At 33.2% G+C, this 135000-nt stretch overlaps 10 protein-coding genes and 2 long non-coding RNA genes across 24 annotated transcripts in view; 4 read left to right on the plus strand and 8 right to left on the minus strand.

Moving 5' to 3' along the window:
- The window catches only part of LOC105317941 (uncharacterized), a 22231-nt gene extending 6639 nt beyond the window's left edge, over positions 1-15592 (plus strand). For 7 of the 11 annotated variants that reach the window (XM_066087595.1, XM_066087597.1, XM_066087604.1 and 4 more), the window contains 15 exons: positions 2314-2454; positions 2583-2670; positions 3536-3699; positions 3963-4061; positions 4295-4367; positions 4884-4940; positions 5297-5404; positions 5772-6029; positions 7619-7693; positions 7971-8135; positions 8289-8360; positions 9535-9770; positions 12738-12824; positions 12923-13074; positions 15369-15592. In XM_066087595.1, the coding sequence (XP_065943667.1) occupies positions 2314-2454; positions 2583-2670; positions 3536-3699; positions 3963-4061; positions 4295-4367; positions 4884-4940; positions 5297-5404; positions 5772-6029; positions 7619-7693; positions 7971-8135; positions 8289-8360; positions 9535-9770; positions 12738-12824; positions 12923-13074; positions 15369-15558 (1965 nt within the window). In that variant the 3' untranslated portion in view covers positions 15559-15592. Of the gene's footprint in view, positions 1-2313; positions 2455-2582; positions 2671-3535; positions 3700-3962; positions 4062-4294; positions 4368-4883; positions 4941-5296; positions 5405-5771; positions 6030-7618; positions 7694-7970; positions 8136-8288; positions 8364-9534; positions 9771-12737; positions 12825-12922; positions 13075-15368 lie in introns of all 11 variants that reach the window. The other 4 variants (XM_066087598.1, XM_066087599.1, XM_066087601.1 and 1 more) reach the window with 4 other exon arrangements.
- Positions 15593-30775: 15183 nt separating this feature from the next.
- Positions 30776-33052, minus strand: LOC105317938 (uncharacterized). Its single transcript, XR_010714704.1, has 3 exons — positions 32695-33052; positions 32075-32246; positions 30776-31260 (listed from the first exon to the last, which is right to left on the minus strand). It is a non-coding gene; the product is annotated as an uncharacterized lncRNA (long non-coding RNA).
- Positions 33053-44879: 11827 nt separating this feature from the next.
- LOC105317937 (calmodulin) lies at positions 44880-47885 on the plus strand. The gene is made up of 5 exons (XM_011414757.4): positions 44880-45503; positions 45588-45618; positions 46250-46393; positions 46508-46750; positions 47732-47885. The coding sequence occupies exons 1-5, from the start codon at positions 45486-45488 to the stop codon at positions 47761-47763; spliced, it is 468 nt and encodes a 155-aa protein (XP_011413059.3). The 5' UTR covers positions 44880-45485; the 3' UTR covers positions 47764-47885.
- Positions 47633-52751, minus strand: LOC105317936 (retinol-binding protein 4-B). The gene is made up of 3 exons (XM_066088717.1): positions 52649-52751; positions 50060-50281; positions 47633-49021 (listed from the first exon to the last, which is right to left on the minus strand). The coding sequence occupies exons 1-3, from the start codon at positions 52668-52670 to the stop codon at positions 48909-48911; spliced, it is 357 nt and encodes a 118-aa protein (XP_065944789.1). The 5' UTR covers positions 52671-52751; the 3' UTR covers positions 47633-48908.
- Positions 52752-54277: 1526 nt separating this feature from the next.
- LOC136276516 (uncharacterized) lies at positions 54278-57876 on the minus strand. Of its 2 annotated transcripts, XR_010714997.1 has the most exons (4): positions 57604-57876; positions 54995-55081; positions 54548-54629; positions 54278-54408 (listed from the first exon to the last, which is right to left on the minus strand). It is a non-coding gene; the product is annotated as an uncharacterized lncRNA (long non-coding RNA). The 2 variants fall into 2 exon arrangements; XR_010714996.1 differs by lacking the exon at positions 57604-57876 and having other exon boundaries at positions 54995-55745.
- Positions 57877-59245: 1369 nt separating this feature from the next.
- LOC105317935 (purpurin) lies at positions 59246-62324 on the minus strand. Its single transcript, XM_011414754.4, has 4 exons — positions 62119-62324; positions 61327-61421; positions 60019-60240; positions 59246-59870 (listed from the first exon to the last, which is right to left on the minus strand). Exons 1-4 carry the CDS (start codon positions 62133-62135, stop codon positions 59830-59832), a joined length of 375 nt encoding a protein of 124 aa, XP_011413056.3. The 5' UTR covers positions 62136-62324; the 3' UTR covers positions 59246-59829.
- A 14426-nt stretch (positions 62325-76750) lies between these two features.
- Positions 76751-82597, minus strand: LOC105317934 (purpurin-like). Its single transcript, XM_066089024.1, has 7 exons — positions 82494-82597; positions 81592-81708; positions 81294-81378; positions 80597-80727; positions 79569-79663; positions 78366-78587; positions 76751-76837 (listed from the first exon to the last, which is right to left on the minus strand). Exons 2-7 carry the CDS (start codon positions 81624-81626, stop codon positions 76797-76799), a joined length of 609 nt encoding a protein of 202 aa, XP_065945096.1. The 5' UTR covers positions 81627-81708; positions 82494-82597; the 3' UTR covers positions 76751-76796.
- A 4559-nt stretch (positions 82598-87156) lies between these two features.
- Positions 87157-100219, minus strand: LOC117689472 (purpurin-like). Its single transcript, XM_066089026.1, has 6 exons — positions 100168-100219; positions 99480-99564; positions 93487-93617; positions 90581-90675; positions 88624-88845; positions 87157-87207 (listed from the first exon to the last, which is right to left on the minus strand). The coding sequence occupies exons 1-6, from the start codon at positions 100200-100202 to the stop codon at positions 87179-87181; spliced, it is 597 nt and encodes a 198-aa protein (XP_065945098.1). The 5' UTR covers positions 100203-100219; the 3' UTR covers positions 87157-87178.
- A 2420-nt stretch (positions 100220-102639) lies between these two features.
- On the minus strand, positions 102640-110644 carry LOC117689473 (retinol-binding protein 4). Its single transcript, XM_066089025.1, has 7 exons — positions 110588-110644; positions 108905-108964; positions 106923-107007; positions 106235-106365; positions 105369-105463; positions 103426-103647; positions 102640-102742 (listed from the first exon to the last, which is right to left on the minus strand). The coding sequence occupies exons 2-7, from the start codon at positions 108937-108939 to the stop codon at positions 102702-102704; spliced, it is 609 nt and encodes a 202-aa protein (XP_065945097.1). The 5' UTR covers positions 108940-108964; positions 110588-110644; the 3' UTR covers positions 102640-102701.
- A 5856-nt stretch (positions 110645-116500) lies between these two features.
- LOC105338885 (coiled-coil domain-containing protein 42 homolog) lies at positions 116501-121995 on the plus strand. Its single transcript, XM_011444175.4, has 8 exons — positions 116501-116671; positions 117108-117330; positions 117643-117800; positions 118053-118135; positions 119362-119468; positions 119751-119921; positions 120252-120368; positions 120819-121995. Exons 1-8 carry the CDS (start codon positions 116595-116597, stop codon positions 120939-120941), a joined length of 1059 nt encoding a protein of 352 aa, XP_011442477.2. The 5' UTR covers positions 116501-116594; the 3' UTR covers positions 120942-121995.
- Positions 121996-122278: 283 nt separating this feature from the next.
- Positions 122279-131774, minus strand: LOC105338884 (uncharacterized). Of its 2 annotated transcripts, none has more exons than XM_034470857.2 (7): positions 131437-131774; positions 128631-129065; positions 128144-128338; positions 125991-126183; positions 125658-125812; positions 125403-125464; positions 122279-125257 (listed from the first exon to the last, which is right to left on the minus strand). In XM_034470857.2, the coding sequence occupies exons 1-7, from the start codon at positions 131519-131521 to the stop codon at positions 124085-124087; spliced, it is 2298 nt and encodes a 765-aa protein (XP_034326748.2). In that variant the 5' UTR covers positions 131522-131774; the 3' UTR covers positions 122279-124084. The 2 variants fall into 2 exon arrangements, with proteins under 2 accessions (XP_034326748.2, XP_034326747.2); XM_034470856.2 differs by lacking the exon at positions 131437-131774 and adding an exon at positions 129150-129426.
- An 89-nt stretch (positions 131775-131863) lies between these two features.
- Positions 131864-135000, plus strand: part of LOC105338883 (radial spoke head protein 4 homolog A) — a 6240-nt gene continuing 3103 nt past the window's right edge. Inside the window, exon 1 of the mRNA XM_011444173.4 lies at positions 131864-132082. Within this exon, the coding sequence (XP_011442475.2) occupies positions 131979-132082 (104 nt within the window). The 5' untranslated portion in view covers positions 131864-131978. The remainder of the gene's footprint in view (positions 132083-135000) is intronic.

The raw sequence follows: 135000 nt of genomic DNA on the forward strand, positions 1-135000 counted from the left end.
AAGCATCCTCAGGTAGTGCAGATTCAAAGTTGTGAAAATCATGATCCCTGGGGGTACGGTGGGGCACAATGGAGGGTCGAAGTTTTACATAGGAATATATAGAGTAAATCTTTAAAAATCTTCTTCTCAGAAACTAATCAGCCAGGAAAGCTTAAACTTGTGTGGAAGCATCCTCAGGCAGTGTAGATTCAAAGTTGTGAAAATCATGACCCCCAGGGGTAGGGTGGGGCCACAATGGGGGGTGAAAGTTTTACATAGGAATATATAGAGTAAATCTTTGAAAATCTTCTTCTCAGAAACTAATCAGCCAGGAAAGCTGAAACTCGTGTGGAAGCATCCTCAGGTAGTGTAGATTCAAAGTTGTGAAATTCATGATCCCTGGGGGTAGGGTGAGGCACAATGGGGGGTCGAAGTTGTACATAGGAATATATAGAGTAAAACTTTAAAAATCTTCTTCTCAGAAACTAAACAGCCAGGAAAGCTTAAACTTGTGTTGAAGTATCCTCAGGTAGTGTAGATTCAAAGTTGTGAAAACATGATCCCTTGGGGTAGGGTGAGAGGCCACATTGGGGGGGGGGTGTTAAAGTTTTACAAAGGAATATATAGAGTAAATCTTTTAAAATCTTCTTCTCAGAAACTAATCAACCAGATGATTCTTTATAATTGTTAAGACTTTGGCTCCAGGACAATTCTTCGGCCTCACAAGAAGGTTCAGAGTTTGATGTAGCTTAATATCCCATATATAAACAATTGTAAAGGATCTTTTTGAGGACTGCAATACTCAACATGTGATATGACTATAAAATCATCCTGTTAGAAAAGGGACTAATGATTATAAACATAAGAATATCCAGGGGGGAAAATGGTTTTTATTTTTACAGGATCTACATGTATTATTGTACATTGTCCAGATTGTTTGTATTATGACTTCATTAAGCTGATTTTATCATACCCATTGTTCCTCAGGTGAGCGATGTGGCCCATGGGCCTCTTGTTAAATATATCCCATTTTTGTAATTATTAAATTTAAGGTTTTGTCCTTCAAATTTTAGTTGTAGGTTTGAGGTTAAGATTTAATGAACTAGTTAAACCTAGTTTTAGAATTTTTTTGCCATATAAAGAATTTGAAAAAAGGAGGATGGTATACATTGATGAAAATTTGTAGAAAATTATTTAATAGCATAAATTGTTACACTTTTAATGGACAAGTGTTCATAAACTTGAGTGACTATTTAAATGTGATGCAGTTTGAAAAGCTTTTAGGCGCACACCAACTGTAGATTTTCAAAAGTATGATTTCATTTTCCTGCCTCTGCTTTGAAGCTTCTTCGATATATTCTTCTTCACCCAAACTACAAGCTATTACATGACATTTATTAAAGTTTTGAAGTCTGTTCTTTTCATTTTTTCTGAAATATAGACCCTGATTTAACTAAGAAATTTAATTCTACTACAGTAGATAAGGTCTGTGGTAATAGATCTGCTGTATGTCTTTGTAAGATTGAAAGCAGAGAAAAACAAGTCTACCCAGTAAACTGGTCACTATTAAAAACAAGGGGTTTGTCACAAACCTATACATGTATATACTCCCAGATCCTATAACTTGTGCTGCACTAATGATTTTAGATTTTTGCTTGATTTTGACTTGAAATATGTCATGATCATCACAGGTGATTATAAAAGGAGATTTCAAAGTCACACAGTTTGTTTGGTGACCAACTGAAAAAGATCACATGTAACACAAAATCTGCCCATATTATCATATTTAGAATGTACTGGTAATTTGAGCAAGATGCTAAGATCTTAAGGTTACTGATATCCAAATTATTATGAATGTTAAATTATTTGTTTTTTTATAGTGATTGTTTAACCCGTTAAACTACCGGTATTATCCATTTAATTGCACTTAAATCCAGCCTTGTATTTTAATTAATGAGTATCGGTAGAACACAAAGGTCTATTACAAATGGCTGTACTGCAAATTAATAATGCTAATGCAGTACCCTACCAAGCATGTCTAGTCCCTGAGAGGGATGGCGTTTAGGTCTCATAACTTTATACATGTAGTTGTATCTCTTTTAGTATGCCCTTGACCACTAATCTTCAACTACATTTATTTTTTTTCAACCAAACATCTCACCTCCTCAAAATAAATATAATTATGGAGCTAAATAAGTGTACAGTACACTGTTATTTGCTTTTGGGTAAATGAATGCTATATTGTTCATATACCTATTATTACAAGTTAGGGACAGTATGTCCTTGAAAGTAAATCAAAAATATCTAAATTTATAAATTTTCATAAATGATTAGGGATGGGATAATGGAGGAAACAGACAAAATCAGAGAAATTATCATGGTTCATCTCAAGGTCCGTCACCGAGTAAAAGGGGCCGATACATGTCTGATTTTGACAGACATTATCAAAAGAGGCAAAATCGTTTTTATTACAAGGTAAATTCGGCAAACAAACGTAGTGTGTTTCTATTTCCCCGACTCTGAATGATTGAATACGAAAAATGGTTAAATTCAGGTAGGTACGTAGATTAATAAATTGACATGGTTTTTGTGTTTTATTTTAGGATGAAGACCCAGTGGTTTTTCTGTCCAAAAAATTGTCATTTATACTTAGGCACGGAGCTGAGAAAATGGGATTCAAAATGATGCCAGGTAAATTAGAATTATCTAACCCTGTCTTTACATAAACTAAAAAAAAAACAAATATTTAATTCACCATAGATAAACATACTTCAAGAATACAGCAATAAAGTCTATAGTAGTTTAACATGGTACCATTATATAAATAGTGCCTGTTTGGGAGGGATAACAGTTGAAATTGACACCCTGAGAAAACCATTGTCAACCGACGCGAAGCGGAGGTTGACAATGGTTTTCGAGGGGTGTCAATTTCAACTGTTATCCTCCCAAACAGGCACTATTTATTTTGTTATACTGAATGTCTTTTATAAAATTTTTAAGAAAATTTTACTGCTTTTATATAGGAATAACGCGAATTCTACAGCGAACCGTACGCACATAATTTTCGCGCATGTAACATTATTTAATGTTACCCGTTGCCAAGTGCGTTGCTAACGCTGAGGGTAATAGTAAATATTATTAACTGCGTCTTAACCAATCAGACTTCAGTATTTAACATGAAAGTATAACAATAATTCATAGTCGTTATGTTTTTAACAACAAGTTGCACAATTTTATATCTTTGATATTATATCTATGAATCATTTTACACACAGTTGACAAAGCTTGTAACATGGATATGGACAATCTTTCCACTAATTTCATCCAATTCTTGTTGTGATTATTCTATTGTTTTTAATGTGTATGCCTCCCTGAGGGCCCTTGATTGGTGAATACACATACATATATAATGTAAATTCATATTAATTTTGTAACTGATCAACCTCCTAAGAGGGCAGTCTGTGCTATGTAAATGAACTAAGATGACTCCCCACTCCTCCGTCTGATTGAAAAGAAGCTGTGTTTGTGCTTTTGTATCACGATTTAATGTTTACAGGAGGATTCCTATGGGTGGATGAAATTCTTCGTCGGAATGAATATAGAGATTTTACTGTAGAGGACATCAAACACATAGTTGAAACAAATGATAAGCAGAGATTTAGTCTAGCTGATGAAAATGGACGTCTCAAAATCAGGGCAAACCAGGGCCACTCTGTAGAGGTAAAGTTTTTAGTACTTACAAATTGATGAATTTTAGATATTTTATTCAAAGACACTATAATTGGAATATTATCTTTATAAGAGTAAGAAAACCTCTGTGTAATAAAAAGATGGAATGTTATCTTGATTTAATGAGAGAAAAGAAAGCTATGTGTATTAAAAAAGAGAAAGAATACCTGTCCATTTAGATAAAGGTATAAATTGCTATGTAGTTCCTTGTAAAATGAGGCTGCTCTCATTAAGCCAATCCTGTGCGGTTTTAGGTGGATGGTCTGGAGCTGACCCCCATCATAGATCCTAGCGAGGCCCCAGAAGTCATTCATGGAACTTATCTCAAGTCCTGGGACATCATCAAGAATCAGGTATAGATAATTTTACATGGAAGATATCATAACCCCAACCTTAAACAAAACACTTGAAATACACATTACATGTACATTTATGAATAATATTCAAAGTGGATTTTTTTCCAAATTTCTTGTCTGATGCTTTTTACAGTACCGGTAATTAAAAAAAGAAAAGTTTCAAAGATGTTGCCCTTTCCAAGACCTATTCAGTTATATGAACTTTTGCTTTATTTACAAACTTATTACAGGGTCTAAACAAGATGGGCAGAAACCACATACACTTTGCTGCAGGAGAGCCAGGAGAAAATGGTGTCATAAGTGGTAAGTGGTAGAATGGTTGTGGTACGTGAAGGGTTCTCACATCCTGTAGCTTCTCTTGTAAAGAAGTGGTGCATCACAAAGCCTGTGATATTGGGGTTTGTTGTGTGGTTATTTTTAAACACAGCAACCCCCCCCCCCCCCCCCAAAATCTAAATTTTTTATACTTTACATTATTTTTTGCTCTATTGATTTGTTGATTTGAGATTAAAATTCTTAAGTGTGTTTAACCACCTTTTTATAAGAAAACATAGTATTGACTTGTAATGATCCTGTTGTTGTTCTGTGCTTTTTTGCTGCTGTTTGGTAGGGTCTGTCTTGTTAAAGAATAATATTTGGAGGGACATTATCCCTATTTCTACTTGAAACATTGAATGAAATATATCTGCTCCACATTTAAATTAAAATAAAAAATCAACAGTTCAAGTGATGTTTGGTATTGTTTATTTGTATATTTCACACATAAGGTTGAACTGTGGAATATTTACCTAATTGTTAATGTTCTTTCATTGTCCACAGGAATGAGGAGTAGCTGTGAGGTGATCATCAAGCTGAATATGGGGAAGGCCTTAAAGGGTAAGATCTCCACTCACACAAGTACTGAAATAGAATACAGAATAGTGTTAAATGTAATCAAAGTACTGAAATAGATTACAGAATAGTGTTAAATGTAATCAAAGTACTGAAATAGATTACAGAATAGTGTTAAATGTAATCAAAGTACTGAAATAGATTACAGAATAGTGTTAAATGTAATCAAAGTACTCAAAATACTGAGACACGCTTAGCAGCAAGTTGAGTATTGATAGAATGACATCTATGATGACCCATAACCATTTCATTTTGAGTTTGTGTATTTGAATAACTTATCAGTTATTACATTCACAATTGAATAAACCTGCCTCAGATTTGCTCGATGGATTTCTTTACAGATGGTTTGAAGTTTTTTCGATCAGCAAACAATGTCATCCTGTCTCCAGGAGATGCTGATGGGTTTATCAGACCGTGCTACTTTGATTCAGCATTTCAAAGATACCCAAGTATGTATATCATTCTCATATTATTGAAAGGTTTCAAATAACTATGTTATTGTCTTGTGTATGGTATGCACTCAAGTTTGATACAGACCAAAAACTTGTATTCTTTAAATGAAATATAAAGTTAATGGTATATTGACTTATTTTTAAATATATTAATACCCAGGTAATTCTTTGTATGGTTCTAATAATCACAAAAAGTTAACTTCGTTATTTGCATTAAATAGAAAGTGATGATCATGAATACTGCTAGTATTTATACTAACTATAGTCACTGTTTATATTGGACAAAAACATACTTGTCTAGTGTTGCTTTTGTTGAACTTTTACCTAATCTTGCAAGTGAAATATTCTTTGTTGCATTCTGCAGGGGGGATACTGCCTTTCAATAGTGAGATCAAAGAAGGACCCACCATCCCAGGGCTTTCTGGAGATTTGGGGAAAGGGAAGAAGAAGAAGAAGAAACAAAAGAAACATAAAGAAGATCAAGAAGGGGAAAAAGTTAAGAAAGAAAAGAATGAAACAGGGGAACAGGAGGTTAACATGGAGGGAGCTACATCTATGTTTTCTGAAGAATCAACTGAAGGGGCAGTACAGGAGAAAGAAAAAACAGCCCCTCAGGCATCAGGTAGGTTAATTATAGCATGTATGTAAACCTGGAGGAAACTGCAGATGGGTAGGGAGACTCCTGGTGGTTCTGGTGGGTTCAGGGGATACAGGAGGAAGGAAGGAAGACAGCATGACTTCTATCGGGTCGCTTATAGGATTTACAGTGTGACAGTGTGTCCTTCTTTAGGAAGGTTTTCTAGGGCATCTATAGAAAATATAGGAGACTAAGAGAAATTCATTTTTATTGTCTGGTATTTTATAGGGAGGGGTTGTTTGGGTTTTTTTTATATAAAATTTGTTATTACCGTAATCCGGTGAATATAATACGCACTTTTTTCCCAGCATTTTTTACCTTCAGAAAGGGGTGCGTATTATACATCCCTATAGGATTTGGGCATATTTTTTCCTAGCTGAAGCACGGGGTATCATACTGCCGTATTACCTATGCTGTTCACAGACAGAACCGATACCCCGCTATACATCGTAATATTCCTTCATTATCACATATATATTACTATGTAACCCCTTTAGGAAATCATTGTTATAGCATGTAATTAAAGAAAATGTACACTTTAAGTCTGTTAATAAATAAACTGCTTCAAAATGGCCTTTAAAAATTAATTTGAACTGCCTATTCTTTATCTCCGTGTACGCCGCCATTACAGCTGTTATTAATAGAATGCGGACTTGGATGGCCACGTGCTATTTGACGCCGATCTTTGAAAACAGCTTACACATCATTTGGCTCATTTTTAACCATTTTCATTTAATGCTAATTAATTTATTGCAAATAATTATGAATATATATGATTCTATAACCTATTCCGTTAATTGAAGCCATTGAAACAGTTGTGGTGCCTCACCGCTAACGCTTGACACCTTGGGTATCTCAGACACCCCCTTAGGCTATGTGTACTATACACAACACAACTATTTGTGCATATATTTTATCATGTTCCAGGCCTCTAATTGATCACTTTGATCGGAGTCATTTAAGAATTTAATTACATGTAGGTCCGTTATCTCCATACCTGTACATCGTCCGTTTTTCACTTCACAGGGATTGTAATGACTAAACAATTATATCACGCTTGTTAAAAGTAGTTGATTTTATTTACGGTAGAATATTTAATACTAGGTCTATTAAAAACATTGATTACGAAATAAAGATATTACCGCGATGTATTAGTTACAATAAATCCGTATCTAAGAAAATATTGTGTTTTTCTTATTTCCGGTAGCGTATTCCCGCGATGAAGTTGAGCGTGCATACAAAGTAAAACTGCTTTGTTGATACTCAGGATTACCGTTTGGTCAATTTTTTTGATGCGTATTATACATCCCAACAAGCCTTTTTTCACCATTTTCAGGCCCAAAGTGGGGGGTGCGTATTGTACACTACTGCGTATTATATTCACCGTATTACGGTAGTTTTACATATGTATATTATAGCTTGTATTGATTATCTTTAATGAAAAAAAATTGAAGGAGCAAGTACTCATGTGAAGGGTTGTAAGGGTAGCATTATTGTGAAGCCTTTAATTGTGAGGATTCTGTTGCATCGACATTGACTTTAAGACTTGCTAATTTTAAATATTTGTTTTGTAGAGAATGTTCCTGATACTTGGGATGAGAGTGAGAAAAGTAATAATGCCACCAATCACACTCCAGGTAAGTTGCTTGGTAAGTAAATTACTGTTGATTTATGTCTTCATATTTCAAACAGATTTATTTCAAAAGTCCATTTCAAGACAATTAGCATATTTGACAGGAGCCAATACAATAAAACTCAGTTAAAAGCAAATTCCTAGGTGCAGTTTGATTTACTTTCCATCGCTATATCAATAATTCATTAAAATCGGATTACAAATCTGTAATCATAGGCGTACCGAATTGGTTATATACCATAAAGTCTCATGTATCTCAGTCATGTCTTCAATGTGTTCAATCAATATTGTAGAGGACAGACTGCCCTCTGATGATGGGACCCAAGACAGACCCAGTATCCCAGGGCTCTCTGGAGATTTGGCTAACCAGGACAAGAAAAATAAAAGGAAAAACAAAGGCCAAAAAAATTCTGAGGCAGCGATGAAGGAGACAAACATGGCAGCCCCACAGACTAAGGGTAGGTAAATTGGACTCAAGACAAGCTTTTGGTCAAGTTTTATTTTTTTATTTTTTGGTTTACAATGCTTTAGTAATTCATTTCTAATGGTCAACCAAAATTTGTGTGTGAACTTTAATTAAAATATGTTAATTTTAAATATTCTTTTTGTAGAGAATGTTCCTGATTCTTTGGATGAGAGTGATAAAAGTAATGATGCCACCAATCCAACTCCAGATAAGTTACTTGGTAAGTGAATCATATATTGATTTATGTCTTTAAAGGACTATATTTGATATGGTCAAATATCAGCCCCCAATTTTTACCAATTTTTAAATAGTATCGTATCAAAATCAAATCTTCATGAAACATTATACCGAGGATGCCTGTCACTTTAATCATAATATTACTTGGTAGTCATCATTGTCCAATAGCTGTTCATCTATGATGTCTTTTAAATGGGCTAATTCCCCCAATTTTGCAAGCAAATGAAAATATTGTCATTTTTCCTTCACATTTTGCCTTTGGAAATATAGAGCGCAGGTCTGCTAAGTACAAATTTTTACATAATTTTCATTTAATTATACACATCATAGTTAAAAATAGTACTTAAGCAAGCATGAGCTTGATGTTTCCTAGTTTAAAATCCATCAGAAAACACCCATATTTTGCTCCAAAACATAAATTAATCAAAAGAAGACAATCTTCATGACGTCATTTGTACATCATGACGTCGCTGTGGTGATACCTTTTACACATACTTTCAATATGATTTCAGCTATCTTTAATCTTTTTTTTATTTTTAAAGTTTTTCATTGACATTTAATTTGGGGGCGAGAAATGCATCATACAGCATGTACCGATAGTCCTTTCAAACAAATTGATTTCAAAGTTCATTTCAAGTGTCACTGTTAGTATATAGTTGAATTCTTAGTTTTTTGCGAGCTAGTACTAAAGCCTACTATTTTGTGTCAAATTGGATAATATATGACCACCAATCTTTTATAATTAATTTAATGCCTCTTGTAATTTTACACATATTTAAATTTTTCAAAATCAAGGGTCATGCCCTCTTTCAAGGGGAGATGATTTAGAAGCATTGAAAATTTTTGGCATTTTAAAAAATCTTCCTCTCAAAAACTATTTGGTCTAAAAATCTGACACTTGTGTGGAAGTATCATCAGGCAGTGTAGATTCAAGTTCGTTCATGTTATGATCCTTGGGGCTAAAAGGGAAGGGGTGAATTTGTACATATAGAATTTTTTTTTTTTTAAATCTCTTCTTTAAAACTGAAACAAGTACTGAATATGTGTAAGGGAAAAAAATTGAAGATGTTTTTAAGCAAGATAAACTCTATTAATTGTGAAGATATTTTGTTCTTAATACTATGAAGCTGATTTGATAAGAGTTATGGCTACTGTTGTTGTAGAAATCACCCCTGTGGGGGATGAAGATTGCTGTAGAAGTGCTGTAGAAGAATTGAAGTCAACAGCGCCAGTCTTCGTGTACTGTCATTTAAAAGGAGAGGAAGTGACATTTGTTGTCTGTGTCTCAAAATCATGCGCATTCAACTTCAATACAGATCTGTTAGAATTAGCAGAAGGAAATCTGAGAGAGTTCTTGAATACTAAAAGTTCTGAAATGAAGGAAATGAAGGTACATGTATTTGTGTGAATTTTTCAGTGAGTAAAATGAGCTTTACAATGAGACCACTGGGCCAATTTTAACCAAACTTGGCACAAAGCATCCTTAGCCTAAGGGGATTCAAAGTTGTGAAAGTTAAGGACCACGCCCTTTTGCAAAGGAGATAATTAGGAATTTATGAGAATTTTCGAGAAATTTTCAAAAATCTTCTTCTCAGAAACTAATCAGCCAGAAAAGCTGAAACTTATGTGGAAGCATTCTCAGGTAGTGTAGATTCAAATTTGTGAAAATCATGACCCCCGGGGGTAGGGTGGGACCACAATGGGGGGGGGGTTGAAGTTTAACATAGGAATATATAGAGTAAATCTTTAAAAATCTTTTCTCTGAAACTAATCAGCCAGGAAAGCTAACACTTGTGTGGAAGCATCCTTAGGTAATGTAGATTCAAAGTTGTGAAAATCATGACCTCCGGGGTAGGGTGGGACCACAATGGGTGGGGGGGGGGGGGGGGGGTTGAAGTTTAACATAGGAATATATAGAGTAAATCTTTAAAAATCTTCTTCTCTGAAACTAATCAACCAGGAAAGCTGAAACTTATGTGGAAGCATTCTCAGGTAGTGTAGATTCAAAGTTGTGAAAATCATGACCCCCGGGGGTAGGGTGGGACCACAATGGGGGGTCGAAGTTTAACAAAGGAATATATAGAGTAAATCTTTAAAAATCTTCTTCTCTGAAACTAATCAGCCAGGAAAGCTGAAACTTATGTGGAAGCATTCTCAGGTAGTGTAGATACATAGTTGTGAAAATCATGACCCCCGGGGGTAGGGTTGGGCCACAATGGGGGGTCAAAGTTAAACACATGAATATATAGAGTAAATCTTTAAAAATCTTCTTCTCTGAAACTAATCAGCCAGGAAAGCTGAAACTTATGTGGAAGCATTCTCAGGTAGTGTAGATTCAAAGCTGTGAAAATCATGACCCCGGGGGGTAGGGTGGGGCCACAATGGGGGGTCGAAGTTTAATATGGGAATATATGGAGTTAATCTTTAAAAATTTTCTTCTCAGAAACTAATCAGCCAGGAAAGCTGACACTTGTGTGAAAGCATCCTCTGGTAGTGTAGATTCAAAGATGTGAAAATCATGACCCCCGGGGATAGGGGGGGGGGCCACAATTAGGGGTCGAACTTTTACATGGGAATATACAGAGTAAATCTTTAAAAATCTTCTTCTCATGAACCATAAGATCAGGAAAGCTAAAACTTGTGTGGAAGCATCCTCAGGTAGTGTAGATACAAAGTTGTGAAAATCATGACCCCCGGGGGTAGGATGGGGCCACAATGGGGGGGGGGGTCAAACTTTTACATAGGAATATATAGAGTAAATCTTTAAAAATATTCTTCTCAGAAACCAATCAGCCAGGAAAGCTGAAACTTGTGTGGAAGCATCTTCAGGTAGTGTAGATACAAATTTGGGAAAAATATGTTCCCCGGGAGTAGGATGGGGCCACAATGGGGGGGGGGGGTTGAAGTTTAACATAGGAAAATATAGAGTTAATCTTTAAAAATCTTCTTCTCAGACACTAATCAGTCAGGAAAGCTGAAACTTGTGTGGAAGCATCCTCAGGTATTGTAGATACAAAGTTGTGAAAATCATGACCCCCGGGGGTAGGGTGGGGCCACAATGGGGGGGGGGGGGTCAAACTTTTACATAGGAATATCTAGAGTAAATCTTTAAAAATATTCTTCTCAGAAACTAATCAGCCAGGAAAGCTGAAACTTGTGTGGAAGCATCTTCAGGTAGTGTAGATACAAATTTGGGAAAAATATGTTCCCCGGGAGTAGGATGGGGCCACAATGGGGGGGGTTGAAGTTTAACATAGGAAAATATAGAGTTAATCTTTAAAAATCTTCTTCTCAGACACTAATCAGTCAGGAAAGCTGAAACTTGTGTGGAAGCATCCTCAGGTAGTGTAGATACAAAGTTGTGAAAATCATGACCCCCGGGGGTAGGGTGGGGCCACAATGGGGGGTCGAAGTTTAACACATGAATATATAGAGTAAATCTTTAAAAATCTTCTTCTCAGAAACTTATTAGCCAGGAAAGCTGAAACTTGTGTGGAAGCATCCTCAGGTAGTGTAGATACAAAGTTGTGAAAATCATGACCCCCGGGGGTAGGGTGGGGCCACAATGGGGGGTTGAAATTAAACATAGGAATATATAGAGTAAATCTTTAAAAATATTCTTCTCAGAAACTTATCAGCCAGATGATTCTTTATAATTGTTAAGACTTTGGCCCCAGGGCAATTCTTTGGCTTTACAAGAAGGTTCAGAGTTTGATGTAGGTTTATATCCCATATATAAACTATTGTTAAGGATCTTTTCAAGAACTGCAATACTCAACTTATGATATGACTATAAAATCATCCTGTTAGAAAAGGGACTAATGATTATAAACATAAGAATATCCAGGGGAAAAATGGATTTTATTTATACAGGATCTACATGTATTATTGTACATTGTCCAGATAGTTTGTATTAATTATGACTCCATTAAGCTGATTTTATTATACCTATTGTTCCTCAGGTGAGCGATGTGGCCCATGGGCCTCTTGTTTGTGTTTGTAACTCTGCATTTGACTCGGTCTTTCCCTCAATTATGAAATCTTAGAACATCTTACTGTAAATGTATAACTATTACTACCGGTATTCTATTTAGCGGATTTGGTGAAATGCATCTTCTGCTAAAATGGAGTACATTTGCAAACACAGGCACTTGACGTTATAAATTTTTGTCACAATAAAAAAAATACCCTATACCTAATAATACATGTGTATTATTAGGTATAGGGTATTTATTTTTATGACAAAAATTTATAACGTCAGGTGCCTGTGATCACAAAATGTCAAACATAAATGTAGATTCAGAAATGCGCAAAAAAAATTTGAGAAAATAATCAGTACATTATTTAAATATTTCAGATATTTAACAGAATTGCTGACACATCTAAAGTGTTGTTTGACAAATATAGGATTGTTCTAGATGGCACAAGTGTTTACGACAATGCAGTAAGTATATTTGACATGGAAGACAGCAACACAAGTTCTGGTACAGTCTATAATTTAGTTTTTTTCAGAAAATATTTATTGTTTGATTTTTATTTTAGATTGCTTATGATAATGTGAAAGAAATGCCTGATGTTAACCTTAATGACCTTCCACGCGGATTTGACCCCAAGGACTTGGGGAGCCTCGCTGTGGGGCCTGAACTCGTGGAGAAGTGCCAGTTGTCCCTGAAGGCCTTCGACCGTCTGTCCAGGTGAGATCTGTAAATTCTAAAATAAATATGAACTACTTGTATATTGTCATACAATAAGTGTATAAATGTATAAATCTAATTAAAAAACATAGCATTTTAACAATAGTGATGAATATAAAAATGATTTTTATTGCTTAAAAAATGCCATCAATTCTGACATTATGAAGCAGACATTTTTACACGTAAAAATATACTGGTTATAAGTTATAAGTGAGGGTAAAAAAAATGTGAACTGTGTTTGGCAAACCTCGCCCTGTGTCACATTTTCTAACCCTCGCCCAAGTATAGCTTATATTTCATGACGGTAACCATGTATATTGTTTATCCTGCAACAGAATACTGTAAATTCCTTATTTTACGTGAGTACTTAATTCCGCGATTCCGCTGTTCTGTATCAAATCGCGAGAATATAAAATCGGGAGCACCGAATTTTTATTATGATTTCCTATAGTTCAAAACTCTCTAGAAATTAAAAGCGAGATTTTTAAATCCGCGAGTGTTGCTTCTCGCGATTTTACGCGGATATTAATTCCTCGCGTTTAATTAGGAATCTACAGTATCCCTATTGACACTTCAAACGAGCTATTTTTCACAAATTGCCGTGCATATTTGCTTTCAAAACTATGACGCTATTGCATAATGGAAGCAAAAGATGACATAACATTGCATTTAAATGTCAGATAATTACATGAAACTATATTGGGTCATTGTCCAAATACAGCTTTGGTTTATTTGGTTACCTTTATGCAGTCAATGCAAGGTGTAGTGATAGGATAAATACTGGTTATTGGTTCCTTAACATCATATATATATATTTAAACACAATAAAATCCACAGTGGTCGGTGAGTTATAGATTAAAGTAATATATATATATTTAAGTTTTTTGACGTCACGTTACTATGTTACCATTATATAGCTTCTGAAAATTTTAAAATGAAAGCACTTAAGCTATAATGAACGTTTTTCGTGTTTTCTTTTTTTACATATATATATATATATATATATATCCTTCTAAGGAGAGCAATGTTGATTTTGTCTAATTCTTCTTTTTCCAAATTTTGTCAAGGTCACTTAAACAATAATACATGTAATACACTTATTAAAATGTACTCTTGTAAAAAAAATTTTGACCCTTTCTTAACTCGTGGTCAAATTATGAAAAAAATCCAATTTTTATCCAGATCATAACTTCGAAATTCTTTGACTGGTTAACTTGAAACTTTGAACATAGATAAAATGGCCTAAAAAAAAAAGTTTTTGACCTTGACCTGTTTTGTATCTCACTGTCAAAACTTATATGAAAAATATTGGCTAGGCCATAACATTAGATTCCTTTATCAGAACAGCCTTTAAAATTGTACCTGAAATAGATGTTATTAAACATAGATAAATCCTGCCAAAAATCATTACCTTGACCTTTTTAGTCTTTAAGGGTTAAGTGTTTGCTGAAAATAATGTCCTGGCCATAACATGAAAATCCCTAATCATGCATTTGTATCAGATATAAATAGTATATAACCTAGCTAAACCCTACCTCAATTTTTTACCTTGGCCTAATACCGTAATTTAATTTTAAGGTCATATAAGAAAAAAACCAATTCTCAGTCATTTCCTGACAGAAGGACTTTGAACTTGAAACAAATATCAAAAATAATACTTTGAGATGGACTGTTGTTAAATTTTGACCTTGATCCTTTTTATTATCTCAAGGTCAAATTAAGAAAAAATTCCAAATTTTGTCCAGAAGATAACTTTAGTCCTTTGACTGAAAACTTTCAAACTTGAAACTTGGATAGATAATTAAAGGAAGATTTAAATCTAGCAAAATTTTTAACCTATATAATTATGAATTTTAAAGTCATTTATTATTTGAATAATATTATCCAAGGCATAACATAAGAATTCTTAAGAATAAGGTCTTGTACCATTAATAGATGATATATTAAGACAAAGCTAAACCCTACCTTAAATATTTGACCCTGACCTATCTATCGAATTTTCAAGGTCAATTTTAAAAGTGATTAAACTTGCCCTATATTACAAACCGTGGTGAGAAGGGGAGACAGGCTTTTTTGCTGTTATTGTTTTGGTTTTTTTCTGTGTTTTTTTTTTTTTTTTTTTTTTTTGTAAATAAAAAAAGCAAACAAAACAATACCCAACAGTTGTATGTGTGTGTTTTAGAAGAAAAGTTTCTGATCATCGAAAATGTTAAGTAAATAGACACATTTTTATCACATTGCATGATTATTGTGAAATATTACTAATGTGGTTTTAAAATTCTTGTTTGTTTTAGCTGGACAAATACTGACAAAAAATTTAAGAAATTATTATTTGAGGAAGTCAACAGTTGCATTGATGAAGACGAATTAAAAGAAGAAAAACAGAAAAGAAAGGAAAAAGGAAATCAGAAACCAGCTGCAGCAGAACCTAGAGTTCCAACAGATAACAAAGGCAAGAACAAGAAAAGGAAGGGCAAAAAGTGATGAAATAGTGAGTTGTGATAAATTTATAACACAGGAGGACAGGTCGTGAAGGATTTGAATTGAAGCTTTAAATTCAGCCGTCTGTATCCAGTAATGGTGACTCAATGTGCAGGTTGGCCATAAATATGTTTTTTTGTTGGATTTTATCCATGAAATTTGTCATGGTTTGTATTTATAGTTATGTGATAATCTAGATTTAAGGTTCAATGTTCTTTTGTTCATAAAAAAATTTGTCTTGTAAAATAATTTAACATAATTTTAATTTAAACAATCATCAAATTCAGCACACTGTACAGGGCAACATCTTGTCCTATAACTTGAGGATTTGAAAAATGAATTGTAGTCATTCATCCCAGTCAGTATTCTAACCGAGGACAAGTGAACCTTGATATAGAAATTACAAATGTAAAATCAACCAGTGTGTGTTTTGATACTGAGTATATCGTTTGTACAGCAAGCATATTGACTGTATACTAGCAGTAGTTCTTTGTATGATGGAATCTGTTGCTGTCAGCTACAATATGTGCCATAAGCAGAAAAAGTTGACATTGTTGAACTATATATATTTCAGCCTTGACCTTGGCTACTCAAAATTTAATATGCTCCGTAACTTTAGAGGAAGTGGGTTTGATAAGGTGTCTATCAAATGTCTAATTTTGTTTATATATACACATCAAAATGATGATCTGTGGCTTATAAATTGGAGTGTACTAATTACCGGTACATGTACATTGTATTGCATCCAATTGATTACAGAAATGTTATAACATCCAGTTGATTATATACACCCTGCAGTCCTATATATATATATATTATATGTCTGAGTTCAAGGCCATTTAATCATTACATAACTCAATTAATAATTCAATAATTCTCTCTTCCAGTAGGAGGATAATTTGATATTGAAGAAACGGAAATATTCATTAGGATAATTAATTGTTTTGTTAATTTTTGGTATGAAATGGTTTCATAGATATCAAATTTCATTGTTTCATAAATAATAATAAGAAACAACTAACCATATGAGAATTTCAAATTGATTTTATTTTGTTCATACCAGGTAATTGTTATGAAATGAAATTCTATCTTTCATAAAATTAATACATTCAAAAGGGATGGGGTGGTACGGAATTTTTATGTAGATAATTTGCTATTACAGGGTAACTAGGAGAACTGGGAAAATGTATAATTTTAGAAATCAATAAGTCTATGCTATTATTACTTATTAGGTTAGTTACTGACTCACTACAGAAATATATTGGGTTGATGAATCTCATAGATGGCGAGGCAAAGCCGAGCCTTCTATGAGATTGATCAACCCAATATATTTCCGTAGTGAGTCAGTAACTAACCTAATAAGTATTTTGTTTTCTCGAGGACTTTCAAACGACATATTTATTCACAACTAGCGATGATCTACGCAAAGCCATGTACAAGATGCCTTACATCTCGTCCAATTTAACTCATTTAAACTCTTCAAAATTTTCAATCTCACCTTTCAAATACTCTTTCAAAAATCTTTGCTTCACCCATGTTTACTTACAATGTTTGTTGCTATTCAATTTTAAATGTTTTCTCCATTTCCTCTGCAGAGATTTGAGTAAATTTCGACGCTGCCATTTTGTTCTGCTCCAGACAAAACAATGTGACGTCAATATTCTAAGGTCAACTACTCTAATTTTAAAGAATTCCAAAGGCTAACTACTCCAAATACTTTAAGAACTTACGGCATGCAGTTTATGTATAAAATACTATGAAATGTCGAAATGAGTAAGCGAAGCGTCGACCAATGACGGCCATATTGCCTAATATTATTTCTCACAGAACAAATATAGAGATATATGAGGCAATCACGTGCTATGTTTAAACCAATGAAAATGTGACATTTCAGTCCAAGGGAAAACAAGTATATATCTTTTTTCAATTACTAGTAATGTTGCTTTCAAATGCATTTTCCCCGATACACTATTTTTATGTACGGTAGATAAATTTTGTGAATGCAGATAGTATATTTACAAGTTGTTTGACAACTTAAAACACTCTTTAGGAGAGTGAGATGACTTTTGCCTGTGACTGTTTTTTGTTCTGCCATTATTTAAACTTGTCTCCTTTTGTTGGTTGTGTTAGTTTTTGGTTAGTTTTAGTTAATCATGACATGGTCAGCCATTGTAAGAACTTTCGGTTAGATGTGCCGTAACAGTGAAAAAAGTGTTAGAAAATTACACATTAAACAAACATGCAATTCTTAAATTCTTTGTGGTGTTTTTTTTTGTTTTTTTTTTAAGTCTATCAATATTTTTGTAATATGGTTATAAATCTCAAAAGTGTCTTTAACTGTGAAGTTTTGTGTTTAGTACACACTTTTTCAGCCAAAATTTTATCAAAAGTCGCTATAGTATGTAAGACATTATAGTGGGCAGGTTAGTACTGAGGACTGTACAAGGTTGGATATAATATTTAGGCGGTTTGAGGCTTTTAGCTGATATAAAACATTTTTTTCCAGTTTTCACCATTGTTCTGCATCATTTCATATACCTAGCACTATCAAGGAAGTTCACATTTAGCCAGAATAGAACAGTGTGTACAATTGGGTATGTATCCATGTAAGAAATGAAATCGTGTCACAACGTTTAGGCATGTTTTAATATGTTTGATTCCTATTCGTCCTGAAGCAACATTTGCTAAGCATGGTGTAGAGTTTGTTACATGGTTTAGGCCCATAGACTTAATTGGCTCTATTCTGTAGGATTGAATTTTTCAATCAATGAAATTGTGAAAATTAATTCATCTACTAAGATAAGATTTAGAAATCCTAAGTGACAACATATATATGAAATTTACTTATTACCGGTAAATTATAGCCATTTACAGGGTATATACTCGGGTGACTGTTAAGGCCCTTGGGTCTTTTATTTTATTAATGAAGAGTTGTCTTCCTTTAAATGATTTGCTGGAAAAAGTTATGTGGAGAACTTTGGAACAATTAAAAGACAATTGGTTTGCAAAATTCTAGTATTTTGATCAGAACGCTGCAGTCTCAAAAACATTTTATGACTCGTTAAATGATAAATTTATGATAGGTTGTGTTTTGAATGTTTATGCATTGGGTGGTTTTTTAAAACAGAATATGAATGATGTGATATTGAAAACTCAAAATATAACAGTAGAAGCAGATATTGTAATTAACTTAATAATTTTATATAATATGTACAGTTTCCAGTGCCTTTGTCTGTGATAACACTACAAATTGATTTTGTATAATGTACAGTCCAATAAATTTCATCATTTTAATATGAAATCGTACAATTGCTGAATATATTAAGTAATAAGGAATCATTCTGTAACAGAGAAACTTATTGCCTCTGCTGGGGTTTGAACCCGGGTCCTCTGGCACGCCAGTCCAGCACTCTACTGATCGAGCTAAAGGGTTAACCCGCTAGCCAGGGCTAGTAGGAATGCCATATACCTGACTCTACCACAATTCTTTGAATACTATATGGTGTTCAAATGTGGTCGGATTTGATAAAATCTATCATATCTGTTACTGAAAATGCCATCAAATACTTTTGTTTAAAACTTGATACCCAAGTTTTTGAATTCATGGAGACGGAGGGGACACAAGAAACAAACTCATTTGAATACAGCTGTAAATTAATTGAATTTCGTATCAAATTGCATTATTCAGATCGACTCATAGTCAAGGAAAACAATCTATTTGATAAAAAATTAAAGGCCCGACATAGATAAACCAAATTTGGATACTAATTTGGAAACTACTGGTAAATTGTGTACCCACATTATTTCTGGAGCCACATATTTTAGAATGAGCGGACTGGCCTCATTTTCTTTTAAATACAATTCAATGTTTTATGCACACACAAAAAATAAAATATTCAAAAAAGGAAAATCCGGGTATTGTAATCAATAAACATAAATATTGAAAATGTCATTTCAACATCTCACTAAAGTTAATACAAGGATAATTGTTGATCCAATTCTTGATATATGGTACAGATTTCCAGTTAAGGGTAACTCTTTATTCAGCTGCATACATAAGTAGCTGCCCACACTAATTATGTATAATTCATTCACTTCTGCTGCAACTAGATCCATTTGATTACATGTGGGGGTTTCCTGAGTGTAAACACATCTGCCTTTATCTGGCTGTGTATGTGTAACTTACACCAAATGTATATATCAACACCATCTCCTTGTGTACATGTAATCTCTGTAAGATTATGATAAGCAGTGTAATTAACACATTTATTTGCTGCAAGTCTAACTCTGGCTATGAGCAGATCTTGTCGGACACAATCCGGACTATTTATGACCCAAACACTTTGTTATGTACCTGTAAATGATTAGGTGGAATAATGATGATATTCCAGAAGTCTCTTGTCATTTTAAAAGTGTTGTTTTTTTTTTCATTTTAGATAAATTTGAAAAATGCAATCTAGGAATAATAGCAATACATTTTTCTAAATAAAAGAAGGATTTTATGAATATAACTGTTTATGCTTTCAAGAAACATATTACATTATTTTATCTTCATAAGATATGAATATATTTTGACAGTTTTGACACTTATACTAATGCACAAGATTATCTTACTGATACAAATGTATGCGTGTTGTTCATTTTTTCCATTCAGTTTGTGGTTTAACCGTTTTGAAAAAAATGTATGTATAATGAATGATTGGAATGCTAGGGATGAAAATTCTAGGAATTTATGTTTTCTGGGAAAAAAAGTTCAGTTATTTACCTACGACATGAACCTGTTATGTAGGTACTTGGATCACGAGATTAAATCAGTGTCCATCTGTCTATCTGTAAATTAAAATTATGATTGTCAGTAGAAATTCTACCAAACAGTTAAAAAAAAAAAAAGAATAAGAATTATTTAAGTATACTGTATATAGACTTGGTATAATTGTTAAATGTGAGCCTGACAGATTTTGATTTATTTGTTTACAAGTCAACTGTGTACATGTGTAATATTTCTCTGTCATTGATAACGACAGTAAACAGTTTTTAACACCCTTTGATATCAAAGTTCTGGTAAACAAGACTGGCGTGTACACACATTCATAGTAGCTGTAGTGTGTGGGAGAGAGTGACAAGTCATTCATACAATTACAGGTTGTGGCTGGTACTGAAGGGATTAATCAACAGTTGTGGTTGTCTATGTTGGTTGTTTGTTGTATGTATATGGTCATTGTTGTTTGATGAAATATTGTTTTCATGTTGTGTGTATTGGCTGTTTGTTTTGTGTGAGTTGTTGTTGTTGTTGCTGCTGTTGTGTATTGTTGTTGTGTGTGTTGTATTGTTGTGTGTGTCATCTCTTTATGTTGTATTGTTGTTCTGTGTGTTGCCTTTACTTGTTGTAGTAGTGTTGTGTGTGTTGTCTTGTTATGTATTGTTGTTGTGTGTGTTGTCTCTGTATGTTGTAGTATTGTTTTTTGCATGTTGTCTTTACTTGTTGTAGCATTGTTGTGTGTGTGTTGTCTTTACTAGTAGTAGCGTTGTTGTGTGTGTTGTCTCTGTATGTTGTAATATTGTTGTTGTGTGTGTTGTCTTGACTTGATGTAGAAGTGTTGTGTGTGTGTTGTCTTGTTGTGTCATGTTGTTGTGTGTATTGTCTCTGTATGTTGTAGTATCGTTTTTTGCTTGTTGTCTTTACTTGATGTAGTAGTGTTGTGTGTGTGTTGTCTTGTTGTGTATTGTTGTTGTGTGTGTTGTCTCTGTATGTTGTAATATTGTTGTTGTGTGTGTTGTCTTTACTTGTAGTAGTGCTGTTGTGTGTGTTGTCTTTACTTGTAGTAGTGCTGTTCTGTGTGTTGTCTTTACTTGTTGTAGTATAGCTTATGTGTGTGTGTGTGTTGTCTTGTTGTGTGTGTTGTCTCTGTATGTTGTTGTATTGTTGTTTTGCGTGTTGTCTTTACTTGTTGTTGTTGTGTTGGTTGTTTGTCTTGTTTACGCTGTAGTTGTCCTTTTTGTTGTTGTTGTTGTTGTTGTTCTTGTGTGTGAAACTATTTTTATAGCAGTGATTTGTATGCCAGGTTTTTGGAAGCTAGGTCGGTCACACTTAAGAGTGAGACAGAGGTCTCTAATTGTCAACTCATGAACGATTTCAAAGCCAGATTGCCAGCAAATTGACAGTCAGCATTTCAAAAAAATGTTAAGATTGCATATGTCGACTTGTTATTTGCATATAAGAGCACCGGTTTATATCGTTCGGCAACCTTCGCTTTCATGCAGTATTCATAAGTATTTCATGCAATTTTCCTTTGAATTTTCTGAAATAGTGCATTTTCAAACAACATGTAGTGGGATTTTTATCAATTTATTTATTTGGGGAAAGGAGTCAAAGGAGTCATTAATTATTGATCACATTAATTAAGAGATATATCCTCCCACCATATTGTATGGCGACTATAGCTGTTCTATTTTGGGCTTGATTGATTATACCTGACTTTATTGTTAACTTTGGTGCGACGATCTGCCATTATTTATATTGACAATGTTTCATGGAGGATTTTCGGCCCATTTGTTAGCTTATCAAGTTTTAAATCTGTTTAAAATTTCTAAAGATATAAAAAAAAAAGCGATACATGAACAGATGTATCTTATATGAGGACATTTTTTTATATAGGCCCTAGTAAACTTTTTAAAAAGGTCTACATTTCAGAATTAAATAGACTATCTGGAGTATCAAAGCTCTTGTCATCATACAGAAACGTCATTATTTAAATGTAAGATGATAAAGCATATTTTAAAAAGACTTAGTATTTTAAATACATACAACACCCATGTATTTGATCTTGTTAAAAAGATTGTCAATGCTCGATCAATAATGAAGTTTTGTTAGTAAACGTTTGACCACAGCATTTAATCTTTGATTGTTTTCTCCCACTCTGATAAAAAGTGGTCAGCTACTGGGGGTTGTTTGACCGTGTAGGTACATGTACCAGGGTCCACACTTATTTAGGGGATCACGTCCTGGTTGCAAACATTCTACAGTTTGCCTTTCAGTGACCTCTTACAATGTATACAGAACAGTCCTGATAGCACAGGTGTTTCTAAGGACAGCGTTGTCTTGCTGTCAAACCTCCCGTGTGTACCCTATTACCTGGTTCTAATCTCTGTCGAACACTGCACTGAAACAACCCTCAGAAAACTTGGCCTCACATCCTCCATTATTTCCTGATTTTCAGTTCGGTTACACTTTTTAAAATGCACTAAATATGGCAATCGTTTTATTTTAAAAGAGTTTATCGATAATTTCTGTCAGTTGGTTTATTATTGGCATATTTTCTGTTTTGTTACGTATTTAAAACACCCTTGTGACGTACGTGAGCACATTTCACTGAAGTCGTAAGACTTGATGTCATCGCCGCGTTCTTTGAGTGACGTAATGTCATGCAGTATGCATTACGGTTTTTTTGTGTCATTTAAAGTCGCGCAGGCTAAACAAAATAATGACATAAAAAACATAATTCACGTAAATGCAACGATGTGGGAAAGCTCCTTTTTGTTTCGATCAATATAACCGTCATATTGTGATCGTTTGTAGATGCAATGGCCGTCTACACTGAGTTAACCTTTAGAAGTTATAGCCGAGAACGAACTTAGATTTAAAGTCAGCAGGAGCTCTGTATAACAAAAAGAACACACTCTTAGAATGTACTATTCAATGATCCAAACCAAAAGGACACAGTTTAATATTTGTACTTTGGCGGAGACTCCATATGCACTCTGTTACACACAAACATGTGTTTGTACTGGAGCCTACAAGGTGGCAATATATTTAGAGCCTCTAAGTTAATTCTAACTCGCAGAACCAGAAAGCATTTGATACATATGATTGTTTTGCAAAGATGATTTTAATTTCTCCTCACTTCAAGGTTCTTTAGAGAATGAGCTTTTAAAATTCGGGAATTTGCATTTTTGCGGGGGGGGGGGGGGGTTAAAATCTTGATTGCTTTTTTTATTTATTTATTTATTTATTTATTTACTAGTATTTATTTTTAGGGATCAATAGGCAATAGAGCCTAGCTGCACGCTACGGGAATTAAAACCCATTATTTGGTGTTTTAATATATAGAATATATTTGCTCTATTCTCTATAGAGAAATGGACATATTACCTCTTGAAAGAGAACACATACGCCCTCGCCAGGAATGTTTTACGAATTTATGAACCACCTTACACACATTTTTACAGGCAGGCAGACACAGTGGTTTGTTTGATGTACATAACCTTTTCTGAGCGCTCTTTTGATGCACATGTATCCAAAGCAGAGGTCGATTATCTCAAATATCTTATCCCTTTAACATTGCTACTCGGAACAAACATATCACCTTCCTTTGAGACTTAGAAATGCATACGTGCATTATTTGATGTAGTTTGCTTAGTGATACAGTGCCGAGCAAGTTATCGGGCGAATGTGGTTTGTTAAAACCGTGTTTAAGATGTTGTACAACTTTAAGATGTCTGTATTTTCAGTTGTACTGTGCACGGACCAGTTTCTGATTTTTTTTTTCTCTCTCTCTCTATTTTTTAACATTACTTTTTTAAGCGAGTTGAAAATCGCGTATTGGATTTGTTTGACAACTTATTTTCAGTTGTAAAGTACACAAGCCAGTTCTGATTTTTTTTAATTTTTTTTTTTAGTAATCGTTATTTTATGGGTTTGCTCGACTGTTGCTGGCCGAGAATCGGTGAGCGGATCCAGATGGCGGCCGTACATTATCTTTGTTGATGTATTTATTTTTGCTATATCGAATATCAAACTTATCTCAGAGTGTTCAGAAACTTTAAATGTTCACATCGCAAATTATCTGACTATGTTTACATTAATGTAAATCGTCAACTGAATATTTTAACGCATTTATTCTTAATGTAATAACTTGATTTCTTTTTCCTTTTAACTCACTGAATGATATACCACTTCAATATTATCCGCTAAATATGCATTTTTCTTTTCAGCAATATGCCCTTTGTTGTGTACTATACGTTCTTGAAGGCCGGCTTTTATTTTCTTGATTTCCTCTCCCAGACACCCACCAAATTACTTTGAATTTGGAAAGTAACTTTGCGCATGCAATATCTGACATGAAATTATTACGTAACCATCGAGAAAGAAATAAAACGTGACTTAAAATGTGATATTTGGACAAAGTGGGAGTATTGCAAGAAAAAAAACAATTTGCGTTCTCCTTTACTACTCATTATTAAAACGTATTAGGGAACAGTAAATTAAGCAAAAGTTTTCTCTTAATCTTGTCATTCCAAGAGAATGCAGTGTGTGCTGTAATTTATCATGATCTACCCTCAGGTGTTTTTGGTCATAAATAGACAGGTGTTATGTCATTCGGATCATTATTACACAACTGTCATATTTTACACCTCCCAAACTATGGGTCGGAGTAACAGCTTGTGTTTGATGATCATAAAATAATCCCGTTGTAGCGATTGGTGGCCGTATATATGTAAAATGCTGTATTTTTGGCTACTGTATTCGAACTTGCCTATATCGTGTCGATTTTCTAGGATGGGCAATTGGCAATCCCTTTCCATGAACTAGATTGCAATAAAACACTGCAAACATGTAGTTCAAAGTAAACAATCTCTCTCTCTCTCTCTCTCTCTCTCTCTCTAATGCCGTAGTATTTTTATTGATGTTCAAGTATATTTATATCAAGCCCATAATATAATAATATTGTCAACATATTTGATGTTAATATATGTGCTGTCTCAGCATTTATTGATTACACTTGGAGACAGATGTGCCATTTTTGTTTGCACCTGCTGCAAAAGATCTCTCAAGCCTGAATTTGATAAATATTGTTGGCCATCAAAAGAGACTAAAATCTATGGTCACATGTGTTTGTGCATCTCCCGTCTCATCAATGGCCTTTATTGAACTGCAATCTGTTTGCTGTATTTCTTTTCCTTTCATCGAACTTTTATTTTGATGTAAATTAAGCATCGTTGCAAATGTTTGAATAACAGGAAAGGTATATTTGACCTCCAGTCATCGTATTGTTTCTTCTTAATGGGTCAATGATTTTCTCATTTAGTGCTAATGCTTTAATCCAGAGATGATTGCCCCTAATATTATTTATCCTTGAGTAAATCTAGCGTACTCGAGCCAGCCACACGGTGTAACAATGCTCAAGTAAATAATAATCTACTCGCGACTTTATCAGCGTATAATGCAGACAATCCCACCTGCGTTGATGTTTGGAATTATTCGGTATACCTGTATACCTGAGAGAGAGTGTAGAGAAACTGTTGCCAAAGGGCACGAGGTACTAGGATCCTTACTGGCATCCGATGATTGTGTTGTGCCATCTTATGCCGCATTATTGATGTTTACCATCAGCGGTCTATTTAAGTGTAAAGAAGAGGAAAATGAACTGTAAGACGAGTTTACCAGCAGTAATTGGCTTAATGGCTGCTCGCTCGTCTGGATTGTGCGTTATTGACTCCGCTGATAGAATAAGCAGATTGCAAAGCTAATCTATTCAATAAAAACCCATTCCGCATCTGCCTCATCAGTCACCTTGCGACGAGTAATAGGAGATGTCAATTAATATAAAACGAATAAATTTGGTCTGCCTTGTGGTGTGCTGTAGCGAAGAACATCTTTGTGTTAGACCCAAGACCAAGAGATCGGTCAAATGTCAAACCACTCAACCGCTCTACTTTATTATATGTCAAGGTCAGTTTGGTTCGATGTCGAATTTGACTAGATTGTAATATATTTTGACCATCATTGGTTTGGTACAGCATAATCAAATGTACTGCAAGCAAGACAGTCAGCCGTCACAGTATCAGTAAAACGTTCCTGATTAATCGATTATTTGTTGTTTTAAATCCCTTTTAGGGTATTTCGGCACGATAACCATCATGTATCGACCTTAAATTGTTCAGTGCTAAACGAGTTAATGAACGCCAAGGTGGGAGGGGGGGGGCTTAATACTGCAATTACACTACGACACGGGTGCCAGTACATAAGTTTTCCTTCCAAAAATCAAATCATGCTTTATAAACTTGAATATTACAGTAAATATGAAGAAGGAAGACTGTATTGCTCTAAAATGTAAATGACTAATCGTTGTCTCATTAAGGAAACAGGCAGTGCTGAATCATTCACCATTTAAACAAAAAAGCAAATTATTTAAGTATTATCAAATGAAAAATGAAATGATATACACATACCAATTTTGGATATCAAAGCATGGTTTTCTTATCCTAAGATTGGGGCTTTATACGTATTTATTATAAAGAACCATCAAAGAACATGTAAACCCCTGTTGATTCGTGTAAACAAACATTCACACAGTTGTAATTGCTTCATGATGACATTTCTTGCAAGACCAATAAGTCGTCCACAGGTCACTGCCCTTCGTAACCAAAGGTTCTCGTCCTTTATTTGTTGAATCCAAACGATCGCACCAGAGGGGTCACTTCTTTACGATCGGTCAATATTATACAGATAAATTGTGCTGATGAAAACTATATATCCAGGTGAAAGGCGTAGTTTTCCATTGAAGATCACGGGTGTTGACCTTCTGGTCAAGACCGTTACACTATAGTGCCCAAAGACTGCTCGCGACCGAAAATTGATGAGATTGTTAGAAACCAATGAAGCGTATCTATTATCGGCGCTTATTATTAATCTCCACGTGTCCGTTTATTTGTATACTAGGCAGACTTCTGTGTGATTCCATGCCCCCAATCAGTTATGATCAGACAAAACATTGGTTTCAATTATTTATTGACGTTATCGAGATGCAGACACGTATCGCTATACAACAAACGGCCGGTGCTTACAGAATTTGACGGAAATTTATGTATCTGAACGAAATCATAGCAATGCAATTGATATAATCAGCGAATATGCCGCTTGTACTTGTCTGCAGAATTCGTGTCTTTGTGCTGAAACTACTTCGAATTGTGCAATACGCAGGAAATGGCTTTTGAAAATTACAACACATACTTTTCTTTTTTCCCTGTTGGTATCAAAAGTTGGTGTCAATAGATATTAAAATTTAAGTTCTTTTTATTCGTTTTCAAGGTCAAAATTAATTGAAATCATACTCGATATGCTCGAAGTGTTATAGATTACGAAGGGAAATGTCAGGATGTACATGACATGGCATCCTATTTGAATTATAATAAGTTAATATGATATTTTACTCAAAAGAAAAAGGGAATTTATCCCAATAGACATATGGCTTGATGACACATGGTATTGTTTGCAGGCCCGAGTTATTTCCGCGTCCGTGTTAGTTCGTCTGCTTGTACGAAAAGGGACGTGCAATATAAAACATCGTCTGTGAAATGTACGTCGACTTCCTGAAATCTTCACGCTGCTATTCTCGATCTCTGAATACAACCACTTGTTGTTTTTTTTTCACCGAGAACAAAGACTCAACCAATTATGAAAACCCTACATTTTATTGCCCAATGTTCGCTTCGCAATGCGATGTTATCTTTTACTGTATAGTTTTTTTTGTCTCTCTGCAAGTTTTGCACCGATTTAAAAAAAATGTTAGATTTTATACAGCATTTCTTTTTATTATTTATATTTTTTCTCAAAAGAAATAATCATTTTTGAAGATATCATAAAAGAAAAAAATTGTTTGATGTAAACTCGAAGAAAGAGCGTAGAGTTTCCTGTTTCACGCCAAATTAATTACAGGTTGCTCAAAAAACTTACAAATGATGAATCTTGATTTCTTTAAAGAAGGTTAACGAATTTTGATGAAAAAACGCCCTCTAATTTCCCAGAATGTGTGGCTCATCCCTTAGTAATGGAATTTATATGTAGTGTAGGCATAGAGTTATTTGGGCGATTTTGACAAGCCGTTGACTGTAGGATCTGATGCAGATAACATGCTCAGCGTCCACATATTGACTCCCCCGTTAAATTCTTTTTTTTTTCCCAATTGAACCGCCCGCCCGCAAAATGACTGAAGCTTGTAATTAATTAATGAATACCTCAATTATTGTATTGGTAAAATAATACCTCCTCCTAAATAGTGTTCAACTGCAAAAGAGCATGGAAATGTCATACTGTATTGGAGACTATGAACGGGAGACTCCTACGGGTCATTACGCCCAACAAGCATCGATCGCCTGTGAACACTTTCTCTTTTTTCGTTATAGTCCTAATTGTAATTTAGGGCATCTTATTGTTATACTAATCGAAGCTGCTCTTGCATGGAAAAAGATTTAGGAGATCCCAATTTTCTCTCATCTGTCATCACAGTAATGGAAATTGGTCAATTATATCCAAAAGTACTCTCAATCTCCAGCAAAATGTAGAAGGGATTTTTGATTCATTTCATTAGCAAATTTAATATTTGTTAACAGTCTGATTTCCATCAGCAATTCCACACAAATGGAAACAATTAACAAATTAGAGTAAAAAAAATTACACATAAAATGAGCAAGGCTCATTGTCTCGGCTACCGGCCAATCTTTGCCGCGTTTTCTTTCCGTTTTACACCATTTAATGTGTCTAAAAACCCTGTTACAGTACCACGGATGCTTGCCTGGTTAGCATGTATCGGGTGGCCAGATCCCCCTGCTTAAAAATCAATCGCAGCAGGTGGGGCCGTTTGTTTGTATTCACTGACTGCTGCTACAAGACATCATGTTCTTTACAACGTTAACAGATGTTTCCATTTGAGGGTTTCCTCACAAACACTTTGTCCTTATTTGTGTCGTCTGCAGCCATTGGGCTTCTCTTTTTACCAAATACAAAAAATCTTGAAATGATTCTAATCAAAGACGGTCTTTGAAATAAAAAAAAATCTTTTGTACAGACGGATTGTTTACACTATAAAGCTATTGATGACGGTATTTTCTCTGAACGGTGCCATTTAAATTTAAAAGCTAAATAAACCAGCCGGAGGATCAATTAATCAAAACCCAATCTCTTGAGGATATCTGGAAAAGACCGTACAAGAGACATACGGAAATGATAATCAATAAAATTATGCATATCATTTTTGGGGTTTGACTTTTATACCAAGAAAATTACAGCGACTCCATAAGAAAATTCTGTTTTCAAAGAATCTGCTCAGTCAGGTATAACAGAAGTTAGGAAGGAATTTTCTTCAAACAAAGGAAAAAAATATGTCAAGTGATTAAATACCTAACGAGTAAGCAGAGGTTTAAATAGAACCGAGTTATTACATTGCAGATGGAACACAATGTTGATATACAATGTACACAAGATTTATGTGCTTTTTCTAGCTCGGTGGTATCACTCCAGGGCCCTTCAAATATGCCTTAGGCTGGTGTAAATGATTAGTTCAAGCATTATGCAAAATTACCGCTGATCCTATAATAATAAATATGCACTGAATTCCAGACACCCGATGAAAGCTAAAGTGAATCATGACAACTTCTTTTAATCAATAAACAATGCATATAAATAAACTTAACATATACACCATTCTGTGAATATGACTACATTAATAAGCATAAATGACAACTCTCTCTCTCTCTCTCTCTCTCTCTCTCTCTCTCTCTCTCTCTCTCTCTCTCTCTCTGAAAGAAACATAAATAATGATTGCGAGCCTTTTTACACACACATACACAAATTGTCGAAATATTTTGCACAGTTTGCCATTTGTCACGTCTCTTCCAAGGCATGAATCAGATTGTTTAACACATCTATATCAGTACTGTATATCTGTCTCTCGCTGCACGATCTCTGCACTTGGGCACTCACAGACATAGAGTCTACATCACTTTCACCCTCGTTAACATAAAACGACTCAGTTTCGGGTAGAACCGTCGCACAGATTTCTGGATCCGCCTTTGGGGAGTCTGAACTCTTTTGGTCCTCCTGACCTTCATTCACCAACCTTTGAGTCAATTGGTCCGTGATTATTTTTTCCGATTCATCGGGAAGGGAAAACGGATCCTCGAACACGGAATCCGCCGATGTTAGATAACTGTTATTTAATACATCGTATCCATAACTAGGCCTGTATTTGTAGATGCAGTTTTTGTAGCCCTGATACTGTTTTTCTTCGCGTATCTCTTGTTGCAGTTTTTTAAGGGTGTTGTTTATCAACACTGACCGAGTAAGGAAGTATTCAGGGTCTTCCATCTGTCTCAGTTTCTGAATGGACATCTTTAAAATTTTCCTCCTTTCTTCCTTTCGTTCCTTAGGGGTGTTGTGAAAAGGTGAAATTCTTTTCACTGGACGACCCTCAATATCGTCCACATATTTTCTCTTGACGCCAACATGTTCAGGGTTTAATTTCATGGTCATGGCATTATTCCATCACTTAATTCTCCAGAAAAAAAGAAATCCGCTGTTAAAAAAACGAAATAAACGTATAAATATCAACAATGATTTTTCAAAAGTCCCTGATCAAGAGGGCTAATGTTATTATCCCTGTCCATATAATTTTTTATTCCTAGTCTAGCGACAAACAAAGGAATAGTGGAGTCGTTTTCAAGTGTTATTTCTATTAACTCGCTGAGCGTCCCGAACGATCGAGATAATAGATACACACCGGCGTCAAATCGATTTAAGTTCTTATTCCACCGGTTCACCTTCGGCTCGCTCTACAACAATATGCCTTTAACTGTTCGCTCACCTTTTTTGATGTGCAGTTTACACGGCGATTTAATCGTGACGTAACAACCCGACATGAACCAGTGAACCTTTAAACATAAAATGTGAACATCTTATTTTGACATATGGCTCTATATCCGTCACCAGGTAAATGATAATAATCCCCACGTCCACACGGTTTGTAAACTCTCTACGCACAAAAGGGGCCACCGACTCAACACATATCCTGAATTAATTTTTATCCCCTTGGCGATGGACTGATAAGATACATGTAGATACTCTATACCCAGTAATCTGTACGCGCGGTGTACAAGTGAAATAAACCAATATCATATTCGCTAGGTTCCATTATGTACGATGGACCTTTTAAAATGTTAGATCACACCTAATGCTACCATGTTTAGAGCCGTAGGCGGGGTTAAATTCTGTACACTGCATGTATTTGTATATGCAATACCGAACTACTCTGAACCACATTAAACCACTAAAAGTGATGTATAGTGCAGTTTATGAGGGTTTACTGTTCTTTTGTCTGTAATTAAAAAAGTTATCCGTTCTTTTTTTTTTAATTGCGACACGATGATTGTGATTTTAATTGGTATACACTTTCTTGTTTTCAAATGACCCCAGGTTAAATTTTGATTTTTAAATGATACGTCTTTGTCAGATTTAGGCTTTTAAAATACGGCTGTAAATACACCGAGGGATAATCGAGGTCAGAAGCATAAAAATATAGCACCTGTCTAAAACTGAATAGCCCTGATGACAGGATTGGTGGAGAGAGAGAGAGAGAGAGAGAGAGAGAGAGAGAGAGAGAGAGAGAGAGAGAGAGAGAGAGAGCGAGAGCAACTATCGAAAATAGAATAATTTTGTAAGAAAGAACGAGAGATAAAGAATTATTACCTTGGCGAATTAATGAAGCTATGATCCGTGGCATAAACTCCCGTCAAGACGTCCAGTAGATTCCTTTGTCCTCGGACGGAGAGTCTGTGTGGCAATCCTGCTGCCACCGATTCTGTGGGTCACACTAACTGTTACACTGGTGAACCTTGCGCTGTTCCCTTGAGCGGTAGACCTATATTCAACCAAAGAAAAAATTACATAGACTCAAGGGTTTTTTTTTTCTCTCTCACTCCAATCAATAATATCTGTACATGTACCACAGATGCAAATCAGTCACAACTTGAATCAGTATTTTTCCAGGCCAATATTAGCTCATTGAAACACTGAAAGTATATTATAAATAACACAACAAGATGGATTTTAAAAAGCGTCGAATAGCACTCAACGAGATTATGGTGTTAATAACTGGTCATAATCGAGGGGAAGCCCTAACGAGACGCACATGGCGATAACATGTTCTCCAATCACAACCTGACATGCCATTTGTTTTAATACACACACATCTCGCGAACTGAAAAATTTGCTTCTGTGTTACAGATTACCGGATTTTGGTTTCACGGTCTATGTATCTACGTCATGATGTCCCCTTGTACACTCGTTAACAGATATTAATAAATTACCAATCTGCTTTCCCGTCAACTTCCTCCCAGTTTCCTGGACACAGACAAAGGAACTGAACAGAATTAGTCGGCCCAGTTAAAAGTTGTGTATGGATTCTCCCCTCTTTTAATTGTTACTTCCTCTCTCCACCAAGTTACAAAGCGTAGTAAGAACAACCGTAATGATTAATAGGCAGACTTGAACAAGTTCTATGGGCACAAACTCTGCCTCGGGCGCTCGGGCGCCACTGACAACAAAATGTACATTTATCAGCGCGAATCAAGAATTACCAAAGACTGGAACTTGGGTTGACAAGAAAGCAGACGCAGAGCTTGTACATATACAGTTATCAATCAATTTCAGATTCATTAAAAAAAACCACCAACAGTATGGGCTCTATTTTCAGTGTTTATGAAGCGCGTGAATTACATACCTGCGTCGAACATTAAATCCTGTAACGTACAAATTAAGATATCGGTATATTTCTTTCTACGCTATTTATTGCTCTTATCTAATGTATCCTTTCAGGAAAACAACAGCTCCTACTCAATGTTTTACTCAATTAAACACACATGCATGTCAGAAGGAACGCATATATGCTAAAAATAAATTTTTTTTCAAGTAAACAAAACGAGTCTCCTGGGCGAAAAAGGAAAAGGAATTTGTCACTAATAAATTGATTCTTAAAGATAGCAACACTTGGCACATCCCACACAAAGACGGAAAATTACTACAACTCGCATATTGTTAAAACTACCTTATCCTAATTGTACGTATAACTCTTTCTTTACATCTGAAAGGTTGACTAATTATTTCTAACTTTCGGAATGCAAAATAAAGAGGAAATATTACAACCAATCCAAACATAGAGTCTCAGCAATTCTTACCACGTACCTTGTCCAAGGCCAAAACACAACAAAGAGTCGATGATAACGGGTACCTTGTTTCGACTTCGACACAGCTGCCGATTTCCGATTTGTTTAAATGCCACTCCGGGGATTGTTACGAACACACGAGTGTAAATTTGTGTACCCAGTCATAAGATCTTCTATTTAATGGGTCTTTTACGGCCAGCTACCTAGCCTAGCCTCGCGCTTTAATACATCCCACCTGTAGGTCAGCAGGGGGTGGGGTGGGGGTGAGAGGTGCCGAGCTTATTTTCACAGATTGACCATTTGACATTTCGTTTTAAAAGTACTTGTTTATTAGTAATCAACGTACAAATAGATTTATCCGTATTGATATGTATCTATAAATAATACTTATGTAGACAGATGAAGGGGAATATTAATCGTTCATACCTTTAATCGTGTTATTGTTTACTTAACCCTTTGATGACAATTAGAAATGGAATAAATGATTGCATTGTTAGATTGCTGTATGTCAGGTAAACAATTACCTGTTTGAAAATGAAACTTCTATTTTGAACTGACCTCTCAGATTAAAAAACAAAGCAGGTATATTTACATCACAGGTAGCTGATCAGTAAATAACAATTTTGTCTTATCGGTAAATCGTGAACTCATGAAAAAAGACCTGGAATAGAAAATACTTCTCACCTTCTCGCCTTGCCTGGGATCAATCAGCATTGGCGGACGCGCACGCTCGCATGCACGCAAATCTCGTTAGCGACACGGTTAGCTGTGTGTCATGTTTCATATAAATTTGACGCCGAGGGCAGTTTTACTATGTTAAAAGTATATTGCTCACCAAATAGCTGTTAAAAAAGAAACATTTTGATAACTGAACGTGAGCACCGGCTAAATACCCCCCCCCCCCCCCCAAAAAAAAAAATCGACGCAAATATCAAGGATGATTTTTGTAAAATTTAACAGATGCTTAGTTCTCTATGATGTTATGATAAGGCTACTCGCACCTTTGCACTACACATAATATTGCCCTCAGAAAAGGTTAATTCTGTATGCAATTAGTGGAAGCAATTATATAATAGGTCTGCAATAATTAAAATGCATACATGTTAATGATTAATCGAGTCTGAAAAATACAAAACGGAATAACATGACATTACTATAAAGAGACTAGTTACATTATAGGTTTATATAACAACAAAAGAAACCATTATGACGAGACTTATTCATTAGATTAAAGACACCTACGTCATGAAATGGTACCTCTTAACGACAAATCTATTATTTTTTTAGCACAATATACGTAAGAGAAAGGTCGAGATAGCGAGTCTTTTTTTTTGGGGGGGGGGGGGGGTTGCTTGTTGTTATTTCTCGAGGTAGCCCTGCCCGTCAAACTAAATTTTATAAAGTTAACATGGCGTAACACAAAGCTGGTTATGGACCAAGTTATCAGCTAGGACCAGTGATCGGCTAAACCGAGGTTCGGGTATTTAGAAATACGATTACTCGACATTCGTTAATTTAGCCGTCTGCTACTGATAAATGCGTGGAGAGAGAGAAAGAGAGAGAGAGGGATGGCAAGCTTATGATATTAACGACTCCAATATATAAGTAAATTGACAGTAATAAGTATGAAAAAAATATGAAGGTGACCATGAAAACTGTCAAATTTTGTGAAGTGATATTCTACAAAAATCTAATAGAATTCCAAGAAAAAAGCCGTCATTTTATCTGATAACCTGTCCAATATCAGTATATGACTGACGCTTGTTCCATCATACCCATGTACCTGCTTGAGTAAACATTTTATGTTATATATCTGCATATATAGGTCTACTTATCTTTTTAACAATGTCATCATATCTACTTAAGCTTATCTTTCAATCATGACTTAACAGGTGTTAAAAAACAATGTGATGAATTCACCGAACGATATGATATTTGCGAGGACAGTGAGTAATCAAGAAACAAATTTTTCTTCCATGTCATCATACAGTCCAACGATATACACAGAAAACGCAACGCTGGCCCAAAATTCTGCGACCTTGAAATTAAGCATTTAACAGCAGTACAGTCAGGTATAACGTTTGTTAAATCATCGTGGCTTTGTTATGGAGGTATAGACATTTGACATTTGCTGAGTTCTCAAATTCCCATTTTCAAGTTTCCACAACTTGGCATTTACATGGAAATTCCCCATAGTATACATGTGTAACGCAGTCTTAAAATCATTAAAAAGGTTGCTAAATGCCTGTAAAATTGTGCCTGTATATTAATATCACATATACTGAGTGTTTTTGTCATATTTCGTAAGAAATCTGATCGTGTTCATATTAGCCACTGAATTAGGCGAATCACGATTGAATTGACTAGTTTCAATCAATTTTTTCCGCGTATAGATATACATGTATGCATTCCTTGAACTTTTTTAAAACGCAGTATTTAGTAGTGACTGAATATCGGTTCATAAAGTAACAAAATTCATTCAAATACGTACAACAAATACTATTAACATTCTTAAATGGTGTCTTGTTTTTGAGTGGAATATTTTTTTTATTGATTTAAACATTGTAAGAACAATGACCACACAGACTCCATAAACTTTCACTTACTCTAGTTGACTTTTTTATCATTCGGCAAACACCGAATGATTCGTCTGTACGAACACGGGCACCTGACGTTAAAATATTTATTTTTATAAAGTAAGATTATTTCCTCTACTATAATAAAATAATTCAGGAAGCAAACTTAAATACTATAAAAAGAAATATATTTAACGCCAGGTGCCTGTGTGTACGAGACATGGATCAGCCGAGGTATACCGAGTACCAACTTCCATATATGAAATAATTCGCTGTTCAATCTAAACAACGTACCAATTTACAATTCCAATAAGTTTCATTTTTCTACACACCTCGTATGGGTATTTAATTCAATAAAGAAAAACAAAGAGATACGTGAATATTAATTGTGAATAATTTATTGCTTTCTTTACTTGTTACGCGGGTAATATAATTATATTTTGTGTAAAGATCGCTATCTTTATTTTATACTTTATATTAATATCACATTACAAAGAGGGAACAGACACCTCGTTCTTCCATATAAGTGAAGGTTTCCATGTTACTACTACTACTTTGATGTCAGAGTTTGTTATCTCAGTGTAGCTTGAATATCGATACGGCACGAAATAATCCATGCATTGTCATCGTAAAAAGTAAAAACAAAACATCAATAAACGACGTCAACACTGATAATTATAGATATTTGATTAATCACCAAGATTTCACATTTCTTAATTAGTTTTAAAGAATTAAAGGAATATGTACATATATATATCAATACGCAGGCTAATGGATCTAAATTACTATAACTACAATGTAGATTATGATACGATCTTTTCATGGCTATAGGAAACACAATAGGATACCTTAAGAAATAGCGAAGGAAAATTTTCAGTGCATGTAAATACTTCCGTCAAGTTAAATGTTGTCAATCTGCTCTAACCCAGGCCCGTTATTGCGTATTAATTTTACAATTCAATATTTTATTTCCTTCCTATTGCAAATAAGTAGAAATTTTTATTACCGTAATGCCGTTTTCACTTTCGTACCCTGGCTTATAATAACCTCATAAACGTTTAATTAAATCGTAGCATACAGAAGAATATTATCTCAAGCAAGATTATCTTTAAAAAGAATTCGGAAGCATTTGGGTAAGAATAACTGAAAAGCAATTAAAACAATGAAATTTAGAGAGTTATACTTGATTGACATTATAACTGTGTATCCAAAATAATATCATGACATTACCCTCATTTTTTTAATATAAAAATGATGAAATAGAGTATTTACATACCACCTTTTACTATGATACTGTTATACGGCCTTTATTATAATACTGACAAAACCCAATGCTATGCTGAAATAATGCTAATATTTATGTAAATGAAATTACAAGATTCATGGGGTTCTTAACTTGAATATAAGGAAGAAAATAATTTCAATACTTCGTTTGTTCGCTTTACAACTGTACTGTCACAATACATGATTGGTTTTGGCATCATTGAGAGAGAGAGAGAGAGAGAGAGAGAGAGAGAGAGAGAGAGAGAGAGAGAGAGAGAGAGAGAGAGAGAGAGAGAGCGAGCGCTTAAACGCTTGAAACCCATAATGGTAAGGGGGGGGGGGGCAATGATTATTTTTTTCTCACGTATTCGATTTGTTCTGCAGTCCACATCTATTAAGTTAACAAAAGTATTTCATGTTTTAATCTTTTTTATTGTCATATAGATGGAGCAAACGCACATACATGTAACTCTGTTGCATTTTTGTTTCTATTGGACACATGTCGAATTATTCCATTCAAATATAACACACCAAATTGTGAATGAATAGATAAATTTGAAAGAATGAACACATGGAAAAACAGGTGACAATACAAATACATATGTTATATCTGGAGATATATGACCAAATGTTGATCTTAATTCAGAGTCCCGAATAATCTGTATATTAATCGTCACAATCTCTAAAAACTGAACAAGAAAACCACGAAAACTTAATGATATGTGCCTGAATGAAACATGTTGGTCAGTCGATCTAAACCAACTTTTGAAACCCTCGCAAAAAAAAAAAAAAAAAAATCAAAAACTAAACCACCAAACACTATTGTTCACCCAGGTCCAAAGAGATTTAAGAGAGACTTTTCAGGATGAGACTATCCGCCTCCCCGACATATTAACTAGTTTGAAGGCAATTGTTTTTTTGTTTTACGGAAAACGCGTCCATGAGTTAAATGTATATGCTAATGAAGTAAATATTTAATGACCAAATAAAAATAGAAGCATTGACGAAACCAAACTGTCATTGCTCCAGCTCTCCAATAAATCAACTAGACCACTGAAGTTTAATCATTACAAATTATGATCAGGTCACAAAGTGAGACAGCGGTGGGATTAATTAATATTTCCTCTGTTAAAAAAAAATTAGACTATAATTTTTTTGCTACATTCAAAGCACATGTGAACCACACATACACAAAAAAACCCCAAAAAACAAACAAACAAAAGAACCAAACCCCCCCCCCCCACCCCCCCCCCCCCCAATAAAAAACAATTTGTATGTAAAAAAAAATATAATTATGAGATAGTTACATGTATATGGATAGAATAGTCAAAAATTTAACATACAACCTGCCTCTCGTCATTCACAAGCACATGGAGTTATTTATTTTTCTCAAAATGATAAAAGAGTCCGGTAATTCCCTACCTAATGATAAATTAGTTATGGGGGTATTTTTGCATATTATGAAAAAAAAAACACATATAAAGTCAGCTGTCCTCAAAAAACTTGTTGTGCAAGGAATACATGGGTATGATAATTATACAAGTTGTACACTTTGTACTCATTTTATTCTGAAACTATTTCGAAAGATTCAGGAATTTTCATCAGGAATAAACTTCAGAATTATTAAATAACATATAGATAAACAATATAAACACATACTTATTTATATCAACATATACACATGTACGCTAGAAAAATTGAGAAAGAAAGAAATCCTATATCTTAAAATGTCTAGTTTAAAAACGGACGAATTGTATTTGATAAAATTAACACTTTCAGTTTATAATGAATCTCTCCTTAATTCGTCTGAAAACGAACAAAGCTACGTCAATTATTTGTTATTGTCGATCAGTTCGCTAGGGAACCAAAAGTGGAAGCGCCAACTCTTCCATAGATGGAAGTAACAAAATTGTGGAATTATTTAATTTCATGGGGGCCAATTTTCGTGGATTGTGGGTGTTTTGCTTATTCGTTGTGATGTAATTTCGTGGGTGCGCCGGTTTTCAATTTCAGAAGGAAGACTATATATCTTATAATTAGTTTTCGTCGAGGCTGTAAATTCGTGGTTAAGGGTACCCACGAATACCACGAAAATTGAGACTCAGCGAATTCTAATGATCCCAGAGTAATCTTTTGGAAGTCTTACTTCATCCTTGTACTCAGTGCCTTCAATGGATATAAAAGTTTCGACCGATCACGAAATAGTTAACACTTTGTCATTTTCAAAAGTATATATATATAAAACATAAGACACCATTTCACAATGTTACATGTATCACTACATGTATCAATAATAGGTACCTCAATAAATGTTATGACATATGATAATTAAAAATGAAGAAAAACAAATAAAACAGAATGGGTTGGGGGTACTCACTGGGTAAGAACATATGCTAAAAAATGTTTATTGGTTTTCTGAAGAAATAGACAAGAAAAATACTCAGTGGGGGTTATTTTTTCCTGCATTCATTTCTTGATTAGGATCAATTGGCCTTTACTGAACCAATAGGCTAGCACATAATTTTCATAAGGTAAAAACACACGTTCATTATAGCTGTGAACTTTAAGATCGTCCCTGGTCTTATGTGTTGTGATGTGAATATCGAGCATAAAAACAAGTTGAAATTAATGTCACATCATATAAAATTCTATTTTGTAACAAGTACACATACCTTCCCTCAAAGCCAACATTTGATATCGATACAAGACAAAGATTCCCCAAAATATATTTTCACAACCCCCCCCCCCCTCCTTTTCACCGGAGAAATCGGCTTGAATGAAAGCAAATTTTTACGAGAATCTAAAATACATACAAAGGTATGTATGAATATCGAAACATTAAGCAAAAGATAGAACCGTTTTAACAAGAGCTTGTACTTTCTGTTGGATGTTACTATCTAGTTTGCTCATCAAAACAAGCTGTCAAATATTGACCCGCTTACCTCTAATTCGCTTAGTGAAGCTCATTAATATTCATAGACTGTCAAAATCGGAAAGTTGTTTGCTAAGATCTGCTCTGCTGTGTGAAATTGACGCTGTTTCAGCGAAATATACATCTCTGGGTGAAGTCGGGCGAGTGTCATTGCATTCAATATATTCATATCTATTAGCCAATGACTGGACAGTTAACCATGAGTAGTCCCCGCCTTCATCAAATCGGAGTTGTCATGTACTGCCCAAAGTCCACGCTCTTATTAAAACGGTTCTAATGGAGATCAGAACTGGGACAGCCTATGTAGCTACTCCCCATTCCACGCTGCTCACTGCATTAAACACTAGACTCGTCTGTTTTCAGACAAATTCATTATAATTCACAAATTAAAAAAACATTAGCCCCCTCCCCTTTCTCCCAATTTTTACTTCCGGTTGGTCAGTGAATCTCTATTGCACGGAGTAACAGTTGTTGACCGACAATCGTACTTCCTTTCTTCAAATTAATCAAAATTTACATCAACGGAACATTTTCCTTTGCCTCTTACATATAAGAAATCCAATTGTGTTTATAAGTGAATCCAGATCTAACCAGTTTAAATCAATTTGTCAGCGATTGAATTAAAAAAGTCCACGAACTTAAAGTTTCTTTAAGTAGCGTTCAGTGTATATAGTGAAGTCGTTTATAATATCAATAAGTACTATATAGAATAGTGTCAAGCCTATTAGACGGTGTCTTGTTTAATTAATACTTAATACTCGTGATCAGTGGGAATTATTAGCTAAATTTAAAACTTTCACTGCGCCGACTTACGTTAGGTTTGATTTCCAAAATGTTACAAGTAATTTCCATCTATGGAATATTTGTCTCCCATCCCAAACATCGTACTCGACGCAATGACGCTATTACTTTCTTCGGCTCACCTTATAATGTAGATCAATAACCTAGGATCGACTCAATGAAGGGCGCCTTTTTCTATTCTGTATTTACATTTATTTTCTATAACGTTCATTTCCTTAATTCCTGCGCGCAAACCACAATAAGGAGCATTGAATAATAAGATCTGACATAGAATATTAGCTGTAAAGCGATATACACACTGTATAGTATTAAATTGTTTTCAATTTGTTTTTTAAATTTTTTTTTAAAATTGAATTTTCAATAAATGGTGTTTATATATATATTTTTAACATACATTTTTAAACGAGACTTTGATGCTTTGAACCTAATGTTTAGTTCATATATTAATGGAGTGCGACAGAATACAGGTTCCGAGTTCGAATCCCGGCAGAGAATGTTTCAATAGCAGTACTAATGATTTACATTTTTTTAACGTTATTAAAATCTTGTGATTACAAATGTTGATAATGCCGAACGTCATTGAGGGTCCTTCCCAGAGAATAATAATTATCGTCTGCGTTGCTGGGTAGATCACCGATGCTGCTATTATTTACGAGACTTCTCGGCTTTCTTATAAGGAAGGGGGTGACAATGGGATGAATTGGCTGCTGCGTTAGAAACTTGAAAAATAAACAATTTTTATTTCCATTTTCTGTTTTTTAAAACGAGAATGTTATTATTGATGATAATAAATAATGTTGATAAACAACTGATTTGCGGATATTTGTGTCAATATATATCATTGGTAAGCATAATATTTTTTTTTTAAAGTTTGTATTATAAATACGTTGTATACTGTAAAACTGTCCCGATATACCTTAATATGGTGCAGTGGTTAATCGGCGTGTCGCGAGTTCAAATTTCACTGCGACTCTTGGTCTACATTAGAGAAAATTTCGACAAGGTTAGCTTACCAAAGGTTTTGAAAATCAAACAATGAACAACATTTCTTCTGCTCACAAGCTAGGAACTGAATAATATCTCAGTATTAGAAAGATTTTAAAGTGGTCGCAAATGAAAGTGATGAAAAGAAAAAATTAATAGGATATAAATTTAAATTGCTCTAAAATATTGACAGATTCCACACACAAATACTAGTTCGTGTACAGGTATAATTGACACAAGTCTGCGCGCTGTTGACATCAATAAGCACCAGGTGCTTCCGTGTGTATTCACAAAGCTCTAATCTACATCCTAGTCCCTGTAGTCGGGGCGGAATAACCCGAAACTGTTTTTATTTCCTCCTCTTGTTGAAGCGTTTCGTGATAAGAGTGTTGGTGCCATAAATGGTACATCCTGATACAAACATGATACAGAATGACAACTCTCTCTCTCTCTCTCTCTCTCTCTCTCCTCATAGCTAATCTAAGAACACTAGCGTCAGAAAATATGCTTCATGTCAATTCTAATTCTTTTTTTACCAATATTATAGTTTGCCTTGCAGAAAGAGCTCGGATTTCGGCGTCTGCTACAGAGTGATGCGCATTTCCACCTGTCGCGGCGAGAGCGCGCGGATTCCTGTCTACCTTGTAATAGCCAGAAGAGCATGCAGGTGTCAAAACGTTAGTGTGTGTACTTAAATCAACTGACATCAATATTCTAAGCGCGCACGACAAATGATCGATGACAAAAGATGTTTATCACACATAAACTTAAAAACAATACCCACTGGATTTTTAAACCAAAGAATTACATGGGCCTGAAGGCCTGTGTACTTGCCACCCGGATGCATTGCTTTAGCTTATTGCTAAATTGGGTGTCAAAATGGGTATTTTTTGCAGCGAAAAAACTTTATTGTACTTCCGATTTCATATTTTCCTTATCACGGGACCTACTGTGTAAGAATTTTTTTCAGAAATCGAAGGACCTTTGAAAACTGATCAAATAAACGCAAGGTCGTTGCGCAACGTTTCCCCCGCATTTGTTTTTGTTTTAATTGAGTACACATTTAAAGTTTTTCTGCACTGATCTTCTCTGAAACGTTCGGATTGACGTACTGAAATGTCACAGGGTCGCCACGATAAGCCTTGCTACTGCGCTCAATGGTGCCTTATCAAATCATGAAATCTTGTGCAACATAATTAATAAAAGGAAGCGACACAAACTACTCTGCAGCGCGAATTTATGTACAAGAGAACAGCCGTCTTCATTGGGCAAAAAGCAACAGACATTCCGGGTTTTTAAGGAAGACACTGGGACGCCCCCTCCTGCGATTATTCAAATTTTAACCAATTAAAATCATACCTTTGTCTTAACCATGAAGCATGTTTTGTGTCTATCTTAATTGCAAAAAAAAAATTATGTTAAATCTTGTTAAAAGAAACTACCGAGTACTTAAAAATGAAAAAAAAAAACTAGTACTGATCAATGTAAAAAGGCATATCAGGGAGAATGGAGAGTTAATTGTTTCAAGGAAATTACCCTTTACCGATATCTAACGTAACAACGTTGGGTTTCCTGATCATTATCAAGGCGCCATGAGTTGTCTTCCGTGAATCTTAGAGAAGTCTTGTTCGTTTGAATTCCGAATATACATGAATGTTCGCGATCACTGCGACTGCGATGTGCGAATATAACGAATTCTCGTATTTAAGGAAGTTAATTTCATGTGTGCGAAAGTACAAATTTACTTCTGTAGGTGACAGAAAAACGAATTTCATTTCGTGATTATATAATACATCGGCTCCAAATTCGCACTTAGAAGATTTAGAAGATTTTCTGTATTTAGAAGGCAGGCACGAATCTATATCAAAACGATCATCGGTTGGTGATTTAAAAGAGGTATAGCGATTTGGCCTCAAATATAGCACTTTTGCAAACATCAGACATTTTCAATATTATACAATATTTAGTTCAAATATATTCAAAGGAACGCAAATTACACAATTACCATGCTCTAAGAGTCCTAATTACCTACATGACATCATTAAAATATTCAGGTTTTGGTAGGGATATATAGGAAAATAGTTAGTATACGATAAAAAAAATGAAAGGTATCTATTTAAACCACCTTAAACCAAAGACATCCGATTAAAATTATGTTCTACAGGTATTGTAGTACACGTATAAATTGAATTAGTTTTGGTTTAACGTGGTCTTTACACTGAAAACTAGACACATATTTCAATTAGTGCCTTTTCTAATACAATCATGTTTATAGCCATATACATTATATTGAAAATGCATCTGTTGAAAATGTTAGATGCGTGGTTTCCCGAATTTATGACAAATTAGTTGTTACAGACACCATTATAAAATCAAGAACATTGTATCTAGGTTTCGAAAATCATATTGCGACAAGGTACCAGATGCTATTTTTAGTAACAGGTTTTTTCCGTCCAAACACCAGGTGTAGGCGAAATAATGGGAAAAGGCGCTATACCTCTTTAGAACCTTTTCTGAGAGTTACGGAATTTGAGAACGTTGATCGAATAAAAGTAAGGTTAGTTAATGACTTTGACCCTTCGCTTTATCAAAACAAGACAGAGAAAAATAAGAATTTTAGAAATGTCACAGAGAAAAATGAATATTTTTTTCCCGATCTCTATTGTATGAGCATAGGGAAGTTTTTTGATACGCATGTGGCGGTTTATTTCAATGAAGTGAAAGCATTAATGATTGTGTGTTTTATGAATGAAATACCTTCCTTTGCTTATAATATAGATAAAGACATATCCATGTATAAATGACTATGTAAGTGGAGGAACGGAAATTGCGACTGCCTGAACGATTTTACAGTTTGCTGATTCGCTTTTGCATCTGACATCATGAGCGGAGAAGAGAATTACCACTAAAATACCTTTTAGAGGTAAGACATCGCGCACGGTGTTGATGTTAAAATGTCCTTACCATTTTTTAAAAACAAGAAATTAGGACATATGTTATTTTAAAAATCATTTTGAAACTGCCATAGATAAATGAACAAAGCACAAAACAAGCACATTCCTTCGGAAGGTGGAGGGGGGTGGTGTCAGTTTTCAAAATAACCCTGTTACCCCTTCTTAGTAAATTTAGCAACATTTTTTACATACATATATACATGAACCACACAACCATGGAGGGATTAGTTACCAATAAAATCCGTGTAAACGATCACACAAACACAAGAATTATGCCCTATCTTTGGGGATAAACTCCCGGAGGCTTTGTCCTGTGCCGTTTTAAGGGTCTTTCCTGGTATCGCAGGCCCCAGGAATGCGAGGCCGTGTCCCCCCGAGTTCTCAGAGCGGTCCGGGTGAAGCATCAGGAATCAATGGGCTGTAAGGATGGAGAAATTATCCAAGGTAAAACCACGAAAATACAATAGAATGGCATGTATGTAACATGTTTATTTTCATATAATTAATAACTGCATTTTATTTTTTAAGATAGAAAACTTAACAGAGGATAAAATTGAAGGTAAGTATCTCGTACTTACTTTGTACCTAATGGAGAAGACTTATAATATAGCAATGATTGTTGCCTTATTCAAAAATATTTAAAGTGTGCACAATGAAATATGTTTAATCAGGACAGAAAACTCCATTTGTTGGCTCATGGTTGTTTCTCGGTCTCACTGAGTTCTATTTCAAAATATCCTAATTGTTTCTCGGTTTCATTGAGTTCTATTTCAAAATTCCTAATTGTTTCTCAGATTTCTATTTCAAATTTTCCAAAGTTGTTGTTTCTCTATTTCATTGAGTTCTACGGTAGTACCATTATTGTTCTTTGGGGGGGAATGTTCGTGGCTTTCATGGGTACTAGTATTCCTTGCACACGAATTTACATCCCCATGAACCTATACACACTCATTTGTTTAATATTTATCAAAATTATCTTGATTACACTACCAACGAAATAATACTAATGATTCCGCAGTATTTCAAATTTTCCAAAGCTGTTTCTCGATCTCATTGAGTTCTATTCCATTTTTTCTCTAAATTTGTTTTTCGATCTCATTGAGTTCTATTTCAAAATATCTTTAGTTGTTCTTCGATCTCATTGAGTTGTTTTTCTATCTCATCGAGTTGTTTTTCAATCTCATAATCAGAGTACCGAGAAGCCTTCCGACTGTTTGACAAAGACGGGAATGGTTCCATCACAACAGACGAGTTGATCACCATACTGAAGAACCTGGGCCAGAATCCGACGGATGCCGAGATCAGCGAGATAGTCGGCGAGGTGGACGCCGATGGTAGGCCACAGTGTATCACTGATATCGATACATCGATTGTACGATGGGCGATATTTTAGCCGTTGGTTACACATTCAACATGTTCAAACATCAGATCATGATTAACTGTTGCAGGTAACGGAAACATCGACTTTCCAGAATTCTTACTTCTGATGTCCAAGAGAGAAAAGGACGAGGAAACGGACGATGATTTATTAGAGGCCTTCCGAGTGTTTGATCGGGACGGGGATGGACATATAAGCACCACAGAGCTCCGAATGGTCATGCTGAATCTAGGGGAGAAGATGAGTGAGGAGGAGGTGGAACACATGATAGAGGAGGCGGATGAAGATGGTGATGGTCAGGTCAACTATGAAGGTATATTTGTTGATTTGATTCGAACATATTTTATTCAATTTTCAATGGTTTGTTGGCATACAGTCAAAATGAAATCAAATGACAGATAAAAGAAAATTATAAGATAAAGGCTACAGCATGCAAGACAGTTTTATACAATACTTTATAGTCCCTGGAACTGTTTTCTCTGCATAAAACATTTATCCAAGTAGATACATAGACGTTTTGTAGTATTATAATCACATGGATTAACAATTTCTTTTATGGGATCAATACCACAGTACAATTTATCATTGAAAATATCACAATAATGAAATCGAAGTTTGTCATACACAAGACAGTAAAGTACAAAATGTTATTGTGTAAATTACAAATTCTCACAACCTACATGTTCCTCTCCTAATGATAATACATACAATATACAATTGTCATAGTGATATTACATGATACTTAATTATTGACTTTATAATAGTAATATTCATAATTATGCTTTTACGAAGTATTTACGAATACATGTGTATAGTAAATAGCAAAAAAGAAAAAGAAAAGAATAGTCATTATTCAATTTTCCAGACTCTTTAATAAAGTTTTGAACTGCTGAAAAAATAAGCAGTTTGTATTGTAAGACAAATTGTCACTACCCCAAAGAAGCAAATGTGCATTTACATAATTCTTGTTTACAAAGGAAAAGTGATAAACTAAAGTTTGTTTGTTAAATGGACCAGGCGCAGATCCAGCTATTTTCCCAAAGGAAATGGAGTGTATACCTTAAACTCCTATCCACCAACCCGAAAAGTTTTTAACAAGTAAAAAGAAATTAAAAAGGGAGTAAAAAGATAACTTATTTTTTAAAACGTATATCTAATACCTCGTGGGGGAGGGTGCGGTGTTTTGCATTACGTACACACGTATATGTAGTACAGCTAGTGCGATTAAATATCATATACACGTGTGTATATTTATGCCAATCATTATAAACAAATTGTTTTATGTTTATTTCAGAATTCGTCAAGATGATGACAAACAGACAATAAAAATGACGTCATTCAAATTTAAATATAAAAATCTGAATGTATTCTTCAACGAAATAAACCGAACTTAAGCTCTAAAACCTGTTCACTTCTTTCTTCACACTGCCCAAATATTTTATTATGTGTCGATATTTTGCGATTTTAAAAATTAGACATAGCTTTGCGATTGAAGAAATTACACAAACTAACTACTAGAGAACAAGGATGCAACGTTCGCGAAATGTCAGTTTATTTGTAGTTATTCTAGTGAATAGCTACATTTAGTTATAACACAAAGAAAGTACAGTGTACGTGTATTTTTAAAAGTGTTACTGTTTGATGCTGTTTTTACTGAGAAAACCACCCCCTGAAAACTTACATGGAAAAACTGTACGTTTTGTATTTATTCTTATGTATGACTTCAATATGATAAACAAATGTATAAATTTAGTTGAATTTCACCCAAACATATAGAATACGTACCCAAAAGAAGATGAACAAACAGGAAATCATAAAAAAGACCTATTACCAGTTTGCTCCAATATCAAATCCACTGATTGTAATCTCCATATTGCATCAAAGAATTTTCTTCTTACGATACATAAGGCTCAAGTCATATTTGCTGCTTTTTTTCCATACCCATCGACATCATAAAAAATGCCGTTACAATCTTTTAGAATTTTAAATCGTTCATATTGCTTGTTTCCTTAAAATTCAACGTTTTTTGCATAAAGTTCTTCTGAATGTTCTATGTATAAATGTGGGTCTTTCCTATAGCGTTTCTTTCTGAGTTCTTGCATTGTGCAAATTTGCCCATTCATCACCATCTACATAATATTAATTTATCAATAACTGAGGAGGCGACAACCACTAATTATCCAATACCAAAACTTCATTACATCATTTCATTATGAGGATACATGTATATAAGTGAAATGGATAGCATTGGTTTTTTTTAATACTTGTTCATGTATAAACCAAATTACATGCTGGACGAAGTCTTTACTATTATCAAACGGAGGAATTTTCCTCTCTGTTTATTATTTAATTAAAACATAATTTATTGAGAAACAAAATAAATTGGGTAACAGGCAAAGCCTATGTGAACCCTCTCCAATTAATTTCTGGGTTTTTATTTTTATTATCCATTGTTGTACTCTTGTATTCATCTATGGTAACAAAAGGGTTAACTGAAGTAAAAAAACGAGTATGGTAAAACACATGATATAAATGGTCAGATGAGTTCTCTCTGCCATAGATCTTTTGATGTCGTCGGTACAATCTGAAATAAAATACAGATTGCATCATTTTCTCTTAATATTTTAAATTAGGCCTATACTCTGTCCCGAGTTTTTGCTTCCACCACTTTTTGCATGATATTTCAATAATAGTAAATACCTTTGTGCTCAAACTACGTTCATCCACTAATATAAAAAATGTCCAGATTATCTGTTTTGAAACGCCCCCTCTACCGCTTCAGGTTTCAATACACATCCCGAAATTGAAAGTCTACGGAGATTTTGCATTGGAACAGCCATTAATAAGCCCGGATGGTAACGTTAAAAAATTGCGCGATGTATTCCGAGTGTATTCCGAATGGAGAAAAAATGTAAACATTCCCCATTATAAATCTCCGTAAGGAATCTGTTTTCGTTCCTGTGAATTTTTCTGAGTGGAAAGGGATAATTGTTCAGTGAAGATATCTTGGATAAATTCCCTTTTAACGATTTCAACTGTATTTCTTTCACAGGTATGTGTAATTTTATTAAAAATCATCAAAAAGCGATGGAAGCAATAACTTGGGACAGACTATAGTTCGTAAATTTTCTTTGTAACCTCTGGTATGCAAGTGCAAGTTATGGCATCATGAAAGTTCGACAGCGTTAGTACTTAATACTGTTTTAAATTTATCACTTTTTATTACAGACTTCTCTCTGAAACACATTTAGCTCACGAACTACTATCGATAAAATTAAGCTATATCGAGTGTATTCGATTACTTTTCTGTATTTATGTATCTTCTTAATATTTACTTCTATTATACATAGAATCATTTTAACAAGACATTGGACTTTCAGTTTAGGACGTAACTATTTCTTGTATCAAAACAAGTTAAAAATGACGCTGGTGTCGAGTGAAATATGCATAGACTGCGTATGATCTTAGCTTAATTAAAAGACAGACAAATCTTGTTGTTTTCACAGAGCCATAGCTGAGTGGCCAGCAATGAAATAGACAGGCCTACGCCACATTGCTGTCTGACACAACTACCCAAAGTCAAAGCTCTTGTAAAAATGGTTCTATTCTAAGCAAGTGTTACCATTTGTTTGTCTGGTGACGAGAAATGACGTCAGATTTAAGCACAGTTTCTCCAGCTGGTCGTCTGCTTCTTGTAACAAGTCGTCTGCTAAGGTTGGCTTCCGACTGAACACCCAAGCTCTGGCTTTGAGGCACGTACCATCCTGTTGTTGAGTCGTGCAGCCGTAAGCTACTGAATAGTTGCTATAATCTGTCCTTATCACCCAGATGTCCGATAGATTCCCTACAAAATGAAATTTGTTCTTGTTGTTTTTACTTCTAGAACTACAACAATGATTTTACTAAGTTATGCTGTATATGATTTACCGGTATTGTGGTTTCATTTATGTTTGTGGACATCGATTTTAGTGGAATAAGTAAAATCTATAATGTTTAAGATCATTTAATTCGTCTTGCCAATAAGATTGCTTGTAGCATATATTTTCCCCCATGAACATTTGATTTTGTTGACAAGACTAATAGCAAATTCCACGAAATTGGATGTGTAACAGATAGCAGTGAAACCACGGCTCTATCAAATGTGTTGACACAATAAATCTTAAACATTGTAACAAAATTCAACCAATGTTCAGGTATAGGTGGTATCACAATTAAATGTATTTGTAAATATACAAAAAATCAAATGTATACAGTTTTTAACTTAAAACCGATACTTATAGAGAAGGCATTTGTTATCAGTCCAGAAGGTTTGAAACTCTTTCTTTCACTGACTGATTGGTATAAGTAGGTTTTTTTTTTTTTTTTTACATTTACACTGTTTTTTCTGGTTATTTACGCCCGAAAATCTCATTATAACGACTTTTATTCCCAATTGCTCATACAAGGGTTGATCCAAAAGTAATGTCACACTTATCACCGCGCTTCTCAATGACGTGCTATTGTATTGAATGATGCATCAAAATTTTCCTTATCAAAAATGTAATTCAAATTAAAATTTCTGAGATAAATTTTGTTGAACACTTAACAAGGTATTGATGTTTATAGCATGATATATACGTGACATCGCAGCGTCATGAATTTACATCTTTTTAAAGATTTGTATATAAGGAATAAGGAATCATTCTTTGAGTATTATGAGGTGATAATTTTGGTCTGGGCGTGATCAAATCCAATAAAGCCCGAAGAGCTTTATGATAGATTTGATCACACCTTGACCGAAATTATCACCTCATAATATTCAAAGAATGATTCCTTATTACTTATATTTATATAATTTTAAGCCATCGTACGATTAAATATTTAAATATAGATAAGCAAGCCCCGTTGGCGCCTCAGTTTGGCGTCATTTGTATTATGGGTTATATTGTACAAAATCGATACGTAGTGTTATCACAGGCAAAGACACTGGAAAATGTAAATATATATGAATAAATTACATGCTTCAAAATTTGAAAATGCCCCAAACAACACAATATTTTAAAACAGATATATTATTAACTTTTTCTAACCGTTTTGAAAAATTGTCCATTTCGGATATACTGTCCATTTCGGATATCCACCCAATGCCTTTTGTCTCTTGATCAAAATATAAAACGGCTGGACATGCGAATAGTGATACGATGCATATTTTGCTTAGGATATTTCAACCTAAAATTGAGAGTGAGTAAACTGGATACCTTAAACGTGGTTCCATACCTAATAAAAGCATGTGTCATGTAAAATAAATAAATGACATAGATAGAAGACATACGCTCTGAAGGAAAATTAAAGCTGGGTTCTTACGTCAATGGCTGTATCATAAAGCTACGTTCATGACTTCTTGAAGAGACCCTGACAAACTGATCGCACATTAAATAATCCAATATACTACTTCATTGATTATAAAAAGATTAGTTAGTTACTTTATTAAAAAAAAAATGAAAAAAAAATGTAAAACGAACATCGTGGCGAATTTATTTAGAGTACTAAATTTCGAAATTCGACCAGAACGCCAAAGATCCAGAAATGACGTCGCTAGCGTGCGGCGACTATCGTTACCTCTTGCTCTACAAAATATATTATCTTTCGAAATAATTATCACAATGCAATAAAGTTTTCAGGTCTGATTTGAATTTGGTAGATATCATACAGCACGAATTTTTGTCACTTTACGCGGATTTTTCACGATTTGATCGCATCTGTGACATTACGTTTGGATCAACCCTCATATATTGAGGTGTGTCTTACTTATTCGGTTGCACCTGATTCAAGTTAGTGCATCAATCAAAGATAAAACTTTGTACGTTTTTCCATATACGTGACATACTGATCAATTTTAATTACGATATTTTAAACACCCATTTCACATAAGAAGTTTTAACACATACTTTAGTTAAACGATTTATTTATAAAGTTTTCGGTTATAGAAAAAAATATTTAACTTTTTGACACAGGTTATATAAATTTCTGAGCGATGACGCGACTGTTATTCTCATATCAATCATAACCCCCCCCCCCCTACCCATTTTGTTATTTACATGTAGACATTCGCCCGATTTCTATCAAGCTAATGAAAAAATTGTGATACTAAAGCTACTAACATGACAAAGTCATGCAAAAAAGTTCGTTGAAAAAGGTTAACGCTTGATATCTAGAAAGTAATGGCACCTACCTTGGTTTTTCTCGTCTATCATGAATTTTCCAGGTGTTTCTGTTAAGTACAGAGTGGATTGGCGCTGGAAGCATTCCACCAGAGAAATAGGATCTCTGGAATAGAAAAAAATCAGTACTATTATGATAATGTTGAATTCATTTAATTTGATAGATGGCACAAATAGTACGTACAAAATTACTTATTAGAAATTGTTTAATATATTTTAAATTTCAAAACATTATATACATGACAAGAAAGAGATTTACATAATATAACAGAGTCGGACATCTTGTTCCTTGAACTTTCTGCTGATACTTTAAAGGGTCGGTTATAGGATTCAGTTTGGGATTTTTGAACGTGTAAAACAATCTTACGTTACTTCTTGTCATGAGCTGATGTCGGTAACTATGAACACTTTGGATGGATAACTATTCGTGGAATTTCAATTTTCGTGAACTAAGTTCACATCAAAGTTCCAAGGATACGTAAATTCGTGACCGATGATCTTATCAATAGTGTATTGATATTGCACTGTCGTGGATCAAATTCAAAATGTAATCCACGAAAATGTGTATCATTGATGAAAACACAGTATACCAAAGATGGCATTTCTTTACAACATGATATGGGAATAGTCGTTCTCAAGCCAAGCAAACTTGTACGAGTGACACTGTGTTGTTCATTCCTCAAGTGATACTTTTTTTTGCTTAATCAGAAATGTCAAACCTTTTAATTATTGTTTGACCTCAGGAGATTTTACTCATACCTAAAGAAAATTCATCCATTTTTTGACAATTAAATGACACGAGTTGTTTTAAAAACTCTACTTTGCAATGGAAATGAAACTTAAAAAGGCGAATGTAGGGAATAAATAACTTGAAAGCAATAAAAAATTACTACTCATAAAAAAAGGAAAATGGTCAATGCTAAAATATTCATGCCCGAATGACAAAGGTGACTTAATAAGAGGTTAGCTTTGCTTAACAGAAACTGTCTTGATCTTTTATGAGATTGTTCTGACGAAAACAATTTTAAAGTTAAAATTCTCCCCATGTTGGCGATGATAATTTGCAAATATTTCAATACAGTTTTGTTAATTGTTTCTAGCAGGAACAGGTAAAAGTCATTACACATTGAAAAATTGATAAAAATTCAGTGTTCCATGATCATTGTGTTGTCATTCAGAACCTTTTAACAATAGGTAACCCAGAACCTCTAATCAAGGAGGCTCCATAGTTAACAAATTACCTATCAAATATGCCTTCAAATTTCGATCTGATAAATTTGGTCATGAACAATTTTTAAATGAAAATTTGAATGTTTCCCTATTTCTCTCTATATATAGCTCTCCGTCTAAAAGAGATTCAAATTGTCTAAAAATGACCACCCAGCACTCTTAACCACACCCATTCTAAATATTGAGGTGTGTCTTACTTATTCGGTTGCACCTGATTCAAGTAAGTGCATCAATCAAAGATAAAACTTTGTACGTTTATCCATATACGTGACATACTGATCAATAAATAAATTGTTTGATATAGTATGAGTAGCTGATTAGCCATTTGTAAATATAAATTATGATATAAATTGCTTTCTTTTTTTCCCAACGTCTCTTTACATCTAAATTGATGTTGAGCATAAACTGACCTCCCAGTGTGTAGAACTGTTAAATTCCCACCTTTCTTTCTGATATACTCATGAGTGTAATCCTGGAATAGCTCAGACTCATCAAAATACACCTCCGAATACCATTTCATCTCATACCATTTGCCTAGATACTAGAAATGAAAAAAAATAAAATAAAAACCATAACTGAAAAGTAAAAAACTCCAATCAATTGATACCATCCATTCTTAAGTACCCTTTTTGTTATAATATTATAGTATAAATATTGTAATACTTTTCTCATACGATTACCTTATCAGTGTCAAAATGACCCTGCACTGGAAACGAATCCACCCTACACCCTTGAGATCCGACTCCCGAGAAAACCTGAAAGCTGTAATGAGCTTAGAGAACGATACTCATTGCTAAATGCTTAGTTAAATTAATTTGTTTTAATGGGCATACACAATACTTTATCAACCGATACTTCACTATACACCACACTTTATATGTATATACTAGTGTATACAAAAGAAGAGTGTATAATAAAATCAGCTAATACAGATTTTCAGTTTTTGTTGTCTGGTTACTTTCAGCGAACTTTTTGAGATTTTAGAAAAACAACATTCTGTCAACGAAATAAAACAATGAAAAAGCTGTCAAAGTCCCTTTTTAAAGTATCAGTCCATAAATTAAACGTTTTCATACCACCTTCACATTCTTGTATTACTTTGCTTTAACACAAGGTGCGTGTCTTACCTGATAGCAAGGACAGTCAAACATTCAGCGTGTCTTCTGCTCGGTGTCGACATCCTTAATGGTTATTAACAGGCTGGTACAAGAAAGCTTATATTGACGCAAGCGTCAAATGGGCCGCAAAAAAATATAATTGTTTTATGAATCACCATTGATTGTTTACATAAAACACACCAAAGAGAAGAATATAACGAGTTGGTTTACTAATTGTTATGGTAAATTTTTATATATTTTCAGCAACACGTTTTGAAGTTTAACATTTTGCTATTATTATAAAGAATCGAGTTTGTTAGCATTTCTAACGGTGATTGTATGACCACTGCCATAGTATGAAGTATAGGAAAACACATTGATTTGTATGTATTCTAATACAAAGTTCAACTCATCATGAAAAATGATTTTTCTCTTGGAGATTATAAATGTCTTTCAAATCATTTCTGTTTTTTCGTTACATTGTATTGAATTAAAACTAAATGCATTAGTTTATATGATTTCATAATAAAATAGAAATAGATTATTTTTAAGGTACGTGTAAGATCATATGCTCCTCCGGTAGAAACTGCACAATTTTAAGGGTAAAAATTAAGCCGGTTGATTTTTTTTCTAAAAGGAATTATAAATCTTATCTACACTTCAGTAATCGTGCTTATTTAATTGGATGAAATTCTCAAAAGTATTTTACAAAATAAGGTTAGCTCAATTTTTCAAATCTTTCATATTTTTGCGTAGATAATTTATATTTCATGAATCAAATATATCATTTATATAAGATTTCATGTTATTCAGGTCTTTAGTATTTCAGGTCTTAGGTATGTCACGTATACCGACCCCGATACATTATTTTGAAAATAGAGAAAAAATCCGAAAATTTTCCGAATAGATTATAGTCTCGATAAAAACGGGCCTAACACGACAGTCTCAATCGCAACTTCTCGGGCCTTTCCGGCAGGCTCGGAAAAACACCTCGAAAGTATTACCTAGGCGTCCATGACAACCCCCCTTTTTATAGTATACAATTATTTAATGCTTGAGCAGTCAATAGACCAGATCATACTGAGCTGTTCCCTGCACCAAGGGAAAAAATTCTGGTCTATTGACTGTTCAAGCATTAAATAATTGTTTTATTACCTAATTCCTTTTTTAGTTTTCGGGGTTTACAATTTGCATATTGCAGATGGTTTTCGTGCCATTTTGCAATATACTCAGATTTTTTTTTCATCTTTTACATGCACAAAACCTGTTGCATGCATTACAACATCTCAATTTAATATTAGTTTACACAAAGAAGGGAGAGTCTTCAACCCATTAGATTTTAAATAGTCTTTTACTTTATATAAAGCTTTAGATTATATGATACTCCATTTTTTGATAACATTGAATTTGGTTTCTTTAAGTATTAAAACAGCGTATATGTAAAGGAATATTCCCTGAGAACTATCGAAAGGATGTAACATTAACATACCCGCGTTCTGAAATACGTTGCCGGTCCAATAGATCGCAGTCTGACCGGCGGTCCAATAGATCGAAGTCTATTGACCGGCGGTCTAATAGATCGGAGTCTATTGACCGGCGGTCTAATAGATCGCAGTCTATTGACCGGCAGTTCAAAATAGACGCAAATATTTAATTTGTAATAAAACAACAAAATCCCTTTGATTAGGTAATAATATACAATTATTTAATGCTTTAGCAGTCAATAGACCAGAATATTTTTCCCTTGGTGCAGGGAACAGCTCAGTATGATCTATTGCCCTCGGCCGTTGGCCTCGGGCAATAGAATCATACTGAGCTGTTCCCTGAACCTCGGGAAAAATATTCTGGTCTATTGACTGCTCAAGCATTAAATAATTGTATAATATTTCTATTTACGGAAACTTATAGTTTATTCATAGCTCTATAGAAACAGCCAGACCGAAATCTACACGCCTCATTTATCGATTGGTCGAAATCTACAGCGGCTGAAACTGACAAGAAAATGACAGGGCAGATATTGACACGCCCTGTTTATCGATTGGTCCAAACCTATAGCGACCAAGGAAATATCACGGACTGCACGAAATAATCATTACGATGTCAGACTCAAAGTCTCACTGGAGACGATTTGGCTGTTTCTTTTAGCTAACTTACTTACGTACATCAACAGTAATTTTGTGAATTTTACTTACTTTTCCTAATCAATTTATCGATTAGCTTGAAGAAAGATGTTAATATAAACAATAAAATGCTTTCTTTGATGATTCATTCGGGTTAAGAAGGTAGTGATCATTGCAGAAAAAATCAACATAACCCGCTAACGCGGGTTACGTATTTTTTCTACAATGTCACTACCTTCATATCCCGAATGAATCACCAAAGAAAGCATTTTATTGTTTAAATAATACACCAGTACATAAATCTATATTTAGCATATTTATTGAAGCGAAATAAGCTCAGAATATCCAAACAAACAGGAGTCTTGATAAAGTTACATGTATACACATTGCAATATTAAGTATAATTTGGCCATATCCAGATTTAAATTGGTCTTTTGTACTATGGTTTTCTATAAATGTACTATAAAAGACATTATGCGAAACAAGATTAAAATTCGATTAAAATACGTTAACTCTAACCTTGTCCACAATTTATCGTCCTTCGGCTAAAACACTGCTTTCTTGATATACATTCCAAGTTATCATGGAATCCAGCGTCCAACAGTGTCTGATGTTTGGCTTTAATCAAGCTTATCTGGAGAAATATCAGGTTCACTGTCTTCTCTCTATCTTCGTCTCTTGGTTAATTAGTAGTTTCCCCAGCGACTGTTTACATTATAACGTACCATTCTTAAGTAAGGGCTCCAAGGTACTGTATGAGTTTCAGACATTGAGGAATGTTATATAGATCATATCGTTATGATTATATATGTCACCCCTTCTCTAGTCCACCATTGGCTAAAACGGTCCAGCTTAACTTGAAACAACATAGCTAATTCGTTGTTGAGTTTTTATTTAATTTTCCTTTGGTTGATAGAGTATGTTTCCCCTAAAGTGCATCATAGTATCGCCATTGTTTCTTTTTTGTTCTTGATTATTTAATGATATTTTGAAATGTTGTTGTTTTATGAATATATTTTGCGAAGAGTTATTTTAAAAGGTTTGCAAGGCGTTCCTTAAACAATAACGAATCGATGCTATACGGATCGATTACGACTTCAAAGATATATAATCTAAGGTATGTGTATATACTTTTCGAAAGTGTACTGTTAAATGTTTGACATCGTAGGGAAACTAATACTAATTTCATGTTTATAAAACAAATGGAGAAAATACTACAAACATTTAGACCTACACAGTTGTGGGTTCCATATGCATTATTAAAAATGTTGATTTTTGACGTTTATACCATGTTGCACTTTAACATGTACGCATATTGCAGTGTGGGTAACCTAAGTACTTTGAAAAAATACGCACTCTGAAATTTCTTTTTCCAAAGAGTGTTAAATCAAGGACCAAATCAACCCACTTTGGAAAGAAACTAAAAGTGCGTTATGAAGATAGATCAACATGTTTTGTTATCGAGACATTTAACGCACTTTTAAAAAAAGTATGCATAAATCACAAATTCTATGATTTGATTTTTGATAAATCGGTAGTAAATTAATTTGTAAATACAAATGAATATGATTTATTAATATTGAGAACGTGGAAGGGACAACCAAGGGTACAGTTCAATTACCAGTACATCACTGATTACAGGAAGAAGGTCACTTACCTCTAATCTTTCCTAACCAATCATATTCAAGAAACGGGAGTAAACTTAATAGAACGAAAAAAAATAACAAGCTTTGCTTTAAATTAAATACAGTGACATTGAAAACAAACGAGCTGGTATGGTATGATGAGGAATTAGTATGTGTCTAGATATAAACCATATTCTCGAATTCAAACCAAATAAATCTTTTAATTATAAAAATAAGAGCGTTTCATTGTACAAAAATTTAAATATTAGCAACTACATAGATAAGCAAGAATGTATGTTTATTTTTACACTGATATTCAAATAATCATAACTATCGAATAATTTTTTTCATCATGTCTGTACATAAGCACATGAAATTCAATTCTTTTGGGGAAAAAATGTACTTTGATCTCCATAATATAAATCATTTCTTATTGTTTACGGAATAGCCGAATATTTTATACAAAATAACAGATCAATTCTGAGGGAGTAAATTCCCTGCATACATATTCACAAGATAAAAAAATTGAAAGTTGCTAAGTAATGCAGGTGATGTCATATTGGATATTAATACAAATCTCAGGAGTGTTCTAAATGTGTATATTGAACTTATGAGAAAACGCTTTAATCGAGAAACTATCAAGTAAGCTGAGAATAAAATGTAAAATATCCCACGAGCTATACAAGATTAAAATAATTGATAACAGAAAAACATTAGGGGCATATTATGCTATATAAATTCATAAGGTATCAAATGCTGGAAAGAAAAATAATGCATTATAATATGCTGGAAAGAAAGCAAAAGGAATTAATAGTATGAAGGAAAAGTGTCAAGCATTAAGCTGTAAATAAAGTATTAATAGAATAAATACATTTTGTAATCCATTCATACTGTTATCGATAAAGAATCAAAAAGTAGATTCTGAATACTTGACAATCAAATAATGACAACGCCTATTGTTTTCTGTTGAACTCTCAGTAGAAATAAAGGGCATATGTTTATGGATAGGTTATAAGCAGTTCGTGATCTCCAGTCCCTCTCTGTTTATATGTGCTGACAAGGACTGCTGCTTAATAATTTATTTAAAACATATTTGATTTACATCGAAACAAGTCCCAAGTTAGCCAAGAACGGATTCTGCACTGGTTGAATCAGAACAACCTGTAAAAGAAACCATACTGAGAATTTGATCAGCTTTCTAATACCAGGTAAGATTTAATTTTATTAATAATATTTACAAAGAACACTTCTAAAATATGGCGTCAATACATATGAAGCACCCATTTAAAAAAATGAAAATAGGTTTTACTTTTGGAGTAAGTTGTTGTGTAGAACTGTGTTTCATTCAAACACAAATTCTCTATCACGTGATCAACTTCCGCCATTAAACTCTCTGGCAGGGTTTGGTGGCGACTGAAGACCCATGTTATAATTTTCTTACACGTGTTGTCGTCGTTCAGTTTACTGCACTCGTATACCACTGAGTAGTTGGTATAGTCGGTTTTTACAACCCAGTAATTCACAAAATTTCCTGCAAAATGTACACGATTTGAAAATTTAATGAAAACAAACTGCTGGAAATAAGTGACCCGAGAGGGGAAAGTCTGTGAAAAAATAGGCCTTCTGGCTCTGCCATACAATCTATAAACAGGAAAACATTACGACACTACAATAGTATTTAAAAAATAAACATTTTACACGTTTCTCACAAGAAAGTGAAAACATTTTTGTACATATTCATATACACTTTCATGGTTTGCCTCTTTCAAATTTACATGTCTAAATAATAATTTTCCAATTTTATTGTTATATTTTTTGAACCCCCCCCCCAAAAAAAACAACCCCAAATCAACAAATGATGATAAAACAGCTTACTTTAAATTATTATTGTGGTAATTGCAAATGAAAAAGAAAGAATTTTGAAAATATTTCACGGAATTCGAAATAAAATAATTCAACAGTAAGCAATAAAAATTGTATCGCTTATTCATTTTTAGTTAACTTTTCCTATGCATGTGTTTCATTCTCAAAAGGATTCTACCAATCATGATATAAACATATTGGAAACAATACACAATTTATGGGTACTTTATGAAAAAAATATCTGAAGCAATTGCATTTACGTGGGTCAAAGAGCTATTTTTAAAATCAGTGAGCGATAAATACACGATTTAAAAAGTCTGCTATGAACAATATATTCACAAAATGCATATTTTATTTTCAGAGATAACTTTGAATAAGAAACATACTACTGTTCTGTTTAAACTGTCATGTTGTAAATTTTGAATTTACTGGGTCGGTGTAAATACAAAATTTACCACATGACAACGTTGTCATGTTGTAAATTTTGTATTTACACCCACCCAGTAAATTCAAAATTTACAACATGACAACATTTTGCATTGATAAACAGTACTGTTAATTCTAAATTCTATACGTCTTTCCAGCAACCAAAACAGTCTTTATATTTCCAAGCTATTAGAAAATGCAAATATATGAAAAGCGTGAATCGATATCTAAGCCATAAAATCATATTTTTAAAAAGAGACTGATGTACGTTTTCAATCTGATGTATAGGATTTTGGTATTACATTTCACAATATACACAGATACATACCATGATCTTGAAAGTCTAACCGAAACTTTCCTGGAGTGTCTGTAAGATAGACGGTGGAATAAAACTGTATACATCCCTGGCTGTTGACTGGGTCTCTGCAGTTATACGGAGAAATATTTGCATTGTCTAATTTTTGCCTCTTTCGTCTTTGTCGGTGGACAAAAACATTCTTAAAATTACTGTGTTAAATAGAAAGAGAAAATATCATACAACTGTTGTGGCGCGTATTAGAGACGAGGCGAAACCCTTTGCAAGTGTAGAAGAGCAAAAAAATAACCCTGGCAAAATAACCCTGTATACATTATTTGATTTGTAATATTAGTAATTTTTATTATTTTTTATTTTTATACCATTTAGAATTTCATAGCAAACAGAAATAAATCATAAAATGAAACCTCGCTCCTTCGTTCATCCTCTATATTTGTCTTCTCTTACTTTCTGCCCGAGAATTTGTGTATAACAAGCATGTCCTGAGCTTGTTCACATTACAAAGAAATGTGAGCTCTGTTTTTCGCTTAAAACTTGAAAAGGTAAATATCTTAAATTTACATAGTAATGTAAAATCTGGAAAAAAAAATCGGTACCATGCTCATTTAAATAAACCCAGCTTTTCGGTATTTAACTCAAATACCTTCAGTCTGTTTGTTACTCAACACTCCTCAATTGTTAAACAAAATATTTCCTATTAACGAATTTATAAGAGAAATATAGCCGTTTGTTGTTTTTTTTGTCAATTTCTTTCCGTATTCCATCATGCACAGCAATTTTTCTAAATGCACATGATAGATTTACCTGCCATGGTAGGTCATGGTTAAGTTACCATCCTGTCGTCTGCTTAATTCTTGTGTGAAGTCCCGGTAAATTTGTTCTGGTGCTACATACCTATTGGTAAACCACTTTATTCCATACCATTGCCCTACATACTTAAAAACAATTAAAATGCTCAAAATATATATATATTATTTTGTTACATAGAAAATTTGTAGTTAGTACGAACTAGTAAATGCTTTAAAAAGAAAATGCATACTTTGACATTTACAGCACAAAAAATATATATTTTGAAATACACAAATTCTGATTTAAAAAAAGTTTATTTAAGTTAACTGTGTTTAAAAAACCTTTACATCTAAAAAATTTACGCGAGTAATACCATGTCTGTGGTAAAATTCGCCACCGCCTGAACCGAATCCACGCGCAGTGTACAGTTGCTTGCCACGAGGCTTTGAAACAAACAGCTACAACATACATCAGAAGCCAATGTAGTTGTTTAACATTTAACAACGATTTTAAGTAAACGTAGCTGTTTGATAAGAATAATACAATATTTACTCTCCTGATCAACGAAATAGAAAGAATTTAAAAATATCTATAAAGATATCTACCATAAAGCCAATTCCTATGTTTGTGGGATTATAAACAAAACATAAAAAATTCAGAAACTCAAAGTATCAACGATATGATATCTATTCTTGACCTAAAGGCTCAACATTTATATATTTCTTTTAATGGTGCTCCCCCCTCCCTCCCTCTCTCTCTCTTTCTCTCTCTCTCTCTCTCTCTCTCTCTCTCTCTCTCTCTCTGTGGAGTTCTATTCTTTAAAAGTCAATAAAAGAAAACCTTTTCAGAAATAGAAAATTCATTTAATCTGTAGATAGCTTCGAAAAAGCATTAGGTATCGCAGTGTTAAAGAATAGTAATAAAATGTTACAAATATTATCTTAAGAACAATTAGCTTTTGTATTTTCAACTGATATCCTTTCTTGGTCTTAATTGGTAATTAAATTAAAATGTACAATGACTCCAAAGTTTAAAAAAAATGTTTTCTTGTAAAGAACGCTGCAATAAATGAATCAATCTCAAAAGGGTCAAACGGACATTCGTTATACTCTTCTGTTTCGACTAGAGTTTGAACACTTTTTTTAATAATAATCAAATGTAAAATAATTTAATATTTATGTGAATCTGACCTCAAAGAAACCATTGCTAGCGGCAAACGGAACATTTTACAGGTATGTCAGACGTCCTCACAAAAAGAAAAAAAACGTTTGAAAGGTACTGCAATATAGAAAGGATTCTCCTTTGCATTAGATGTGCTGTTTAAACTCATCACCTATTACATGAATTAATACTTTTTTAATTTATTATTATTATTTAAATTAGATTTAAATCTTCTGAAACAAAAACATCATGCAAAGGTTGCCAGAATGTGTTTATCTATAACAGAATGAGTGAATTCAACGGACCAAGGAATATAGACAATTTTTATTTAAATAATGTTATTAAATTTACAGTTTTGAATTTAGATCCCATTTTGAGCTCGAAAGGTCGTGATTCAAATCAGCTATTATAGTTCATGATAATTAGAAACATGAGGGACTCCTACTGACCCTTTTTGAATCAATACTAACAAACCAAATCTTTCAAAGGTTTGACTATATTGTTAAATTGCCCTTTTGAAAAAAAACCAAAAGTAAATCATAGAAGGAAAAATATACAATGAGAAAAAGTGACGTAGCTAAACAATAGCCCAATTTATTTACGTGGGTATATTGTCTTATTTTCAGTAATAAGTGACCACAAGTCAATTTCATTCAGTCAATTGGAACAAATGAGTTTGATCACTTCATTTAGTTTAAAATGTCACAAGTGGCACCTTCTGAACCATTAAATGTCCTACGAAAACCGATTTCCGCAAATACAAATTAAAAAGCATTTGGTAAAAAAAGAATTACTAGTAATTTGTTTTAACCCTATTTACAAATAACATCTTTTCAATACATACGTTTCTGCGTCGATCAGGTTCTTCAAAGCAAAAGAGATCCTAGAAAAAGTTTGCTTAATAATGCAAGAATTCGTTCAATAGAGGTAATTTGAACAAAAATCGACCTCTGTTATCAAGGAAACTCTACTTATATAGTTCACTCTCACCCAAAGAGAAGAAGTAGTGCCATGAGATAAATTTTCAAGCCTCTAATAGAATGAAATCAGCATACTTACAAATGATAATTGCATGATGTCATCTTTTGATTTGAAAATATGATTAATTTTTGTATTTCGCCTCTTTTGCAAAAAAATGTAAAACGCATGATGGCACATGTAAATCTGTTGAAAACTTTTACATGCACATATCTAGATTTTTTTAGCAGGGGAAAGGGGGGGGGTGATAATTTGGTTGTCAAGGGGGTGGGTTTGGCACCTATTTGTTTGTAACTTTACTATTTTGAATATTTTATGATCAACGTATGACTCCCGTTTTTCAGATGCACTCACTCATAAATACAATAAGAAATGCTATCAGAAAACCAAATTGATTATGTTAATTTGATTGCATTTACAGTCGAGAACTGGTAATATTAAAATGACTTTTCTAATAATTCTCTCTTTTTTCACAAAGGTAATGTACTTAGGATGCCTATCTGCATGCAGTTTGACTCATACAGGTCTGATGACGATAATTTACACATTGCACCGTTTCTATCATTGACGGTATTATATGCATATTTTATCTAATGATCTTCCTTATCAGTAATAACAACAAGTTATTGCTAACATGTTTCATTCTAATGATGAACAAAATTATTCCGGAAACTATATTGGGTATGGGGATACTACAAAGGGAAAAAGAATGGTTTTTGTTGGTAAATGGCTTTCTATATAGCCAACTATCCTTGAGAGAGACTGTCTATATATTGCTTAGCCAGTCCATCGAGTGAAGTTTCAACCTCTGACCTACCGTCTAGAGGAAGTCTCACTTAGATAATAATATTTCACTTTAGAACAACGGGACAACGTGATACTCAACCCATTGAATATATAAATTAATTTGGAGTAAAAACTCTTACAGAACTCTTCTTCTCGGGGTTCAGTTATATTTGACAATTACACATGACTGTACCTTTACCGTAATCTACTGTTTTCTTTTACATGCATATAGCATTAAATGTCTTATAATTACTTCACTGTAGATTACTAGAAGTGGGTGAATCATATCGAGTAATTTGAAATAAGACCTTGTTAACTTAGGCAACATGGAGGCTAACCACACTTTTTTTTTATCAATTGATGTAGTCGGTTTTTACTACCCAGTAGTCCGCTAGTTTGCCTGCAAAATAAACAATCGTCATTTCATAAATGGAAACTATCGCATGATTGTCGTAAACAACAAACTACGAAATTCCTGCACCATAGTTACTTCTTTTAAAAGCTTTGACAGCTCTCAACGCGTGTTTTGAATGTTCATCATTGTGCAATTTATCAAAAACCAACTTTCGTATTTTATAAACTCCTCCGAAATAGCCAACATGAGAGTAAGGTGGTAGCACGTTTTGAAAGATTATAGTCAGTGGGAGTTTGTATTAAAATATTTCTTTTTATATATCTAACATCATTTGTTTTAAAAAATACCAAAAATTTAAGATTTGACAAATGTTAAAAAAATGCACCAATTCGTTTCTTTGACGCGCAAATTAGTTTTAATGAAAAGAACATTCCAGAAAGGAACAAGATTTAGAACTACTACACCACCCACGTGTTAAGATAAAAATCATTATATATGTATATGCGAATAAGGGTTGACATTAAATTCAATTTATAAATGCATATGGGACATATATGCAAAAGCCGAAAAAATAAGTTTGTTTTTCTTCCGTCAGCTGCAACAAAAAGAATTAAGGCCACATTTTCTGAACTTCAGATTCGATTTTTATCCCTGCCCGCTCCTCGAAATATCAAGTAATTTTATTTTATTTCAGTTTTTAAAATATGGTTGGGATTTTTTTTAAACATTTGAAGAAAAAATCAAAAAGTATATTAAAAAGTTGTTATAAAACAATCTAGTCCGCATACTAGTTAAGTGTTATTTCCATTTCAGATATTCAAGGATTTAAGAATCTTAAATGTATCTTTTAGCAATGAAATCATTTTGAAAGTTTTTCGATCCTGTAACATTCAACCATATTGTAAGCCTATTCTCAATTTAGACCTTCATACTCTTTAAATGTTAACACCGATTGACTTGACTATGGTATAAGCAGATAACAATTTATATCTTAAAACATACCTTTATTAAAATAGTTATAAAACATTTTTCCTGGAGTGTCCGTAAGAATCATGCTTGAATGAAACTGTAGACAACCATGGCCATTAGCTGGATCTCTGAATAAGAAATGTCCTATCTTTAATTGTTAAATATACATTTATTAGTGTTTAAAGCGCAAATAGTTTGTCATATTTAAATATTTAATAAAAAAAAACAAACATAAAAATTAAAATTAAATCTCTCTCTCTCTCTCTCTTAAAATGCAACAGAAAAAAAAAGTTTTGGTTGGGTGGGATAGAATTTGTTTCATACATTCATGTCTAAGAAACAAGACATTCAACTTTCTTTTACTTTACTCAACTTAAACCAATAAACCAACCAAATAATAAACAACTTTTAATTGATGTTGTTGGAATGCATAGTCAGTAAGTAAACTTTTCCGGAGGAGTGATTTAAATATGCATCCATATGAAAAAAATCACATCTTCCAGTTTGGTATACGTAAACAGATTGATTCTTCAAAAGAAATATTAAATATGAAAACAATGTTAGAAGATTAAAATTGATCGAAAAAATCCAAATTTTATTGTTCTGATATCTCATATAGAATTCGATTGCCGATCATGTCATTCGATTGCTATGCACTACAAATATGATAAATGTTAACAATTTAAAATTAATAAAAAGGTAAATTCTTTACAATTAATATACTTCCATAAGCATGCTTGTATACATGATATAATCATATCATATTCCAATGTCCAAACACACATACTATAATCGCTGTAGTCAATTCTGCTTTCGGTATTCAAATGCCTTATTAAAACTATTTGTAACTCACATTTTTTCAAATTACTAATGAATGAAATGGTTGTATTCGTTTTCTCAAACAGATTTTGATTGAATAATTTTATTTTTTTTTCTAGTGATACATATATCTTTTTCTCTATTTCTTATTCACGAATCAACACTGCCCCGCAGTTTTACTAAAGGTCATAACGTTAATTTACCTGCCGTGTGATGTAATGGTTATATTTCCGTCTGGTCGTTTGCTGTAAAATTGTGTGTAGTCCTGGTACATTTCACCTGGTGCTTCATACCTGTCAGAGAACCACTTCAATTCGTACCATCGGCCTAGATACTTAAATTGAAATATTTTGAAATGTACCTTTTTTACAAAACAAAATTGGTTGATAGTACTTACACCAGAAGACTGCTAGAGAAAATTATAAGTTGTATATCTGGAGATATACAGAGCATTTTTAATACCAAATATTCAAAACCTATAACATATTGGCCACGAAAAGTGTATATGAAACTTGAAAGTTGGTCTTACTCTCTCTAAGGTAAAATTCGGTTGCACTTGAATCGAATCCACGCGCAGTGTACAGTTATTTGCTACGATGCTTTGACATATACAACTGCTATAGAAACCGTAAGACAATATGATATACAGTAAACATCGATTTTCAAAGCATAAAGTGATACATCTCTTCTAATCAAATATTCGGGGGAAAGTGAATGTGAGGAATTAATATCCGATTTTTAACTGTTGGCAAATAAATCTATACAAGTAATTTTTATAAAATATCAATAATATGCAAATATTTAAGTTTGTGTATAACTTTTTCATAAAATAGAATTGTCCAAAAATTATTTTTTTTAAGCTTTAAATGGGCATGCAGTTAAAGTAAGAAAATGTAATGAATTCTACCAAGTTTTACTTGAATTGGACATGTAAAATATAGTTAACTTTAAAGTTATAAGTGATCAAAAATAGATTGATGATGATCTTACGATATCCAATAGATCAGAAAATCACTGAGACAGGGTCGAGAAACAAGTATACAGGTAAGACAGCACTATACCTAGCTGAAAGCATGCTGTAAAAAAAAGACATAATGGACAGCACGTGCTCAGACCAGAAAGGGCTTGGAGAGTCACAATTCGAACAACTGACCAAAACTGACATGACAGAGAAGAAAATGTAAGAATAAGGATTGTAGAAGTCAGAAAATCACGCACTGCAGAAATCGACAGACAGGAATGTGATTAAGATTGTAGCTTCCGGGGAGGGGGAGGGGGGGGGGGGTAAATATATACTGAGTTTCCAATAAGATCAGTGCATAATTCCCTACCATTACCAGCTAATCACCATCAGTAAGTTGTGTAACAAGAGGCCCAGGGCCACATCGCTCACCTGAGCAACAATTGCCTTAATTCTGTTCAAATTAGCATTACAGTATCAAAATACCTTGACAACTAAGTACAGTATATCTTGCTAAACAAAAAAACGAAAATCTGCCAATTTTTATCCACCTCTTTTTTGGTAAAATACCAAGCCCCTTTTGTTGTTGTACCTGTAAGAAGATTTTTCTCTATTCCTATGTACCCCCCCCCCCTCCCATTTCGTGGCCCCATTTTTCTCTAGGAAATCATGGTTTCATCAAACTTAAATCTGCATAACATTATCTTTCACACTATGTACTGAGTTTTGGACCGAAAACTTTCCCAGAATATTTTTAAAGATTTTCTCTATAAATTCCTATGTAAAAATTAAAACCGCCATCATGACCCCACCCTACCACTAGGGACTGAGATTTTGCAAACTTGAATTTACACTACCCGAGGATGCCTCTACACAAGTTTAAGCTTTTCTGGCCAAACAGTCTTTAAAAAGAAGATTTTTAAAGATTTTCTCTATATATCTATGTAAAAATTCATCCCCCCTTGTGGCCTCACCCTACCCCTGGACAATTATTTAAACAAACTTTAATCTATACGATCTGGGGATGCTTCCAACCAAATTTGGGCTTTCCTGGCCTAATAGTTTTGAGAAGAAGATTTTTAAAGATTTTCTCTATATATAAAAATTTATCCCCCATTGTGGCCCCGCCCTACCTCCAGGGACTATAATTTGAACACAATTGAATCTACATTATCTGAGGATGGTTACATACCAATTTCAGCTTTCTTGGCCTAATTGTTTCTCTATATATTCCTATGTAAAAATCCATTCCCCCATTGTGGCCCCACCATACCACCAGGGACTATGATTTGAACAAATTTGAATCTACACTACCTGAGGATGCTTCCACTCTAATTTGAGCTTTTCTGGCCTAATAGTTTTTGAGAAGAAGATTTTTAAAGATTTTCTCTAAATATTCCTATGTACATGTAAAACTTGATCCCCCTATTGTGGCCCCACCCTACCCCCGGGGACCATGATTTGAACAAACATGAATTTACACTATCTGAGCATGCTCCCATTTTAATTTGAGCTTTTCTGGCCTAATTGTTTTTGAGAGGAAGATTTTTAAAGATTTTCTCTTTATATTCCTATGTAAAACTTGATCCCCCTCTTGTTGTCCCTTCCTACCCCCGGGGACCATGATTTGAACAACATTGAATCTACACTACCTGAGGATGCCTCCACACAAGCTTTAGCTTTCCAGGCCGAATAGTTTTTGAGAGGAAGTTTTTGAAAAATACCAACAAATTTTCAATAATTCTCAATTATCTCCCCTTTAAAGAGGGCGTGGCCCTTCATTTGACCAAACTTGAATTCCCTTCACGTAGTGGTACTTTGTGCCAAATTTGGTTGAAATCTGCCCAGCGGTTCTTGAGAAGAAGATGAAAATGTGAAAAGTTTACAACAACGACGACGACAACGACGCCAACGACGACAACGACGACTACGACAGACAAACGGACAAATTGTGATCAGAAAAGCTCACTTGAACCTTTGGCTCAGATGAGCTAAAAAAGGGCACTTTGGTGCTTATTTTATCCAGGTGTTCAGTTGCATTGATAAAGGTCTGTAACAGGTTGAGACACTACAAAGCCGTTAGGAAACTGGCTAATGTGGTGGAGAAAGGAAAAACATGGCCAAAGTCGAAAATGTTTTGTTTTTTAAATACATGGTGCATTTAAAAATGGTTTTACCTGAAAGTTGCTATTGCAAGCAGCTTAAGGAACATAATGGAAGTCAGATTTGTGCTTGTGGTGGTTTCAAGACACTGAAACATAAAATTTCCCTCCGACAGTGTATAAGATAGATGAGTTAAATGATCATACTTGTCATAGATGCAAAATAATATCTCGGTTTGTCGAATTCATGAACAGTTGAGTAGTACAAAAATCAATAAAAAGCAAAGATGAAAGTTACAGCCCAAATTAAATAAATGCACAAAATGTACTTGAACATTAATTGCTTATATTAAAACTGGAAGGCTCTTACGTTGTGACTGTACAGTAATTGTGATATCAGTGTTTAGATTTTCGTACTAAAATACTCCAAAATTGAATGATATGATACACATGCATATTTGCGTTTGTGTTTTGTGTTTCGTAAAGCATAAAAAAGTTAATAAATTCAAAACTTATATTCACATTACTGTTATATTAATGACTAAGCAAACTCAATGTGTGTAATTGGTAATGAAAAGAAAAATATTCACAATTTATCTATTAGTTCCTGTCGAGCTTTATCCTTTCTTATACTTATATATCTTTTCTACTTTTTATAGCTAATTGCTTGCCTAAAGATTGGAAGAAGTAAATTAACTTTCAAAAAAGTATTCTTTTAATCCTTGAATTTTTAAAAAAAGGTAAAATTTTAAATCCTTTGGTAAATGGAAAACAATATAATTTTTTGTTTCATAAAGATAAAACATATGGATTGAATACATACTTATCTATGTCGAGGATTAACTTTCTTTGAGCAATAGCGACCCCTAGAGACAGTGCGTTTAAATATGCTGTAAATATCAAGATTTTGCACGCAAATGCACAAGAATAATTTCAGAACCCGACCTCTCTTATCAATGCAACTCTAGTTGTTCAGATGTACATTCACCTAAAGAGAAAAAGTAGAGCCATCAGATATAAAATCATCCTTTGACCAAACAATACCACTATAGAAAGTGCTATTATGATATCGGTTGCTTTTGTAATAATCATTTATTCACTTCAGTATAAAGTACAACAGCATCTACACTTTCATATTTCAATAATGTTAGAGACAACGTCATAAATATGTCGTTAGCAATAATTTGGAGTTGATAGTCGAAGGAATAACATTTTAAATGGTGGGACAGCCTTAATACTGTAGAACTATTATTCGCTTTAAAATAGTTTGGTCAATGACATACATTTTACACTGATGACATCTGAATAATTATCAAAAAATCCGTCAAAATTGTACACTCTTTCCCATGCCTTTGAGAGTTGAAAACAGTGAAGTATGGATAATTTCAATATTTTTTAAATTTTTTTTATCGTACTAATTAAACATCAAAATTCAAATTATTCCAACATTTCTCCATCTTATTTTTAAAATCAGGACATTTTTAAAAAAATTAAAACTCTTTTAACATAATGTAATAATATTACGAATTCTTTCAAGTTCCAGGATTTGACATTCTACGAGGCTAATGATCAAGTTGGTATCGACATCGATATTTGTCTCTTTTACTGGAATTTTTGGATCTTCAAACTGTTTGTGACCTCAGGTATTGTACTTTGTAAAATTATGTTTTGAAATCTTAAACCCTGAGTGAAGATTATTCTTAATTTTAAAAAATTCTAAATCATTAAATTTACTGGCGTGGTCTCAATTTAACTTGAATTTTGTACATAATATTATGGTACGTTTTTTGAAATATAAAATACTATTGAAATACAAAATGAAATATCACATTTATTATAATCCTTTAAGTACATTTGGAAAATTTCGGCTAATTCGAGGACCAATCATCGAGATAACTTTTTATAATAAATAGGCTGAGATGTGCCGAGTTTGTCCAAGACCCATAACTACAAGTCTGGGTCAAAGCTTCAAAATTCAGGCCAGTTTGTGCTTACAGTTTATTCGAATGCATTGTTGCTATATATTGCTGTGCCACTAGACACAGTTTTGTAGTTTTATCTAATGTACGTGTCCATTGCAAAGCAAGTGAAATAAGGTTCCTGGTTTCTTCATGCATTTGAAGAAAGAATATGAAAAGTTTTATACATGAACATTGATGTTAAATGAATTCTGTAACCAACTGAAAACAAAATATTAATAATGAAAGAATAAGATTGATGTTGTTTTATTTTAATGCATGAATACAGATACATGGCAGAGAATTTTTTTCAAATTCGTGAAACGTTCTTGATGAGATATCTTTTAGAATCATGTACATTCAAAGAAGAAATTCTTAATTTTTTTTAAAATACATGTATACATTTACTGCCTCCCCAAATGGTTAACTTCAATTGCACACTGTATCTTTTCTTACCTTGTCTTTCCCTTTATCTGCCTTGGTTTACCTGATGTGAGATGTCGCGGTTATATTGCCATCCTGTCTCCTGCTTAATACCTGTGAGTAGTCGTGGTAAAGTTCATCTTGTGGAAAATACATGTCAGAGAACCACTGTATTTCATACCATCGACCAAGGTACTACAACAAATGAAAAAAACCCCGTTAAATATATACTTGAAAAGTTAAGGTTTTGGACTCACCACTGTAATTGAAAGACGTTATTATTCAAGGGACGCGATATGATATATATGATGTTTTATCTTTCTCTGAGAAACCGTGTTATATAGATATACATGTTAATGATACCATATCTAGGGTAAAATTCTTTTCCACTAGAATCGAATCCACGCGCAATGTACAGATGCTTGCTACAAGGCTTTGGATCAAACAGCTACATTGCAACAACAATCGTAATTCAAAGAATATTGTAGCTCTCCAGTCAACGTTAATCAATATTCAGTATATTAACATGAAAATACATGAATTCTTAGTTTGGTTTTAACAAAAAAAAATATCAAACGTAAATTGGTAGTAAACGGCGAAAGGATAATTTCATATATGATATCACTATCATCAGAAATACTGACGACATATGATACATAATGTCATTGCAGTTTTAATTAGTTTAGGCAATGTCGATGTTATATACAAATATGACACTATTAACTGTTGACTGAGCGTTTTTTGGATGATTTACGTAAACATTTACGAAAAAATCTGAACCTAACAAATAGAAAATTGCAAAAGTTTATCATGAGTGCATTTAAATAAATTAACCTGACATCAAAACTTATATTTAAATTCGATATAACTATCGTTTCCAAATATCTAAAAGGGATCCAAAGCGTTCAAATGTTTTTAGAATTAAGAAAAATAAAAACTCTAAAAAAAATACTCAGTTGCAGGGCATTGGCACTATACATGGTTAAAAAAAGTTTGAATGCAAACCATTTAAAAGCTATGTTATACTATTATTGTAGATCAGCAGGGATATTAGAATCAACATTGTACGAGAAAAATGCACAAAAAAGTTCTTCTTTTGAAAATTTCTAATCATGAAAATACTGTAGAAAATTTAAAATAATTTGCTGTAAAAAAGTTAATGAACATTAATTTCATGGCAAAGGGATCTGAAAAGACACCAATGAAGAAAAAGAATGTTTTTTTTTGTAAAGAAACGCCACCGAAAAATTCTCTGAGAGAGAGAGAGAGAGAGAGAGAGAGAGAGAGAGAGAATATGTAACGTTACAGGCTTTTGTTCGGAAGGGGTTATTCTGCAGACGGTGGACCTATAATTTTAAATGTAAGAATGCAAGAAAATACCAGCATGCAAAAAGATTTGAAACATGTACAAGACCCTAACTTCCTAAGTTAAACGAGCCCGAGTATCGCTACAATACAGATTTTTCACAATTTGTTTGACTTGAACATATCAATTTAGATATTCGGTATTGTCGTTCTTGTAAAAATGTCAACAATAAGCACTGCACGTTAACATTCAATGATTCTTATGTATATGTATCATGCGCAAGTAAAATCAATTGATATTGACTTTTATGGTATTTTATGCTATTTTCATGATTGTGTCTTGTTTTAAAGTTTGAGTTTACTAAATGGGTACACAAACAAAATTTATAACATGTCAAGTTGTTATGTGATAAATTTTGTTTTTGCACCCACCCAGTAAATTCAAAATTCACAACATGGAAAGTGAATTTAAACAGCTCAGACGGAAATTCGTTACATTCTGCTGTTTCAAACAGAGTTTGGAAACTATTTTAATGAATGTCATAAAATTATAAACTTACCCAAAAATAACCATTGCCACCGGCGGACGGAACATTATAAAGGTGTGTTAGATATCCTCAGGAAAAATAAGGAAATGGAACCACAAGTCTGAAAAAAATAATAAAAAGGATCCGACTAAATCATCATGTTGAAGACCATAAGCTAGTCTTCTCTTTTCCTTACCTTTTTCAGAAATTGAGACTTAGGTTTTTAAGGCAAAAGTCTACAATATTTAACAGAAATTTAAAAAAAAAATTGTTTAAAAAAATATTCAATAGTGAAATTATATATGTCATTGTGGGCGTTAATATACTGATTTGGAATTAGAATGCCAATCTTTTATTCATTACATGCATTATCTAACTAAGGTTTGCGCTAAGTTTGGTTGAATTTAGAAGATATCCACCAGCACAAAAGTAACAGAGGGAAAATTCTTTTGACATCTTTTGACTGAAATAATTCAATATATAAGTTTAAATCACAATATCTTTTCGTATACAATTTTGCAATAATTAAACCTCTGATTTGATATTTATTTAAAAAACATTATAACTTTAGAAAAAAAAAAGAATTGAGTGAAAAAGTTTAAAAGTAGTACAATTAATCGTTATTTATGGTAGCAATTCGTCTTATTTTCAGTGCTTATAGTGCCACAATGAAATCCCAAACCATAAAATCTCTTGCGAAAACAGAATTTAACAATTACAATTCAAAAGAATTTGTATAAAAACATTTTGTAAAAAGGGAATTCAGTTTTTAAATACATACATATTTACGTCGATCACATTCTTCAAAGCAAGACATAAAAACGAGATTTCAGAAGCAGATCGGATAAATATGTACTTGTACATTTGACCTTTCCATAAATATTGGTTAAGGTCTATGTAAAGATCGACTTCCTTCTATGCGCGATTTTGCAAGAGTCTGTCAATGAAGGTCATATAGCCAAAGATCGTCAACTTCTGTTATCATGTAAACCTTACTTATACAGTTGAACCTTCACCCAAGGAGTATAAGTAGTGTCATTAGATAAATGTACAAGCAATTGCATGAAATCAGCATACCTTTAAACAAGATATGTTCTGTTGCATAAATCGTTTTAAAATATTAAAATTGATTTTCTCTATTTACTTCCAAAAAAGGTAAGATGAAAACTCTTAATTCACAGATTAAGATTCTTTCACCGAGGATGGGTATGGTTCTTTTTGCCAAAAGGGTATCCCTGTATTGTATGGATAACCCCTCCTACAGCTTTTATAGTAGGAAGTTGTTTTGCAGAACAAGTGTACATATATCAGAAATGTGCATATTGCTTGAATTATGGTTTTTGATAATTTATGGGGAAAAGTAAACTTGGTAATTTTCGCATAATTAATTAATGACAAATGGATCATTGGTACTGTTCACACAAAAAGAAACCCGGTTTGCTGTCACATTGACAGCTTTCCTCTTGTTTGTGGAAAATGAACTATGTGAATTTAAAAGTTTGCATTTTTTGGAACCAACTTGCTCTGCACATGACTCTAGTTTTCTATATTTGTGACAATTAGACGAATCTCGTGAAAATATTTTGCACGCAAACAAAAGTTGGTACTGTATATCGATTCATATAAATTTTGATAAAAAGTGTCAACTGATATACACCAAAAATAAAGATAATTTATGAAAATTGTAACGTTACTTTTCAAGCAATCGCTTAATTTTTCTACTAAGTATTTTCTAGGTATTTCTTTTGTCGTCCCGGTATGTTAATTTACCTTTTAATACGTTCAAAGATAAATTGAATATATTGTGTAGATATTACTTGGAACAATATGTACATATAGATGCTAATGACTTTTCAATGCCAAATCTTAGCTTCCTTTTTTTTGGGCAGTAATGCTGTGCTTTGATTCGATATTCTGGCAGGTTAGTCTGTACCTAACAACAATTATCATGATAGTAATATCATCATTAACTAATTAGTTTAAAAAAAACATGTCATATGATTAGCCTTCGGTCATACTATGTTCTCCCCAGAGGACTGACTATAAAGGATATATTTTCTCTAACCAAGCCGGTAAATTAAAAAATTTGGGCATCTGTTTACATACAAGTTTATTTTTTTTAACAAAATTGAACATGGGTGATCGAAAAATCCCCTTATAAATTTTGTCCTCCTGGAGAAGTCTTACTTAGGTAGATGTATCACTGTACATGTACGTACAACAACAGGATCACGTGACAACGTGACACCTATCTTATTGTCTGAGAAAACAAATAAAACCACGAACAAGAAATCAACGACTAATGAAAATTCATTTATTTCAGAACATAATTTCTATACATATTTCAAATCAACCGACAACGGAATCCGGATTGGGTGCGACAGAACAACCTGTAAAAATATACTTATATTAAAATGTTACCACATTTTCTACTTTCGGTTTATTTAGTGTATAATTATATAAAACAGGCAATGTTTCAAAAGTTTTTTAAAATTTTCTTCGAAAAAATAAATACCATTGCCAGATTGAAGTTTTTTGTTTATGTTTTGAGGCCTTTAGGCCTATTCACATGGACCTCTTTCCGAATGAATGTAACTTTATCTTTATTTAATTTTTTCGCATTTCTATACTTATACTTGCAAATATGTTTTCTATGGGGGAAAATTAATTTCTGTATCTTTCTTAATAACTGTTTTAAATGAATTCACAATGATAACCGCACCAGCAAATCGTTTGAAAGCTACATTTTTTTTAAACAAGACGCCCATGGGCCACATTGCTCATTTGAGCAACAATAGCCATAATAAGATCAGTTTTATGAAGTTATATACAAACAGCTTAGCAATGTAGTAGAATAGATTCTGGATAAAAAGTTGATAAGAAAAATTCGACTCTCCGATGGTCGCCTCACCTTACATCCATGGATCATGATTTGAGTAAACTTAAATCTACACTACTTGAGGATGCTTCCGTACAAGTAAGAATTTTTACCGTCTAGTTATCTACCTATGAAAAAGAGTGTGGCGTTTTTTAACAAGCTTGAAATCTCAGACAGACAGACGGATAGACGTACCGGAGAAAAAGTGATCAGAAAAGCTCACTTTAGCTTTCAGCGCAGGTGAGCTAAAACTGTTATGTTCATAATTATGAACAATTTGCCTTTCCCAAACATGATTCAAAGTTATAAACAACAATCTAATAATGTTATTCGGAAATTGAACTGATTGTGATCAAATTCTGTGAAACTCAAAGAAATGATTTTATATTTAGAAATCACAAAGCAAGAATCATTCGTTTTTAAATTTTTGAAAACAAGTATAAACTTTTAACGGGGCATGGCCACAATTTTGATCAAATTCTATGTTTCAATTTTTATTTTGTTTACAATGATTTATTTCTATAACAACCAAAATTTGAGTGTCAGTCGTATATTCATAAGCAAAATACAGGGCTCAGTATTCTTTGTCATTAAATCAAGTCTCGTATCCTGTAATTATTTACATGGTTCAATATCCCAGAGAAAATCTTTTTTCAAGCTGATGTTTTATCTTCTAATCTGCTTTGTGCATAAATAAGTTCTTAACGTTAAATACATTCATTTTAGATTTTAAAAAGTGAAATAATTTTTTCTTTATTCAAAATGTACACAAAAACGTAAAGTAATTAAGCTTAATTTACATGACATAGAATTTTAAGCTATGTTTCTTGCTGACGACTGACACTAAAGTTTTGGTCGACTATTAGAACTGCCTAACTGTAGCACTGTAAATACATTTAAACCGGAATAATGAATTTTGACTAAAATTGTGACTTTTTATTTCATCAGTGTTCGTCATTTGTAACTACACTCATGGAGTTTTATTGTAAAGACAACGCACCAATCACTCGTAAAATAAGGGATAGGTAAAATTGTATTACCATTGTTGTGAGTGGTTTTATAAAACGAGGCTTCATCCAAACATAGAGACTCTATCACGTGACTAACTCTCGCCCTCAAATCGTCTGACAGGTTGGGATGGCGACTGTACACCCAGGCCATAGCCGACTTACACGTGCCGTCAGAATTCAGTTGAATGCAGTTATACACCACTGAGTAGTTGGTATAGTCTGTCTCAACTACCCAGTAATTCTCTATGTTCCCTTAAAGATAAAGACTATTAGCAAGTTCGAGAATATCGGATATATAAATGTTAAGGTGGTCATAAACAAATATTTCAATCATTTGAACTGCGTTGTTCCAAATATGACGAGAAGCCCTGAAATTCATTACCTAATTATCAATATATTATCAACTTAGCTCGTCTCAAAATTCATTTCAAAACGAAATGTCATCTTTACAAGTTATGTTTTAAGTCTCATTAAGAATAGGGTTTTTCTAATAATTGAAAATTTAAATTATTTTCTTTCTTTATTGTATTTTATAAAATTTCGTTGTAAAGTAATTCTGAATGGTTGAAATGAACGTCCAAAATGAGATCTTGAAATGTACATAAGTTTTGATTTTTAGTCACGTATTTTTTGCTCAGAAAGTGTCAAAAGAATAATAGATCAAGTATTTAGTGTCGATTTCGTTTTACGTGCAGAATACCGAGATATTTTGAAAAAGTTATTTTTTTTCGAATCAAACGGTTTTTAAATTATTTGACCTTATTAAGGATATTGTCCTCTTGTTAATTGCTTTGTTACACCTAATTATATTCACGTTTTGAGATATTTCCATTAAAGATAAGTTCAATTGTTATTATAAGTAAAATTTAATAATTTCGATTTTTGGAAAACAACATATTTTATTAATCCCTTTTTATATCATTCCTTTTGATGACATATTCATCATCTACAGAGATAAAAAGAAAAGATATATTTATCTTTTATTCAGTTTAAATTATAAAGTGTTAATTTTGTACAATTCTCTGTGTTTAGTTTCTTATTTTATTTTATCCGGCAGTGCGTTAAAGTTAATAAACAACATTATCTTACTTGCAATTAAAACAATAAATAAATTTTTCCTTTACGTACATAAATGCTGAAACCTATCAGGGCCGCTTTTATATAACGTTTGTTTATCATTCCGCATAAGTCTAAACTGAGTAGAGAACGAGTTTAAAATTTTAAAGAGCATACCATGATTTAAATAATTAAACAACATTTTCCCCGGTGTGACTGTAAGGTAGATGGTAGAAGAAAATTGGAGACATCCGTGGCCATTAAATGGATCTCTGTCAAAAAAGTTCGATTTTTAATTGTTGCTCTTTGGTAAATATCGGGGGAATCATTCTAGGAGAAAACTTGTAGAACTTCTTGCATACAATAATGTTCCAAAATAAAAATGTTTTAATTAATATTGAATAAACAATACAGCATTAGTTTATTCATAGTATTTATTTATAATGCAGGACAGAAAATCCTATATATTTGACTCATTATTTCAAATTGATCTTATTCATATTCAGGTCAGTATACTGCGTGAATATGATTTTTTTTAATAGAAGACATTAGAAGGGGTTGTAGAACAAAGTCAGACATTATTTACCCTGACAATTTTGAAGATTAAAAAATATATTCAATTAAACAATACAGATCTTCTATCTTCGTGAACAGAACCATTCCCCAAAAACTCAATCCTTAAAGACTTTGAAAAGAATCCAATTCTAACAAACCCTTTAGATTCGATTAAACAAAAATGTGCCAGGTAAGATCTATGATGAAGGCATTTAAGACAAAACTCTTCAATAAATTCCATTTTAAAACAAATTAAAAGATATAAATGTATTGAAAACATACATATCACTTAGAGTAATTCTGCTTTTCTTGTATTCAATTCACTTCTCAAAAAGCATTATAATTTGGTGATTTCTGATTGACAAACTAAATATTTTCAAATCTGAAATTTAATACGTCAAATAGTTGTGTTTGTGTCCACAAATTCCTGTACATGTATTTTATATATTCTGTTTTATAAAACCACATCCTGCTCGGTAATTTTCCTAAATGTACCTACTGTGATTTCATCAATAATCTGTGTGAATATCTTTGTTTGGATGAACGACGAGTTTTGATGATCATTGAAGTGCAATATACTCATAAAACAGTGTACACTTGATCATCAAAAATTGGAGCCTACAATAAGTATTGGTCTACGGTATAGTTACCTTCCGTGTGTTGTGATGGTTATATTACCGTCTTTTTGTCTCCTGTATAATTGTGTGTAGTCTTCGTATAATGCATCTGGATCTACATACCGGTCAGATAACCACTCGAATTCGTACCACTGGCCTAGATACTTGAAAAAAATAACCAAATTACGTTTAAAATGTATTTTTTTGTTTCTAAAAAGCAAGGAAAGTTAGTAAATATAAAACCACCTTGTAGGAAAATAAATATACTTAGAAAATGTGTACTTGTAACAAACTTTTAAAATCTACCAAATTTGTTGGCGGTAAGAACTATTTATAAAACTGTGGGCGCTTTCATCAACGTTGCCTCTCCGGCGACGTTTTTAGGAAACGGTGAAACTAATGGAACGGTTGGGAACGTCACAACACACCAATAAGGACGATTGCATCTTAAAACTGATACTTATCATCAGTATGATATCACTTAAAATTAAAGCTCTTTGCAAATACTGTATAATATAATTATAATTGTAAGAGAACAAATCGAAGATAAACTTTCCGTTTTGTATAACATAAAAACTTTTTAATCGGCAATGGTAAATCGGGTTGGTAAATCTGGTAAATCACCAGCGGCAACGTGATTTTATTGAAATTGGCGACGATTACAACGCAGGGAAATCCGGCAATGTCGTTTAAATGAGAAGCACCTCAAGTTTAACTTTGATCTAATTACCCTTTCTAAGGTAAAATTCGCTTCCACATGAATCGAATCCACGCGCAGGGTACAGTTGCTTGCTACGAGGCTGTGAATCAAATAGCTACAACAAAAATCACAAGTAAGTATCATAGCTGAACCGTGAGAAACGATTTCCAATAAATACCAGAGTAATTTAAGAATAGTTTATCAATAACTTTTCTCTCTAAACGTATGAAAGGAAAGAAGATATTAGGGGATAGGGTATGAAATCTTAAGGTAATTCGCAAGATATTTAATCATGCTAATACAATTTATGAAATTGATTATCTTTTACCTGAAAGTTATTATTGCTAGCGGCTTCAGGAACATAATGAAGGTATGACAGGTCCACTCAGTTAAAAAACGATAACTCGTTCTGTGGTTGGTTCCAAAACACAGAATTCAGTCAGTTCTTTAAGAAGATAGTTTATTTAAACGTACCAGGTAATATTGCATATTGGTTAAAAAGTAAGATTCACAGCTTTTAACATAGAACCATTTTAACACGATCTTAGACTTTGGGTAGTTGTATCAAACAACAATGTGACGTAGAGGTGTTTCTTTTATTCCTAGCCACTTAGCCATGGCTCTTTCATATCAAAAAGATGTGTCTGGCTTTCTAGCGAAGACAACGCAATCGGTGCATAATTCGCTTGAAACAACGTCATTTTTAACTTGTTTTGACGCAAGGAATAAATAGCTACGCCCTTCTAAAAGAACAAGGTCTTGTTATAGTGGTTATATTTATACGATGTTACAATGTAAAGACGTCGTTTTGCGACATGACAATTGGCTTTAACGTGATTTAAAGATCTCATATCATAGTGATATGAAAAGACAATTATGTTTGTTTCGTTTTATGTAAAAGGTTTAATTCAGTTAAACTATATCATTTATATAATTTTGTCTTTAATTATTAATGCGAATAGGCTGGATGGATGTTAGATGTATGTTAATTTTGTACCTCAATACATATACAACGGAGGATTAATTAAGATTTTGCACAATTTTTCTTCATTCATTATACTTGCTTCAAAGCATGCTTTTAAAATTCCCCACTTCATTAATTATATGCAACTCAATTCCCGTAATTGCATCCCTCTGGACAAGTGAAAATTGACAACGCACGAAATATGAAATTAATCTCTCCTTAGTATATTTCTTTTCTTAATATAACATATGTGGATAAATACATACCTATCTAAGTCGATCAAGATCCGCAAAGCAAAAGCAATCCTTAAAACAAAACGTTTAAGTATACATATGTGACCATTTAAAGGTCAATACGTATCTTATCATTTGTTCGCAAGGTACACATCTCTATTTATTAGCGGTAAGACCTCTGTTATAAAGGAAACTCTCTGAACAGTGGCACCTTCACCCAAACAGAACAAGTAGTTTCAACTGATAAAAATATTAATGAGCATAAAATTAGTCTCACAACTGAACTGTAACTGGTTATTTTGAAAATGGAATTTTTTTCTGATATAAACATTTAAGGAAGTGAACATGAAAAAATAATCAAAGGCTCAAATTTGTCCGTTTGATGTATATAATGATTTCTGATAACCATTTATATACAGCTTTCCCCAGTTAGAACATAGATCATTATGAATAACTAGTTCCTGTTATCAATTGGCGCTGTCATATGGTTTAAATGTTTAACTCTCTGCCGGGTTTTCTTTAAACACCTAAGAGAGGGCAGAAGCGATGCTAAAGTCAGTGAGACACATTACATTTTTATACACGCTTAGTAACAGAGATAAGATGCCATCACCTAAATGTGAATAGAAACTTGAAATGGATGTCAATAGTTGTCATTTTGAAACAAGGTTTACGGAGGATAGTTTTGAATCTCAGATAGTGCATTCCCATCAGCTATTTATGTTACATGTAACGAGATAGGAAAATTTCAAATCTCTCTATTTTAAGACAAATTCGTAAAAAATCACAGCAGTAAAATTACCCGTTATACGGTATATGACATGCATACATGTACATTGTAAGCGTATACTTGCTACAAGTTTTGTTAGTAATGAGAATTTTTTATAATATTATGGGCGCTTTTCATCAACGTTGCGTCGTTGGCGACATCATCTTGAAACGGTGAAACTAATGGAACGGTTGGCAACGGCACAATACACTAACAATGACGATTGCAGCTAACTAATACTTATCTTCAGTATGATATCATTAAAACATTAAAGCTCTTTAATGAATGTAGTAGGACAAATCGAATTTTTAACCGTTTTGTATAAAATAAATGTCTTCTTAATCGACAATGGTAAATCTAGTTGCCACAATCGCCAGCCGACAGCGTGCGCTCCTTGCAATTGGCGACAAATTCAACGCTGGGAAATCCGACAAAGTCGGTTTAAGGGGAAGCACATCAAGTTTACCGTAGATCTAATTACCCTTTCAAATTATAAATATAATACAAATATACCCATTCCACTTGAATCGAATCCACTCGCAGGGTACAGTTACTTGCTACGAGGCATTGAATCAAACAGCTACAAAAATATCAGAAGTAAATGTCATAGCTGAATTATGAACAACGATTGCCAAGAAATATTGATTACATTTAAGAAGAGTATAAGAACTTTTCTATTTACCAAAACAAAGGAAAGAGGATATTGGGCAATAGGGTATGCGATCTTAAGGTAATTCGCAAGATATTTAATTATGCTAGTACAATTTATGAAATTAATTATCTTTTACCTGAAAGTTACTATTGCTAACGGTGTCAGAAACATAATGGAGGTGTGGCAGGTCCACCTCTACAAACACGATAATTGGTTTAGTGGTTGGTTCCAAAACAAAAAATTCAGTTAGTTCCTTAAGAAGATAGTTTAATTAAACATACCCGTTGATACTGCATATTTTGTACTGGTATATCAAAGGCAAAAATTTAAAGCATTATTGGTTAGAAAAGTAAGATTAACAGCTTTTAACTATTAACAGCTTAGGTCCATTTTAATAAAATCTTGGACTTTGGGTAGTTGTATCAAACGACAATGTGACGTAGGCCTGTCTGTTTCATTGTATGCCACTCAGCCATGGCTCTTTGAAATTAACAAGATGTGTCTGGCTTTTGAGCTAAGACTACACAATCGGTGCATATTTTGTTTGAAACTGCTTCATCTTTTTTACTTGTTTTGACGCAAGGAATAAATAGCTACGCCCTACTGAAAGTCCAATGTCTTGTTAAAATGGTTATATATTTACAATTTAACAATGTAAAGACGTCATGTCGGTACATGACAATTTACTTTAACGTAATTCAAAGTTTTCCTATTACATGTATAGTTATATGGAAAGACAATTATGTGTGTTTTGTTTTATGTAAAAGATTTTTACAGTTTTACTATATCATTTATATTAATATGCAAGTTTTAACTGTGATGAAGGTCTGTTCCGAGACATAGATTTTTTTTTAACTAAGCAGAGTGTAGTTAAATTAATAGCATTACTGTAGGCTTAAAGCTTAGTTGTTTAAATGTTAACATTACGATGTGTCGTAAATGTCCGATATCATATGTAATATCAACCCGTGCATGTACGGGTCAAAGTCTAGTAGTTAAAAATAAAACAGAATGACTTTTTTTCGCTAATTTGTATGATACAATGAGTGTGATGTTTTTTCACATATATACATTTATGGGTTTGTTTGGATATGATACATGGATTGTTGATTACCGTAACACAACATTTATTTGCAACGACATTATTTCACAATTTACCGCGGAGATACCATGGTTTGTAGCGATTTAAGCCTTATACTCACCCATGTAGGTATTACACCCATACGGCAAGGACTTGTTCGTAGCGACAACTAAATGCGACTGCGAGGCCTTCGTGAACCTCGGTAAAATTTCTCGCACGCGAATTTAAATTGATATACGGCATTGTTTTGTCTATGATAATTGAATTATTGTATGTGGTTATGCCATAAATTTGAATATCCCTCCCCAAATTAGTAGTCAAAACCAGTAGCATGTATCACCATGTGTTTGATACGTGGTATAAAACTGTATCATTCGAACACATATTCTCCATCACGTGACTAATTTCCGTCTTCAAATTGTCAGACAGGTTTAGACGTCGACTGTAGACCCAATCCATTGCTGTATTACACGTGTTGTCGTCTTCCAGTTGAGCTTATTTATATTTTTTGACAACGCAGCCTACCTAAATCACAAATTTTACAATATTCAACTATTCAATCTGATGTACACGTGTGTTTTGTAGGTTTCTTCATAAAATTTTTAAGTGAATCTAGGAAACTTTGTTATATAAATTCAAGTGATACCTTCTCTAGGGTAAAATTTGTTTCCACTTGAATTATCTTACAGAACACAGTTCTATGCCACGAGGTTTTGAATCAAACAGCTTCAGCAAGCAAAAGTGATTTATATTACTCTAACAAAAGACTCAGTTTCCGTATATGAACTCTTATTCGCTGCCAAACTGACGGCAAAAAATAAATGTAACCTTAATAAATGTTTACTCTGAATTAAACAATTTCGATGTTGGCAACAATATGCCGTTGTTTTAATTAATTGTTAGGGTGATTGAACCAGGTTTTACAACAATTCTTTAACGTTTGAAAGAATTGTGGAAATCCTTTTGCAATGTTTTATTTCGTATGGGCATCGAGGCTGTTTTCTTTTGCTTTACAAAATTATGAGTTTGATCATGTGACAATCACAGACGATAGTAATTTAGAAAGTGAGGGGGAGACACTGTTCGTTAAAGTTTTGGTGCAAAAAATATTTAAATCAAAGACGGAATGTCACAACCTTTATATGCTTGCCAGTACTTAGGGATCCACAAAAAGGGATAGGTTTCAAGGAGTAAGCAATATATCTAATAGGAATATCTTGCAGGCAAATAAAAGATGGCTTCTAGTGTATTTCGGCTCGTATTAATTCCCGTAATAAGTGTCGATTGATGTAAACCCCCTAAAATTTTATTGATTAAAATGTTACCTATAAAATAATGGATTCATTTTTTTTAATTAACACTTCCTAGATATTTCCCACGTCGTTCGGTTTTGTCAATTTACCGTTATTGCGTTCACAAATGAAAAAAAAACCGATGTTAATATTACACTATTAAGTAATACTTATATATCTATGACTTTGACTTTTCAGTATTCAAATATTCTGATATTCTGACATGTTAATCTATATTTATCAACAGTTGTGATTTCATCATCAACTAATTGGTAAACAAAATTATATGCCATATGACGAGTCTTCGCTCATAGTGAACCTTATCATCAAAGGGTCACTATTAAATGATCATTTTAATTTAGGGTGGAAGAGAGGCTTCATATATAATGAGCTTTTCCCCTATCCAGGTCTGTAAGGTAGATAATTTGGACGTCTGTAAACAAACAAGTGTTTTTGAATACTTAGAACAATGATGTTTATATACGAACATATTTGTTACAATGATCTTGTTTATCAGAAATTTCCAATATTTATGGACAAGATGTTCCATTCTAAAATACTTACATTTGATCTGGTTAAAAAGTAATTCGAATGTTATAATTTGGTACTTTGATGAAACATTCTACATTCAAATACTGGAAATATCAATAAAAAGGAATTAATGATAAACAGGGCTCTTTCAGAATAGTTATATAAAAATCCCCGTACAAGTTTCACTATATAGCCAGTCCTCCTGGGGAAGTCTCACCACGGAAGGAGAATTATTATTATTATTACATGTATATATGTAAAAAAGGATCACGTTACACCGTAACTAATTGTCAGACAAAAAAAAAAATGAAACAAGAAGTTGAAGAACAAATATCAACGACTAATGAAATATCATTTATTTTAAAACATAATTCCTGTACAACAACTTTCAAATCAACCAACAACTGGCGCGGCAGAACAACCTGCAAAAAACATGTCAATTCTAGGTTTGTTTTCTCAGTTTCTTATTGTTTGAATTACACAAACCTGACAAAGTTTTAAAGTTATTAGTTGTTATGTACATGTATATAATACATTATTATGTAAAACTAAAATGTATGTATTTTTGCATTTTTCATTGCTTGTTTAGTTGTTTGAAACGTACTTGATTCATTATTGCTGATTTGGATTTAAAAAAAAAAACCATTGTTGTTTACGTCAAATAATACAATATTTATCATTTATTTTTGGTTGTTGGGGGGGGGGTTGATTTGTCTTTAATCATGTTACGTTTATAGGTTTTTTTTTTTCGAATATAATACAGTTATTATTTACATTGCCGTACTATTGCATAAATGTCATTCTTCTTGTGTATATACTTTGTTGGGTGTTGTTAATATGGTTGTACACAGTACATAATTCGTTTTCAAAGAATAAATTTAGAAAAAATAAACAGTTAAAAATCAGTTGCATTTTTAGCTATGATTGTTATCTGTAGGTTTCTTTTAATTCACCTTGATCCCTTGATTTTTTGAATGTTGATTCATCTTCATTTTATATTTCTTTATTTCTATTATTTATATTTGCAAATACGTTTCCTTATTTGTACCTATAAAAAGGGGGAAAACGTTTGTTTCTGTGTGAACTTTTTAATGCCTTAATAATATTAACCACACGCGCTCATCGTTTTAGAATCGCAATATTGTGAGCATAAAACGGGTTTTTCCCTAGTTCTAATCGATTTGCCGTTCTCAAACGTAAATTCAAGTAATAAACAACGATGTTAAAAAAACCCACAGTTTACTAGGATATGAATTTTGTTGGTACGTGATCACATCTGTGAAGGCCACGGCATTAATTCAGATTCGTCAATCACAAATAAAGAACTCATTCCTTTTTAAAACTTTTTTTTAGAAATAAACTTATCATGATTATTCCTGAAGCAGCCAGTTTCGCCCTTAATGTTGATCGTCCCCTCAAGCAGACGAAATCGTGAGATGACAATTAATTTTCTATTTTGTACATTAATCAATGTGTTATTTATTTTTCAAGATTAAACTGTTTGATTTTTTTATATTCATAAAGCTGAATATAGTTTGCTTATAATTAAACAGACACAACTTTACATTTTGTTGACAGTATTTATTATGGAAATTCCCGTTGTAAAAATAGTTAAATCAGAAAAATAGAGAAAAGTAAATTCGGCAAATTTTATTGATGCAGGTGTCGAAGAAATCTTTCGACCAATCAGAAACGTCAATCTCCTCAAACTTATAAATGTTGAATGTTAAGACAATTCTTAACTTTTAATTCTAATTATACGCATTATTTGCTAGAGTGGTATTTTATTGTAAAGACAATGCAACCACTCGTAAAAAATAGGTTAAAAATACTTTTACCATTTCTGTGTTTGGTGGTATAAAACAAGGCTTCATTCAAACATAGAGACTCTATCACGTGACTAACTTTCGCCCTCAAATCGTTTGACAGATGTGGAAGGCGACTGTACACCCAGGCCAAATTCGTCTTACACGTGCCGTCAGGGTTCAGTTGTTTGCAATCATACACCACTGAGTAGTTGGTATAGTCTGTCTCTACTACCCAGTAATTCACTATGTCGCCTAAAAGATGTAAAAAATACTGGAAATATGGGTCAAGATGATCATAAATAAATGATTTTATCATATTTTAGCTGCGTTATTCCAAAATTGACAAGAGGCCCTGAAATTTAATACTTATTAGCCAATGCATTATCCGCAAAGTTCTTCGCTATTTTCATATGCCTTCGTTACATTCTTATTTACGAATATTTTTTAAATAGTTGATCATTTACGTAACTTTTTTTTTTATTATTGTGTACAATATCAATAAAGAATAAATCTGAATGCTTGAAATGAACGTCCAAAAAGAGATCTTAAAAATGTACATTACTTTCGTTTTTCGGTCACGTGATTTTGACTCGGCGATGTCAAAACATAAAGCTGGTATGGGACACTTCAATATTAGGACGTACTTCGATCGAAATGAACAATGAAAGCATAATTTTATAAACCTTTTCTTTCATCAAATTGTTAACTTACAGCGTAGCGCAATGGTTTAAAGCAAATACTACGAGTATATGAGTCGTAAGTTCAAATCCCGCCGGGGCTATTAAAATTTGTACCTTACCAAAAAATATTATTTTTTTGGTTAAATCTTGTAAAAATTTAAAAAGCTGAAAGTATTTTGATTATTACTTTATCCACTTTAATGTCGACAGGTGGCTCATGCTACCTTATTTAATCCAGTATTTTGGAATTAATTTTGCTTCGCTTGCAGAATATCTAGATAGTTATGAATAGTTATCTTTTTTCAAATGAAACGGTTATTACAGGAGCATGGTCAGGATTTTGGTCAAAAATTATTTTTCCGATTTTAATGTTAATAATGCTTCAGTAAGTCATTTTTAATAGGCAACCAAAATTTGATTGTCATTCGTTAAGTTATAAGCAAGTTAAAGAGCTTATAATTCTTTACTATGTAAACAAAGCTTTCGTTTACATTCTGAATGTTGAGGTGAAAAGTCCAGTTTTAGACCTAAAATGAATGTGTTAAACGTTAGGAACTGTTTTTATGCTTAGAATGAATAAGAAGAGAGACAAATAAGCTTGGAAAAGAATTTAACTGGTATATTGAACCTATGTTAACAAAAACAGGGCATAAGCCTTGTTTACACGACAAAGAATTGTGAGCCCTGTATCTTACTTATAACTTTATGACTGACTCTAAAATTTCATTTGATCATTAAAAATGCTTTCCTAAAGCATTGTAATTAATGAAAACAGAAAAATAGAATTTGACCAAAATCGCGACCATGCCCCTTTAACTTAATTGACCTGATGAAGAAAATTGCTGTTTTGCTGGTTATTTGTTATACTTTACCATATTCATGTTTTGAGATTTTTTTCAGTTAGTGTAAGTTCAAATGTTAAAATAGATAGACTTTCATAATTTCGATTTTTTGAAAACATTTAAAAATATTGACTGAGTTTGAAGGCAACTTTGATTATTTTTGCCGCGAAGGGACTAAATAATGCCCGACGCGAAGCGAGGAGCAATGTATTTGTTCCAAGGGGGCTTATATAATCAATGGTGCCCGAAAACACAGTCAACATTTGTTTTATTATATGAAGAAACAAACAAAAAGTCAAGAAAGGATTTGAAAATAGATCGCCGTAATTTTTTTGGCTCAACATAGAATTTTTCTGTTTTCATAATTGTCTTTCTTAACTTCTATTTCTTATTCAGTTAAAACCAATATATATTGACTATAGTCTATGCTGAGTAGAAAACAAGGTAACATCTTAGAGATCATACCTTGATTTGAATAGTTAAACAACATCTTTCCCGGTGTGTCTGTAAGGTAGATGGTAGAAGAAAACTGGAGACATCCGTGGTTATGAACTGGATCTCTGACAAAACAGTTTAATTTTTGGGAGTTGATTTTAATCAAATCTCCTATGCACTTACTAGGGCAAAGCGAAAGTGAAACAGTGTTTGGACCTAAGCAGAAATCAATACCGCTGACAACACTTAGTTCTTGAAAATAATAGATAAATTCGATGCTATGTATTCTGAAGCATTGTTTTTCAAGAAAACTTATTTATTAATACCATGAAAATAGTAAGATTTTAAATTGTACAAACAGTTTAGATATTTTTTAAGGTCGTATGTATTCCTACGCTAGAGTTCAATGTAGTCTCGTTCAACCAGACGCTTGGCTGTCTCCGTTAATATCCGACAAAGCAGAGTCTCTCTTGCTTGTCGGAGATAAACGGAGACAGCCGAGTGTTTGGTTGAACAAGACAAGAGTTCAATTTTGCCTGGATTCATACAATTTCTCAGAAATATTTCGATTACTGATACTTCTTGTCATACAAAATCACATATCGTTGATTTTGAATAAATGATAATCGATAAAATCAACTCCCGTCAGTACTTCAGTACTTTGATTATTTGTTTTTCTTTCGTAAATATATCTCTCATCTCTCTCTTTTTTCTCTCTCTCTCTCTGGTATCACCATGAACTTTTCTAAGCAATGTCATATAGTGGCGCAGTCATGTGTGTTCAGAGGGTGTATAAACGTTAATCAAAGGGCTAAGAAGACAAAAAGGGAAACGATAATGCGAATAAATTTCCTACTTTTGACAAATATAAAATTAATGAACGTCTAAAACGGTCCAAACACAAACTAAAGTATTTCAAAAATTTAACCAAGTCATGAATTGTTTTTGATGAAATAAGGTAGAACTTGTTGCATACACCCATGTATCAAAACAAATTTTTTTTTTCATTTATATTGGTTAAACAAATAGCGTTTGTTTATTTATAATTCAAAACGGCAAAAACATTCATATCAAATTACTTCATGGAAAATATTAAGAAACTGTATAAATGAAAACAGTCTAAATCCTTTTAACAGAATGCCTTTGGTTTAAGAATTATATGCATTAACAAAACAATTTCTTTTCTCAGAGCGGTATAAATATGGAACAATATTTTTGGATGATATTCTTAACAAAAATTGTACTTTTTTAACTTGAGACGAGTTTTATGAATAATTTTTATGAAAACCACCCTTTTTGCTAAAAAAAAACCCCCACATATCCTCTCAAGTGAATGGGACCAAAACTACACTTTGAATATTCAGGGCAAGATTGAACCTTTACGAAAGCTAACTTGATCAAATATTAGCTGGATTTTGTTGAACAGTTGTAAGTTGTAAGGATTCAACCCTCTGTATCAAAAAAGGTCTAAAATTTTTAATTTATAATTCAGATTACCAAAAAATTATTTACATCACTTTTCAGTGCTGCGCACAAATTCTACCCGATCTCTTCAATAACAACTTGACTATGAAGATGTTATTTTTGGGGTGTTATGATATTAACAATACTCCACTACATTTCTGTATTTTACTTGGAAAATATTTTATCAGTTTAACGCGCACAAAATCATCCGGCAGGCAAGTTCAATTTGCTGTTTTCAAAAATTAATTAAAAAATAAGGCTCATGCCAAAAATAATTGCTCATGTTCAACAAATTATATGCTTATTTCTTCATACAAATAAGTAATTGTGAATTATATTTTTTGATATACTGAAAAATTGAAGTTACTATTCTTAGGTTTATTAGGTAAGACTATTTTCCCTATTGTTAATCAGTCTTCTAGCCATCTCTGTATTCTCAATTAAGTAGCAATAATCTTCCTTTTGTGTTTTTATTTGTTGGTGTATTTTTTATATTTGAAAAAGTTATCTGCAATGATTTTGATTACTGTATACAGGGTTATTTTCGCCCTTCTGTATTTGCAAACAGGTTTGCCCTGTCTTGAATTTGTCCAGACTTTGTTGTGATTTAAGAGAAATCTATGAGACAATAAGAATTTATCTACTCTTAATTTTTTCTATAGAATTGGTTGTAGAGCATAGTCAAACATTATTTGTTTTCTAACACGTGTGAAGATTTTAAAAAATATTTTTTTAAAAATATATTCAAACAAACAATACAAATCTTGCTCGGTAAACTGAAAAATTCTCCAAAAGAACGCAATATGTGAACAACATGAAGGATCAAATTAATTAAAAAAAATCAATTGGCTTTCATACACCTAGATTCGATTGAAAAACTTTTGCAGTTGATATCTATTCAATGCATTTAGGACTAAAATCCTCAATGAATTTCGCTTTTGAAACAAAAATACAAGATACATGTATATTCTCCATCGTAAGCATACATTAATCTTTTATCATTTAAATCAATTTCACTTCATGTTTGATTTACATATATCAAAAACCATTATAATTTGGCGATTCCTACTAGTCAAAGAAAATATTTTTTAATCTCAAATTAATGCGACAAATAGTTGTCGTTGTTTTTTTTTTCAAAATTTTATTCATGTGTCTCTTATGCTCCATTAGTTTTTTTTAACTACATGTACATCCTGCCCCGACGTGAAACTTAATTTCCATTAAAGTTTAATTTAGTAATAAATAATGTATTTAGATGTTATTGGCCACGAATTTCAGACTGGCTGAAAGTATACGGGAAACAATTGCTTTCATTAGATCCACGAAAATTTCTGAAACTGCGCTATGTTTACCTTCCGTGTGTTGTGTCGGTAATATTACCGTTATGTTTACCTTCCGTGTGTTGTGTCGGTTATATTACCGTTATGTTTACCTTCCACGTGTTGTGTCGGTTATATTACCGTTATGTTTACCTTCCACGTGTTGTGTCGGTTATATTACCGTCCTGTTGTCTCCTGTATACGTGTGTGTAGTCTTCGTATAAAAAAGCTGGATCTACATAACCGTCATACATCCACTCAATTTCATACCACTGGCCTAAATACTTGGAAAAAAACATCAAAATTCTTTAATATTGGCTTAAGCATTGTTCAAGAAAACAGTGAAAAGTTGGCAACTATATGGGACGACCTTGTACAAAAATATCCATACTTTGAAACCATATACTGGTTATTTTTAAAATCTGCAAAATGTGTTGGTTGTTAGAATAATTTATAAAACTATGGGCGCTTTCCATCAACGTTGCACCGCCGATGACGTCATCGGAATTCGGTGAGGTTATTGGAACGGTTGGCAACGTCACAATACTTTAAGAAGGATGATAACAGCTTAAAATTGATACTTATATTATGATTTCATTAGAAAATCAGAGATATTTGCAGATATGATATAATTCAATTTAATTCAAACGACAACTCGAAGATATGACATTTCAGTTTCGTAAAACGTGCGTTCCAGAATTCAGCGACAAGGGCAACGCCAGTGTAATGAAGAATTTAGACCTTGGTTAAAAATGAACCGGGAATTCGTTTTTCAACGTTGTATATTAAAACCAAAGGTGTTGAATGAAGACCATAGTCCGTTGAAAATTGACCCGCATCGTGGAGTTTTGATAATGAAACCAGTTCAAAATTCAACAGCGAATAAGCACAAATTATTTAAATAACATATATAACACGGATTGATTTAACCAGTTGCTTTCATGTTTATTCTTATCATTTAATGCTTACATGTTTCAACAGTCAGACGAAAAAATGAAACATTTCGATGTTTATATTAAGAATATGTAGAATCAAAATACTATTCCTTCAAATATGAATTAACTATTTAATGCATTAATTCGTGAACTTTTTGCAAATAGTTGCTGCTTTGTGTAATACCTATATTTCTAAAATTATGTTTTCAAAATGAATATTGGAATACATGGTTACACGATTAACTATTCAATTCGGTAAAACCGGGTTTATTATATGCTGGATAGCAAGGTGTACAAAATAAATATTAGATAAAAGTTTACAATACGTTTTATTGTTTACATCTTGTTTTATCCTCACGCCTGGTCATTATATGGGAATTGTGATATTATTCGCTGCAAATTTTTATACAAAATTAACAATATCTTGTGATTTTTTGCTTGCACCCACTCAGTATATGAAAACTGTGATAATCTTTATTTTGTATTTACATCCACCCAGTAAATAAAGTTAAATTAAACTTCAATATGACGATACGCTAACAGTATTATCTTCATAGAAGTTCGCATAAGAGAAAATACATAGCAATCATCTTTTTCTATCCGCACTTTCTAAAGAAAGTTCGGGAATATTCTTGTTACCCTGTTCCGTCCCCCCGACTGTCTGTCCGTCTGTCACGTTTACTTTCTCAAACTGCTCTTACATCTTATAAATCAGCAAACTGAACTCTTGGAGTTTGATTTGGGGTGTCATGTTGATTAGTGAAAGGGTTGCAAAAATTCTCTGGTAGACCTGGGGGTCAAATAATTGGTAAAAATGACGTTTTTTTTCACAAAAAACCTTCTTCCTCGAACTCCCCAACAGTTTCAACAATAGACAAGTCATTTCTTAAAATATGTTTTGGAATGTCCTATAGATGCGCAATAAGGTTTCAGAAATTTCAATTTTGTCCTGGGGTTCATTTGGTGGGTGGAAAATGACTAATCGTCTTTTTTTTTTTTCTTTTTTTTTCTTTTTTTTTTTTTTTTTTTTTTTTACAAAAAATCTGGTTACAAAAAACGTCAACATTTTTTGCAGTAGTAAAATGATCTTTTAGGATATGATTGGGGGTGTCATTTTTAAGTGTAATCAAGTCTCAAACTTTTTTTTACCACGGGGATCGGTGGGCAACAAATAATGACTTTCTTGGCAAAAAACGAATGATTCCCAGAACTCCTCTTACAACTTCTGGAGTAGCTACGTCATCTCTTGGAATATGAATTGGGGTGTCCTATAGATGTGCAATAAGGTTTAAAAAATTAATTTTCATCCAAGGAGTCAAACAGTAGCAGATAATTGACGTTTATCACTCCTAAAAAAAATCTAGATACCAGAACTCCTCTTGTGATTAAATTGATATACACATCATATCTTGGGATATGATAGGGGCTGTCCTATAGATGTGCAATATGGTTTTAACAATTTAAATATCACCCAGGGAGTCAAATAGTAGCAGAAAATTGACGTTTATTACTCCATATTTACATTCTACTTTGTTTTTCCATTAAAATATGTGATGTTTAAATGCCTCTAAATGCAACACCTATTCACTGCGTATGAATTTACAAGTAATTTACATAAGTAGTTCTCAAACAGTGAATTCTATGTTATCGGTGAGAAAATATAATTTATAAATGCTGTCAAATCACCATGTTTTACAGTTATTCAACAAAAAAAAATGACTTCATTATTAAAAACAAAATTTTAAGAGTTATTTTTCATGGATTATATGTTCATGCTCGTTGTCAACAGTCTATTAGATAATCAGTTTAAACAGGTTTATAAAACAGCTGTTCTTGCTGTTACTAATTTACTCCCTCCGTTATATGCAATTTATATCGATTTATTTAAGTAAATAATTGATTTCATCAGTAAGGGAATGTAAATATAAGCATTAAATGATTTATTTTTGACGTCGTGGTGTCAATAACTGCCGTCAGGTCAGCACACAAATTATCATAACGCGCTAACACGCGTTATTCAATTTGTCTGCTCACCTGACAGCAGTTATTGACACGACGACGTCAAAAATAAATCATTCAATGCTATATTAAAAAACCTAATTCCCAGAACTCCTCTTAGATTTAATGAATAGACACATCCTATCTTTGGGTATGATAGGGGCTGTCCTATAGATGAGCAATGTTTGGATCTAGAGATAGGGTCGGGGGGGGGGGGGGGGGTCCAGATCCCCCCTCCAAAAATCAAATTTCTTTAAATTACATTATGGAATTGCCAAATATGCCCCCACTGGCAAACTCAAATAACTCCCCCCCCCCCCGGAAAATTTTCTGGATCCGCAATTGAATCCCTTCTTACAGTGTAAATAAAATGATGGGTTTTTTTTCCTTGAAATAAAAAACAGAGACTTAAATTTACACTTTTCTTAATTGTTAAATTTATTAAAATCAAAATATATTTGGGGTCTACAAAGTTTTATAAACTGGTAAAAAATGTTTTTCTTTTAAAAAATCACACTACACCTTGCATAATTGACAAATGATCTATTGAGACATGATCAGAAGTCTAATTTTCTACCTGGGGATCAATAACTAATTTTCAAGTTAAAATCAATAACAATAAATGATTAAAATTAAATGTTTATCCTCCACATCCACCCCTTATCCAACCCCCCCCCCCCCTCCCCCAATCAAGCCTGATTCTACAGATTCAGAGTCTTCTAACCTGTGTATAGAAGCAAATTATAAATGATTTTTTGATTGGTATTTTTCTCTAGATGCACATTAAGATTTTGGAAATTGCGTTTTAATTTTTGAGATAAAACAAAATATTGTATGTATTCGGGGCAATAGTTAAGTCTCCTAAACAAAGCATCATTAGGCTAGGAATTACCCCCATGGGTCAAACACTACACATTAATAAGATAAAATACTTTATCATTTCTAGTTCTAGAAAGTCAGAGTGTCTCAAAGAGGGGCATAACTTATATACCATTTGATGCGCAATGACAAGTGCAAGAATAAATATGGTTTAGGGATGGGGATCTCAAAATCTCAAAAGCCACAAAATGTATCATCATTTCCTTTTTCAGAGGGGGGGGGGGTTTAAAGACAACACCTGGGGAGTCACAAAGTTAACACCATAGTGACATTAGAAACAAGAATTATGATATATGGTTTAGTGGTTGGAATCTCAACAGTTTTCAAGATATTTGGTATTTTCCTGTTTCTTGGAGTCAGAAAAATCCCATTGGGTCATGGCATACATAATATTTGATTCATCATAATCCATAAGAAAAAAAGACCCTTCCTTCCTATTATAACTCACATTAACATGATAATAAGTCTCTACACTTACTTACATGTTATACACAAATTTAAAACAAAACGTCACAGGGTCAGTATGGGGTCAACTCAATAGTGTAAGTCTGACAAATGAAAAAAAATAACCTTTGCAATTAAAAAGACAGAAACTATACAAATGCGTTAGGATAGATAATGATGATAATCTTATCCAAATATTAAAAGATCATGATACAGTATGCAAAAAGTCACCTTCGTAGCTTTAGTTACATAGTTTTGTACATGGATACCAAGTTTTCAGTCTTATTAATATTAAACGATTGTTGACGATCAAATCAACTTAAAACAAATATAAACTAAAGTATATGTATCGGAAAGTATGACAGCTAGAATTAAAACTTTAAAACTAAAACTATCAAGTATATACATGTACATTTTAACCACGTAGAGCAAAATCCAGTTCATTAAAAAAAACAGTTTAAAACTCTGAACTTTGAGTCAATTTTCAACAGGGTCAATTTTCAAAGTGTCGAAGTATTCAAAGTTTAGAAAAATCGTTTTCAAGCTGTTGAAAAATGAATTATAAATTTCACGAATTTTGGTCTCATTTTTCAACGTTGAAAAATGACCCCGGGTAAATTTTCAATTCGGGTCTATATTCTTCGTAACACCGGCAAGTCCGGCAATGCAATTTAATGGAAAGAACCTCAAGTTTGAAGTGAATCTTAATACCCTATCTAAAGACTGTCTCACACAGAACACGGTTGGGCACACGGTTCCAGTACGGTATACTCGGTTATACAAGGGTTGACTGGTACGAGTATTGAGCTCCAACCGTACCTGGGGATGAGTTGGTACGATTTAGACTTGAATGTAGCACGAGTATGTACGAACAAAGCACGGATATACTCGGTCAAGCAAGGTTTGTCACGGTTTGAACACGATTTGCAAACGATTTTCATACGATTGTTGTACGGTTCAAAGTACGGTCTAGTACGGCCTGTTACGGCCTAGTATAATTAAACATGACTTTTACTCGATTAACTGGACATTTACGGGGTTTACATACGGTCCCACCGACTTTTGTTCGAGTTATGCTCCAATTATCACACATTTGTCTATGTTTTGGTATAAATTGACTCGTTTTGATGGCTTGGCTTCATAAATTTTCGAATTTTTAACAGAGAAGTTCTAAAAATGGCAGATGACAGAATAAGGGAATTAGAAATCATGATAAGACTGATAGACATTGAGATTATTTTGGCCAGAAGGCGCGAGGGGAGACAAGAACAAGCCAACAGAAGGAGAAGAAGAAGGAGGCAAGTTTTTTTAAGGTGTCAGCAGGTAGTTGTGTTTTCTGTTGTGTTCGAGTGCTGTATGATCATACACGAGCTTTGTACAGACGTAGAGACCGTGTCTGGTCGTACTTGACCATGTATAATTCGTACTTGAACCGTATTGGTCGTGTGACGATCGTATGAAACCGTATTGGTCGTATAAAACCGTGTGTACACTCGTGTGAATCGTACGGTGATCGTGTGACATTCGAGTGTTAATCCGGGTGTTGGATGTAGGGCTTGGGAACGGTTTCACACGATTCCATACGATTTATATACGATATTGACACGGTTGAGCTCACTCGTGGAATGGACTTCATGTGCGGTTGTATATACGGTCTCGTAGGGTCTCACACGGTCTTGTACGATCGCTAATATGATCAAACACGGACATGGCACCCGTGCCAGTTTTTTAACAGTTTAAAAAATCATACACGGCTTTCACGGATACACTCGAATGGCCCGAGTGTAAGTCGGATAAGGCCACGGTTGGTTCGGTTGTATGTACGGTTTACACGGGTGGCCAACCGTATAAGCCGTGTGTTCTGTGTGAGACAGGCTTAAGGTAAAATACCCTATCTAAGGTAAAATTTGCTTCCACTTGAGTCGAATCCACGCGCAGGGGACAGTTGTTTGCTACACGGCTTTGAATCAAACAGCTACAACAAAAATCAAAAGTAAATATCATAGCTGAAGTATGAACAACAATTGCCAAGAAATATCAGTGTAATTTAAGATTTGTACATGTACAATAAGAACTTTTCTGATTCAACAAATGGAAAGGAGATATTACGAAATAGGTTATGTGATCTTAAGATAATTCGAAAGATATTTATGCAGTACATTTGAACAATTCTTAAATAAAATACACATACATGTGAAATAGATGCAATGAAATTTATGAAAGGAATATCCAAAATATCTTCATTGACACATTATAATTTTTCACTCGTAAAAGTTCAAAGACACGAAACAGACTTATTATGGAAATGCTGACATCTCTGTTCCCATTCAGAAGTCACTCGGAATATCCCGCCCAATTGTTTAACGTTATTATCCGGGTACTTTCATCTCGCTTGCAATGCAAACTCTAAACTAGCCATGTTTTAAAATCTGACAAGCGTTCAAAGGGAAAATTTAAAATTTTGAAATACTTTTGAATGAACACCGTTTGTATCATGGGGGTATTTATTAATATTGAATGATTTAAGAAAAAGTGCTGCATAAAGACTTTAGTATTTATGATATTGATGATATCTTACCTTAAAGTTACTACTGTTAGCGGCGTCTGAAACATTGTAGGGTATAAGGTATGACAGGTCCACTCACTACTAAACACAGAATTCAGTCAGTTCTTTAGGAAGATAGTTTAATTCAAGATACCCGTTAATATTGCTTATTTTGTACTGGTATGCTGAAAGAACGAGTTGTAGAGGAATAATTTAAATCATGTTTGACTAGTAAAATAAGTTTTACATCAATTTAATAACATGTAGAATTCCCTATGTTGTTTGTGATCCAAAATTACTACTAATATAATATTATCAGCCAAACTCTGATGTCAACCTGAAAATGTCCTATTAACTTCAATATGCCATAACCTCTTCGCGAGTATTCTAGCATGATAAGCGGTTAGAGTGCTGTTTTCTAGTCTGCGTATCATTTCACTTGTACAGAAAACCTACATATGGAACTTAAAATTCATTCAAAGTACAAATATAATCAATATAATAGATGTAAATCTGTACTTTCTGTTTTCTAATATATTTGCAAATAGGCTGAATGCTTGTTTCAATTCCTTTCCACAATTTAAAAAGATTGAAGAAAAAATTAAAAGAAAAAAAATTATCAATTTTTGCATAGGCTATGTCAAATTTAATAGTTCGACAATGAACATTTGAAATAGTATTGCTGAATGATTTTAAACACAAGCTATGAATTCAACAATTTTATTAAAAAAAATATTTATCATCTGTTATTTAGGTAGTTCCATTAATATTATGATATATCATAGTTATGTGTAGCTGTCATTTTTTTTCAGACAAGTTGATCGTGGACAGCGGCGTTGCTGACTTGCTAGACGACCCTACCGCGAGGGTACGCTGTTTTACCTGAGACACCTGTCTTCAGCGCATTGTGATTTGGACCGCCGGGGTGTGCGGAAAATGTTGGATCCGCGTTGCATATACTGTACCGATGAATAGAATGTCCATTCATACTGAAATACTTATACCAACCATTACTTAATTTAAAAAGTTATGCTTAACTGATAACTCAAATGGATTGGGTAACAGGCAAAACCTATTTAAACCCTCTCAGAACTTCAAAGTCTTAAACTATCATCTATTCATATAAAATATTTTGCAATACATACATATCTACGTCGATTAATGTCTTCAGTGGAAAAAAATAGTTAAAACAGAGTGTATTATTATGTACATTTGACCTCTCTGCAAAATATTGGTAAAGATAATTGTCTAGGGAAGCATATTAATTAGTGCCACGTTGTGGTTTTTCCTTAATAATTCCATCTTAAAGTTTAAAATTGTTTTACCAATATTAAAGTTGAAATTTTCAAAATTAATCTTCCAATATCTAACTATAAAGCTGATTTTTCAAATTTTACAGTTAAATTTTCATTTTACCAACATTAAAATTGAAATTCCTAACATTAAACTTTGAATTCCCAATATTAATCGTGGAATTTTCAACTTTAAAGTTGGAATTTAAAAATAAATTTGCCTCCAGGCACTAAATTGCTTTCGTAACTGTCAAACTCGTCTCACCTGATTTTTGTCCGTGCACAAATTTGCAAGGATCGTTTCAATAAAGATACGTTCGAGAAAAGCTGTCTATTCTTATCTTTCACCGAAAGAGTAGTGTCTTTCGATAGATTAACACGGTGGTTATGTAACATGAAATCAATCAGTTCATTGTATCATTTTCATGATACATATGGGATTTTTATTGTTGTTTCACTTTATTTCACAAAATAAAAATAAACCATGATGATAACTCTCCTTTTGTACCCTCACCTACTTGTTAATTGATTAAGTAGTGTCATTAAACTAAACGAAATGGTTTATAAATCCACATAGGTGGTGTTATTGATATAATGTTGGTTTTAATGATTATCTAAACTTAAAAAAGGTAATGGCACATTTCAGGCTATTTGGCTTTTTTATGATAATTAAGGACTAAAAGAAAAAGTTAACTTCATAAAGCTTATTAAAATTACAAAGAGGCCTATAGATGAAATTGTCAACTTCTTTATTACCAAGTCTTTCTACTTAAATAAACGTATGAGTCACTTAATGTTACATACAAAAGGACTTGGATACTGAAGTGGTTCCGTACGATTTTAAAATCACGCCAAACGTTGCCGGTTGGATTGCACGACATTAGGGACGGTAAGTTTTGATACATGGCACAGTCTTCTATAACAGACTTAATAATTAACGATTTACATGTACTATATACAATGAAAAAATCAGTTATGTTTGTTTTCTTACATGGAGGAAGGTCTTTCATTTACATTGTATTGGAATATCTTCTCAGTTCAACTTATTAATGGTGATTTGAAGTTTTAAATTATACAAGATTTTTTTTTCTTCTAAATTTTGGGGGTAAACTATCCAGGTATTACTATAGTCTCATTATACAGCCAGTCCTCCTGAGGAAGTCTCACCAAAGGAGAAGTATCACTATGCATATATAAAAGAACAACGCGGCACTCTAAATATTGCCTGAAAAATCATTTATTTTAAAACATGATTCATGTACAGCAATTTTGAAATCAGCCAACAACGGAATCCAAATTGGGCGCGGCAGAACAATCTGCAAAAAATACAGATATCGAAACGTTACACTTGTAAATTTTGGTTTTTTCCCTTATTTAATCATATAAATTATATAAACCAGACACGGTTTTTATATGTACATGTATATAATACATTGATATGCATATCTAAGTTATACATCTTCTTGTATTTTATATTCCTTCTATGGTTGTTTTGTGTATTATTGATTATTCAGTGCTGTTTTTGGATTTAAAAAAAATCATTGTTGTTTACGTCATAAAATACAATACATGTTATGTTCTTTTTTTGGGGGGAGGGGGTTTCATTGATTTTGTCTTTAGTCATGTTACGTTTATTGGTTGTTTTTTCGTATATAATACGGTTATCATTCGTCTTTGTAATATTGTATAAACTCATGGTTCTTGAGTATGTATTTTGTAAAGCATTATTTAAATGGTTGTACACAGTACATAATTCGTTTATCAACTCTAATAATACAGTGACTGAGTGACTGAGATTTGTTTTAGATTAAAAACATCAATATCTTTTTGTATTTAAATTATACAAATATACATAGCATTAATTGTATTTATTTATATAACATTGATTTTCAAAAACTATTAAGGCTTTTATTCTCATAAGAAGAAAAACTAGAAACTTGGCAAAATTTTTAAAAAGATTTGAATATGTGAAAAAAGAGATAGGTTAAAATAGTATTACCATTTTTGTGAGTGGTTTTATAAAACGATGTTTCATTCAAACACAGATTTTCTATCACGTGACTAACTCTCGCCCTCAAATCGTCTGACAGATTGGGATGGCGACTGTACACCCATGCTTGATTCGTCTTACATGTGTCGTCAGGATTCAGTTGAATGCAATTATACACCACTGAGTAGTTGGTATAGTCTGTCTCTACTACCCAGTAATTTCCTATGTTGCCTAAAGATGTAAATATTATTTGCAGATTTGATAATATCGGATATATGTGTCAAGATGGTTATAAACAAATGAGTTCATCATATTTTAACTGCATTGTTCCAAAATTGACAAAAAGCCTTGAAATTTAATAGTTATTAACCAATACTTAATCCACTTAGTTCCACGCAATTTTCATATGCGAAAAAGAGATGTTATTTATACAAGTTCTGTTTGAATTCTTATTTAAGAATATTTACATTTTCAGCTGTCTTTGTCTATAGACCAATAATTTAATAAAATATGAGCAACACAAAATGGGCGTGTTTTATATCATAACTAAAAAGTGTGACGCGTAGTAATACATAGCATGTGCTACATGAAAAAAAAATCTAAGTAGTGGTTTTAAAATATTGTTTTAACGTGTAAAAATTGGAAATGATATAAATATAAGTAATAAGGAATCATTTTTGAATGTTACAAGGTGATAATTTCGGTCGGAATGTGGTCAAACCTATCATAAAGCCATTCGGGCTTTATTTGATTTGACCACGCCCCGACCAAAATTATCTCTTCATAATACTCAAAGAATGATTCCTTATTTCTTAAATATTATTGAAATGTTCATCAATTTCGTTACTTTCTTTCATTATTGTGTAATATAAAATTTCGATATGAAAGCTTGAAATGAACGTACGCGTTCAAAATGAGATCTTGAAATGTACATTTGTTTCGCTTTTCAGTCACATGATTTTTACATGCTTAGTGTCAAAACATAGAGGTGGTGAGGGACACTTACATATTGTGACGTACTTCCGATCGAAATAAACAATAAAATGAAGCATTCTTAAAACTTTTTATTTCCCCAAATTGTTAACTAACAGCGTAGCGCATTGGTTTAGAGCCTTAACTACGAATCTGTGAGTCGTAATTTTGAATCCCGCTGGGCATATCAAAATTTTTATCTTTCCAAAAATTTTAAACCATTTTTTGGTAAAATATTGTAAAATTATAAAATTTTAAACGCTGAAAGTATATTGATTATAATGATATTACATATTTATCCACATTAATATCGACAGGGTGTCCCATACCACCTTAATAGATCTAGTATTTTGGAACTTGCAGAATAGTTTCAAATAGATTTTTTTATCAAATGAAACGGTTATAAGCCATTTGTCCTGATGAAGGAAATTGCGCTCTTGCTGGTTATTTTATTACTTTTTATTATATTGTTGTTTTGAGATCTTTTCAATTAGTATCAGTTCAAATATTAAAATAGATAAATTGTCATAATTTCGATTTTTTAAAAAACATATCATACAATTATTGACTGTTTATGAAGGCATTATTCATAATCATGATCATATTAAAATATTGCCCGCCCCGAATCGGAGTATTTTTAAAAAATTTATTTTGAACTAAAATGTGATAATTTTCTACTATTCCGTATTTTTTCTTTTCTTTTATCAGGCATTGGTTTATAGTTAATAAAATATATATTATCTTACTTGCAATCAAAACATTTTTACATACATCAATTCCGAAACATCATGCATGAAATACATTGATATAAAAAACTGAGATCTTTAAGCAATAAAAGTACATATAGAACTATTTTTTCTGCCGATTTTATACAATGATTGTGTACCATTTCACATGATGTCTTTTTTCAGTTTTCGAGTAAGATTGACTTTAAATAGTCTAAGTGAGTGGAGAACAAGTTAAAATTTTTAAAGTCATACCTTGATTTAAATAATTAAACAACATCTTTCCCGGTGTGTCTGTAAGGTAGATGGTGGAAGAAAACTGGAGACACCCGTGGCTTTTAGCTGGATCTCTGACAAAGAGCAGTTCGATTTTTATTTGTTTTTCTTTGGTAAATCTCAATCTCTCTCTCCCTCTCTCTCTCTCTCTCTCTTTCTCTCTCTCTCTCTCTCAAAAATTCAGAATGATCAACATTGACCAACATTATATTTTTTCACTTAGATTTCCAAGTATTTTACCAATCTGTATGGGAAACCTCCACACACAATAGAGGTTTATATAAAATTAAAACAATTCCTCTTGCATTAAAGACGTCAAGGAACCACTAGTAATTTCATCGCTGCAGTCAATATGGTATTATCATGAACTTTGCTGAACAATGGCATACAGTGGCGCAGTAATGTGTATTCAGAGGGTGGATAAACGTTTATCACTGGGCTTAGAAGACAAAATGGGAAAACAATTATGCGAATATCTTTCCCATTTCAGACAATTCTAAAATGAACAACTTCGGAAACGGCCCAAACACTGCGTATTCTAAAAGTTTAACAGAGTCATGAATTATAGCGGCGAAATTGTTTTTAGCATAAAGGGGTAGAACTTGTTGCATACATGTATGTATCAGAACAAAATTTTTCTCATTTATATTTGTCAAACAAATAGCATAAGTTTATTTATAATTCAAGACGGCAAAAACGTTCATATCATATTACTTCATGGAAAATATTAACAAAATGTGTCGGTTATATTACCGTTATGTTTACCTTCCACGTGTTGTGTCGGTTATATTACCGTTATGTTTACCTTATACGTGTTGTGTCGGTTATATTACCGTTATGTTTACCTTCCACGTGTTGTGTCGGTAATATTACCGTCCTGTTGTCTCCTGTATACGTGTGCGAAGTCCTGGAATACTGACGCTGGATCTAAATACCCCTCATACATCCACTCAAATTCATACCACTGGCCTAAATACTTGGGGAAAAAATCAAAATACTTTCAAAAACAGGCAATATTATTGTTGCATGAAACAGTGGAAAGTCAGTACTTATATAGAATGACCTTGTAGAAAAATATCCATACTTTGAAAGCAAATACTTATTATTTTCAAAATCTTCAAAATGTGTTGGCTATAAGAATTATTTATGAAACTTAGGGCGCTTTCCATCAACGTTGCGTCGCTGGCGACATCATGGGAAAACGGTGAGGTTACTGGAACGGTTGGCAACGTCACAATACTTCTAGAAGTACGAAACTAGCTCATAACTTATACTTATATTATGATAACATTAAAACATGAAAGCTATTTGCAGATGTATGATGATTAAATTCAATTTAAATGACAACCCGCAGGTATAAAATTTTAGTTTCATAAACCATAAAAACTACACCATACTGTTTCTTAATCGGCAACGGTAAAATGAGTTGACGCAATCGCCAGTCGGCGACGCGCGTTCCAGTAATCGGCGACGACGGCAAGTCCGGCAATGTCCGTTAATGGAAAGCACCTCGTTTGAAATGAATCTCAATACCCTCTCTATGGTAAAATTCGCTTCCACTTGAATCGAATCCATGCGAAGGGTACAGTTGTTCGCTACGAGGCTTTGAATTAAATAGCTGCAACAAAAACCAAAAGTAAGTATCATAGCTGAACTATGAACAATGATTGCCAAGAAATATCAGTGTAATAATATAAGATTAGTATAACAACAACTTCTCTGATTCAACAAATGGAAAGATAGGAGGTATTAGAAAATAGGGTATGCGATCGTATGATAGTTTGACAGATATACGATACTTCTATAGTCTGTCTCGAGATATTTATGCATTACACTTAATTGAACAATTTTTAATCAAAATAAACATATCTAGCTGTGAAAGAGGTGCAATTGAAATCTATGAAAGGAATATCAAGGATATCTTCACTGACATATTATCATTTTTCATTCGTAAAATTTTACAGATTTCTTACGAAGATTTATAATGGGAAATGTTGACATCTTTTCTCCATTTGGAAGTCACTTGGAATACCTCTCACAGTTTTTAAAGCGCTAAGCATAGCTCAGCGCTTTATTGTCGTTAGACTTCTACTTCCGGTGCAAGGAATAACCGCCCCCTATGAGCAGAAGTTTACATCATTTAAACTGGTTAGGGAACCAGTTTCAGGAGCTGCACGGGCTAGTACAGGCTACTGTAAATTTGATGTACAGGGCTTACATACATCATTGCAGGGGCTGCCACGCAGTGATGAGGAAATATATCGCGTATACAGAAACTAAAATGTTATATACATACATGTATATCTTTTACAAACAGAAGCTGGGTTAGCGCTTTTCAGTACTATGAGTACTTTGATTTAACGTTATCATCCAAACACTTTCATCTCGCTTGCAATGTAAACTCCCATTATAGACTTTTTTTTATTTTAAGCCATTTAATATTGAAATATGATAAGATACAGGGGACGTTTCTATAGAGAAATTTTGGGATTTTTTAATACTTTTGAATGAACACCGTTTATATCAAGGGATATGTATCAATATTGAACAATTCAAGAAAACGTGCTGCATAAATCTCTCGGGACGGACTTAAGGGTGTTATTTACTCAGGGTTTGAGTTCTCAAATTCCGATTGCTATAAAGTTCAATGTAATGAGTAAAATTTGTTCTAAACACAAAAAGTATTTATGAAATGAATTATTATTGACAAAACATTCAAAATTTTTACTTTATTATGGAATTAGGCTCAAACAAAAATTGACTATTAGCCAAACAGAGGAAATTCGGACTAAATTTTGCAAATTTTGTTTTCTGCTCAAAGTTTTTTGGCAGTAGTCTAAAATTAAAAGTTAAGATTTTATATTTAAGTCTATGTAATTTTGCATATTTTCCCTTGGTTTTACCTCACTTATTCATTAAAATAAACTTATGGCACGAATTAAAAAATTATTGAAAAATGCTTAAAAACGATAAAAGACACCATATCTCAAAATTTTGATCATTGACCTCATATAAATGTTATGCCAACAGAATAAGGTCAATATGAATAGTTCAATACCATACATGTTTTTGTATTATCATCATTCAATTTTTTTAAAAATTGTATCAAAAATGGGTAGGGATTTGAAAACTGATAGAGGATATTCGGACTGGATTATTTTTTTTAATTGTTGCTGAAATCTTAATGCTGTGTACTTATTTAGTGCCACTACCATTCATAAACTGTATGTTATTTTTAAAAAGTGTTTTATTATTTGTAATATTTTTATAATTAAGAAAATCTCAACCGTAGTGTAAAATTTTATGGGATTTTTCTTGATTTTTCAATAAATATTCAATGGCCATTAACTCAAAAAGTAGGTCATTGACCTACTTTTCTGAAAGTGAAAAATAACAATACAAGCAAAGGTCTATAACACGCAATAGATGGTTTTTCATTATCATCAGTGGATTTTTTTTTCATTCTGAGTAAACGTCATCCTTAAGTAAAATTTATGAAATTGATGATCTTATACCTGAAAGTTACTATTGTTATTGGCCTCAGAAACATAATGAAGGTGTGACGGGTCCACTCACTACAAAACAATAATGGATTCTATATTTGGTTCCGAAACACTTAATTCAGTCAGTTCTTTAGAGAGATAGTTTAATCAAACACACCTGTTAATATTGCTAATTTGTACTGGTATGTCAAAAGCACGAATAACACAGGAAAATTTTAAATCATTTTTGACAAAAAAAAAATAAGCTTTACTGCAATTTAATAACATGTATAGTTTTCCGTGTTGTTTGTGATGCAAAACAATCACATCCTTCAATCTCTTGTACAAAGTAACACCTTTAAGTATTATAGAGTTTTAGTCGGGAGAGGTAATCTATACTTTTCTTCTCCAGTAATTGCTCGTCAAGACCGCGACGGTGTTGATTTGAACGCCGGTTTACGTGAGACACCTGTCTTAACCGCGTTGCAATTTGAACCGCAGGGGTGCGCGGAAAAGACGGGATTTGCGTTGCCTGTACTGTACCGACGTATAGAATGTCCATATATGAATTTTTTTTTATATGAAATAATTATACCACCATTCTTAACATAAACAGTCATATTTTACTGATAAATCAATTGAATTTGATAACAAGCAAAGCCTATTTAAAGCCTCTCCCAAATACAAGGACAAGTCATCGAATTACAAGATATTTCCATGGAAGTATTATTATTCGTTTTCAGAGTATTACTGATATTCTGTGTACATAACATAAGGAATAAAACCATTACTTCTCAATTCATATACATATATGTAAACTCAATTACTGTTGAGCTATATCATGTTTAATTTTGACAAATACACAACGCCCAAATTTTGTGACATATGCCATATGTTTAATGTTTTCCAGAGATTAACTTAAAGCTTGAATAGAAGAAAATATCTCTATGCTATACTTATCAAATTTCAGGCACGGACTTTTTTTTTTAATTAAATTTAGAATTTTAAACACTTATTCAAAATACACATCTCTATTTAGTACATCCTGTAATACACATGTATCTTTGATTTTCTTCTTCTTTAATTTATTATTAAATTTTATCTTCACGAAGTTATTTTCAAATTTTGAGTTTGAGGTAATTTATAACATCAACAATTCAATTTATGCGTAACATACATAAAAAGGTTGAATTAAAATCGAATAAATACCATAATGTTAAAATGGAATGCTGAATAAATTTGTTTTCATAAATATACTATATTCAAATAAAATAAAATATTATGGAATACATATCTACGTCGATTTTTGTCTTTGGGGATAAAAAATAGTTAAAACAGAGAAAATAAATAGGCACATTTGACCTTTCTGCAAATATAGGTCAAGATCGTTGTCTACGGGTCCGTGTTAGTGCCACATTGTGATTTTTTTTCTTTAAAATTCCGACTTTAAAGTTGATTTTTCCAACATAAAAGTTGGAATTTCCAACATTTATCTTAATATTTTCAACTTCAGAGTTGGAATTTTCAAATTTAAAGTTGATTTTTCCAACTTTAAGGTTTATTTTCCAACTTAAAAGTTAAATTTTCATTTTACTACCATTGAAGTTGGAATTTCAAACATTATTCTTGGAAACATCAACGTCAAATCAAAATTTTCAACTTTAAAGTTGATTTTTTTCAACATTAAATTTGGTTTAAAGTGCACTAAAACGCTACCTTAATTGTCAAGCTTCTTTTTCCGTGCACAAACTTACCAGGATTGTTTCAATAAAGATAAAGTTTGAGATAAGCTGTCTCTTGTTATCAGTATAGTTGCACCTTCACCCAAAGAGTAGTGTCTTCAGATTTTGCACGAGTGTTATGTAACATGAAATCAGCTAGTTTTTGTGCAACTTTTATGATATTTATAAATGAGGCTTTTTATGTGTTGTTTCACTTTATCTCACTAAATGAAAAACACCCATGATGACAACTCTCCTTTTGCACCGTCACCTACAAATTAAAGATAATTTAAAAATGCACACAAAAAATCGAGCCAGTACACAGTAATTAGAGAAAACAGCATTTGGATTTACTTTGTATCTCCTTGTATTGATTTAATTTGCACGAATGATGTAAGTAAATCTCACTTGTCCTTTGTTTTGACCACAAGTCGCGTGTGTCCACTATTAGAACCATTTTTTATAAACAAGACTTTGGACTTTCAGTAGGGCGTAGCTATCTATTCTCTGCGTCAAAACAAATTAAAAATGACGCGGTGTCAAGCGAAATATGCATCGATTGCGTAGTCTTAGCTCTGAAGAGCCATACAAAGCTTGTTGATTTCAAAGATCCATGGTTGAGTGGCTAGCAATGAAATAGACAAGCTATTTAACAGTGAAACTAATGATTGAAACTTTTGTCATGTTGTAAATTTTGAATTTATCAGGTGGCAGTAAATACAAAATCTACACATTGACACTTTCGGGAGGCAAAGAAAGATGTCGGTACGATTGACTTGTAAGTGCATTTATAATGAAATTCATCAGCTATGTATTTTGTCGTACAAAGTGGCCAGTCTTTCATTTATTGGAATATCTTTCCAGTTCAACTTGTAAGTGATGATTTAAAGTTCGTAGATATACCAGATTTTTTTCTAAATTTCGGGGGTAATCAAGTTTATCCCTACAAGATAAATAATGTTACGTAGAAAGACTTTGATTTTTTTAATGATGAAAATCCGAAATTTCTGTGTCCCTTCAAACCCTTTTTTAAAGCGCTAAGCATAGCTGCAGCGCTTTTTTGTCGCCAGATTTCTTATCCTACTTCCACTTTCGTTTTCGCATTTCCGAAATACCGCCACCTACTGGCGGATGCTAAAGAAGTCGTACCCTTGAGAAGTCGTACTCGGGAGAACTCAAAATTATGCAGTAGGGAAAACTTATATCTTCAAGTTATCCTGCATGCAGATACATTTGTTCTAAAATTTTAAAATCAATCATGATCTTTGTAAACATGCTTTAAGGCAGATTATTATAATTTGTAAATTGGAAACTTTGATTTACAGTCAAATTGATAAAACATTTTATGCTTCAAAAATAGAGAAACACTTACATTAATTGCTTACATTAAATGCTGTGGTTATGATTTTTTTTAAAGTCATCAGCGTTCTGTTTTCACTGTAAGACGACAGCATGCATTAATCATTAAAAAGATTTGTGTATTCTATAACTATGGCATATCCAAATTCTATATCATTTTAATCCTGAGTACGTGAAAATTTTGCAATAACGAACAAACCCCGATTCAAATATGATTCTTAACATGTATTTTCATAACATTCGGTATGATTTAACAGCTTCTTCCCGGCTTAGCGCTTTCCAGTACTTTCAGTACTTTGATTACCTTTATTAATCAAAACCTTTATACGCTTTTGCTGCAACTCATTTGTATTTGGCAGGTATACCTGAAAGTCAAATACAGAATAGGGGAAGATGGCAATCTAATGCATACAAACATTATCGTAGACCAGAATTAGTTTTAATTAGGACAACAAATGGTGACAGAGGGTTACAACATTTACAATGTACAGTGTTCCTTATTTAAGTTTCAGAATACATTTGGATTGTTGGGTCTATTATAGTAAAGAGGGCCTGAGAACATATCTCCCAAGATCCTGAATTCAATACAAACTTAAGAACAGACATGAGTATCATTTGGAAAGGTGTTTCAGGCTTGCGGTGGTGTCACCTCTTGTTGACAATCCAAGTTAAACCCAGTGCCAAAACTTTTAGTCATTCATTGTGGGGGAAATGACATAGCAGATATTTCATTGTCAGGTCTGCAAAAGTTCATGAAACGTACCTTAAGGGATATTTTTGAAATCTTCCCCACTACATGCATTGTTTATGGTCCCAAATTTTACCTAGATCTTGTTGGAGGTATGCTATCTCAAACATTTCTGCAGAAATTTCGAGAAAACGCATTAACAGCTCAATTGCTACATTTGTGCTTAATTATGGTGGGGAATCAATTAAATATCTAGAAATTTCAGCCTTTCACCACACCTTAATTTTGCCTGATGGGGTGCATCTTACAAAATTAGGCAATTTTCATTATTTAACCACATTACAGAATGCGTTAAAACTGTTCATTCAAAATGGTTCAAACAAATTCCCTAGTTTATAAGTTTATAACTCTATAAAATTAATATATCATTTTCACAATTCGGTTAAACTTCTTTCATTGGTAATTTTTCTTTACTTGAGGCATAGTATCATGCATTTAGGTTTGTGGATTGGCATGGTCATTGAATTTGTTGCAAATTGTGTATTTTTATTGTACAAGTGTGTATACACACCAAGTCTACAGACTTCTGATGTGAGGGAAGTTGTTAGAGTTTACCTGAATCTGTCTGTTGCTTTTATTTGACCGGTAGTTGCTGAGTTGGCATTTTTTCATAGAGTGGGCAGGTGGTCGATTTGGAGTAGAGCGAATTTTAGTCGAGTTGGTTTGAAGGCAAATTTAATTTTGCCGATTTGTCAGGTGTCCGATTTGGAGGCAATTTTGAAAATTTCTGCAGGGATGGCATATAACATGTTAAGGAAGTGTAATTTTCTCCATTTAATTGAGGTATTCCTGTCAAAATTCGGCCGCCCAGTTGGCGGTAGGAATTCTAGGAAATCCTTGGCACAATTTTGACAGTAAAACATTTGCGGTCGGATACTGTTATTTCAAGGTCCGACTACACTTATTTAAACCTTTTGTGTTAGTTTACCATAAACACTTGTTTACTTATCAAAATATTGTTATCTAATAAAAGTATTGACATTTCTGCCATCCATGTGTTTAGTGCTCTATTTTGGTTAATTTTTGGATAAAGTGGAGCACATAGGTGCTAAACCCTTTTCCTTTAAAATACTCATGTTCAATTTTTAAAACTGATATTAATTCTAATTAATCCCATAATGTGGCATCTCTGTGTTTTCTTCGGAATGAAACGGGCTAGTCGGGTTTATCATTAAATTATATTACAATAAAGGAATTTTAACAAGTACGCTTGCATCTACATGTACAGGTGGAGTATGGTTGATCTAAACATTGTAATGTTATATATGAAAAGGCATTCAAAAAGAATAGATTGAGATTACTCAAGTATAGAATTGATAAAGAAACACTTGATAAAGTTCGGCTTTTATAAGATCTAGATTGGGATGGGGTGATTTTGTGAGGGGCAACTTATCATGGAAAACTCTGAATTACTTAAACATCATTTTATATAGTGAACTTGGTTTGAAAACCTTACAATCTCGAAGGGATAAACATAAACTAATTCTCTTCTACAAAATTTTAAATAGTTTAGCACCAGATTTAATTCAATTAATTTTTTTTCCAACTGATCATTCATATCATCTTAGGTTGAATGACCTTTTTTCCTGTCTACCACTATATCGTACTGTTTATTACAATAGCTTTGTTCCGTCTTCATGTAAATGTTGGAATAATCTTCATGCACAAACAAAAATGTCAAAAACTTTATCCATCAAAACTTCAAAACAAAATATACCAATAGCTTACAAACACTTCAGTTTGGGGCAATAGGAAATAAAATATTATTTTACGTCAGCTACGTAATAAAGCTAGTAATCTAAATTAAAAAAAACTTACTTATTCAAGGATTTGTTAATTGATATACTGTGGGTTTGAATCTGCAGGAATAATGATTTTTTGGGGATGTCCAAAATACACTCAACACAGAGAAGCGGTTTTTAATCAACTAAAAAAGTGTACCTTTTTATATTAACTATTATTCATATACATTATAGTAGTTCTGATTTTTGAGATAAATAAAATTGTGAAATTGTTCCCCATGTCTATAGTTATACTAGGGCTCCCAAGCGTTTTTGATTCTCTTAAGTTACACTGTTTAAGCCTATTTAAGTATTATACATGTATATTTCCTTATTATATAGTTCCCTTTTATTTACTGTTCTTTTCCAATGGGCTGGATCATGAATATCTCATTCTTTTGTTTGTATCTCTGCAAGTATAATTGAAGGTGATAGTTTGTTTAAAAAAAATGTTTTTTATTATAATGTAGGTGCCTATCATAACGGCACAAGTACAACACTAAAATAATATTGGCTATCAAGATATATAGTTAAAACAGTATCATTCATGAAAGAGTACATGTTAGCGTCTCATCATTCTGTACACTGTTATTGCCTGGATGGATGTGAATGAAAAATTCAGATAATCACAGTTTCAACAAACTGAGTGGGTGCAAACACAAAAATCACAAATCGACATACTGTAAATTTTGTATTTACACCCACCCAGAAAATTTACAATAAACAGTATCAAATTTTCAATTTACTGGGTGAATGTAAAACCAAATTAAACAACATGACGTATTGTAATTTCTAAAAAATTATTTATCTTTGTTCACTTGTCCAGCTAATTAAAGAAAAGGAGCTTTACTGTATTGAATAGTTTAACGTCTAACCATGTACACAAATATTCTGAAAAAACATTGTTTTAAATATAGATATCAGACAAAACATCATTATAAGCTAAAGGTTTATTGGATTTTGAATAATACAGTTATTACATATTTAAAGAAATGATGCGTTAATTTTAAAAAATGATTTTTTTTGCCCCCCCCCCCCCTGAACCATAAATAAACATGTAAATCTAAAGAATAAATACGTAAAAACTGATAATTTTTAATTAAATTGACTCAAGTTGTAAATATTGATTTGTTCATTTGTGCTTCTTTGCTGTGGAATTTTGAACCGGTTTCATGATCAAAATTCCACGATGCAGGTCAATTTTCAACAGATTAGGGTCTTTATTCAACACCTTTGGTCTCAATATTCAACGTTGAAAATATACCCCCGGGTCAATTTTCAACCCGGGTCAAAATTCTTCGTTACACCGCCCCCTTGTATGAACTATTTACATTCATACTTGACAAATCGGGTATATTTATACAATCAAAAATGTACATGTGTAACGGAGAAATGTTAAACTGGATTATTTCATGTATTCTTTTCATTAAATGGCATTCATCCTGATAAAAGATAAATTGTAACTCATTTTCGATATGTCAATTAAATTGCTTCACATTAAGATGGTCAATTAATACAAGTAAAAATACAAATATTTTATTGACACAAACACAATTACAATTATTGGCAAAGGCCCAAAATATGCAAAAACAGAAGTATTGTTATTATTACATACAAAGATGCATCATTAAATTTCACATTCACATGGGAGGATAAAAAGTTTTGATATATTTAAGATAGTGCACATTTTCCGTATGATATACATGTACATTCATAGATGAATGAAATAGTTATTTTCAACACTGTTAAAAATTTATTATTAAAACAGAATTTAGCCAAATACGGACGATTTACATTTTATGAAAAATTACTAGTATATATTTCAATGAAAACATGTATATAAATTTCTTTCAAAGATAATGATGGACCAATTTAATCCACTTAATATCTAAAGAATTAGAATCCCGATATAAAGACATGAGTCTTTTAACGGCTCCGCTCGTTGCGTGACTGCAAAGCATTAATCTTTATAGACGACGACATTTAAATAAAGCGCTCTTCGTCACGTGGTCATCTCCAAGGTGCGCAGATTTGCATAAAGGTGTTTAGACATGGCGGACGAGCCTTTCGGTGTTGACTTATAACTTGTGTGTTTATTATTTAAGATTACTAATATGGATGACAATGACCGATTTAAACTAGAACTGGATGACCAGAAAAAGAATATTTTTGTTACCCAGTTGCACGAAAGGTAGGCATACACCTGACAGGTGAAAATGATGTAAATAACAGTCACCTGTCAACAGGTGTCGAACGATTGATGTTGCATGCTTATATATGAAACCTGGACACAACGATATGTTAACAGCATAAGTCTCAACAGTATTAAAGAGTTGAATATGCTTGCTATATCATATTTCTCAATGCACACTCTTTTTATAAGCCCCCCTCCCCATTCTCTCTCTCTCTCTCTCTCTCTCTCTCTCTCTCTCTCTCTCTCTCTCTCTCCTAGGGAAGTTTTACTGTTACTTTACTTTGGGAACTATAATCATGGGGACCATAAACAGTATTACACTTCATATTACCTTGATACCTAGTGTACAACAATTTTAAGTGTTGAGTGAGGGTCACATCTACCTTAATAAACTATGTATACATGTATACACTTTTTCACACTTTTATTGTAGAGATGATGAGGACCATGACGTCACATCTTTCCCTGTGGTCAAAGAGACGGGGGGTCAGCTGCTGGAGACAGGCATCAACACCTTCCAGAAAACCCTGCTGCTGAAGAAAGAGGTTGAGGTGGCCAAGGTGGATGCCGAGCTGGAGAAATGTCGGCAGCGCTTCCGTCAGAAGATGGAGGAACTACAACAGAGAAAGCTCAATGTCCAGAAAAAAAGACAAATGGTAGAAATGATCTTGTTAAACAAATTGATAATTAAATTTCTGTTTTGTAATTAACAGCATGCACTCTTTCATGCAACGTCTTCACTAGCAATGTGTCTGTTTTGAGAATATATTAATCAGACTCTTGGCTAGCAAAAATGTTCTTTAATATAGTGGGAAGGTTCACTGAACTTTATTATATGGTTCTATTATACATTCATAAATGTAAACTATGCTAATAATTGTATTAAGACAGTTGCAACCTTCTGTTTTGTTGCATTGTGGAAGAGTTTGAATTATTTCACATTGTACGTTTTCATTGAATTATTGCAGATGAACAATAAAGTGGCCAAATTTGACAAGTTCATCAAGGACAATGACGCTAAGAGGCGGCGGGCCATACAGAAGTACCAGATCGAGGTCCTACTGAAAGAGCAAAAACAGACGGAATACGAACAACTCTGTGAACAACTGGCCGCCCTTAAAAAAAGGTCTGCAAGTCAAATAAGAGTAGAATTAAATGTGTGAAATGACAGTCTTTATGACAAGAGAGAGAGAGAGAGAGAGAGAGAGAGAGAGAGAGAGAGAGAGCAATTGCCATTCATGGGCATGTTTCACATTATCAATGCAAATAATTAATACACTTAATTACTGATCATAAACTGTGCATAAAGGGTCATCATAATATGATGAAATATAAAGAAATAGTTAACAAAGCTTTTATGTTTGTTGTTTGTTTTAAGGAAAAGCTATTTGGAAAGGAAAGTAAACCAATACAAAAGATTTGAAGAGTATCTCCTGAAAGTCATCGACATAATGCCAGAAGGTTAGCTTTATTTTGGGACCAGGTACAGTGTATTATATAACTGACATTATATTTACCATGTAGATATTATCATAACCCTGACATTGCCATGATATACATGCCACTACTGATTCAAAAGAGTTATCGGAAACTTATCAGTTTGCAGCAACTTTGCCACAAACATTTCATTTTAGTAAGGGTACGTTGTTGAATAGTATTCTCTCAGATTCTATAATTATATTGTCAAATAACCCAATAATCCTAGATTTCATTCCTTATTTTCCTAGTCATCATGGGAGATAGATTGGTAATAGAAACACTTGTTCGTTTATCACATGTTGTCGTTCAAATTCATCTTGTATTAATTAAATTATCACAGGCAAAGTACATGTGTATCAATGTATGAATTTATATGTTCACACACTCATTTTTGTGCTCATTTTACCTATACAATCACAGGTGTTTATTACGTTCATTTTTCACACAAAAAAATCACAGATATGTTGTCGAACATGTTTTCTGCAAAGAATGTACGGTAATTGATCAAATGTCTCAGACCTTAGTTCTGAAAATAAGGCACTGCATGACAAATGTATAGTCTAAGAATATATTGTTTGATAAGAGGCCACTGAGCAATCTGTTTCAAGATATATAAAGATTTTGCACACTTGTGTGAATACCACAATATATACTTTCAAAGTTTTTGTTTAAAATTATACAATTATACAGGTTTATTGACCTGCTGTGTTTATCTGTAGATATATTAAATTAACTTATTTTATGCTATATCACCAATTCAGATGCCTCCTTTAAGATATATATATATAGAGAGAGAGAGAGAGAGAGAGAGAGAGAGAGAGAGAGACTAATTGTTGATAGTTTGTAAATAAAGAAGCGTGCAGCATCCCAGACAGAATTGATGAGTTCTGTTATAATAGCTTATCTTTAGTGAGGTACAATATGTACATTATAATAAAACCATTTGTTAAGCTTAAATTCAATTTCCTTCTGTTTATTGGAGAAAAGCTCTTACACAGTAGGTTTAATATTTCGATAGCACGTCACCCACATATATATATGTATATAGTGTAATTATCTTAATTGTTTAACACCTTTAATATGCCATTCATGTTTGAATTTATTGAAACATTGCATGCCCACAAATATCAATAATTTGACTGTTTATTTTAAATGCTTTAAGTACTGCTTTCATTATAGTTCAGTATATATATCTTTATGATTGACAGATTACATACAAGATGACGATAAGATCAAGGGCCTGATGATGAGACACAAGACACTGAGCGAGTCCAATAAAGATCTCGTGGATAACCTGGTACACATGGGAGATGAGGTAGGAATATAGTTATACAGTCATCATACAATCTACAGTAGGTATTAAATCAAAAAGCAGAAAAAATCACTTGTTGATTTATGGTAGATAAATAAATAAAAGGGCCCCTTATTCAGGACCAGTATAATATGCGGCCTTGATGGTTATTTTATATGCTGCAATAGATGTATAGAACCAGTAGATTTTTTCTTTACATAATAATTAAGAGTAAATTAAAATGCATATTATTAAAGCTATATTTATTGTCCTAAATTAACTATCCAAATTATGTTTTATCTACAGATTGAACACCTGAAAAAGAAACTAGATGATATGAAAACAGACCATGACAAAAGAAAAGTGTCCATAAATAGCCACCTTGCCAAACTCCAGAATCAGCAAGATAAAAGACAGGACTCCAACAAGCAGCAAGAACAGCAGTTTGCCTCCAACCAAGGGGACATGAGAAAGCGGGTATTGGTTCACTAGATTAACTTATATCAGAATGCATCATTTTATCATAATCTCATAATTTTTCCCCTTTTAATTCACATACTTGTTAATAAATGAGAGATAATACTTTTTGCTCCCAATTCTGGCTCCACTGTCACCAAAATTTTCAAATTCCTCAACTTATTCCTCAACTCAAATCTTTTAAAGAAAAGTGCATAAATTTGAGGTCAAACCTCAGATTTGAGGCTGAGTATTGACTTGAGGAAAGTTGGTGACGGCGGTCATATAGTGGCATCATCATCTTATGTTACATTAGACAGTAAACAAGGTTAATGATTTCTCCTTTTACAGAGAACTGAGCTTGGAGTTATACTTATGGCCATAGACAACATTACAGAGAAGTGCTTGAAGCGTCTGGACTCCTCAATGGAAGATATGACTCTGGAGGATAAATTACAGAAAATCGGGGTGAGGAACCTGATGATTTTATGTATTTCTTATGTGTTTGGTAGAACATTGATTTTTTAAGATGATTTGATCTATTTCATGAATATTTGTCTGTCATGATTTTAAGCAGTATGTTAGGCTATTAAGAGAACAATTGTTATATTCCAATGGTGGTATTGAGAGAATGGCAGTTTCTAGTTTTAGCTGCCAAATAATTTATTAACTGTATCAAAAATTGTAGCCGATCGACCCACATTGTTTTTTTTATTTTTTTAACATTTACCATTATGGAGATAATTTGGAATTGTAACAACCTCCAAAAAATGATTATAAAAAAATTGATAATGACAATACATATAAATGTAAATATATACCGGTAATTGCAGTAACTGTTACACTTGCCTGTTCCATTTGCATGCATGCGAGCAAGTAAATCATTAAATGTTACCGTAAATATTTTGAATTTGACAGGCTTACCTTCAGGAACGGGAAAATGTCGCTCAAATGGCAGCGCCCTCTAGCAGCTCAAGCCCAAAGGGCAGCACAGATCCTCACAAGTCAAAGGTCAAAAAGAAGGTCATGGTCACCGGCTGAACTCTTTATCTTTTGTATCATTTTTGTAAATTCAAACGGAATGCTTGTAGAAATATATGTATGTATGTACAGTACAAGCTTCATGCATTTACCCAATCAAGTCCAAATGCACAGAAGTAGCAAAATTTACATTTAAAAAAAAGTAATTTCACAAAGTCTGCACAGTTTTACATGCATCGATTAAAAATGTCTTAACTCTTGGATAAGAGAGAGAGAGAGGGCTGTAATTTAATACAAATTGGAATGACTGTTTCTAATATGCTCAATTCTTGTCATTTAAATCAATTATTGTAATGTATTGTGAGAGTATATGTAAACCTGGTGATCAGAACATTCTACGCAGTATAATGGAGGCAGTTAATTGATCCCTGTAGAAAATCCTCAATTTTTTTCATTTCACTTCATTTTACATAAGTTCAATCATTCCATTTTAATATTTAAAGAAAATGCAGTACAGTTTGGGTACTTTAAACCTACATTGAAAAACTGATCATTGTGTTTTCATAGCTATGGAAGTTGTTGATTAGTGCTATCTTTGCCAAGTACATGTATAGAAATAGTGCCTTTTTGATTCTATATTAAAAGTTTGTTGACAATTTATAGAATTTTCTATTAGGTTTTTTTTTTCTTTTTAGTTAAGGAAAAGCAGGGCATATATACCAGTATATAGGTGTAAATGTATTAGTATATACACATCCCTGGTAAAAGAAATTAGGTTCTTAGATTACTAATTGATACAGAGTGGTACGTGTCACAAATTTAATTGATGCCCTGTTTTCAGTATCAATGGATTTTGAATATGCCATAGATTTATTTTCTATACTTTTCATTAAAATAGGTTATAAAATAATGTTACATTTTGTTTTTCTTTAATTTTTAAAAAAAAGTTATTCCTCTTTCGAGATATTTTTTCGATATTATACACCCAAATCTTATCATGTACTAGTCATTAAAGATTTGAATGTGAAAAGACTGAATTCCTATCATTCGGTGTACACAATTGTATGTAACATGATTGCTGTCAGGTTTAAACATGAATAAAGAAATGAATCCATTATAGCGTACATGTTTTGTTTCAGAACATTAATAGACACAAGTTTTAATAATTTATTTAGCTATAAAATACTGACATTTGTCGCCTTGAGCCAGTGTGTCCGTCATTCGAATATATTGTTTTTGTAATACTCTGTAATTTTATCATTATTTTCATGTAATACCTACATGTATTTATTTCACTAGAAACTGGAATCCTGGTACGTCATGAATGTTTAACTTTCATGGCAACTATCAGAACAAAAATATATCATTGCAAAAACAACACTGTTTATAGTTCTTGACTAAAAAGCATATCACCCATTCTACTTTATTCAAATATCAACAAGGAATCACAATTGATAAAATTAAATAAGAGTGGTAATGCATATATATAATACATGTGTATATACCTACTGTAGGAATGAGATCATACAAGGGTGACTGAAGTCTCAAACACAACCATTTGGAAATTAATATTTTAAGTTTATAATGCAAGTGTTGCTGTCATGGCAACCAGATTAAAATCTTTCTTGATTAATACTTAGTATTTATAAGTTTACAATACTGTAAACATATTACATTTAGCTATGTATTCTATTTTGGTTTTTGGCGTAAAGCCCCTTCTATTAAATCAGGAACATTGCTAAATGCCTTGCATATATGTAAAAGATTTGGTACTTTTACAAATACTGGTATGCACAATTCAAATGCACACTAACTTGTTAAAACATTTCTGCCAATAATGTACATGCTAAATATAATACATTTACAGTAAATTGTGATAATTTGATTCAGGGTTATTTAAAGAATAATCTAAAATCTCCAAAAATCAATCTCATGTTTGGCACACAACATAAATATATATATGCATGAACAAATTTCTACAAAAAACTATCACTTGTCCCTTCTAAATATGTTTATGAAATCAAATTTCAACACGATATCATTACAAAACATGCCAGTGTGTTCCAAGAAATATGGATATAACATGGTACTATAGTTTGTGCATCTTCTTAAAAAAGCCATAGCCTATTGTTACCTTCCATGGTTCAATAAAAGTAACAATAAGCCTTAACATTGTGGAAATGAAGTAATCTTAATTCTTTAAAGACTTTCTTAGAAAAATACCATATATCATTATACAAATTTACTGGTACTCGAAAGTATGCAGTAAAATTACTAACAAACACAGATTTAAACAAAAAACAAATAATGAATGATCAAAGTATCCCAAACCATAACAATGAATGACGATGAACTCACTGACAAAACAATACATCATGGACAAAGAAAAAGTAACAAGATATCTGAGCCAATGCTCACTAGTGATACCCCTGCTCTGATGTAAAATTACAAATCAGCAAAGTCGACATTTAATTATCAGAAAGTTGACATCGAATTTGTTACAAAGGGAATCCATTTATATGGCATGCCTAAACAAAGACTGCATGAAAATTTCAACCATCTGCTATTTATAGTTGCTGAGAAATCTTTGATGAAAATTTTTGCTAAAAAATAAACTGTTACACAGATTTATCATTTAACAGGAAGCTGACATCTGATTTGGTACAAAAATGATTCTCAACATATAGCATACCTTAACGAAAGTGTATTAAGATTTCAAGCATCTGCAATTAAATAGGATAGATATTTGTTATGGACAGACAGACATACAAGATTATACAGTAAACCCCAAATTTCTTTGGAGCAGGGGTATACTAGTACATGTAAGTAATATATAAAGAGACTAGGTTTTGAACATGGTAGCATCTAGACTGAACATTATATTCATTTACAGCCAATTGTAAACTACAACTTATGTACAATAGAAGTCTTACAGGCAGTAACAGAATAAAAATTAAACAGAGTTCAAAAGAGTCCTCTTGAAAACAATAGCTTAGCTAGAACACGGCCTTGGATTTAAGGAGGATATCTTGGTTTGACCAGTAAATATTATATCATTAAAATAAAAAAACAACAACAACCTTTGAACTAATGCATCCATTACACTGAGTATCAAAATAACAAGATGTGCAGGTAATACATATGTAATACACAAGTAATAAACATACAATATTTGTTCTCACTGAGTATGGCACACCCTGGTGTTAAACTTTGGTTTCGATGTTCTGTGTAATGGACTTGGACTGTGGCTGTGTTTGGGATTGTGGTGGGAAACTGGAAGGCACCATTGGCTGCGAGGAAGGAACAGAGAAAGCTTGCTGGGGGGTACCTTGGGACTGGGCTGAGGGTGAGGACGATGAAACAACCAACTGGGGGTAGCCCTGTGGAATACTCTGGAGGGGCTGTAGATGTGGTACAGGCATTTGACCTGATGTTGCAAGTTGTGGATAGACTTGTAAAGGAGCATGGGGAGAGGTTGATGGGTGCTGGGAGGTGGTGGTTGGGTGGGCGGGGTAACTCTGTGGTTGCTGGTTAATTGTCTGCTGATTGGCTGTGTATGGTGTGTAATGTTGCACTTGGCTGCCAAGAGGCTGCTGGGAGACAAAGTTCTGAGACAAGGGCTTATGGGTAGGCAACATTGGTGAACCATGAAATTGAACACTCTGCATATGTTGCTGCTGCATCAGCCTTTGCTGAATCAACTGTTGTTGCAGATGTCTCTGCAATTGTTCTTGTCTCAGCTGCTCTAGTTGCTGTTGAATTTGCTGATGCTGCTGCATCAGGTGATGTTGAGTTGTCACAGTCTTCTGCATTGCAAACTGGTTTTCTGATGCCTGACTGTGTAACATCATCATCCTCTCTGCTGCAGTTGTTCCTTGCTGTCCTGCAGCGGGATTCACCCCTTGTGGAAGATTAGCAGGATTACTTGGAGCAGCAGGAGTAGCAGTTTTGAAATTCAAATTTGCACGCACCATATTTTGTTGGACCATTGGACCTTGCACAGACTGAGGCAAGCCAATAGTGACAGGTATAGCAGATATTTGATCCACATTTCGAGGAAATCCATGACCAACATTTTGCTGAATGCCTGGGGTAGCCCCCTGGGAGGGTGGTTGCCCTGATCCTTGGGCACTGATGTTATAAAGCCTTCCAGGCAGGAGTCCCTCATTTTGAATTTGTTTTTGGTGCTCCACACTCTGAGGAAGAGCCCGGCTCTGTGAGGGAACTTGGTTTTCTTTCTTCCGTCGCTCCATCTCTCGAATCAGGGCACTGCGATATGCTTCATAGCTCATCACTATCTGCTCCAGTTCTTGTTTATGAAGGCGCATCAACATAGCATCAAAGACCTCAATTTCATTCAGGCGGAACAGATCCCACTGAAAAGAGACAAGGTTACCTATAATCAACTTAAGGACATTTGTTTTTAGAATAAAATCACTGTGTAGAAATATGAAATACATGTGGAATAAAGCAGGAATTCATTCTGTCACTTAACATGAGCCTGGTAGATGATATACCAACCTTCAGCTTGTGATCGTGTTCTCGAGCTCCCTTAGAGTATACAACCAGCCATTTGGGAATCTCTGTTCCAAGAAATGTATCAATCTTTGTACTACATGTAAACTTTAAAAACTGTTACAGTTCTAACAAGCAGTTCATTTGAATGGCTCAATGAATGAAACAATTATTTAAGTGATCAAATGGACCATGTGCGATGGTCAAAATGTTTTGCTTTTTATATTAGTTTAGTTTTTTAAGGTATTCAGTTACTCTCACCTGTATGGAGGTATGGGTTGGCAGGAACAAGCATGCCGTCCTGCCTGGTCGCTCGATACTCAATCTGGCGAGGGAGGTGGGGAGGGTGGCTGTATCTGACATTCCCCTGGGTAGGGGAACAAGGGTGGTTTACTTGTGCGATTTGTAAATAATGGCTGCAGGGGAAAAATATAAACACTCATTTAAATAATTTACTGACAATTTAGTCAAAAATATATAGTTTATGACCTTTTATATCTTAATGCATGTCTTAAGGGTGAGGATATTCACTATCATTTTGCAATTTTTCCACACCACCCATACAATGGAAGACAAATCTGCCTAAATACTTACTTGACATAGTAAACCCCATACTCCTTGTTCTCGATCCTCTCCCAGCCCGTGGGAAGGCTCTCTTTCTCCAGGGGGTGGCTCCAGTGGGTCGTCTGGGTGTTGTGGTCAATGTAATACTTCCTCCCCCTCACGGTCCAGTCCAGTGACCATCCTGGGGGGAGGGGGAACTCATCATTGTACGCAGAGGAGGATGCTGAAATGGACATCAAGATAAATTATGACCGTTTCAATTCTTTAAAATGCAAGAAATTTCAATGAAACAATAACTAACATGGAAACTGCTTCATGTATTTCAAAAAATGCCATTTAAATGATCCTTTTTTTAATAATTGTTTTAATTTATTTTTTGAAATTTCTGTATATTTTAACGAATCATACAAATTACATTTATGCAGTCTTCTAATGACAATTAATGGTTATATCTTTTTTTTCATTCATGTCACATCAGGTAACTGAGTCTGCATGACTAGCTCTGTGGTCGTTTGTGACTCTAAAAACTTATATAAGAGAGACATTGCTCAAATATTTGTCACAGATAGTTTATAAACCACAGAACCATGCTGACTCATGTTACACAAATGTTTTACTGATGTGACAACAGTAAACAGGAAGACACACGAGTGTGAAGTCATTTCACATGCAACATCTTACAATGTCCACCCATATCAACTCTAATCTGAATTTAACCATCGTGTGTTATCACCTTGATGAATACTCTAGATTTTGGAAAGAGGGAGGGTTAAATTTAGATTTAGAAGCAAACATTAGAAGTAACGCTATTTTTTCTTATTCTCTTCAACAGAGATTTGTTAAAATTAAATTGGTAGCTAATTCTTTAAATGAAAAAAAATCATCCAAACTCTTTCTAGAATGTGCTATGTTTTTTTTTCTTTTTACATACTTCATATACTGTACACCAACATATTTAAGATTCATCAAATTTTTCTGAGAGGGCATTTTAAGTCACATTTTTACAAAGAATGTATATTTTGCAAGCTTCACATCTATTTTTTCCTTTGTCATGGTATATTCATATATCTGATCTTTACAGATACTCTTTCACAATTCATATTTTTTAATACAAAAGACAAAACAAACTTGCTAACTTTTTCAGAATTTATTATGATAATCTTTACATTGATGGTATGGAATTTATTGATAATGTAATGAATGCACATTCAAAAATATCATATATGTCATTATCAGGTAAGCTATTAATAATTTTGTCAAAGAGTGAATGCGTTGCTACATAAGTTTCAGCGTAGTGTTAATCAAGCTTGAACTATCTGAATGAATAGTACTGGACTGTTGCACAACAGATTCACTTATTCCACTACTTGTGACAAAGCTTGAACTGCTGCACAGCGAGCTACTGGACAGCATGCTGTGCATTGTGCTGTTTGCACTGTTAGTCTGCAGCACATCAGCACTGCTTGAACTGCTACACAGTGAACTACTGGACAGCACGCTGTGCATTGTGCTGGTTATACTGTTAGTCTGCAGCACATCAGCACTGTCCTGTTGGAGAGGACTATACTGCCAATTGACTACAGGGCCTGTGTCAGAGACGGAAGACTCAGACATTGAACTGAAAGACTGGAAAGAACTTGTAGAGTGACTATGTTGCATACTGCTACTGGAATGTTGCATTATGTTGCTGAAATTTTGCTGGTTCTCTGTTATGGTGGATTGGCTGCTACTGTGCTGTAGAGAGTTTGTGCTAATGGAAGTCTGCATGGACTGAATGTTGCACAAGTTGCTGGAAGGCTGATCGTAGCTAACATACCCTGGGTTGTCAAGTGATTGGTTGCCCTCAGATTTCAAGTTGCTGGAAGATTTATCATGCTGATAACGACCATGGATACTGTATAAATTGTCTGGGTCTTTTAGTGCTTTTGCTTGTGCACTTTGGCAAGCTTCCAAAAATGATGGCGTCTCATCAAAGCTTTGGTTTTCAGACGTTGCAGAAGTCAAAGACTGAGTATTTTGAGTACTTTTGTTTAAGGTATTTTGACTACTGTTTGTGACAGTATTTTGAGTATTGCTGGTGATACAAGAAATAGTCTGTGGACATCCCTGGCTCTCCATAGAGTGCTGAAATATACTACCAGGGTACTGATGCATCATGTCAGCACATTGATTGCTGTACTTACATGAACTTGTGCTGGACTGCTGTGTGCTGGACTGCAGACTGTGCTGCGTGCTGCTCACATGACCTCCACTTTGCTGTGCATAGTGGTTCCTGATCTCCTCATGGTACTGCTGAATCTGGTAATTCTCATCAAACTGGCTGTGGTAGTCTGTAAAGTTACCCTGGGCCCCGCCAAGGTTACCCGCTTCATGGAAATCTGCAATTAAGTAATGGATATCTATTAATAATTACTCCGGAATAGACTCTTTTTCATTGATGTTAATGACTTCCACTCAATTTTATTTATCTTCAGTTCTTCTCAAACTGTTACATATCCTTAATCAACAAATCTGCAATTAATTTCAAAATAAGTTTCTTACCAAGAAAAAGGCTACCAACCTTGCACATGTAAATATGATCATAAATACATGTAATCCATAACATTTTAGGATAGACATTTACTAACATTAACAAAAGAGAGATTACTATAATTGTGATGTATTTGATACCTTCTCTGATGGCTCCCAGGTTGTTTCTCTGCCCTGCCCCCTGCTGGCCCTCTGACACAGCGGGCTGTGGACCACTCCCGTACCCCGAAGAAGCTATGGTCGCCTGGCTGGTGGTGGAACCTTGGTTGGTCAGGGAACTGGTGGAGCCTGAGGCCCCCTCTGATCGGTCCCCCGCGCTCAGGTTCTGAAGCCCCTGGGACAGCTGGGCTATATTTGGAGGGGCACTCTGAGTATTTCTCTGTTGAGTGAGGGGAGACAACTGCTGGGACCGAGTCTCCAGTGAGCTGACGTTTGATTGGACATTGGAGCGGGTCGGCACCTGGGCTCTGCTGCCGATTACATTGCCGGCTGCTTGTTGTGGTACGTAGAATGTTGCAGGAGTTTTGACACTACGCCGCTGGAAATTTGGGGTCTGGCGGACAGGTGTGTGATAGTCTACAACAGAAAGTTATCCCTATTTACTTCTGATTAAAAATTAAATATAAACTTTTCTGAGAATACTGTGAATCTGAACCCTACCTGGTAGTCTGTCAACATTAAAAAGATCATCAAGAGACTTATTGAGATTTTCAAACACTTCTTCTAATTCCCGGTCTATATCATAAGGAACAGAGGAACAAGAAACCATGGCGATCAGAGATGAAATTCTACACTATATTAACATGATCTTTCCAAATAGTGTGCATTTTAAACATGTTACACAATGACTCACTAATCTTGTGTTAACATTATCAAGTGGACTTGGGAAACCTCAGGAATTTCAAGTGTACTGGTATACTAGTACCAAATTTCCAAAAAACACATATAGTCTGCTCATTCAGTATACCGTACTATTCTAATGATCTGAACTTAATTATCTTACTATCTAAGATAGATTTACTGTACAGTAATTAAAGAAGCTCCATCTAAAATTCAGTGTTGCCTTTAAAGATGAAACAATATATTATTTGTGTTAAACTCTTACGTTGTATCATACAACTTTTAAAATTCAAATCTTACTTATACATCAGCTAGTTTATATCTTTGATTATATTTTTGTCCCAATATCACCAAATGTTATTTCAATTACATGGTACACTTGAAATTTTCAATTTTAAATACGGTACAGGTTTCAAATGATGATTTTACTCCTCGTTTGCACAAACAAGATACATATTGGATTTTACTTCTTTAAAATTTTAGTCATCTGTAATAGTCTAAAATTATATATCTAATTAATTTTTAAAAATTCACCTTTACATGTGTTCAAAGTGATTTCAGCATAAAATATAAATAGTTTATAAAAATCAATACATGTACTGCACTACTGCTACATTATTTCTATAAATGATATAAAAGGCAATAAAGAAGAACAAATTCTGATTCAAATTTTGTCTGGAGGCATTTTATTAGATGCTAATGTGTTACTATCAAGAGAGAAGCATTGCCTTATTTCATCTAATCAATCATTATGTAGATGAATTAATTTTCCCCCAAAATATTCCTATTCTTTAAGCATTCCAGGTAGTTAAAGATTGATGCTGTCTTCTAAAGGTTTGTGGTGGAGGCGTGGTTATATTGAGTTGACCAAATATTAAAGCTCCTAAACTTACTGTAGATCGCCTTTAAATTTGAAGCATTATAAATTAGTTGAATCTTTAGTTAAGAACAATTTTTGTTGCTGCATAGAATTACATTCATTCAGTTTATCATAGTATGTATGCATAAGAAATATCCTTTATTTATTAATAACATTAATTTTAGTGATATTAATACAGTGGGCAGGCTATCTTACCAGTAATCAAGTCATACTGGGATACACTAGAAATGAATATATTTTGAACTTTTTCTGACCTGGAATATTGCATCAGGTTTGATGATTTTAGAATCAGATTAATGCAGTTTTATGATAGACTCATTTTGAAATAAAGGTTATTGCATGCACTCAATGCAATGTAAACATTTCAATTACACAGGTGAGAAATAATCCTTTCAAATCCATATCTTATACACAGTACGTGCATTAATTATGTTAATCAGTGATGAACAAGATGAACTGATATTCATAAATTGCTGAAACTAGTATAGCATTTCAAAGTTGTAATAAATTTAACCCAAACTATTGCTTGACATTGAACAATTAAAGTAGTGAGATTAAAAAATCCCCCAAAACAAGTGCAATTCAGTTATACTCAACTACTAACACAATAAGCTGTTTTAAATCACCAAACATTTCAATTCTAAAAACTATTTGCTACAAAGCATCAGCTATATTTGTAAAATATAATATTAAAGGTAAGGATTAAGACATACACTTATTTTTTTTCATAATGGATTGCAATGTATGCAAAAATGTATTTCATATCATTTATTTTATTCAGTTTTTTTGTTTTTTTTTTTATCATAAAGCAAAATCAGTTTCCTAAATTATTGAAATATATCAAATTCATAACAGGATAAAACAATATAAAAGTTATTCTCTTACCTACAAATGTAGGTTAAAGCAATGAATAACTTATTTCTAGACACAGTAACATTCTTGATCAGTACATGCAATGTATAACAAGTACGTTGCCAGTAGAGGTGCTCTGATTATGAATGACATGCTACAGAGGTTGGCAATTCTTTGGGATGATTCATTCGTGTTATTAGTGCACTCTAGTCTTGAACATGCAGTTCAAAGAATATTAATTGTTTCTCTTTTCATATAAAAAGTATTTCATAATTGCAATATTTGTGCACATCATGAAACTGTGGTCAATATTAAATTGACAGTAGAGTAGATGACAATATATTTGATATCCGTCCGTTTATAAATGAAACTTACTTCTGAGCATGGGTGGGGTTTCACGTTTGACATATTTTCCTGCGATGCCATCATTAATACCAGAGTCTTTTTTCTTCGATAACATCACTGCCGGTGTATATTATCTAGTCTTTTTACGAAGTCTAACGAGAAATGAAACTTTAGGAACTGTGTGCAGGTGCGCCTGTTTTCCATAGTAAACGAATTCCGCACAATTTTTCGTGTGCTTGCCATCTAAAAGTTATTTCCAATTACGGGACACCATATTACTACAGTATGAACATCAAATAATTATATACAGCATGATTGATAATGAAAGGTGGTCAAATTGTTTACATTCTTCTCTCCATTTTCACTCAGGAAGTGGGCTATAGATTCAATATGTGTAATACGTCACAGGTCAGAAACGGAAGTTACGTTTTATGTCGGAATGGGTATTTACCTTGACAACACTACAGAAAGGTTTGTGTGCGCTGGGTTGGTAGTGTAGCAACAGGACGCGATAAGATTGTGCTGCTATCGGATATACACAAAAGAGAGATACCTCTCTAAAAGCAGCAAAGATGACGGATGTCAACATGGAGTTGAATATCAACCCTAAGGAGCAGCAGTTCATCTCTGCAAAATCTTATCTCCTCACTGCCAGTACAGACACAGGGTTGAACTTGTAAGTGTTTATCACAAATTGAAATGTGTACACAAACTTCATTTTAGAAGATGTTATATTATTGTGGTTTTCTATCAATGTTATGAGTTGAGAAATAGCTCACTTTTGTATGATTCTATGTAAGATTTTCACGCTAATATATTTTTCTTTGGCTATTAATAGAGCTATAAAAAATTTCACATGTTTGGGTTTGTTGTTAAGCATGGTTTCATCATTAAACTATGTGTTTAATTTTTATTCATTTCTTCCTAACACAATATTGTGTTGGTGAATTGATATGCATTTATATCAATTGTTTGGGTCAAAATTAAGAATCCTTTATCATCCAAAGTCAGTTAAAGTGCCCCAAAACCAGTTTTCGTTGTCACAAGCGATTTTTGAAAACAAAATTCTCCATCTTTAATTGTTAAGGGGATTAAATTTAATATCTAGGTATGACTGACTTATGAATTAAGATATTACGATGTATTAATCCCATTTACTGTACTAAAATAAAGAATTTATAAGCCAAATTTGATCAAAACCAAATGTCACAAACGAGAGTGGTCGTATTTAGGTACAAAAAAATAATCTAAAAGCACCAATATAGGAAGCAAAGTGATGAATATTATAATGATCAGGGGATAGACTTTACATTTTTTGTCTATAAATTTCTCCCTGTTGGCCGAAGAAAAAAATACAATCCAAAATTTGAGTGTCCCATTTAATGCTGTGAATTACGTTACGATTTTCTTGCATCAATAATGAAATTGTAATAGGCGTTTACCGTGAGGTTAAATGGATAAAACTGATCACAAAGTTACAAAGATATGAAAAAAATTATGACTCACTAACAAAAGATACCATTTTTGAAAAAAGAATAACAAATTTGGAAAAATTTCCATATTTACATTAAATTGTGAATTACGTTACGCAATCTTGCAAACAGTTCCTGAATGCTACAAACTTCAACTATCCAGACTGATGTACACACCGATGCCTATCATTGTTACTACATACACAATGCTTCTAACTGCCACAGTTTTATTTCGTATCCTGATTAAAAGTCAAGACTGTGAACTACGTTACAGTGAATTACGTTATGACCGATTTACTTTATATTGTAAAATTATCCTAAAGGGGGGCAAAATCACCATGAATCTTTATTCATTGACACCGCTTAACATACACGCACTTGTAGAAAGAAAGTTTACATGCGGTAACCATTTTGACTACTACAGTTGTGTACGCAGTCGTCAGAAGTGTGATTATGCTTATTTGTGACTGAAGAAAACTTTTTGGTTTTTAATGATGTTATTGGAATTTTATATTGAGAATGAAGAATAAAGGTTAAACTTTGATATCATAAATATGAAACATTGATTCGTTTGGTGTTTAAATGAGGTATAAGTCTATATAAGAGTGTAACGTAATTTACAACAGTGTAACGTAATTCACGAACAAACATAACTACTGTTTTAATTTAATATAATGACTAGAATGAAATATGCAAAGCTTTAAAAGAAATCCTGGGAACAAAAAAGACCAAAGGTTAGAGAAAACTATCGCAAAAAAGAGGTTATTATGCTGTTATTTCACGGGGTGGGGGATGGGGGGGGGGTTGTGAGTTGTAATAGCCGTGCAGATCATGTTTCTGGGACGCAAGTTTCAAAAACGTCAATTTGGTACCATGTGGCTTGCAAAGAGTGGGTAACTTGTTGTATGAGCTCTGTTCCTTGGCAAGGCAGTGAGGGTAACACCCCTACCAACAGTTTTACAGAAAGCAAGCACTGGAACATATAATTATATTGTTGGTGATTAGGTGAACGCAAGTATCAAGTAGATGCGTGCATGTTGCCACCATGTACGATGGTTTATAGTACACTGTATGTTGAAATAATTATCGAATAAGACCAGGGATATCATATCACAGTTATGATAGGTGGGGAAAAGTCCTTTAAATGCCCGAACAGACAGACAAAACTTGGATTCCTAGTACAGAGAAATAGTGATATTCTTTGCTCTTTGAACGACCCAGTATAGCAGGAAGAGACTAGAAATATGCTTAAATTTTCTGAAATATATGAAGAAAAGTTCAAAGTTTGTGTGATTAACTATTAAAATCCCTTCAATAAGTTAACTTTATTTACTTTTTAATTTTATTTCCATATTGACTCGTACAACTTCGTTTGTGAATTACGTTACGTTGCTTGTTTTATTCTACAGACTTATTTTGAAATATAATTCATTGCCCATTCCCATCAAATTTATATGGACACAAGAAAATATTGCTTTATTATCTGTAAGTAAGTAGTTATTATGTTCTTTAAGAACATGCAGCTTTTGAATTTCCCTGATATTTAACAAGATATGTGAAATGTGCCATAATCTGATTTGAAACAATCATAACACTTTGGAGATATATTTTATCATTTGCATAGGGATTGCAATATATTTTTTTTATTTCCCATAGTTTCATTTGTAGAAATACTGATGTTTAATCATAAAAAAACGTATTGATTTGCACTTTAAAGAATTAATGTGAATTACGTTACAAAGAAGACCAAAAAAAAAAATGTCTAAAAAAAATATTTCCTCTGAGTTTCAACATAACAAAAACTTAAAAATCTCTTCGTAAAAGGTATACAAATGAAAGCAGATTCATAATTCTCTGTTGAATTTAGTATGTAAGTTTTAAAAAAGAATAAATAAAATAAGTTTCTTATAAGACAACATTTTTTTACTTTTTACCTTACAGATACTATGTGGTAAATGGACTATTTTAGAATTGATAGTCAATTTTCCATTGAACTATGGTTTTTAATTGGATAGTTACTCTATCTGCATCAAGTATTATTACTTAAAACACTATTTTGAATGCTACAATAAAAATTTATTTTACATTTTGTATAGTATTCCATGAAGTTACGTAATTCACT

Source organism: Magallana gigas, chromosome 6, assembly GCF_963853765.1.
Source record: "Magallana gigas chromosome 6, xbMagGiga1.1, whole genome shotgun sequence".
Taxonomy (NCBI): domain Eukaryota; kingdom Metazoa; phylum Mollusca; class Bivalvia; order Ostreida; family Ostreidae; genus Magallana; species Magallana gigas.

What these genes read in the sequence shown, in the direction of transcription:
- LOC105317937 (XM_011414757.4), top strand. An exon ending in CGGCGAGGTGGACGCCGATG is followed by an intron (nt 46,394 to 46,507) that starts GTAGGCCACAGT and finishes TAACTGTTGCAG; the next exon opens with GTAACGGAAACATCGACTTT. An exon ending in TGGTCAGGTCAACTATGAAG is followed by an intron (nt 46,751 to 47,731) that starts GTATATTTGTTG and finishes TGTTTATTTCAG; the next exon opens with AATTCGTCAAGATGATGACA.
- LOC105317936 (XM_066088717.1), bottom strand. Translation starts at nt 52,670, where the DNA reads ATGATAGACGAGAAAAACCAAG. An exon ending in GATAGACGAGAAAAACCAAG is followed by an intron (nt 50,282 to 52,648) that starts GTAGGTGCCATT and finishes TTCATTTTGTAG; the next exon opens with GGAATCTATCGGACATCTGG. An exon ending in CGTCACCAGACAAACAAATG is followed by an intron (nt 49,022 to 50,059) that starts GTAACACTTGCT and finishes ATTTTATTTCAG; the next exon opens with ATTGTACCGACGACATCAAA.
- LOC105317935 (XM_011414754.4), bottom strand. An exon ending in GTTAGACTTTCAAGATCATG is followed by an intron (nt 60,241 to 61,326) that starts GTATGTATCTGT and finishes TACATTTTGCAG; the next exon opens with GAAATTTTGTGAATTACTGG. An exon ending in CACAACAACTTACTCCAAAA is followed by an intron (nt 59,871 to 60,018) that starts GTAAAACCTATT and finishes TTTCTTTTACAG; the next exon opens with GTTGTTCTGATTCAACCAGT.
- LOC105317934 (XM_066089024.1), bottom strand. Translation starts at nt 81,626, where the DNA reads ATGTTCCTGAAGCCGCTAGCAATAATAACTTTCAG. An exon ending in CGAATTTTACCTTAGAAAGG is followed by an intron (nt 80,728 to 81,293) that starts GTAATTAGATCA and finishes ATTTTTTTCAAG; the next exon opens with TATCTAGGCCAGTGGTACGA. An exon ending in GTTTAATTATTTAAATCATG is followed by an intron (nt 78,588 to 79,568) that starts GTATGCTCTTTA and finishes TTTATCTTTAAG; the next exon opens with GGAACATAGAGAATTACTGG.
- LOC117689472 (XM_066089026.1), bottom strand. Translation starts at nt 100,202, where the DNA reads ATGTTTCAGACGCCGCTAACAGTAGTAACTTTAAG. An exon ending in CTAACAGTAGTAACTTTAAG is followed by an intron (nt 99,565 to 100,167) that starts GTAAGATATCAT and finishes TTTTTGTTGTAG; the next exon opens with CTGTTTGATTCAAAGCCGTG. An exon ending in ACCGACACAACACGTGGAAG is followed by an intron (nt 90,676 to 93,486) that starts GTAAACATAACG and finishes CTGTTTTGTCAG; the next exon opens with AGATCCAGTTCATAACCACG.
- LOC117689473 (XM_066089025.1), bottom strand. Translation starts at nt 108,939, where the DNA reads ATGTTTCTGAGGCCAATAACAATAGTAACTTTCAG. An exon ending in ATAACAATAGTAACTTTCAG is followed by an intron (nt 107,008 to 108,904) that starts GTATAAGATCAT and finishes TTTTTGTTGCAG; the next exon opens with CTATTTAATTCAAAGCCTCG. An exon ending in TAAAACCACTCACAAAAATG is followed by an intron (nt 102,743 to 103,425) that starts GTAATACTATTT and finishes TATTTTTTGCAG; the next exon opens with ATTGTTCTGCCGCGCCCAAT.
- LOC105338885 (XM_011444175.4), top strand. Translation starts at nt 116,595, where the DNA reads ATGGATGACAATGACCGATTTAAACTAGAACTGGATGACCAGAAAAAG. An exon ending in GTTACCCAGTTGCACGAAAG is followed by an intron (nt 116,672 to 117,107) that starts GTAGGCATACAC and finishes CTTTTATTGTAG; the next exon opens with AGATGATGAGGACCATGACG. An exon ending in CTGGCCGCCCTTAAAAAAAG is followed by an intron (nt 117,801 to 118,052) that starts GTCTGCAAGTCA and finishes GTTTGTTTTAAG; the next exon opens with GAAAAGCTATTTGGAAAGGA.
- LOC105338884 (XM_034470856.2), bottom strand. Translation starts at nt 129,258, where the DNA reads ATGGTTTCTTGTTCCTCTGTTCCTTATGATATAGACCGGGAATTAGAA. An exon ending in TAATGTTGACAGACTACCAG is followed by an intron (nt 129,066 to 129,149) that starts GTAGGGTTCAGA and finishes TTTCTGTTGTAG; the next exon opens with ACTATCACACACCTGTCCGC. An exon ending in AACACGATCACAAGCTGAAG is followed by an intron (nt 125,258 to 125,402) that starts GTTGGTATATCA and finishes GTCTCTTTTCAG; the next exon opens with TGGGATCTGTTCCGCCTGAA.